The 119,198-nt window shown below is 41.5% G+C and overlaps 4 protein-coding genes and 1 long non-coding RNA gene across 8 annotated transcripts; 3 read left to right on the top strand and 2 right to left on the bottom strand.

Annotated features, from left to right (window-relative positions):
• Positions 1–3,950: 3,950 nt before the first annotated feature.
• PHB1 (prohibitin 1) lies at positions 3,951–12,299 on the top strand. Of its 2 annotated transcripts, none has more exons than XM_020813486.3 (7): positions 3,951–4,078; positions 4,946–5,079; positions 6,512–6,673; positions 7,289–7,431; positions 8,989–9,105; positions 9,604–9,699; positions 11,066–12,299. In XM_020813486.3, exons 2-7 carry the CDS (start codon positions 4,992–4,994, stop codon positions 11,276–11,278), a joined length of 819 nt encoding a protein of 272 aa, XP_020669145.2. In that variant the 5' UTR covers positions 3,951–4,078; positions 4,946–4,991; the 3' UTR covers positions 11,279–12,299. The 2 variants fall into 2 exon arrangements, with proteins under 2 accessions (XP_020669145.2, XP_020669146.2); XM_020813487.3 differs by having other exon boundaries at positions 4,063–4,235.
• A 10,525-nt stretch (positions 12,300–22,824) lies between these two features.
• LOC140708450 (uncharacterized) lies at positions 22,825–30,322 on the bottom strand. The gene is made up of 2 exons (XR_012088641.2): positions 30,186–30,322; positions 22,825–23,210 (listed from the first exon to the last, which is right to left on the bottom strand). It is a non-coding gene; the product is annotated as an uncharacterized LOC140708450 (long non-coding RNA).
• Positions 30,323–30,741: 419 nt separating this feature from the next.
• On the top strand, positions 30,742–68,996 carry ZNF652 (zinc finger protein 652). The gene is made up of 6 exons (XM_073004368.2): positions 30,742–30,878; positions 48,342–49,464; positions 60,111–60,258; positions 61,747–61,862; positions 63,604–63,748; positions 66,102–68,996. Exons 2-6 carry the CDS (start codon positions 48,559–48,561, stop codon positions 66,620–66,622), a joined length of 1,836 nt encoding a protein of 611 aa, XP_072860469.1. The 5' UTR covers positions 30,742–30,878; positions 48,342–48,558; the 3' UTR covers positions 66,623–68,996.
• Positions 68,997–80,129: 11,133 nt separating this feature from the next.
• PHOSPHO1 (phosphoethanolamine/phosphocholine phosphatase 1) lies at positions 80,130–100,132 on the top strand. 2 transcript variants are annotated; one of them, XM_020814739.3, is made up of 3 exons: positions 80,130–80,429; positions 93,100–93,189; positions 96,899–100,132. In XM_020814739.3, exons 2-3 carry the CDS (start codon positions 93,145–93,147, stop codon positions 97,655–97,657), a joined length of 804 nt encoding a protein of 267 aa, XP_020670398.3. In that variant the 5' UTR covers positions 80,130–80,429; positions 93,100–93,144; the 3' UTR covers positions 97,658–100,132. The 2 variants fall into 2 exon arrangements, with proteins under 2 accessions (XP_020670398.3, XP_072860468.2); XM_073004367.2 differs by lacking the exon at positions 80,130–80,429 and adding an exon at positions 86,412–87,272.
• Positions 100,133–100,871: 739 nt separating this feature from the next.
• Positions 100,872–118,720, bottom strand: ABI3 (ABI family member 3). 2 transcript variants are annotated; one of them, XM_020814741.3, is made up of 8 exons: positions 117,798–118,720; positions 114,569–114,736; positions 110,603–110,779; positions 105,325–105,410; positions 103,900–103,974; positions 102,827–103,014; positions 102,361–102,498; positions 100,872–101,431 (listed from the first exon to the last, which is right to left on the bottom strand). In XM_020814741.3, exons 1-8 carry the CDS (start codon positions 118,215–118,217, stop codon positions 101,268–101,270), a joined length of 1,416 nt encoding a protein of 471 aa, XP_020670400.3. In that variant the 5' UTR covers positions 118,218–118,720; the 3' UTR covers positions 100,872–101,267. The 2 variants fall into 2 exon arrangements, with proteins under 2 accessions (XP_020670400.3, XP_072860467.2); XM_073004366.2 differs by having other exon boundaries at positions 101,217–101,402.
• Between the last annotated feature and the right edge of the window lie 478 nt (positions 118,721–119,198).

Here is a 119,198-nt window from a genome sequence, read left to right as displayed (position 1 = left end):
TGCCTCTCAGTGACCATGGGCTGGAGGAGGCAGGACTGGGACGTGCCAAACAGCTGTTCAGCCAATAAACAAACCAGCATAAACTGCCAAACTGGTGGCCTGTGCCCATCTCTAGTCATGATCAATTTTTGAAATTATTATTTGCAGGTCTCTGTTTCGGCTACAGCCTCCCAACCAAATGCGTATAAATAAATGAGGACATGCTCTGCACATCTGAGGGAAGTGGGCTGTAGTCCAGGAAATTTTATTTCAAACAAAACTTGCCAGTCTAAGGTGCCGCAAGATTTTTTTTCTTTTTGCTGCAACAGAAATAGTACAGTTCTGATCCTCCCGTGTGTGTGTGTGTGTGTGCGCACGCATGCGTGTGCGCACGCACGCGTGTATTTGTTTTGTCGCACATCCCCCTCCCCATCAATTCCTGAGACCTCATTATTTCCTATATTTGCAGGCAGCTCTGTAAAACTACCTTGTTTGTCTGTAAACAAGCTAGAACAAGATATTCCCCAAATTGCACCATTTACCTTGGAAGAAGGTAATCATTACCTGAGCAGAAATGCTGCTTCGGAGAGGACAATGGTGCAAAACATTGTCTCCATATTTTGCCTTCAGTTTCTAGTTCTACAAAGGGTAGAGATTTGCACTTTTTTAAATGGAAGATGAGAATCTGGGCTGGATTATGATCTAAATGGGTTCCAGGTACTGTATAGGATCTGAGCAAAACCCAGAAGACCAAGTAATATGGAAAGCTTATCCTATCAAGAAAGGTTGCCATGCTTAGAGCTGCTTAACTTAAACAAAGGGTCTGTGGGAGGAGTATAAGGTTATCCATTGCAACTGAACAGAGACAAGATCAGGGAAGATAATATAGATCACAGTGGAGTTACGGAATTCAGTCATAAGATGTGATGACAACCATTAACTCTGATTGCATGAAAAGGGGATCAGCTAAATTCAGGGATGCTATGGCTTTCAGTGGCTAGTAGGGTGGTTATTCAGTATCCACCTATGCATCTTAGTTTGCTGGGGAATGCAAGACGAAAGGTGCAACTGAGTTCATGTTCTGCTGGACTTCCGCCAGGCAACTGGTGGCTGGTCTCTAAACAGACTGTTGGATTAGAGATGCCCTTGGTTGGATCCAGAATGGCTCCTGTTATGTTCTTAAATCAGAATCAGTATAATTTCTGTGAGTTCCAAAAAGGATGCCCAAAACAAATAGAACTTTGGAAAATCCAGAACAGAAAGAAATATAGCTTATACAAAAGAACACAATATAAAGAAGAGTGAGTATATTCTTCCGGTCCAGGAAAGGAGCAGAAAAAGACAGACTTCTCTTTTCTTTCTGGAATAAGCTGATGCACCCTAGGAGCAAACAAAAATCTGTGAGTGGAGAAAAAAGAAAAAGAAGTGCATCCTTATATTTGGGTTCCTTCATAATATACTTTATAAAGCCTTCTTACTATTCACTTTTTACCCCACCTTTCTCCTTAAAAAGGACTCAAGGCGGCTTGCATCACTAAAAGACAATATTTAAAAGCAAAAAAAAAGCAGCAAGAACACAAATATTAAAAATGAATCAAACAAGCAGTACACTAAAATGGTAAACAAAATCAACCCCAAAAAAGTACTCATAGCAACAAGACACAACAATCCATTTAAAAACCTCTCTGAGACAGTCACAAAGAGAACACCTGCCTGGAGAGCAAGGTCTTTGTCTGCTTGTGGAAAGATAGCAAAGATGGAGCCAGTCTACAATACCACACTAGGAAGTAACAGGAAAAGGACTGAAAATAAACCTGCCAAATAACTTAATGCTTTTATATAAATCCATGGATGCAACTATGTTTTCAGTATTGCCTATAGTTCTGAATGAAATGGATTGATTCCCTAAAGGAAACCACAGGCTTGAGTTTGCAAGAGCTGAGCTTGAGTTTATACGAATTAAAGCAAAGTGTGCTGCTTATATACCACCCCATAGTGCTTCAAGCACTCTCTGGGGGGTGTTACAAGTTAATTACAGTGGGGTCTTGACTTAAGAACGGCTCGAGTTAAGAACATTTTGACTTAAGAACCGCTCTCATAGGAAAATATTGACTTGACCTACATACTTAGATTTGAGTTAAGAACTGAAAAAAACCCACGTGGGAGGCAGGGAAAGTGCAAAATTTGAACTTTCAGTTAACTGTTGGCCAGTGAAAAGGGTGCCTGTCTGCTTCCTCACTCCTCCCAGCATTTAGAGAGTGGATTGGGAGACAGTCTTCAGACTGCCTGGTACTGTACTGCCTGGACTGTCTTTTCCCTGCCTTCCCTTAACCTTTCTTGACCTAAGAAAAAAAGAAACAAAATATCCCCCTCTAGTGGTCGAAGGCGGAATAGCAGCTTCCCATTAGTTTCTATGGACGGAAAAGAGCAGATACGGATCAAATGGTTCTCAATGCATTCCTATGGGAAATGCAGATTTGACCTGAGAACTTTTTGACTTGAGAACCGCCTTCCAATACGGATTAAGTTCTCAAGTCAAGACCCCACTGTATGCAGGCTCCACATTGGCCCCACCCCCAGCGAGCTGTGTATTCATTTTACCAACCTCTGAAGGACAGAAGGCTGAGTCAACCTTGAGCAGCTACCTGGGATTGAACCTCAGGTGGTGAGTAGTTTGGGTGCAGTACAGCAGTTTAACTACTACGGACAAGAATTGAGATCACTTATGTATCGGGTCACCGTAAGCTGGAGGTGACTTGACAAACGCAACAACAACAACAACAACAACAACAACAACAACAACAACAACAACAACAACAACAACATATAGCACAGAATGCTCTATCTCAGAATCATGCTGTAAAATTGAGGAACTAAAGAGGCAATCAGAATCGGTGAGAAGAGGGAACATATGCAAGGTTCATTTCAAGAGCTAAAACAGCAGAGACTCCACTGTAAGCCTTTGATGGCACCTAACAACCTAGTTTAAGAAGGGACTGAAGGGTGAGGGAAGAACTGAGCAGGCTATAAAAGTTCATAGGAAAGGGAGAAACGAGATATTACATTTTACCACTCTTCTATCTGTTAGTTTTATTGATTAGTTGCTTTTGAAATGCTTTCTCTTCTGCCACATACACCCCGACCTCCCAGTGAACACAAAAGCCAACACAGAGCTGTGCCTCTCTGCACTGCATCTTCACAGAAATCTTGTGACAGGTTCAAGGTCACCCAGCAAGTTTCACGGCTCACTGGAGATACGGACCCGGATCTCCCCAAAACCCAGTCCAATGTTTCAACTGCTGCAGTTGAGCTTGAAAGCTATTTTCTAGGAAGAGAGATTTTGAAGCGGTTGAAAATCATCCTTGAAGCTTTGCTCCCGAGTCCTGGATGCGGGAACATCCAAGGACTCGGGACAGACAAACCACTCTTGCTTTTCAAATGCTTTCTATAGGCAGATTTCCAAAAGTTGTGTTTCAGCAATGCTCACAGAGACAAGCACGGATGAAAATAAAAATATCGCGACACGCTAAAACACAACTAATTTATTTCAGTGAAAGGTTTTTAAAAAGCAAGAGTCTCAGCTCTAAGTTCTGGGTCTCAATGGCGCAACATAAAAAAGGGTGGGGAGAGAAACAAAAAGGCTATAAAAAGACATACAAGAGGGTGAAACTAAATTTTCACCCTTCCAGCAATTATTTTTTTCTGTCCTGCCATTTCCACACATTCCGTCAGAGAAATAAACCTGTTCGTTTTTAAGTTTGCATTCTACTGTTTTATAATAAATTATGTATTACAGACAATATAGTAATTCCCAAGAAACTCTGCGGGGGCCGACCAATAGGAAAAGGGAGTCCCACAGTATGATGTCCTTCGGGATTTGTAGTTCTATCCGCCCTTGTCTGCGACACGAGGTTTAGTGGCTGATTTCCCTCTCGGGTTTCCCGCTCCGACGGCCAGGACTACGAGTTCCATCTGGCTTTGCGGCCCGAAGATGAGAGCCAATGCGGGGATGGGCTACGGCGCACAGAATGTGCGTCAACGGAGAGGGACCAGGTGGTTTGACTGGGCGTTCATGTGGAGGTCAGCGCTCCGCGGCGAGGTGAGCTTAAGCGAGTAAACTCGGCGGTCTTGGGGCTTTTCCCACCCCTTTAGTTGGCTCCTCTTTCTTGTCTGTCGGCTCATCGCCCTTGTCCGGGAGGCCCGCAGTTACGGTGGCTGTTCAGCAACTGCAGGGAAGGAGCGGGAAAGGGAGTGAGGTGGTGATAAGAGGAGCCTTGAAGGGGCGGGAATGAAAAAATATGGTGGCCGGAGAGAGAAGTCCTGGATTCGTGCACTCAGATTTAGGGGGGGGGGGGGGAGAGGAAGGAGTGCACATTGCACAATACTTTGCACTATGTTGGCCCTAAATAAATAAACCAAAGAAACAAAGCATTTTGCCTGATATACTTGCACAGAGATCACCTCTTCTAAATAAATGTGTTTTTTTTGGGGGGGGAGAGAGAAATTCATTTGAAATGTGATACTGGAAGAGAGTTTTGCAGATGCTCTGGACTGCCAGAAAGACAAAACAAGTTGGTCGTAGAGCAAATCAAGCCTGAAGAGGTAAAAATGCTGAAAATGAGGCTGCCATGCTTTGGGCACATCATGAGAAAGCAGGACACTCTGGAAAAGACAATAATGCTGGGAAAAGTTGAGAGCAGCAGGAAAAGAGGAACAGCAAATGGTGGATTGACTCCCTAAACCACAGGCTTGCGTTTACAAGAGTTGAGCAAGGGTATTAAGGACTGGACATGTTTCAGATCTCTCATTTATAGGGTCACCCTAAGTTGGAGGTGATTTGACAGCACATAACAAGTTTGATTATGTGTAGACTTTTGTAATTCTAGAAAGCCTGGCTTTTGTCTTAGGTATTTTAGGAAACTGTTTTGCTTCTTCGAATTTTTGATGCTGCTGCACATTTCTTCAGGTGTGACTTCTTGGAAACTTAGAAGTAGAATTGAAACCTGACCTCAATGGCTACCAAGATCTTTGAGACCATTGGTAAACTTGGCCTGGGGCTAGCAGTTGCTGGTGGAATTGTCAACTCTGCTCTTTATAATGGTAAGAAGACCATGTCTGTTATAACATTTACTTGTCAGCTGCAGGTGAGTGCGCCTGGTTTAGTGATACCCATTTGGGATTCTTTAGTAGGATACAGATAATAACTTAGGAGAAACAAGTGACTCCTTGACCTTCTGACAAAAATAACTATTAAGGTAGAGCTCCTGTCTTACATAGTTGCACAGTAGTCATTTTATGTAGACAACATTGGCCTCCATCCTTAATACTCTCTAAAGTCAGACAAATTGATATGAAATCCCGTTGTGAACTTTTTGTAGACTTCATAAAAGAGAGAGACAGAGGCAATTTGGGGGGGGGAGACCATAAACAAAGATGTGTCATGCTCAATAGTCACAGAATATTATTGGATACTTCAGGAAGGGGTGGAATGGAATATCCTGTGTATCTGCTGAAGAGTTTATGGCTCTCTAGATATCAGCTGAAATCCTGTTACTTGGCAAAGGAAGTTGCAACTAGAGTAGGGTGAATTGAATCATTGGAACATATGGAGGAGCTGACTTGTCAAAACCCCATTGATTTCAATGGACCTACTTTAGGATGACTTACTATGCTAAGCAACAGGATTTCAGCCAATATCTGGAGAGCCACAACTTCCTCACCAGATACACAGGATGTTCCATTCCATCCCCTCCCCAGCAACTGCCTGTATTACCAGTCTAGGCTAAGAAAATTAGATTAGGAGGTAGGCATCATTATGAAGCATATGGCTCAGACAGGCAATAACCTCTACCCACGGCGGAGGCCAAGAGGTAAAGGACAGTTGCTCAAAGTTAGTGAATGTATTTGGCATATGGGGAGCACAGGATTGATCCACCTGAATATGAATCTGCATCTTGGCTGAATCAGATGATGGGGAAAAGACTGCCTCTCCAGAGTGGCAATGCCATTCATGAGTGGTCAAATATTCTGCATGATTTAAGGCAGCTTCTTGTATCTGTTTAAGCCCAGATATTTCAGTAGCTGATATAGAGATGGTGGCTCTGCCTGCTTCTCTACTCTTCCTTATAGGGAACTTTGTCATAGGTGGTAAAAGCGTGTCTGTATTTATTTGTGTGTGACTCTCCAGGTATATTGGTTAAACTACAATACTGCAGCCAAAACTCCTCACAACCTGGGTTCAGTCATAGGTAGCCTACTTGAGGTTCACTCAGCCTTCCATCCTTCTGAAGTTGGTAAATTGAGTACCCAGCTTGTTGGCGGGGGTGCAGTGTTCAGCTTGCATAACTAAATTGTAAACTGCCCAGAGAGCGCTTTAAGCATTGCGGGGCAATATATAAGCAGCACGTTTTGCTTTTATTTTAAAATCCAGAATCATTTAATGGGAAACAGTACAGTAGCTTTTAATGTTTCTTGTGTTCTGGGCAAGCTATTGCTGAACTTTGGTTTGTTGATTGTTTTGACTCTTCTCTAGTGGATGCAGGCCATAGAGCTGTCATCTTTGATAGATTCAAGGGTGTTCAAGACATCGTAGTGGGAGAAGGCACACATTTTCTTATCCCCTGGGTACAGAAGCCAATAATCTTTGACTGCCGCTCTCGGCCACGCAATGTTCCAGTGATCACTGGAAGCAAAGGTGAGTAGGTGATGGATCCTGTAGCTTTGCAAGAGATTAGCAAAAATGTCTGGTTCTCAGTGCTAGTGACTCTAGCAACGACAGAACAACCTTTGCACACTAGATTATCCTAGAATCTTCTGGAGTAGGTTTCATTACATGCATCCAGGATTGCTACAGCCCATAGTTGGTAAAACTTGAGTCAAAGCAGGAGAAAGCAAAAACAAGTCGCTGTCATAGCGAATTATTATCCACGTTTAGTTGGTTTTGTTTCCCTGGGTTCTAAATCTGCTGGGAACATGCAGAACTCAGATCTTACTGGGAAGAGGAATATATGTCCCTGCAGATGTCATGGGCCATAACTCATTATGCCTCTACATGGCTATATTGGTTCAAGAAATTAAGTATAACACCATAGTTTGCCCTGAACATTTGGTGGCTTTATTTTCAAGTGTTTTTTGGGGAGGGACCTTCAAAATGGCCACAGAGGCTAGGTGCAGCCTATGTATCATATGCTTTCTCTTCTGCTAAGCCCAATCACCCCTCCATTGTTTCTTAGTGGCATTTGAGTAGGTTCATTTTTGATTTGCTGAGCTGAGTTCCTGCTCTAATCTGCCCTTCTTATCCACTTTGTAGATTTACAGAATGTCAACATTACACTGAGGATCTTGTACAGGCCAGTGACAATTCAGCTTCCCCGGATTTTCATGACGATCGGCGAGGACTATGATGAGAGAGTGTTGCCTTCTATCACAAATGAGATTCTTAAATCTGTGGTGGTAAGGACAATGCAATAGCTTCATCGGGTGTGGGGGTAATACCTAAGCCTGGCATTTTAACAGGGTTTGATGCTTAGCTTCTAACCTTTTTGTAAGCAACTGCTTTGGACTGGTTTACTACCCCCACCCAACCACCACTTGTTGCACCTGTCATTTCCTCTGTCCATCTGGTGGCTTTTTGGTTCCCTCCTTTTCCACTAGAGCTTCTATGCAGTTAGGTTTTTGGCATTATGGACGTATCCTAGTTTGGTGGGTTGCAGTTAAACAGTGAACTGAGATTTTGGGAAAGGGTTTGCTCAGGTCCTGGAGGCAGGTTATACCAAACCTAAACAAGCTCTTCTTTGGCCATCTCCCTCCTGGTTCTCTTCAAAGCTTACACTTCTCTTTAGAAATAAATCTCTAAAAGGCAGTAAAAGGAATGAATCAGTCTAGTGTGCTTTCCCAGAGGAGCCAGTGTAATATTAATGGTTGGAGGGCTGGACAAGGATTTGGAAGACCCAGGTTACCATTAAGCTGTGAAACTCACTGGATACCTTTGGGCTACTCACATTCCCTCAGTCTTATCTACATCAGAGGACAATTGTGAGCAATCAGGGAAGATGGGATGTACTCAGACTTGAGTGCACTAGAGGAAAGGGGTGCTATAAAGGTAGCAGATTAATTTCATGCAGTTTTCATCAGAACAACTGGTATCATCTAGAGATGGGGTATTCGTATCTGAATACGAATACCCCTGTATAGCTGGACTCAATGAAGGGCCAGCCCCTGGGCCAGACCATAATCCACTCATGCATGCGGCGGCAGTGGTGGCAGCAGCAGCAGCAGCAGCAGCTTCGGTCAGCCGTCCAATCACTCCCGAAGCCCTCCCCCCAGGCAGGGGGAGGGAGAACGAGTTTCTCTGCACGGCCGCCAAGTGGCAGGTCCCATCGGCCATAGCCAGTGATACAGCATGATGGGAGTTGCAGCTTTAGCAATATTGGAGGGGCAGGCACAAGTTTTGTCTTCCTGCATCAGTCAGCCAGCTGACTGGGAAGGCCATCATTGAGGCATGAAAGCATCATGCTGGTGTTTATCATCCAGCAAGAGGCATTGTCCTTGAGAGTCACATTTAGTTACCATGACCAACAGATTAGTATTTGCCCTATGAATAGCCTCATCACAGCTAATCCACATCAATGTCTGTGCATATAGAATAAGCGGGGGGGGGGTTTAAAAAAGGAGAAGATATTGCAGATCCATTCTCTTGTCTCATTAGAGCAGGAAAGAGAAGCCTTTGTTTTCTGTTTCAATTCCTAGAAGCCCAATAGGATGACTAGTGGTAAGGATTAGAAACTTACCACCCCATAAGGTGGAGATGAAGGAATGCAGTTTGAAAATGTGGATTTCATGTGCCAAAACCTGAATTGGAAGTTGCTGCTTAGGTATTACTTTGTTAGAATAGCACAACAACAACTTGCAGGGACCTTTAGATTAATTTATAAGAATACTTGAGATTGTCTCTTTATTGAAATCTACTTTATTTCTTTCTCAATGTTATTTGTCTTAATTTTGTTTTAGGCTCGTTTTGATGCTGGTGAGTTGATCACCCAGAGAGAGCTAGTTTCCAGGCAAGTTAGCGAAGACCTCACGGAAAGAGCAGCAACATTTGGACTCATCCTGGATGATGTTTCCTTGGTAATAATCACTCTGTACTCCAGATGCTTTGCAGTTTACAGTTATAACCCCCCTATATCTTTTTTTTGGACTGCATCCCCCAAAATCACCCATGTTGGTGAAGGCGTTCTTATCACCTGAATTTAAAGTAGATGCAACAGCAGTAATCACATGTTCCTCCCTTTTACCTCTGTCTCCAACCCCTGCTACCTTTCCTCTGTGGCTTTCCTTGTGTGTGTGTGTTTTTTTCTAGACTGTAAGTTCTTTGAGTTAGTAAGGACATCAGAACTATACTCCATGAAATGCTAGGTGCAGTGATGGCACTGATTAAGTAAAAAAAATCCAGCAGCCAAAGCCATGTATATTGTGTGCCTCTGATGCCTAAGTGAAAGCTGCACGTAAGCTGGGGACCCTGGTTGATAACTGGAACTGGTTGTGCTTCTCCATCTTTAATGCTGCTACCTGGTATCATCATAATAGTTTACAGACAGATTTTTAACTCCACCATTTTCCATTTAGACACATCTGACATTTGGGAAAGAGTTCACGGAAGCTGTTGAAATGAAGCAAGTAGCCCAACAAGAAGCAGAAAGGGCCAGATTCATAGTGGAAAAGGTGAGGCTGATGTGCTTATTAATGGTCTTACTCTCAGCAGTAAGTCTGGAGGATTTTTTTACATCCTTATCCAGGACTCCATTTGTCTCATGTTGCTCAGAATCATTTTTTTTCTATTGTACCACTTCTACTGTATGAATACTTTCGATCAGAGGAACACATGAAGAACATTGCTGAATTGCAAAGTAACCATTTGAAAAGTAACTATTCTGGACTGCCAAATTTTTGGAATCTAAAATAACTTTCAGTTATGTTGAATCAGACCATTAAGTCCATTTGGCCCAGAAAGTCCACAAGCTGGACAAGATGCCATAGCATCCTCCTGTTTGGGTCCCCACACCAACTGGTATTCAGAAACATACTGCCTTTGATTCTGGGGACAATATAAAGCCATGGAAACCAACACCAAGAGATAGCTTTATCCTTCATAAATTTGTCTAATCGATAAGCCTGTAAAATAGCCTGGATTGTGAATGATGGTAATTGCCTTGAGGTCAGTTATCCCACCTGAGGAGGTCTTTGTCATCCTTACCATATGCTCTAACCCAGTGGTCCCCAACTTTGGGCCTCCAAATGTTCCTGGACTTCAACTCCCAGAAATCCTGGCCAGCAGAGGTGGTGGTGAAGGTTTCTGGGAGTTGTAGTTCAATAACATCTGGAGGCCCAACGTTGAGGACCACTGCTCTAACCCAATCTTGCGTTTGCCTAATTACACTGGTCCTTGGTAAAGCCAGGTTGTAGTCTTCATTGAGCCAGTGAAACCGTGGAGCAACCGTGGTCTAGTCATTCCCTGTCAGCCTTACCCTGCTTCACAAAATTGTTGTGCAGAGAAAGTGGAAGAGCTCGTTGAAGAGAAGATGAGATACAAATTTAAGTATCTGCATAACAAACAGAAAAATACACATAATTCACCAAGTACCAAAAAATAAACTTAAAAATGTTATGCCCGTAATTTTGGATTATCAATAGAATCAATGGGGATTTAGAAGCAAATGTTGCAGTATATTCTCATTTCTTGGGATTACTCCTGTTAAGGACTCCAGGCAGTCCATTCCATCTCTCCTTTCCTACTTTTTCTCTTCATTTTTTTCTTGTCCTTTAGACACTCAAAGCACTGTGGGTGCTTAACACAAAATGGTTCTCATTGGGCTATTTTTAAGGAGAGAAGTTGCCCCTTTTGGTGTGTGTCAAAAAAAAAACTTCTGCAGATTTTGATACCTACCCCAAGCAATCTGCTTCCCCCTTCATTTTCTCAGTCTCCCCATTTTGGCTACAGAATTTGTAATTACCGGGGGCAGATGAGCTGATGACTGGCACTGTGAAGAAAAATTGCATGTGTTCATTATCCCTTTCCACTCATCCACAGGCGGAGCAGCAAAAGAAAGCTGCTATCATCTCAGCGGAGGGGGACTCAAAGGCAGCTGAGCTGATTGCCAATTCGCTGGCTTCAGTGGGCGATGGCCTCATTGAATTGCGCAAACTGGAAGCTGCTGAAGACATCGCTTACCAGCTCTCACGGTCCCGCAACATCACCTACCTGCCATCAGGACAGTCAGTGTTACTCCAGCTACCCCAATGAGTGTCCTTTCTGCCTGGAATCTCCCCTTTTTTCTATAATTCCCTTGAAAAATAACAAATTAGCCCAAAGTAATCAGTGAGATTTTCCAATTTTGGGCTGAGAGTACAGAAACTGAAATGGATTGAAAACCACGGGGTCTAATAAAGGCAATTAATCTCTCTTCCCTCTGGAATATTACTTTTAGTCAATCAGGTACTCAGGACAAAAACTTTAGAGGAATAAAAGATTGGTAACCTAAGATGGGCATTTTCCATCCTGGCTAATTTAACAGTACATCCTCTGGAGAAAATATCTGTTCCGGGTCTTGCCTTATCTGTTCATTTTGAGCCAGGATAGGCAGAGTATGCCCTCCAGATGCTATTAGACTTAAACTCCTATCCACACGCCCCCCCCCCCAACCAGCATAGTCAGTGATGAGGAACCCTCGGGGTTGCAGTCCAGCAACATCTTGAGAGGGGAATTATATTTTACACATTCATCCATATCCTCAGTGCTAAGCCAGCTTTAGTGTCCTGCTGTCTAGAGGAAGGAAAGGAGCATATTTTCCTAAGCTGCTTCCTTTCTGCCAAATTTAACATCGCAAAAGCCAACATCAAAAGTAATCTTCCCCAAATTCCCTCCTCCACAGTAATGCTTGCAAGTTGAACCAGCGGCAGATACAACACTGAAGATGGTTTCTGAAAGTAATATGTTCCCACTTGGAGTTACAACCCTCCTTTCACATAAATCTCCTTTCTTGGGAACAGCTATCCTTTATAGCTTATCCACAACTGACGGTATCTGTCCTTGCACGGGAAAAGGTTGATCCTAGCAAAGAGGAGGCATCTGTTCCACATTCTCATTCCAGCTTTAAGGGTGATACGGCAGAGTCGCCTGCTGAGAGAAGCATTCATTAGTGTGGTATCAAGGCTCTTCTAATTATTTCAAAAGATACTCACTTAGCAATGAAACTGCAAAACTATGGAGATTGTATTAACCAACCTTCTATAAATAAATGAGCAAATAATATGCTCCTTCCTGATTGTCTGCTTCATATTTAATAGCATCGATTGACATCAGTGTTTTTCTTGCTTTTGGCAGAAATGGCATTTTCCATCCAGTTGGTGCTAGAGTAACACTGGGATTTCTAGGAATTGTAGATAAATGGGTCTGGTGGGTCATGAGTAGACATTGGGAAAGTTTTGTTTTGTACTCTTGGGATTCCAATTTCCCAGCCATCATTATTATTGGCCATGCTAGCTGGGGGAATTTTAGGAGTTGTGGAAATAAAATCTGAGCTCTAGATCAGTGGTTACCAACCTTGGGTCCCCAGATGTTTTTGGACTAAAATTCCCAGAAACTTTCTTTCACCAGCAGCTGCACTGGCCAAGATTTCTAGAAGTTGTAGTCCAGGAACATGAGGGGACCCAAGGTTGGGAAGCACTGCTCTAGATCGAAGGCAAACACATCTGTGCCTGATCACCAAAATTCTTGCCAGCCCTAATGCAGTGGCTGTGAGACTGAGTGCAAATCAGGATGTCTCTAATTTGAATGTCATGCCTGCCATACGTTCACTAAGTGGCCCATTGCTCTCCAATTGCCCCCCCCCCACCGCAGCACACATTTAAGGAGATGGTTGGAGGGAAATAATAGTAGATTGTTTTACAGGCTTATTGTAAGGATTCGAAATGTACAATAAATGGGAAGTGCTTTGAACAGTAGAAAGCATGTGTATGCTAAATCTCCAAAATTACACTATACAGAGGTGCCATGACTTACGAACGTCCCGACATACGACCATTTTGAGTTCCGACCAGCTCTGGCTGCAAAAGTTTGCTTCAACCTGCGGCCAGAGCTTCCAGTTACAAACAAAAAAAGTCAGGGGAAAAAGGTGGGAAATTCAAATTGCTAACTGTTGGTGGAGAAGAGGCTGCTTCGTTGTAGCTCTTTCAGCCAGGCAGTTAGAGAGTGTGCGATGGGAGAAGGTTTCAGACTGTCTGGTAAGATAAGGTGCTGCTTTCTGCTTTTTAAAAGCTGTTCTGGCTGGGTTTTGCAGTGTGTTTTTGGGCTTTGGGGGTTACGTTTCTGTGCTGTGATGGGTCTTGGGGGGTTGGTTATTTTGGGGTTTTTTTCCCATTTCCGATGGGTCTTGGGGGGTTTCCTTGCTTTCTGGAGGTTTTTTCCCATTTCCGATTGGTCTTGGAGGGTTTGGTTTTTGGTGTTTTTTTCCCCATTTCCGATGAGTCTTGTGAGGTTTCCTTGCTTTTTGGTTCCCCCCCATTTCTGATGGGTCTTGTGGGGTTTGGTTGCTTTTTGAGGTTCCCCCCCATGAAGGGTCTTGGGGGTTTGTTTGCTTTTTGGTTTTTCCCCCATTTCCAATGGGTCTTGCACAATCTGCTTGCTTTTTGCTTTGTTTTCTTTGCATTTGCAATGGGTCTTGCATGCTTTATTGCTTTTTCTTTGAATTTACAATGGGTCTTTCTTGCACGCATGATTGCTTTTTGCTTTGCTTTACATTTGCAGTGGGTCTTGCACGCTTGATTACTTTTCTCCCTCCCCCCTTTGGTCTGAAGGGATTAATCGTGTTTCCGATGGGTCTTGCAGTGATTTCTCTGCTGAAAGGATTAATTGCATTTCAATGCATTTCAATGGGAAAATGGTGCTTTGACTTACGACCATTTCAAATTACGACTGGAGTTCCGGAACCAATAAAGTTCATAAGTTGAGGTTCCACTGTAAAATGGAGTATCTTTTACATTTTGCAGCTGGGAACTCTAGAAGCTTAATCACTATGGCGTATCATGGAAAGCCTAACATTAAGGATTCTTTTTCAGTTTTTCTAAGCCATTTGATGCCATCTTGAATTACTAGGATTACTAGAAAATTACTCCTGTTGAATACCATAGGGGAGCTACTTCTGCAGCAAGTACTCTTGTTGGCTGGGTGGTTCTGGGAGTTGGTCCATCAAAATACCTTTTTCAATCTGGTATACAGCAGCTGGGACTGAAGAGCAATCTTGGCCTGGAGAGCAGAAAGGAAGTTATCAGCCAACAGTCCCAGTGAAAGCTTTTCCCAGGCTTTTCAGCTGGAGAAGAAATGGATGCGGGGAACACACTCCACCACCCACTCTATGAGAAAGAAGACTTGGGAGCTGGAGAAGCAATGGGAAGTAATACTCTGGCTCTACCTCTTTGTCCGATGAACAAGGGCTACTAACGGATGTTCAGACAAGACCACCTTCAAGGGAAGGGTTGCTTGAACCAAACTGCCCTTAAATGCCTGCATAACAAGACATCAGCTTGTTTGAAGAGATCTTCCTCTTTTTTCTTTTCCTTCCCTTTCGTCTCTCTTATTTTCAGATCATAACCCTAAAGACTGGACTGCCACCCCTGGCCTTCCTTTTGTTGTTGTTGTTGTTGTTTTGCTTTGCTTTTGCTTTTGAGACACTTAAAGAAACAGTGTCTCAAACAGGAAGTCAAATAAATTGAAAAGAATAAGTACACACACATTTCCTGCCCATATAGTGCCCAACTGGCAGTTACAAACTATTTTTAGAAATTCTTACAAAATTGACTAATTCAATTTTTTCCAAAATGTAAAGCTGACATAGTCTTGCGTATGTCTTTTGATATATTGTCCTCTGCTAAATAAAATGTCCCTGCACTCAAATGTGCCAAGGAGTTCTCAGTTATATTATTTTTAAAAATCAGCCAACACAGAGTTGAATATGCCACTATATTAGCTGTAAGTAGGATTACAGCTAATATAGTTATGGTGCAAGTTTAGAATTGGCATGCATGCAGAAATAAAGGTATAGTAGCCTTGCAGAGAGAGGTTTTTTTAGTCCATTGTACCATGGATCCATCTAGCTTTGTATAATCCATTCCAAAGATTGAGAACATAGAATCATACATTGTTTTATTGGAATGCACTCTAGCGTAGAATGCTATCATCATCATTATAGTTAAGAACCAACTCCCTGCAAATGCAGGAATTCCGAGCTGAAGCATCCTTGACGGATGGCCACCCAACCTCCTTGTAAAGCCACAATGAAGGAGGACCCATCACCTTCAGAGACAGTATATTCCCTGTGAGCCTCCAGACAATGTGGACTATTGTATCCATCATCCCTGGAAATGATGAATAGCATCAGCAAGGCCCCAAGCTTTCCCGTTCCTTATCTATACTGACTCATGACTTCCTGGGGTCTTAAGCAAGGGTCCATCCCTGCTCCAATCTAGAGATACCAGGGAATGAATGTGACACCACTTGTGTCATGCCATTCAACAATGGCCCCTGTGAAGCTCTGGAGGGCATCTTTAACCACTGTTTTTTTTTTTTTTTTTTTAAAGCCCTGTTTTGGTTTCTGAGATTTCATGACATTCAGGCTCATTCTCAAGTTCAGTTTTTAAAGGGAAAGGTGCTTGTAGAGCAGTTTTGCCTGTGATGCTCTTGGCATTCTCTTCCACCAGTCAGGTGTGGTTTGAACGGGCAACTGATGCTTGTGAAATGTTTTGGATGTCTTAGCAGAACAGGTCATAATTTCCAAATAGCTTCCAGGCCTGTCTTCTCCTTGGCTGTGGCTCCAACTCCCAGCTTGACTGTCTTTCCCCCACTCTTCATATTTTGCCTGTGCACTAGTTCTCTGACCAAGCTGCCTTGAACCTACATACTAATTCAGCATTGTCTCTAGGACACATATGTAAGCGGGGGGAGGTTCCTGATGATTTATGTTATTTTCTGAACCATTGCTTCCTGCAAGGAATTCTCATTTGCTGAGGCATGTAATGATTCCCAATGCTTTTGCTGTTAGCATTACTGTCTGCTAGCTCTGGTATCATCTTCACATATGAAAGTAATATTCTTTCAGAACATCTCTCCTATTAATTTTATTATCTGCCATCCTACGTGCACCCTCAGTCTAAAAATCGCCATTGCCTTGAGAGTCAACTAAATGGTGTTACATCAGGGTCAGTGTATAGAAGGTTCCATTGTCTTGACCATGGTTGCAGATGTTGCTGGGGAATGTTTTCCTTTCTTTTTGTTTCATGAGACACTTTCAAAAGGGAAAGGTTTGGGAGGACTAGATGAGTAGAATTTGAAAAACATACATCTTTTGGACCATAGCTCTCAAAATATGTCAACCACCAGGGCTGCAGATCCTTCTTGCTTTTGTATTCAGTGCATCATCATGCAGGAAGCAGACTTTTTCAAGCTTTGACGATGAGGCTAGCTATAAAGCCAATGAATTTAGGTCTAGATTTGATCATTTTGGTTTGGAGTGTATGTAGGGCAGGAGCAGGCAACGTGATTTATGATCACCTGTGCTCATTCTCAATCTTTATTTAAATACATGTCACGGGGAGAGGAGAAACTGAACCACTGAACAAGGTGTTCTCTGTTCAAGCACAAACTAAAGCATGACTTCACGATCCCTTTCTTAGGTTCAAAATCTTTTAAACTGGATTGCCCGTCAAACAGAGAATTGAGGACTGCCCTGTTCCCAGACGGGCAGACGGCCATCTTAGATTTGGCCCTAAACAGAATGTACAAATATTTTGATAACAGCTATTATTGTTTAGTCGTGTCCGACTCTTCATGACCCCATGGACCAAAGCACCCCAGACCCTCCTGTCTTCCACTGCCTCCCAGAGTTGGGTCAAATTCATGTTGGTCGCTTTGATAATACTGTCCAACCATCTCATCCTCTGTCGTCTCCTTTTCCTCCTGCCTTCATACTTTCCTAACATCAGCGTCTTTTCCAGGGAGCCTTCTCTTCTCATGAGATGGCCAAAGTATTGGAGCCTCAGCTTCAGGATCTGTCCTTCCAGTGAGCACTCAGGCTTGATTTCCTTTAGAATGGATAGGTTTGTTCTCCTTGCAGTCCAGGGGACTCTCAAGAGCCTCCTCCAGCACCACAATTCAAAGGCATCAATTCTTTGGCGGTCAGCTTTCTTTACGATCCAGCTCTCACTTCCGTACATCACTACAGGAAAAACCATAGCTTTGACTATGCGGACCTTTGTCGGCAAGGTGATGTCTCTGCTTTTTAAGATGCTGTCAAGGTTTGTCATCGCTTTCCTCCCAAGAAGCAGACGTCTTTTAATTTTGTGGCTGCTGTCACCATCTGCAGTGATCATGGAGCCCAAGAAAGTAAAATCTGTCACTACCTCCATATCTTCTCCTTCTATTTGCCAGGAGGTGATGGGACCAGTGGCCATGATCTTAGTTTTTTTGATGTTGAGTTTCAGACCATTTTTTGCACTCTCCTCTTTCACCCTCATTACAAGGTTCCTTAATTCCTCCTCACTTTCTGCCATCAGAGTGGTATCATCTGCATATCGGAGGTTGTTATTTCCTCCGGCAATCTTAATTCCAGTTTGGGATTCCTCCAGTCCAGCCTTTCACATGATGTATTCTGCATATAAGTTAAAGAAGCAGGGGGACAATTTACAGCCTTGTCGTACTCCTTTCCCAATTTTGAACCAATCATTTGTTCCCTATCCAGTTCTAAGTGTTGCTTCCTGTGCCAGATATAGGTTTCTCAGGAGATAGATAAGGTGATCAGGCACTCCCATTTCTTTAAGGACTTGCCATAGTTTGCTGTGGTCCACACAGTCAAAGGATTTTGCATAGTCAATGAAGCAGAAATAGATGTTTTTCTGGAACTCTCTGGCTTTCTCCATAATCAAGCGCATGTTAGCAATTTGGTCTCTAGTTCCTCCGCCCCTTCGAAATCCAGCTTGTACTTCTGGGGGTTCTCGGTCCACATATTGCTGAAGCCTACCTTGGAGGATTTTGAGCATAACCTTGCTAGCATGTGAAATGAGTGCAATTGTATGGTAGTTGGAGCATTCTTTGGCACTGCCCTTCTTTGGGATTGGGATGTAGACTGACCTTTTCCTGTCCTCTGGCCACTGTTGAGTTTTCCAAACTTGCTGGCATATTGAATGTAGCACCTTAACAGTGTCATCTTTTAAGATTTTAAATAGTTCCACTGAAATGCCATCACCTCCACTGGCCTTGTTGTTAGTCAAGCTTTCTAAGGCCCACTTGACTTCACTCTCCAGGATGTCTGAACTAGAGGGGCATAAATGGATTTCAAGGGACACACGTATTGCTTGGGGGGGGGAAAACATATTCCATATTATAACAGATTTTTTAATTGAGAAAATGGGAGCATCCTATAGTTTGCACTAGCAGAGATAATTTTTTACCCTCCTTTCCATTTATAAATACCTTGCTTTATTTTTGTGACTGTTTTTCAGATTTCAAATTTAGCTATTGACCTTGAAGAGAGGTGGAGGACACATGGTATCTCTAGGTTTATCAAAAAGGGTCAGTGAGTTAAAGAAAAGGCTGAGAAATGCTGCCCTCAAACAACGGGGAACAGCTTTTCGCCACTATCCCAAATTCATAGATATTCCCAAATATTTTAGGGGTGGCCAGGATCAAGGATAAAATATTGAGCTGAAATGTTCAATCACATTTGAGTTTGAAATACATATTGCCTTATAGAAAGCATTTTAATGTTTTAGAAGGGGTAGAAAGCCTATACAATCAATGGGTGAAGTGGTGTGGTTGTCTGGAAAAGCTGAAAAGGACAGATGTGGCCCCAATGCCTTAAGCTCCACACCCCTGCCCAAGAAGGAAAGATAACAGATCAACATCTGGCTGAAAAAAGGCAGCCATCTTCCCCTTGCACTCCAAAATACAAGCCACACAGCATTGTTTACAGGAGGAGAAACTCATACCAATATCCCATGTGTAACAAAGCTAAGTAAGTCTTTTTTGGCAGAGAAGTGCACAGGACAGTTTGAGGCAAGAATTACAGCTCAGCACAGCTGCCAAGTGAAACCACTGATATGAAAGGAATATCTGTTGGCATCATGGCCAGAATCCCTGTGGAACAAAATGCCCCGAGAAATAGTCAAGGGCTAGGGAAAATTTATCTGGAAGAAGAATGTGACATCTGGAACCCTTAGAGCCTGACTGGAAAGCATAAGAGTGGATAAGATCAGTAGCAAAGAGGCAGGTGTGGCTGTTTTGCATCTTGGCAGAAAACAGCTGTGGTGCATCAACAGGTTTGGGTTTGTTAGGCCTTTCCCCTTCTTTTGCTGCCTAGGTGACATGCCCTCTCATGTCAAACACTAAAGATCAAAGAGGGGAAAATGCCACAGTACACTATGTTGTCTTGAGTTAATGAGAAAGCCACACCAACATGGTCTGGTGAGTCAAATCTTTGCTGTGCATGGAGTAGGGTGTTCACTTTATTATTCCTTTTCACTATTAGAAATGGTTCTTCATCACAACAGATTCCAGGCTGGTGTGCAGAGCACTTGAATGCAGGGAAAACATGGAGCAGCAGACAGAATTTTGCACTGGAACAGAATTTCAAGAATTGCAACCTTGCTGACCAATTTTTTAAAAATGCTGGATGACTTTGCACAAATTATTGCCTCACAGGATCCAGAATCCTGTTGCGCAGTTGTGCCTGTGTAAAAGCTGGTGATGTCATCAGCTGCAGTTGTTAAGGTTTAATATAAAGTTTCCTATTCCCCGCCCTCTTTTCAGGTTCTGAGGTTCCCTAAAGATCCCTTCTGACCTGGGGAAGCCTTTGAGAGCCGTGAGATAGGGATGGAGGGCATAAGGGAAGCCTTTGATCACCTCTTCTGGCTACTCTAGCCACAGAACCAGGGTCAGAAATAGAGATGGGGGTATTCGTATACAAATATCCCCCCACAGGTGGAAATGGGGGGACTGTTCACTCACCATTTCACCATTGTCACGAGCTCGATGGAGCCTTCCTATCGTGCCAGTGTCTGCAATTGATTAGCCACTCTGCCACCTGGCTGAGAGGATTGTCATCCCACCTCCTGCCATGTGACAAAGCCCCCCCTTTTCCCCAAGTAAATTCCATTAGCTCTATTATTCTGTGGCAGCAAAAAGCTCTGTGATGTTGTAGCAACATACCTTAATAGATTTGTTATTCCATAACAGAGCTTGCAAAAGTTACTTTTTAAATTACAGTTCTCCCAATCTCCCAATCAGCACCACCAGTGAGCATAAAGGTTAGAATATTCTGGGAATTGTGGTGCAAAAAAATTGTAACTTTACCCAACTGTGATCTTTGAGATGCTACAGGACTCTTTGTGATCTTTTTCAAAGAGTTATTCCCATTCAAAGGGAAGGAAGTGGGTTGGAGGAAAACCTTTGATGCATTCATCCAATCTGTTTCAAAAGGAGAAAATTAATTTAAGATGTTCATTTAACATCAACCACAGTTAACTAGACTCCTACAACCAGGTGCATGTCCTTTGAAGCTACACAACAAGCCTATAAATATCTATTCAGAAGTAATAACCCATTGAGTTCTATGGTGCTTACACCTAGGCAATTGAGCCTACGATCACAGCCCATATATAATATGTTAATACTTCAGCTGTAGTTCCATGCAAGATTAAAGAGTCTAGACTTGCAAATAGCTTTGTTCAAAAGGGTCTTTATGAGAAGGGAGAGAAAAATGTTTCAGCTTTTGTTATTTTTCAAATAAACAAATTATTTCCATGCTGGAGGACTTTGGGTTAATCACTTTGAATCATAATGTTCCCAGTCATTATCATTAATCAGACCTTTTAAAAAGAAAAACAGCTTATTTAGTTCAATTTGTCTTGTATGTGTAGAGTTTGATTTAAGAAGAGGTAGGCCAATGTCAATCTTCTAGGTGCTGTTGAACTCCAAGACCCATCCATGTAAGCCCTAAGCCAACAGAACAAGTGATGAAAACAGCTGAAAATTACAGTCCAGAAACATCTGGAGGTCCACAATTTGCTCATCCTTGAGAAAAGGAAGAACTTTTTGTATTAAAGGGATAGGAAAGGTAACTCTGGGGCCAGGAAAGTTAGCTCCATTCACACCTGCTGTCCTTGTCCAAAGCTGGTTATATCTCAGGATGTGAAAATTTCTGTTTCCATTTCATCAGAGCTCCTTCTTTAAGGTGCACATGCATTCTCTTCTTGCCCATGTTGTGCACAGAGTTGTGTGATTGCTTTTCTTCCCCCCCCCTTGAAATTCATACACATTTCTAATGCTTTCCTTATACTATGCGTATTTATTTCTGCAATGTAGACAATTATTTACACATTTTATTTAACTGGAGAATCCTTTCAGATTTTACACCCTTTAGTTGCATTCATTTTGAAATACGTGCAATTCTATGCACACTTTATTTCTCCAACATGATCTGTTAGCCTTGGAAGTGTGCACATTCTCCAGGTGAAGGATGTTTCTTCTTATAATCTGTTTTGGGAGACATGAGAGTACTGCTTTTCTTCCAAGTGTCAAATCTGGTGAAATCCTTTTCCATTCCTAGTTGGGTGCTCAGTGAGCAAGACCTCACATGCTTTTTAAATCAGTGACCATGCAATGTGGTGGTGGTGAAGCTACTTTGCCTCCAGCCAAGTCAGTGCAGTTGGTGTAGGACCAGTGACGTGTGGGCTCTAGAAGATATGGGAGACAACAGCCGGACCATTGCATTTCGCTCAAGCTTAAGCTTCTGAACAGCTTTTCAAGGGCAGCCCAAAACAGAGCACATTAATGTGCTCTGTAGAGTGCTGCCAGTGTGATGTAGTGAATAAAATGAGGGGCTACAACTTAGAGGAGACCTGGGTTCAAATCCTCTCTCAGTCATGGAGGCTCACTTGGAAATGGCACTGATAAAACTATTCCTTAAATATCTCACACACCTTGCAAACCCCGCTAGGGTTGCTGTAAGTCAGATGCAACCTGAGGACACAAAACAACAAGAGTGCAAATAAGCTGCAATTAAGACATGGATTAAATAGGTCATATTCATCTTTCTATGGAATGCAGCTGGCAAAAGCATTCCTGGCCACAGCAATGACAGGAACAACGCTGGATTAGGAGCTGCTTTTTCTAGGTTTTACAATAGCCACAACTTCCACAACCTCCTTCCTCTGGCTGGCAACCAGAGCCAGCTATTTTCATACTCAGGATGGGGCACCTCTTCAGGAGCAGCTGGATAATCTAAAGTTGCAGAACAGCAACAGTATTTACTAGTTTGGTTCCCAAGACCAGACTTATATGGTTTTACCACTGAAAGTAGCCAGAATCCTGTTGCAAAAGTCATGCTGCACAACTGGGATGATATCACCTGCAATCATGCTACAACCATTTCAGGGAAATTAAACACTTCCTGTCCCTCTTCCCACCAGGGAAGCATTCGGAGCTGTGAACTGGGAAGGGAACTGTTTAATGCCTGACAATCGCCACTACCAGTCCTGGCAGAGGGACCAGGACCACTGCAGTGATTTTAATGAGTTTCCTCCTTTGTTCCATGGCTCCCAAAGTCTTCTCCCAGAAGAAAGGGGTCTCTCTGGATCCTCAAAACCAAGAGGAGATAGGAGGCTTTTAATTCTCAAAAAGTGGTAATGGCTGATAACATCATCACAGTTGGTGTAACTTGCACAACCAGGCTTATTGTTCACACAGTGAAACAAAATATATTGTCATGGGGAGAGGGGAGCCATAAAAGCTGTGCTAGTCCATTGCAGCAAAACTCAATAGTTTAATGATTAACACATTATATTTTGGCAGCATGAACTGCAGGCCATTTTATCAGCTGCATGAAATGGAACATAGGGAGCTGTGTTTTACTGAGTCACATCATTGGACCACCTTGCCCTTGTACTGTTCTAGATCCCCCCAGTTTCAGGCAGGATTCTTTCCTGGTTTCTCATCCAAATGGCTAGTTTCAAAATTGACAATCCAACGTTTAACTGTTGCATATGAAGGGCCACTGTCACCCATAGTTTGTGATATTTCATCATGGATCTGCTTTGCACCTTTCCCTTGGAGAAACAGGAACTTGATTATGGTCCTATGCTCTTTCACGTTGAACTTTTCTGGAGGTGCTGCCATGTTTATTTTGGACCTGAAAATGAAAGATAAGTTAAAATCATAGGTAGTTGATTTTTGCACCATTGAATATAGACAAGCTGGTCAATAGAGCGTACAATTTACACCTTCCTAGCAAATTTTTTTCTGGGTAAGGCTCAATACTTGTCAGCACCCCCTTGTACCAATCAGATAAACTCTGCTTATACTACTCACCAGAGAGGCTGAAATCCTGCTGCTTAGTCACAACTAGAGCAAGTCCCTAAATCAATGGAATTTACAGAGTTGATTCACCAAATCCCCACTGATTCAGTGGGCCTACTCTAGTTGAAATTTACTACACTAAGCAACAGGATTTCAGCCAGATTGCCATACATATGCTTGTGTGGGAAGGTAAATGGGTGGGGGATTGTAACTAGGGAGGAGAGAGGGATCCAAAATGCAAGGGAAGGGAAGATAATGACTGTTATCTTAAGAGGAGTCATGAACAAACAGTAGTTGGGTGACAACACAGATATCACTGCATAGATAAGCTGATTTACATGTGTAGCATAACAGAACTTCTGGCTTGACGCTGTTGCATATAATTCAACAGCGCCTACTTGCCTGAACCTTGGTCTTCGTCTTCTTGCCAAAGGCCCCATGCAACTAACAAGTCTTTGCCTTCTTCAAACAAGAAGAGGACTCCATCTTTCCATATTTTCAAAAATACTGGATAACCCCAGTTGTATCTCAGTCCATCCGTTATTAAAATTGATGTAATAAGTTTTATCATTTTTTTTCCACTGGATGGATTCATTGCTTAAATCCTGCTAAATCTGTATAGAATTTGACCTGTAAACTAGTAGCTCCAGTTTTCTCTTGGCGACCTTAAGAATTTGTTCTGACATAATTAAAATTTGAAATATTACAAGTTTTGCCCTCTTATTTCTGGAGCTCCCAACAAAATGAATTCTCTATCTTCTTCAGACACATGCTGAGATTTCATTATAGAATTTATCCAGGTTACCACATCCTGTTTAAGTTCAGCTCCCTTTTGCAGCTCAAAGTTCATTATTTTGATGTTGTTATGTCTTGAGCTATCTTCCAGATAAATCATTTTCTTTTGCAAATCATCCATCCTCTGTTGTTGTATTTTTATTTTCCCTTCATTCTGTTTTGATAAATCTTCCATTCGTTTTACTCTGTCCTCAATTATTACCATGCTTGCCTTCAGCCCTTATATCTCCCCTGGACTGTTTTAATGTCCTTCCCAATCTGTTAACATTCCTTCATTGTGGTATCCATTTTGAGAATTATCTGTTCCAGTTTTTTATCTATCTGGCATGGTATATCTTTGGCTAGATCTTTCACACAAGGTGTTAATTCAGTCATCTGTTTTTCCATTTTTGCTTCTATAGAGCAGCTCAGAAAGGTAACGCCTCCCCTTCTTTTCCAGTACCTTCTTCAGCCTCTTTAGGAGCCTCTTTAAGAGCAGGGGATTTGTCTCTGTTTGATATTCAAAGCTATGGTCTGATGGTTTAGTCTCTGATGGTTCTCGGGTCTTATCTTTCCTCCTCATAACCAGATCAAAAGATTCATAGCACAGAGAACCAAAATAGTTTTTTACAGTTCATTAGCAGTTCGGCTTTCGCTAGCATTCTTCAGAGAGAAAATGAAACTATATTCCACAGATAAGCAGCGAACCTTTTAAAGTTTAAAAAGCACTTCTATCTCTCCTTGAACTTTTCTCAAAGGATTTTAAGCAGGTTTACTCACATTTCGAGAAAGGCATTTAGCAACTTAATTACATCCAGAACGGTGGAGAAACAAAAACTTATCTGTGCATTCCGTCCTGGCGGAAGTGACATCTCTAACATTGTTGTTTCCACTGAGTGAGATATATTTTATAACTATACTGCTTTATGACTATCCCTGGACGAGACAATCCCTATAACAGAAATAAATGTTTCTTATCCCCACCACTTATAGAGCAGTGGTGAATCTGGAAAGAGGCAAAGAGATGCAAAGAAAATAAATTAGATACTAATTAAACATTTAATTATACTTCAAGGAAGGAAATTTGGTATTACTTTGGCATTAGAAATTTAAGAAATATTTCTCTTAAAATCATTATTAGCTAAACAACTCTGGGAGCTAAACCTGTTATGTTATGGCTATCTACAACATTGGCGAAAAGCCCAGAACAATTATCTTAATCACACTATGACGGTCTTAAGTTTCAAATTTGTTTTGACTTCCCTTTCTTTCCTGAGAACTGACTGAAGCATAGACAAATTAACTCTGGAAAGTCTAATCCAGCCAAAGTGGAATTTTTAAGCTGTACTTTGGGATGTAGGCTGTCAACTGAGGTCTGAACAAAGACAATTCATCTTGGAATATATATCTGGCTAATGTGGACCTATGTGGACCAATAAAACATTTGGATGTATCCTGGGTTCTGAACCTGAGAGGAACACAGGCCAGGATAGAATTAATACTGGAATGGGTCACTTCCAGGGCTGGATTACAAAATATATCAGGCCATGAATACAAACATTGAATGAACTGGACTGTCACTTTACATCTGAAACTGGATTAAAATGTAACCCTAAAGATGATCAATCTATTAAAGTGGACTTATTGCAATTATTGGTGGACCTGGAATGATTACTTTAAGCAACTGGAGATCTTTCACTTGGAATACAATTATATGACATCTTGGGACATAATGATACAACAAGGAAAAATTGGGGATGAAACAAAATCTACCCTTCAAGCAATTTTAGAAAATTCAGTAGTGAGATCCCACAACGAAAAGGTGAAATTATTCAATGAGCAGTTAAGGAAGGACTATATTCAACAGGAGACAGGGAATAATGAACAAGGAAATGTGATGGTGGTGGATGATATATACCAACTAAAGGAAGAGCTGGAGGAAATCAGAGGAGAACATTTAGGAGATCTAATTCTAATCCTGGAGACGAGGACAGTCTTAGGTGTGCTAAGGGAAGATAAGAGGAGAGAAGCAGCAGATTTAATTAGAAATAGCCTGGAAGATCTATTGGAGATAGATCAAGTGCATAAAATGATCTCAGACAGTACAAGGGACGGCAGAATTTTTAGAGAGATAGGAATAATTTTATTTATTTATTTAATTTATATCCCGCCTATCTAGCCAACTCAGGACCACTCTAGGCGGCTAGAATTGGGAAAAGACAAACAAGAGAAGGAATTACTTATAAAGATGTAAAGGAAAAAATATTAAGGTGGCCCTCAACGTTGAAAGCATGTATACACCTAACTTCTGGAATTGTAAGGGGACATATCTTATATACAGTTTTAGAAAAAGGAAATAAACTGAAACACGGGATCACTAATCAGGGTAAAGGCATAACACGGTGGTTCTTAAAGTGAATTGAAGCTAGATATAAGAAAGACGTAAAACAAATAGTACTTAATTAAAATATATTAGATATGACATTGATATAGACAATTATATAAAGAAAATCTATATAAAATGCTTTTGATAACATTCACTATGCATTAGGAATCTATTTAGTTATTATTGGTATAAAATACAACGTTGGTTGGTAATATTGCCCCCAAATTATATAGATTTGAAACTAGAATTGCTTTTACTAGGTATTTTACTAGAGGATTTTGAGAACATTGTATGCTATGAGAGCAATATTATGATAGTAGCCAATGTTGTACACTATAATACACATATGATTGGTTAAAATGCTTTAAAAATATATAGATTTTGAAGGGACAACTAAGAAGACATCAAGACACAAAAACAAATAATAATTACAGTATAAGCAACAAGCACAAACTGAATGAAGATATATTGAAAAATTAAAAAAATGTTAAAAATAAACATACGTAGCATAATAAAAATCTTGATACATTCTCGGTCAGCTGTTTAAGGGTGAAATCTGTTTAAGCCCTTTTGGTCTAACAATGACTATTGTGAGGTCAGAAACAACTTGTGGTCAGCTAGAGCTTATAGAAAAGCATTCCTAGCACTGCTATTATCTTCAGGGAGTGGAAACTACAGCAGTTTTCCTGATGGGCTCGTATGAGCCTTCAAGTGAAATGCAACACCTTCCAGACTGGTTTCACTCCCCTATCCAAATGGATCAGCTTCTCAAGCCAAAGAACTTCAATTTGCCCTTCATTAAAGGTCATCTTTTTTTCCTCCATTCAATCCAGTACTGCATTCAACATATGTTGCCCATCATCTGGGCAGGGCAGGGGGCTGACCCTGAAATGGGGGCGGGGGGCAGAATATGTTTTCTCTGCTCCAATCATGAACTACTTACACCTGTTGAAAGTGAAGCTGAAAATTCTAGATGACTTATCTCTCGCCTCGTGGCGCAGTGGTTAAATCGCTGTACTGCAGCTAAAACTGTGCTCACGACCTGGTCTTCAAATCCCAGGTAGCCGGCTCAAGGTTGACTCAGCCTTCTATCCTTCCGAGGTCGGTAAAATGAGTACCCAGCTCGCTGGGGGGGCAATGTGTAGCCTGCATAATTAAATTGTAAACCACCCAGAGAGTGCTTGAAGCGCTATGGGGTAGTATATAAGCAGCACGCTTTGCTTTTTTTTTGCTTTGCTTTCTTGATTTTGAATAGATTTAGCTACAAGATGGAAGTCTGCAGTATCCCACAAGCCAAAGGCTACAGCACACTTAACAAAAAATAATTCATAGGTATCTAATTTATTACACTACTGCTTCCAGACACTGATTCAACATTGTCATCAGCTCATCTGAGTCTGATAAAAACCAGAAACAGATACAGGTGACACCAATATACTGGTGGTATTCATTTCAAAGTGTACATTTATGCCATAAGTCATTGTCCATGCTTCCACAGTTAGATTGTACAAGTAGGAAAGATTTGATATGAGGGGGAAAGAAAGACAGAAAGAATGTACACTCTCCATCCAATAACTTTCAACACTTCCTTCTCTGATTTCCAATTCACAGACCATGCCTAACATTTCAGTATCCAGTGTGGTTTGTTTCTTCTACCCTCATAAAAAGCAACCCCTGGAGGATCCAAAGGCGACATATGTTCCAAGTAAATGATCTATTTCTCAGTCCTTCAGAGCAGGGCATTTAGTACCATGGCACCTTTAATTTGGAAATATTCTTGCCTCTACTATCAGACATGTCCCAACAAATCTTAAGGGGTGCATGTTTAATATTTATATCTGCACTGGGTTTTTATAAGCTGATCTGAGAACACTCTTTTGGTTACAAAGCAGAGTTGAAAAATAATTTCAAAACTTCCCCACTGTAGCTGCCTCATACTTACATGGTTGTAGCTATATTAGTCTGTGCAAGCATTTCAATAAGAAACATAAGGCAAAAGCAAAAACATTATGACACTTTAAAGACTGTTGTATATTTTAATGTCAGCTTTTGTGGGAAATCATGCACTTCTTCAGACATATGAGTTAGAATGCAGAGACTTCATGCAAGGTGTGAGATTGCATTTTGCACCTTAATTTATGATTTATGGCCCCATTTGGTATTCAATTTTTAGAAGTCCAGTCCTTTGAGCCTTGCTCTGAAAAGATGGGTCAGATAGTTGTGAAGGAAAAATAAAAGCAGTCAACAGCATAATTATTATATTTGATAATGACTTAAGAAACCATGACTGATATTTAATCTATTGATATGTGTCCAGTAAGTGTTAGTATTTTATCCTGCCTGCTTCCCTCTGGATTCTTGTTTAGTAGTTTTTCTTCTCCAGAATGGCAACTTTCATATCTTGTGAACAGTGAGAATTTTGAGGGGTAGCTCTGGGTATTCCATTCCCTGACACCATGCCGCCTCAGGAAAACACCAGAGGACTGAAAGCCTCATTTATGTTACTGACATTGTAAATGCTGTGTCTTTATTCTATGCTTTCTGTTATATTACATGTTTGATTATTGTTGCACATTACATTAAAAATTTCAGATGTATGGAGTTCATGAATATTCATAAATAGCCACATTTTATCTCCGACGTACAAATGTGAGTAGAAAATTGCTGAGAGTTTGACTTCTTCACTAAAGGGAAAAGGGAGTAAAGGGCCATAGCTTGTAAATTAATTTCCAGAAGCTGAGTGATGAGAGTTTAACTCCTTCACTAAGGAGTGTGCGTGTTATAATTAAATTCCTGAGTAGCCTGGGCCAATAAGATATAGCTGACAGGGTAAAAAGAAAACGCAGACTCCGTAAAAGCGAGGCTGCGCAGTAGAAATAGAATGTTTTTGCAACCTAATGAAATTGTAGTAAGTTTGTGAGCCGTAACGGACCGCCCGGGACGGACAGCCTATATAATGTGTACTCTTCCTTTGTTCCCCAGAGAAACCAATGCCCTGCATGGCTTGGCTTGCTTTCTCTCCGCTTTCTGCAGCAGCGAATAATAAATAGCCTCCACTTTGTAGCCTTCGTGTCTCTGTCCATTTCTGTTGGGGGAATTCATAAGGGTCTTGAATTCCGATTAACACAAAGTGTGACTTTCCCCTCATTTTAAATGCCAAATGCATGTTTAACCTCGTGCACTATATCTCAGCTCCGACAAATACCAGGCATTGTCAACCCACATGCTCCAAAGCAGTTTCGTGTATTTCCCCCACCTCCAAGAAACATCGGTATTTAAACATCTGTACTTCTTTATTTAATATATTTCACAAAAAATTATTCTGGGAGAAAAAAGGAAGCCGTCTTAACAAATAAATGTAATAAAAGCCCAGATAACAAGACAAAGATCGATCTGTCCTCGCACGTATGTCGACGAAATTATGCCACGCTAACTGCGTTCTGCTAAGGCAGGCCATGCAGCTGGCCTCCGCCACGCATGCGCTCAGGGTTTCTCCCGCTCGCATGTGTTGTTTTCTTTCTCCGCCGGGCCCGCCCGTCGCTTCCTCTCTCACCTGAGGCAAGAGGAGCGGCGCTCGAGCGTGAGGACGTTAATGTCTTACCACGCACGCGCTGGTCGGCCAGACAGCCTGTCAACCAACCAACCTACCTTTTTTTTTTTTTGGCGTCTCTCGCGAGCGCGTACCCTCGCCCGGCGGAGCCGTCGAGACAGGCGTGCGTGCCTGCGGGAGGAGGGGCGGGAGTCGCGCGCGGGGAGAGGAGACAGTTGGTTTTGCTTTCCAACCAATGCTCCAGATAGGTCTCTCGCGCAGAAAACGCGGGAGGGGCGGGAGGCGGAGTTATCCTGAAAAAAGTGAGGGAGGGCAAGATGAGGGGGTCTCGCGCGAGGGCCTCCGCGCAAGCGCATTAGTCGCTTTTCTTACGACGAGCCAGCGGGCGACGCTTAAGGAAAAGCGCGGGGGGGGGGAAGTGGAGGGGGCGTGCGCTCGGTACAATCGCGAGGTTGACTGGCTTTCTGACTGACTTGGTTGGCTGCGGCCGCGGCCACGTAGCGCTGCGGCGGCCGAGGGGAGGAAGCGCCGCGGCGGCGGCGGCGGCGGCGGCAGCAGCAGCTGTTTGGAGGGGGGGGCAAGGCCTGGTCCTGAGGAACAGGCGGTGGCGGAGGGGGCTCAAGCGAGGGGAGGGCAGGAAGGAAGGAGGGCCCTGGCCGCCTTCCCCCTTCCCCCCTCCCCTCCTCCGCCTAGGCATGGACCGTGGTGGAGGAGGCGGCGACGGCGGAGCGGGGGCCACGGAACAGCGGCGGCGGCGGCGGTGGCGGCGGCACAAGACAGCGACGGCCTGGGTGAGTCCGTGCAAGGGAGGAGGCCCAGTTGGCGGGCGGGGGGGAGACAGAGTTCCGTTTGGCCAGCCCCGAATCCTTTTGCATGTAGTTAATCGAGTGTATCTCCCACTCTTCCGTTGAATTCCACGGAGCAGCCTTGGCAAACAAGAGTGCATCTGAGAGTGTGCACCGTGGCCTTATTGCACCAACGAACAGAGATTGATTGGGGGGGGGGGGGTTATGTGGTTGGGACGACGTGAACAAGATTTTAGGTCAGAGGCTTGCCTTTGCAACAAACAGTCTTTATGAAAATCTTGAAATTCAGCTTGGGGAAAAACATTTATCATCACCTCCGTACGGTAAGTAAGAAGAATTGGGGCTGTAATCGCAGGAGTAGGTTGTGGCCTTAATTGTTGAAAGGGTTAAAGATGAACTCTGAGAGAGAGCCAGCGAGAGAGTGTGTGTATATGGGTTCAATAGAATTGGAGGCGCTGGAAGTGGAGGACTAGGTCTAGAGAAGGCATGGGGAACTTTTGGACCATCAGGACGTTGTTGAGTTTTCGCTTTGGTAATCCTTTGTCATTTGTGAAGCTAAGACAAGGGACGCTAAGCTGCTAACTTGTGGGGTAGAGAGAGAAGCATTTAATTTGACACCTGCTTGGCTTTTAAAATGGGCTAGTCGGAGAAGGAATTGAGCAATTGGAAATTATGTGGTGTTGGGATATCTTTGGAATTGGGCTGCGGGAGTATCATTTGATACTTGTTGCAGCCAACTTCTGATTGTTGAATTCCCTCAAGTGGGTTTTTTATGTTTATAATGGAATGCCACTGATAAAATAAATCTTATTTTTATTGCTGAATTAGAATGGTTATTTCTGATGCACACCATGCCCATTTCAGAAGTAAGCTCTGTTTATAGGGCCTAAGTTATGACTTCAGCCTAAACCACTGCTAATTAAATGCATTATTTATTCAACAATAAAATATTTTATACCTATTTGATAAAATTAAAAACAATGCTATCTTGGATATCTGCAGTTATCATGCAGCCCCTTTTCTGCAACTGTGCAATGGATGACCAACATTTCTTAAGCAGACTTAATGTCACATGTGAATAAAATCATAGAATAATTGAGTTGGATAAGGACATTGAGGCCAACCCCCTGATCAATGCAGAAATCCAAATCAAAGCAGACCTGATAGATGGTTGTTCAATTTTGTCTTGAATGCTTCCAGCGTTGGGGTGCTCACCACCTCCTGAGGTAATTGGTCCCATGATCATACTACTCTAACAGTTAAGATGTTTTTTTCTGATATGCATGGTCCAAGGTTGGCAACTTGAAACTTGCTGTTGTGGGACTTTCATAATAGGTGGCCTTGTTACATCCCTTTGGACCTAAATCTCTTACATAAGAAAAATGTATTTATTTCATGCACTATTAGTGGAAAAATACTCTGCAAGGAGGTTCACATTTATTGACAATGGGGGAATAGGAGAACAGATGTTGTATCTAGACAAGTTGTGGAATATATGTATTAAGTAGTCTCAGGTTTGATTGGCAGCAAGCTGTAGAAGAAAAAGGGAATGTTTATGGAGTGTTTGAAACCCCAGAGGCTAGCTCACGTGCATTTAGTTGTGCAGCCTTTTCTCACATTCTATATAATGTTTATGCTTGGTGCATATCTGGGAGGTAGAATTCCTTTTACTGCAGTTTGGACTATCCATTTGAATGCTTAGGAAGGAATTTGCAGCACTTTCCATGCACAACAATTATATTGAACAGACAAATATGCAAGAAGATGAAGGTTGAATTTGCTATAATGGCCAGTTACACTGGATCTTTTCATCTGTGATCCATGGTGGCAAGTCCCTGTGTCCTAATACAGTATAATGTATCAACATAGAGGAGCTGGTTGATAGATTGCATTCATTGCTTCAGTTTCAAAATAAGGAGGGAAAGAAAGGGTGTACTGTACATGCTGTAGTCTTCTGTACTGGATGAGCTATGAGCCAATAGTTATTTGGGGGTATGTTGGTTCTCTGAAGTTCACCGTAATTTACTGAAATGTCTTCTACACTTAAGATATGTTGTGGAAAGATGCATCAGCAAAATGAAATTAGATTGTGCTTGGGAGATGCAGCTGCCTCCTGAAAGACTTATTTAGAAGTAGGGTTAAATACTTCCTTCTGTATTGTCACATGATGTAGAATATGGTGTGCTTTCTTTTAATTGGTTGAGCTTGTACAAATTCAGGAAACTTATATGCATTCTCATATTAGACTTATAATGCTCATAGGTACTTCTTGAGAAGCAAATACTATAGTAAGCATGCCTGGGGTTGTTTGGGATGAGATTATTACCAGCTTTCATTCTGGGAATGTTTTGATAGTGCCTGTACTGAGAGTGTAGTGATTATGATTTGAGATAATGCTTTCCTTTAATGTATTGCAGCATTGTTTTTGTACTTCATTTGAGTTTCTGTTGCGATGGATTGCATGAAATGCTGATGGTTTGAAGGGGATACCAAGAAAGTAAATCAGTGTGTACATGGAGTGCCTGTAATATTTGTTTCAGTTTTCCTCTCAACTCCCTCTGTCCCAAATATGGCCTTAAGTATTGCAGTACTCAAAGTGATGTATATTTGAGGAATGGTGGAATTCACTAGTGATATACCTTGATTTGTGACTGGTCTTTCATTCCACTTGTCCTCTGCATTCCCATTAGCTTGGCTGTTTGCATCCAGCATTATGCTGGATGTAGACCTCCATGTGAAATTAGCATCTGCTGTATTGATGTAAATTCCGCCTTCATGGATATAGGCAATTTTGTAAAAATGCCAATGTACATTTTGATATATGTAAGATTTACCAATTTTAACTTGTGAGTTGTGATGCGTCACATTTCTATAACATGACAAACCATAAGGACAGCAAATGTTCAATGATTGCATATGTATGTTATAGGTAGAGTAGAAATTGAAATTCATTAGTTTCTGTTTACTCCTAAGTACTGCTAAATATGGGTTCATATAATTGTAACTTGTTTGAGGAAACCTATCACCCTCATTCATTCTTCACAAGTTCCAATTAAGGCAGTCAATAAGAAATTGAGTAGACTTATGTTTTGTAGACTTTTCTTCAAAACTCCATTGTGGAGCTTACTTAATTTTTTAGTTTAAATGCACCTGTCATAAAAACTGGTAGTGGTATTTCCAGTGCTTCTTATTAGATAGTAACCAAGTGAGGTGTTACAAGAAATGGGAGGGGAGTTGTTGTTTTTACTTTGCATTACTTATTTCTTCCCACCATTCCCATCTCACATATACCTGTGTTCAGAAATATGGAGCAAATATATTTCCTCACTGCCCTCCTGCACAATTAAAGGAATTATAAAAATTAACTATTTTTTAAAAAAAGGATTATTTCAACTTTTACTAGTTGTAACATTACTGTTTGAACCTGATAGAAACAAATGTATTATACAGTATCTGCTCTTATAGTCTTTTAAAACTGAATTGTGACCAGTTGAATAAGGAGTTGCTTTTTTGTTTGTAAAAAAAAAACATGAGAGAAGATACCTGAAATAAGACGTGCATTGTAATGGACAATGTATTATTAATTATTGCTGGCTTTATGGTGATTTCAAGTCTTCATAGATACTATTATTGTATACCATAAGATACAGCCATATACTGTACATGTGTTTAAACATGTGCTTCGTCCCATATGTGGTTTTGTATTCCTCCTGTCATCAGACAGATGAAAGTTTTTATTTCAAAGTACAGTTTTATTAAGTAACTTTGAGAAAGTTCTAGATATAACAGCCCAGTCTAATGCATGTTTGTTTGGAAGCTAGTTTAATATTCTCCAGTGGAACTTCTACATAAGTAAGCATCAGAATGCAGATTTAACCTTTGTGTAAAAGACATTGCTTAATATTTTTGTGTCTATAAAAAGAGAGTAAGCCAAGCAGTAATTTTTTGTCCCTAAGAACACAGTATTGCAATGTGCATGAAACTGTTAAAGTTGTGAGACTACCTCAATGAAAGCTCTGCAGTATTCAGCAACTGTGAAAAAGCTGAATTCCTTGCTAACCATTTTTATTAAAGGGATTAAACATAAAAGTGCCAGTGTCATAATATCCTTACACCAGCCTTTAGTGCAGCCATTCTTGGAATACTGTGTGCTGTTTTAATTGCCCTGTCTTTAAAAAGTTATTGTAAGGCTGGAAAAGGTGCAGCAGTGGTCAGTTAAAATGATATAGTTGGAGTGTCTTTTCTGTGAAAGAACATTATAACTTTTGGTGACTTCTACTGACTTCTACTTCGTAATTGACCAGATAAGCAGGATATAAATAGAATGAATGAATGAATGGATATAAATAAATAAATAAATAAATAAATAAATAAATAAATAAAAATAAATAAATAAATAAATAAATAAATACTGTATTTTAAAAAAAGTTACAGAAACACTGCTAATTCCTTTTCTCAAGCCTCTAGACCTTAGATTGTAAGATTTAGAGGGACGGGGTAAAAATCAAATAAATAAATAAATAAATAAATAAATAAATAAATAAATAAATAAATAAATAAATAAATAAAATTTTTCGAGTCATGACGGGTTTATGGAACTTCCAGGTTCAGAGACAGAGTATGCTGCTGAGGATTGCAGTTCACAAACCCAAATCTGCATGGCTGTAAGTCTCTCCCTCCTCCTAAAGGCTTTCGAGTAGAGGTGGGGGTATTCATATACTGTACGAATACAAATATCGCCATCTCTACTTTTTATTTACCTGCACCATTGGCTCCTCTAGCCTTTGCTTTCTGTTGTTGTTAAAAAGAAGACTGTTGTGGGGCTTCATGGGAGTCATAGTTCTTTGAGAGTTGCCTTCTACAGAGCCTAATGGGCAGCAAGACTGTGACTCCCAGGAAACACAGCAGCTTCCTTCCTTCCAATCATCATCAGGAAGCAAAGGACACAGAAGCGGATGCTGCAGATAAATAAGGAAAACCTTTTTGTGTGTGTGGGGGTGACAAAAGCAACAGGTGTGCAAATTTGGTTTTATCGGCTTCAAGCCAGGAATTACCATCCAAAAACATAAAAGATCACATCTCTTACAAGCTTTCTGCTATTCATAACATGGTTGGGCACCTGAATTCTATAGCATGTGTTAGGGATAGGCTCACATCCTGGCTGGATAACTTAGTGAGCTGAGTACCTTGTTGCAGATCAGAGGCTAGGAATTTGATTCCCTTCTATGTCTCCTGGGATAAGAGCCAGCCTAGGTAGTCATACAGAAGCTGCACAATCCCAAAGCGCTCCTAAAAGAAGGGAATGATAAGCACTTCTGAATATATGTGGAAAACTCTGGAAAAGGTCCCTATAAACAGGAATCAACTCAATAACACACAAGTAAGTTTTTAGCCTCAGGTGGATTATTGTCTTATTTGTGTCCTCTTTACACTGTTGGTTGCTGCTGGTCTGTATCTTATTGTTGTGTTTCCTCTTGAAAATGGAAGACTCCTCAGTGTGGCTGTGCAAACTGCAGCAGCAGCAGCACATGCACGCCACACTTCATAGGTGAGTGTAGTAGAACAGAGTTTGAGGCAGGAGCAGAGGATAAAGAAGGCAGGCAGACTCCTACTCAGAGAGCTAGCAAAGCAAACAGTGTTTTACAGGGAAGGGCTGATTGGCTCACACCCTCTTACTTCAGCATGTGTTCTTGGTTCTGAAGGAGAATCACACCTTCCTCAAGGAGGTTTGTCTGATAGCTGCCATAAGGCTTTTCTCTGAGGCAGGGTTTATTTTTTAAAAAAAGAGAAGCGTTGTTGTTTAGTTGTCTAGTCGTGTCCGACTCTTTGTGACCCCATGGACCAGAGCACGCCAGGCCCTCCTGTCTTCCACTGCTACCCGTAGTTGTGTCAAATTCACGTTGGTAGCTTTGATGACACTGTCCAGCCATCTCATCCTCTGTCGTCCCCTTCTCCTCCTGCCTTCACACTTTCCCAACATCAGGGTCTTTTCCAGAGTCTCCTCTTCTCATGAGATGGCCAAAGTATTGGAGCCTCAGCTTCAGGATTTGTCCTTCCAGTGAGGACTAAGGGTTGATTTCCTTTAGAATGGATAGGTTTATTCGCCTTGAAGTCCAGGGAACTCTCAAAAACCTACTCCAGCACCACAATTCAAAAGCATCAGTTCTTCGGCAGTCTGCTTTCTTTATGGTCCAGCTCTCACTTCCGTACATCACTACAGCAAAAACCATAGCTTTGACTATTCGGACTTTTGTTGACAAGGTGATGTCTCTGCTTATTAAGATGCTGTCGAGGTTTGTCATTTCTTTGGCTTTCTCCATAATCCAGCACATGTTAGCAAGTTGGTCTCTAGTTCCTCTGCCCCTTCAAAATCCAGCTTGTGCTTCTGGGAGTTCTCGGTCCACATACTGCTGAAGCCTGCCTTGGAGGATTTTGAGCATACTCTTGCTAACATGTGAAATGAGTGCAATTGTACAGTAGTTGGAGCATTCTTTGGCACTGCCCTTCTTTGGGATTGGGATGTAGACTGATCTTTTCCAGTCCTCTGGCCACTGTTGTGTTTTCCAAACTTGCTGACATATTGAATGTAGCACCTTAACAGCGTCATCTTTTAAGATTTTAAATAGTTCTACTGGAATGCCATCACCTCCATTGGCCTTGTTCTTAGACAAGTTTTCTAAGGCCCACTTGACTTCACTCTCCAACATGTCAGCAGCCACACTATCTGGGTTGTCCGGGATATCCAAATCTTTCTAGTATAATTCCTCTGTGTATTCTTGCCACCTCTTCTTGATGTCTTCTGCTTCTGATAGGTCCCTCCCATTTTTGTCCTTTATCATGTTCGTCTTTGCACAAAATGTTCCTTTAATATCTCTGACTTTCCTGAACAGATCTCTGGTTTTTCCTTTTCTATTACAGTATTTTCCTCTATTTCTTTGCATTGTTCATTTAAGAAGGCCCTCTTGTCTCTCCTTGCTATTCTTTGGAAGTCTGCATTTAATTTTCTGTATATTACCCTATCTCCCTTGCATTTTGTCTCCCTTCTCTGCTGTTTGTAAGGCCTCGTTGGATAGCCACTTTGCTTTCTTGCATTTCCTTTTCTTTGGGATGGTTTTTGTTGCTGCCTCCTGTACAATGTTACGAGCCCCTATCCAAAGTTCCTCAGGCATTCTGTCCACCAAATCTAGTTCCTTAAATCTGTTCTTCACTTCCACTGTGTATTCGTAAGGGATTTGGTTTAGATTATACCTGAGTAGCCCAGTGGTTTTTCCTACTCTCTTCAGTTTAAGCTTGAATTTTGCTATGAGAAGCTGATGATCAGAGCCACAATCAGCTCCAGATCTTGTTTTTGCTGACTGTATAGAGCAGTGGTGTCCAACCTTGGCCCTCCAGATGTTCTTAGACTACAGCTTCCAGAAGCCTTCATCACCACCTCTGCTGGCCAGGATTTCTGGGACGTGAAGTCCAAGAACATCTGGAGGGCCAAGGTTGGACACCACTGGTATAGAGCTTATCCATCTTTGGCTGCAGAGAATATAATCAATCTGATTTTGGTATTGCCCTTCTGTTGATTTCCATGTGTAGAGTCACCTGTTGTGTTGTTGGAAAAGTGTTTGTGACGACCAATTTGTTCTCTTGACAAAACTCTATTAGCCTTTGCCCTGCTTCGTTTTGAACTCCAAGGCCAAACTTACCTGTTGTTCCTTTTATCTCTTGACTCCCTACTTTAGCATTCTAGTCCCCTATAATGAGAAGAACATCTTTCTTTGGTGTCATTTCTAGAAGGTGTTGTAAGTCTTCATAAAATTGGTCAATTTCAGTCTCCTCAGCATTGGTGGTTGGTGCATAAACTTTGATTATTGTGGTGTTGAAAGGTCTGCCTTGGATTCGTATTGAAATCATTTTTGAGATTATATCCCATTACAGCTTTTCCCACACTTTTGTTGACTATGAGGGCTACTCCATTCCTTCTACGGTCTTCTTGCCCACAGTAGTAGATATGATAATCATCTGAACTGAATTCGCCCATTCCCATCCATTTTAGTTCACTGACACCCAGGATGTCAATGTTTATTCTTGCCATCTCCTGTTTGACCACATCCAGCTTCCCAAGGTTCATAGATCTTACATTCCAGGTTCCTATGCAGTATTTTTCTTTGCAGCATCGGACTTTCCTTTCACTTCCAGGTAAGTCCACAGCTGAGCGTCTTTTCGGCTTTGGCCCAACCACTTCATTAGCTCTGGAGCTACTTGTCCTTGTTCTCCACTGTTCCTCAGTAGCATGTGGGACACCGTCTGACCTGAGGGGCCCATCTTCCAGCGTCATGTCTTGTAGCCTTTTGTTTCTTTTCATGGGGTATTCTTGGCAAAGATACTGGAGTGGCTTGCCAATTCCTACTCCAGGTGGATTGCGTTTAGTTGGAACTCTCCACTATGACCTGTCCATCTTGGGTGGCCCTGCACAGCATAGCCCATAGCTTCTCTGAGTTACTCAAGCTCCTTCGCCACTACAAGACAGCAATCCGTGAAGGAGAAAAGGAGAAGTAGCACTTTTTAAAATGTCATGTAAAACAAATTGCTTGTCAAATCAACTTCCTCCCTCCCATTCCTTAAAATTCTTCCTTAGGAGCATAAATGGAAGTAAAATTAAACTTTAATGATGATTTGCTGAACATATCTGAGAGTAACATGGGGCATGACTACATATTGAAATACTCCTGTTTTTGTATCAGGTTTGACATGACTGAAATTGAATTAAAAGTCTCCAACTACTCAATATATAGCTAAGTGCATATTTTTTTCAGTCAGGGAGCGGAGTCTTTTAAACACCCACTTGGGGGTTATTGATTTTGAATCTGTTCTATTCTCATTTTATTTTACTTGATTTTTCATATATGATTGCCTGTGTTGCAGTAAATAGCATCTGTAGCATCTGTGGGGTTTGCCAACTACAGCGGGTTTTGGATTGGAGGATACTCTGCATTCCAAACTCTTCCCTTTTCCCCTCTATCTGTTTCTGTGTTAGTGTTGCATTGATTCAAAACATATTAAAATGTAATATTAAAAAAGGCAATTTACTAGATATGACAATTCTTACAAAACAGAGGACAGAAAGAGTAGTTGCCAATTGTGTTGTAGGCTGCTGATGCTGGCTTTTCTAAAAGCTGCTGAGTCCAATGTCAGCTGTCTCAAAGCAGGCGAGCTCCATCTTAAATACAGGGTGAACAATTAAGTTCCTGGTACAGAGCAAAAAACCAGGAAAACAGGGACCCGGAATGTCAAAGTACCAGTGTACCATATAGCTTACAATTGGACTAAAAATTGTTTCCTGTGGATGCAAACACTGACAGAAAAACCATGTGATGTTGAATCCATTTGTAAAAACCTGAACCACTATTGTTGAATTCAACAGTTTAGTTGCATCCTCAGTTCTGATTAAACAGTCCTATTCTCTTTTTTACCTTGTAGATCAATGTTGTACATTTACTCAGAAGTAAGTAATACTTCGTTCAATGTTCACATATATATTTTGGCTTCATTCTAAATAATGCACTGCTCTTGAATATAATATTGTGTTTAACAACTTGCCCAGAAGCTGTAGGCAAGCAGGAATTTTCTGCAAGCAGCTGGATCAGATTGAGAGAGGAGGTACAGGATTGCCTTCCTCCTTTCTGGAAGCCACATGATTTTTATGTTAGCTGCAAGAGGAGGAGAATTTTTCCTCCTTGAGTACGAAAAACACTTCAGTCTGACCCAGCCAATTTCCTAAGTATGTTACTTCTGGCAGCAACTTTCCATTTGATAGTCTTTTTCTATGTCAGTTTTCGGTTCAGAGTGATGCCCAAATACTCTGACATAGGGCAGTGTTCTAGTATCTTTCCTTCCCAGCTAACTCAGAGCTTTCTTTCAGCTTCTCTGTTCTTTAAGTAGAAGGTAAACACAGTAACTGATTTCATGAATTAACAAGGCTAGACTTTTCCAAAGATAGAGGTAATTTACTCTTACACTTAAGTATGCCTCAGATGTCAGTTTCTTTAAGAAATACAGGAGATACCTGATTTCTCTAGAAGTGTGGATTGTCTTTGAAGACTTACAGATCAAATTAGTTATAAAAACTGATGCATATTTTTACGTGCAGAAGCCACACTTCTGGTCAAATTAGTTGCATTTTGTGATCAGTTCCTGGTCTATGTGTGTTGATTTGATTTCGTTATTCATTCTCTCCCTTCCCCCCTCTCTCTCACACACATATCTCCTTCAGTAATGTCACAAAATAGCATTTTGTAAAAGTTCAGATTTTAAGCACCATGCCCAAAGGTGAATAAAGCAGTTCCTCTCCAGGTCTGCTAACATCAAATTTGTGTTACTATTCTGGTGCGCATGCTGAGAGCTTTAAGTTTCATAGACAGTGTACTGCCATGGAGATGAAACCCATCCAAATTTGATCTGCATGGGAAAGGAGTATGTGACAGTGTGTGTGTATGGTGAGAGAGAATGAATGTGTTTATCTGAATGAGAGTGCAAATTTGTACTTGAGAGTATGAATTCCTCCTTGAATTGTGGTGAAAGTACATGCGCTCGTAATCTCAAGATTAGACCACTGTAACACGCTCTACGTGGGGCTGCCTTTGAGGCTGCTGCGAAAACTTCAGGTGGTGCAGAATGCGGCGGCCAGACTACTTAGTGGAGTGAAAAAATACCAGCATATTTCTCCCACTCTGGCCGCATTGCATTGGCTGCCCATCCGTTTCTGCATTGACTTCAAAGTGTTGATGCTTACGTACAAAGCCCTAAACGGTTTTAGGGCCTCAATACCTGGCGGAACACCTACTCCTACCAAGATCTACCTGTGTCACTCATGCAAGCCAGGAGGTGAGGCTGAGGAGCCTAATGCCGAGAGAGGCCTGGAAGGAAAAGACAAGAAATCGGGCCTTCTCGGCAGTGGCTCCTCGCCTCTGGAACAATCTACCTCCTGAGATTCATGCGGCTCCCTCGCTGGGTATCTTCAAAAATCAACTTAAAACATGGATGTTTCGGCAGGCCTTACACACACACACACACACACACACACACACACACAGAGAGAGAGAGAGAGAGAGAGAGAGAGAGAGAGAGAGAGAGAGAGTGCCTCGCATAGCAAGGTTAATCCGTTCCGGATTAACCTTCGCTATGCGAAAACATCGCTGTACGGATCAAAAAAAGTCATTGGAACGCATTAAACAAATCAGCAGAAAACTCACCGTACAGTGATGTTTTCTGGGTCCGGCAGCCATTTTCGCGCCCTCAGTAAGCGAGGGGAGGGCGCGAAAATGCTGCGCGCGGCCATTTCGGCCGCAGCGAGACCGCGGATCAGCTGTTCGGCGGGTCCAAAATGGCCACCGGAACACCCGAAATGGCCGCGCACAGCGTTTTCGCGCCCTCCCCTCGCTTACCAAGGGCACGAAAACGCTGCCCGCGGCCATTTCGGGTGTTCTGGCGGCCATTTTGGACCCGCTGAACAGCTGATCCGCGGGTCGCAAAGCGAAGGTCGGTAAGCAAAACGCTTACCGATCTTCGCTATGCGAATTTCGCCTATTGGGGCCGACGCGATGCCTTCGCGTTAGCGATCCCGGAAGAGGGATCGCTATGCGAATTCATCGCTGTACGAGGCGTTCGTTAAGCGAGGCACCACTGTATATATATATATATATTGGTGGCAGAAGGAATGTCAGGCTACCTATGCAGGACTTGCTGTTGCTCTTTCATTTCAGTTGTCAGGGTCAAATGTGAACAAAATGTTGCTGAAAAAATATTATTTGATGAGTGATATTTTAATTAGGCAAATAAGCTGGTCAAATTCTTTATTCATAGCAGAATGTTGCATAATTTCAAATTATGTACATATGTGAACTATAGGTAAAATTTAAAACAACCTAAAATGTTTTGGAACAGAACTGTTATCTTGATCATTTGCTACACCTGTTGTACACAATGTCGGGCTTAAATTGCATGCACATGAATGCTGCATTGATTGAATTTCTCCACAGTCACAGAAGATTTATCCTGTATCCAAATAGCCCCACTTTAACTGGTTATTCCCTGATCTTCCTGCTTCACTTTCAAATCTATTAAGTGACTCCCAGACGGTCCACCTAGAGTCTTGTCCTGGTAGGAGGCACTCATCAGCATTCATCTATTCATCAGGGAGCGTTGTTTTTTTCTCTATAGGCTTACCCTAGCCTCTTCTGGTGTAATATTTAGAGCTTAAGATGTGTCAGAAAACATTTTCTTGATTTTAGCTGCCGTCTAGGGATTGGTGTCCATGAAGTGGATGGATTTGGTGTTGTATGTACTGTACCTTATTATGTTCATTATTTGCTAGCACCTCTCAACCTATTTCCTGAGGGGCAATGCCAGCCAAACAATGGACTTTTTCAGTGGCAGTAGTTTTCAGGCAGCCAGTAATATTTCTACATAATTCATTAAGAGCTACATCCACTTGTTTGGTATGTTCTGGTTTGTACCATGTGGCACTAGTTTATTCTGTGTACAGTGGTACCTCAACTTACAAACTTAATCCGTTTTGGAACGACGTTCATACATCAAAAAGTTCGTAAGTTGAAGTACCATTTCCCATTAAAATGCATGGGAATGGAATTAATCCATTCCAGCATTTCAAAAGGCAAAAAGGTGGGGGAAAGGGCTGGAAATTCCAATTTCCCACCCTTTCTCCCTGCCTTTTTGCCCTCAAACAATTTCCTCAAATGTTGGGGGGAAAGCACTTTGAGAGCTCCGAAGGTGCCGATCGCGGTGGCGGGGACCCCCAGGGAGGTCTCCCAGGGCTTACCCGCCACCATGGGAGACCTCCCTGGGGGTCCCTGCCGCCGCAATCGGTGCCTTCGGAGCTCTCAAAGGGGCTTCCTCCAATGTCGGGTGGAAAGCCCTTTGAGAGCTCCGAAACCAAAAAGGCAGGGAGCCACTTACGAACAGCTCCGTTCGCAAAAATGTCATTGACTTGCGAACGGAGCCTCAACCTCGTTCGTAGGTTGAGCTCTGTTCGCAAGTCAGTGCCAATTTTTGCCAACGGAGCCGTTCGTAAATCGAAAAGTTCAAATCTAGGGATGTTTGTAAGTCGAGGGTTGACTGTACTAGCAAGGGAGAAATCTGTTTTTCTTATTGCTTGTGGATGTGCACCCCAGTCTGACCTAGGCTGTTTCCTAAGTATGTTATTTCTGGCAGCAACTTTCTGTTTGATGTTTAGACAACATTTTTTTTATGTCAGGGATCAGTCCAGAGTGACACCCAAATGCTTTGGCATAGGGCAATGTTCCAATATCTTGCTTTCCCAGCTAACCTGAAGCTTCCTCTCTGTATTTTGAGATTAAGATTAAAAAATCAGGGCAAGTACTCTCAGTCTAGCTGTCCCTTGCATGCCCTGATGTTTCTCATTTGCGAAGCTGTGCAGCTTCATGGTTTACATTACAGAAAATGTGCAAATAATCAAGAAGTAGGAATGAAGGTTAGAATACAAGCGTTAGATGCAATTCCGCTAGAGAGCGCATTTAAAAGTTGTGGCATAGCAGGGATGATTAAAATTAGCCGCACCAAAGAGAGCCTTTTCAGTTGTCCTGGAGGACAGAACAAGCAGATGAGCACTTGACTGCTTGCAGGAGCTGTTTTAGCTGGTGTTGTCTATGTAATCTTAACTGGGTGGAGGAAAGGGTAGTTTTTTTCTACTGCTCATTCCACTCCCAAGATTGTGCCCCTTGCTGTGTCTTTATGTTTTGGGAAGTTTACCTATATTACCCTTTTCACACTGTCTTTAAACATGTGCGCAGGAGCAGTACTGTCTTCTTCCACTTGTTTAGGTGAGTTGCTTGTAATCTTTTAAATGTTGTTGAACTGCAGGTGAGCTTTGCTAGACAGGCCTTTAGGACATTTGGTTCAAAAACATCTGGAGGTTAAAAGGTTGCCTCCTCTTGTCTGTAGTGTCACTATAAGGATGATGTGTGAATTGGCTCTGACAATGATTCCTAGTTAAAGAGCTGTGTTCTTACAGAGATTTATAAATGTAATAGAAGTTTGGAAAAGAATTTGGTCCAGTACTGTGAAAGGATTGTAGATGCTCTGCTCTAAAAATAATATAAATATCCAGATGACAGAGAAGGGCCATCGCTTAGTGGTAGAATTCATGACGTGCAGACAAAAGCCAAGAACTAGTACACTTTGATATCCAATACTGGCTGAATTGGGACTTTCCTCCCCTCCTGGTTTTGCAGCAGCCCTGAATGTGCTAAAAAAAACAAAAAACTGGTTCCAGATAGCCTCTTTGGAAGGAGGAGAGGTGCCAATTCTAAGGATGTAGGTGACCCAGCAGAAGCATGTTGTTTTGATTTTGACTTGAAAATCACTTTTGGCATTCCAGGTTCTGCTGCATAAAGTAGTTGCTACCAGTCAATAATGACCGGTTTTACTGTTAGAAGTGATGGGTGTTGCAATCTAATACATCTGGAGAGCAATGATAATAGAATATGACAAGCTAAATGGACCTCTGATCTTGGTATGAAGCATCTGACGTTTCCAAATTATTTGCCAAGAAAGTGCAGTGATGTGATTTACCCATCAGAAATTACAGTATAGGGATTTAATTTTACATGATTGGATAGTATGACTTTTGGTTTAAATGGAGCCCTGCACTCCCAAATAAATGTACTATATGAATATACAGTGAGGGTGAAAAGAGAAGTAAAAAAATGATTCCTGGGATTATATTCTTAAAAGCTGATGATCTGAAAAGTTAATTTGAATTTTGACATTCAAAATTTAATGGTATTGACATTTGATTCTTATTTACAAACTGAGATAAAGTGAATTCAGCAGAATGTGGATATTTCCTCTCCTAGTGGCCCCAGCAATGGTAATTGATAACTAAAACATGGAAGATTCTCAACTGGAGCTGTGTTCAGGCCATGCAGAGAGTTTGCTTGTTTACTGCTGCCTTTTCCTCCAGTAGTATCTCATACACATGCTTCTATATAAATTGGCTTGTTTTCAACAGTAGTCATAAGTAACATATTTACTGTAGGTACATCAGTCTTTACATATTTTCCTTATGCTGAATTTTTGTTAATTAATCTGATTGTAACATTCTATGTTTTTACAATGATGAATACTTACAAGTTTTGTAGTCAGTTTTCAGCATAATATGTGCCTTTCCTCTGCTTGAGATATGAAAGAGAGTGAAAGCTTCCACTTTTGGTTTTGAATAAATCAGTTTTCCTATCAAATTGGATAACTGAAAATATTGAGAGACAGAAAGGAGAAGCATATGAGCAAAAGCTAATCCTTTCCATGCTGAATTTTGAATTTTGTATCTTTTATTTTTATTAAACTTTTAAAGATAAAGGTAAAGGTTCCCCTTGACATTTAGTCAGTCGTGTCCGACTCTAGGGGATGGTGCTCATCCCCATTTCCAAGCTGTAGAGCCAGCGTTTGTCCAAAGACAGTTTCCGTTGTCACGTGGCCAGCGTGGCTATATACGGAACACTGTTTACCTTCCCACAGAGGTGGTACCTATTTATCTGAACTTTTACCTTAGGGTAATAGAATATTCTGAGTTTCACTTATTTAATTAATTTAATCAAAAATAAAAGTATTTGTGTATTCCTTTAAAGAATTGTTTTTAAAATATAAAGAATTTCTCTAGCATTAAAAGAAAGATCAGCAGGAATAATTCCTTTTTGAACCATTTCCTGGCTTGTGTTTCATTCAGTTTTTCTGATAAAAAGTATTATTTTCACAAAGGTCTAGTTTAGATGTTTATCAAGTATGTGTCTTAATTAAATCTTACGGTGATACAAATCCTTCATGGAATATAAGTATAATAACGTCAGTTTAATTGTTTCTTTAATGTGGAATTATCTAATAGTAATGAGCATTTAATATAACTCTAAATGCATCCTCCACCTTTTTACTAATATTTTTAATGTTGCAGCTGCTGTAGGGCAGAAATGGCAGTAATAGTCTTGAAGATGTTTTTCAGAGAATGCTGGCCAAAATTCCTCTAGCTTCTATGGGTGGGTGGATGTGTCTGCGTGCACATGATCATCGGATTGGAACATGGACCATCACTTTCCTATTGGTTCATCCATTTTAGTGCTTGTTTTGCTCTGCTTCTCTGACTAGTATTATGAGTGTGCTTGCATCTTGTAGTTGTCATTTTTCTTCCATATATTTTAAAATCTGATAGAAAAAAAGCCTGGATTGTGTGTATCTTTATAGCTTAGAGGGTTCATAGTAAGTCATTGGGTAGATCATCTTAGTTTGTTGGCGATGTATGCTTTATTTCAGTTATAAAGATACCTAAACATTGCACTAAACTGATGATGTTTCTTCTCTTCAACAAACTTTCATGAGGTACTGTAGTTGTTTGTAGATGCCTTTGAATATGGATAAAGAGAGTGAGGGCAAATAAACCTAAATGTGATCCAGATAATTCCTTGGTGATACTGGGGAACTTAATATGCTAGTTGTCTGGGGATGGATTTTCTGAACAGAACTGTTTTCCTTTGGCAGGGCCCAGAACCCAGTAGGAGGGTATTTCAGCCATGGTCTAGTGTCCCCTTTATCTGTTTTGTTTGGTACACTATTCTGCCTACTGCTGGAAGATAGAGAACAGACCTCTGTCATCTATGTTTTGGTTGTCTCCAAATCTGTTATCACAGACATCTTGTATAAGGCTAGCTTTACAAGGAGCTTGGAAATGTCCTTTGAGATGAAGCAGTATAGAATTTTTGAAAGGGAAAAACTAAATATTAAACTGGTATAGACTTTGAACTGTTTGACACATCCATGTGAGCCTACAGCTAATTTCCAGGCCAAATTTAAAAGTTTTGTTTTTGTTTTTCTTAAAATTGCCCACCCACACTATAAGCAAGAGATGGGAACTTCAGGTCTGTGCAGGTCTGCAGTGCACGTGGATTTTTTTCAAAAAAATAAATAAATCAGAGTGAAATGAATCAGGTAACTAAATGTTAACCCTTCCAGTTAATTAATGTCTTGTGGCATTCATTATAATTCTGTTGTACTCTTGGTCGTGGTGATAAAAACTTAGGGTTTTGAGGATGCCCATGCCAATATCTATGCTTACAAGTAGGCATGGTGGCTAAGATAGGAGAATAGTTTGTTATATGCTATACAGTATTTAAATTAGATTGCACCATTTCTCTAAAACAGTATTTCAAGGCCTTTCATTGCCCTGAGAATCAGATTAAGGATACATATTTTCTAGGTGTAAAAATAGAGCTTCCCACTCTCCCATCCAGGGAGTAGGATGAATAGTCCTTTATATAGACTGGTTAATAACTTGTGCAGCAAATCCTGTACTTAGATTAGTCAACAAATGATTTTAGATCTGTTTTCCTTCAGTTATTTTTAAGCCACTGACTTAATTTTCTCCTTCTTTTCTAGAGAAAATGTGCAGCTGTTGATTGGCAGCTTTCTTCCTGTGAACTGCTGCCTGTGTCCTCGTGCTAGAAAACTAGAGTTCCATGACCTACACGTGCTTTGGTGCTCTGCTTCCCAAGAGCAGTCATGTATTAGTTATTTTCGACGATTCGTCTTGTTCCAGAGGAGTTACTTCACTGGTATTCTGGAATACAAGGTGCTCAATGAATCGGGAGCCCCCATGAATGAATCAGCCAGCTCTTGCCAACAGATGGCCAAAAACTGCACCACACATGTAGCAGGGATGGCACAAGAGGACAGGGGTCAAGTGCCACCCACTTTCTATCATGGTGCCAGCCAGGAACTTGACTTGTCCACCAAAGTGTACAAAAGGGAGTCTGGCAGTCCTTACTCTGTACTGGTGGACCCAAAAACAAGTAAGCCACATCTCCATGAAAAAGAGGAGCAGCCATATTTCAGGGAGGACAGAACAGTAGGAGAGGTCCAAGCTGTGAAAGAAGACAGGGAGAACTCTGACGACTTGCAGGAGGAGGACGAGGAGGAAGATGAAGTGACTTACAAAAGGGAGCAGATAATAGTAGAGGTAAACCTTAACAACCAAACATTAAATGTATCAAAAGGGGAGAAGGGGGTCCCCTCCCAATCCAAAGAAACTGCTGTTCTTAAGACCAGCAGTGAGGAAGAGGAGGGTGACAGTGGGGAGGAAGAGGCCACTGAAGACAGTAATGAGGAGGAGGAGAATGAGAGGCAGAAGAAAAAAGAGCAAAGAGAGGAGAAAGATAGTGTTGCACAAAGGAGGACAAGGAGAGCTGCATCTGCTGCAGCCACCACAACTTCCCCTACTTCCAGAACTACAAGGGGCCGTAGAAAGAGCATTGAGCCCCCCAAGCGTAAGAAGAAAGCTGCAAAGGAGCCCAAGGCACCTGTGCAGAAATCAAAGTGTGAAGAAAAGGAGACTTTGACCTGTGAGAAGTGCCCCAGAGTGTTTAACACACGCTGGTATCTGGAGAAGCACATGAACGTCACTCACAGGCGCATGCAGATCTGCGACAAGTGTGGGAAGAAATTTGTGCTAGAAAGTGAGCTCTCCCTTCACCAGCAAACAGACTGTGAAAAAATCATTCAGGTAGGTTCTCTCGCCTGCTTGCCAGATTTCCCTGCCTTCTGCTGTCCCTTGGACATTTGAAAGGGGGGAAATCCTTTGAGAAGAACAAAGTCCCAAGCCTTTTTACTTCTGTCAACATTTCCTGTTGCACACCCAAGGAAACTAACCTGTGCGAATATGGGGATGGGAGGAAATAATGGCTGCAGTTAGGGTTTCTCTACACAACTTTACAGAAGAAATAGAACATCAGAAGTGGAATGTGCACTTGCTTCATACACTAGTTATTCTTTAGTGGAATTTGATTTCCAGAGATCATGGGCATAAATGTAAAGCTAAGGTTGCTGGTCCTGGGTAAATCATACTGAACCTTATGGAGTCTCAGTGATAGGTTTTCATAAGGAAGTTGAAATGGTATGATATGATGAGTTGTTACGATGAGGGATAAGTCCAGATCTAGCTTCACACTTTGTTCTTTTTCAATATAGTTGTCACTGCCATGTAAGAAATTTGTAAATAATATTGCAGTGTGTAGCAAATGATTGGGTGTCTAAGCAACACACATTCTGTATGGCCAATCACACCCTTTTGCTTTAAGATGTATGTTGTGAGATGCAGATTTATGCACACATTGTTTAGAAATCTCGGTACATGAAACATTTTGAGGTTCCACAGAAAAGCAGCTGATTTCTGTGCAGATTATAGCCTATGTTTCTGCCACAGTGATATGCATGAGGAACTCTAAAGCCTACCGGAGTTCACTTCTCTCGCTGTCTACCTCAGACTGTCTATTTATTCAGAATTTCAGGAAACCAAATCTCCCACAGGCATTCAGGTTCTATACTGCACAGCTGCCTGTGAAGGAAACATTCAAAGCCCACAGATCTTGCAGACTATTGATAATTTAAATCCTCAGCACATCTGACAATTAGCCCTGTCACACCGGTATGGTGAAATTCAGAAAAAGGGTTTCAGTTGTGGTAAACAAGGATACACACATAGAAATAGAATGAGCTAGTGTTACAATTTGGTAATTTTAGACCATTATGTTAAAAGTGGTCTTAAGAATGTAAGAGTCCTATGTTTTGTGGGGCAGACTTGGAGATTCTCTAATTGTGGGGAGTGGAAGTAGAATGAGGTAGTTCTTGTACTAACAAAAGTGGTAAATTGTTTTAGATGACATGCTAAGTAACAAAAATGCAGCTTAGACGTGGTTCTGCATAACACTTGAATGTTATATTTTCTAAATTTAGAGAACTAGCTTTTGATAATATCTTCCCAGCAGCCCTTGTTCTAGGTCCCAGAAATAACCTCATTACTCGAAGTCACATTATATTTGCAGCCTCCTCCCACTTTCCATTCTGAGACTTATTAACCAGATGTGGATTCTGTGATTGACACCTGCCATTCTCACCCATAAACGGACCTTTGGGCACCTTTTGGCTGTGTTTGCTGTCTTGACCAATAAAGAGCTCTGGATAACTCAACATTGCACACAGTTTTATGGTATATTACTTGGCCTAGTATTTCTTTGACATGGGTTTTGAATTTCAAAAGAAGCTAACATGTTAGTCTGTTGCAGGAAAAATTTTGTGACATGAAAGATGAATAAATTTATTATAGGACAAGATTTTGTCAACTAGTCTGGTTCCTGGGATACTTGAAATGTTAATTGATGTTACACGTTTATATATTGTGCATGTAGTTGGAAGAATGTGTGTGTGATCAGAAGAGAATAAAACAGGGAAATAGAGACATTAAAAACAGTTAAATATCACATTTTATTATGGCAGAGGCTTTTGTGGCTTACAGCCTCCTTCATCTAATGCATGAAATGTTACATCATTTGATGCATGAAATTTTATTTCAACTCACAGATTCTTGGATGTGTAAAGGATTATAATCAGTGGGTTCAAGTGAAATTGACATACAGAAAGTACAGACTACTGTCATAATAGCCACTAACAGTGGCCAAAATCCTGTTTTGTATCTATGCCTGTGTAACTCAAAGTTGCTCAAACAGTTGAGAAATTTGTACGTTAGTCATATTCAGCAAGCAAATCCACATGCATAATGGTGCAACTAGTTGTGCAGTCAATGTAGTCTGCCTGGGCATAACTCTCTATGAACTATTACAGGCATAACCTTCTGCTATGCAAGTGCAATAGGATTTCAGCCACTGTTTGGAAACAGACATTGATATAAAAATTCTATCTAGAACTAGAATTTTTATAACATCTCTGCCTAGAAGATGAGCTGTTTAATGTGTGTAGTACAATAAAAAATCCTTGTCTCTGTGTAAACCTCAGGAGTACTTAAACATATACAGTACCATATTTTTCTATTTATAGCATGCCCCTGTTTATAAGACACCTCCCATCACACTTTTCTAACCCAAAAATTAAGAAAACTTAGCTTCGAGTATTCAGCCTCTGGGCTCGGAATGCTCGGACATTAGGAGTCCCTGTTAAATCTGAGCACTGCCTACAAAGGTCCACCTTCGACGAGGTGTGTTCCAACTGGTTTGTTCAGCATCAGCTGACATCAGTTCCATAAGGCTCGTGATTGGAGGAAGCTAAGTTCCCTGACCATAGGAAGCTAAGCCTCATGACTGAAGGAGGCCTGTTTACACAGGCAAGGTACGGGCCCTTTTTGTTCCCTCCTCAGCTATCTCAGCTTACTTCCATGTAAAAGACACCCCTCAATTTTTAGTGTAATGATTTTAGGAAAAAGTAGTGTCTTGTACACGGAAAAATATGGTAGTCACAACATATATTTCACATGAGAAACAAATAGAGGAATCCCAACCTGTGGTATGCCTATATATCGACTATGGTGACGTAGTCTCTACATTTACTGTTTACAGAACCTAATAAATAGCATTACAACACCATGCATTGATATACTATTTATCTTCCAATGAGATCTATGCCAGCATTTACAGTAGTGCCCTACAGCAATAATAAGTAGGACAGTCTCTGCACAGAAGAATAAATGATCACAAATCTGATATCAGAATAGCAGTATTAAAAAAAACAGTGCAAAGTGCCTCAGTCTTCTAGGACACTCAGTCTCTGACCTCAAGCTGGCTACTCCTGAACATAAGAACTTCAAAAATAGATTCTGGTTAGAAAAAGAACAACTGCAAGGATTTATGGATTACCACCTAAATATTGTTAAGAATAGAGATGGGTACGATTTAAAAAATAAATCACCAAAATTGTTCAGAAATTCCTAATTCATTGATTGGTATTCATACAAATCAGTGCCTCTGATTAATCATGAATCAGTGAATTTTAGTTATTTTTGATTTGTCAATTTATTTGGCTATAAAATGGCTCCCAAGGCACCTCAACATTGCAGGGAAGCTTTCTCTGACTCTTCTCTACAACCCCATCAAGTTTGGTGAAGATTGGATTTCAGAAACCCGAGTTATATGCCCACAAAGAGAGAGCCCCCCAAGGAAATTCACCTCCCCAGCACCTAGAGACATCAAAGTCACAGGGAAGCTTCTACTGACTCTCCTCTACAATCCCTCCAAGTTTGGTGAAGATTGGGTTTTCCCAAGCCTCCTGATAAAGGGCACTTCCCTTGGGGGAGATGCACTTTGTGGATATATAACCTGGTTGTCTGAACCCCAATCTTTACCAAACTTGGAGGGATTGTAGAGGAGAGTTGGGGGAAGCTTCCCTGCAATTTTGTTATCTCTAGGTGCCTGGAAGAACTATCCTTGGGGGCTACTTGTAGGTGTATAACCCAGACATCTGAAATCCAGACATTACCAAACTTGCAGGACTTGTAGAGGAAACTGAGAGGAAGCTTCCCTGCAAATTTGGTTTCTAGGGGCTCTCAGGGGGCTGTTTTATAGGATTTTAAAGTAAAAAAATGAATTGATGAATCAATTTGACAGAAAAAAATGTAATTTGTGACTCGTCATTGAATCAAAATCACAATTTTTCTGATTCATACCCATCTCTATTTAAGAATTACTGTTAAGATAATTATCAATGTCTGTATTTTCTGCATTTCAACTCCTTTACCCCACCCACACCAACTTTTGTATGATAATCCTTCTCAGGGAACACACATTTTTTAAAGTGAGCTATAATCAATTAATTTTTATTCTGTAATAAAATATGCTAATCTAGTTCTTCTATTGTTTTATTTCAACAAACTGATCATTTTTAAAGCTAATTAAACTAATTAACACATGTGTGATTAGAAATCTCATTGAAACCACATGTTTTAATGAACCTCTTGATAAACTGTAATTCAGTCTTCCTTCAGTGAAAAGGAAGAAAGCTACATAATCCATAGAGTCACCTTAATACACATTGTTTTAACACAGATGTTGACTCTGTAACATAAAGGACAACTTCAGGATCTTCTTGTTTTTTCCTCCACCCTTACAAACTCTGCAGTGCCTGGCCTGAAGAAGGACTGACCTAGAATTACAAGCTCACTTGTTTTTAATGTTCTAGTGGGCCAATAAAGGTATTACAGTACTCTTATTTTTGGAGTCTTTCTTTGATCAGGAATTGCAGCCTTAAAGGTCAGAATGTTCTGAGAAATGATGCTACTGCTTTTTTAAACAGTGCAGCTTCTGATAAATTTCTGTCCACATATTCTTTTGTGCCATTCTTTCCAAAAAGATATCACTTGCTATTCTGTAGGTGATCTCTCTCCTAATTGGCAAATTTTTCAAAAGCCCCCAAAGTTACAAGGGTCTATGATTAATGCTTTTCTCTTACCTTCAGAATTTCCTTCATACTGTCATTGAACCGTAATTATAGTCCCTGTCAAAAATGTAACTCAGCCCCCATATGCTATACTGCAGGTTCTTAGCTGGAGCAAAGCTGATAAAAATGCATGATATCTTAAATTTCCCAGAAGTTTTCCATATGCCACAGAATCCAGCTAAAGAAGAATCAGTTTTTAAAAGATCATCTTTATGTTTCTGTTAAAATTATCAATATACTTTTTTATATGTAGACTATACATTCACATGATGATATACAAGAAGAGATGGCATTCATATAAAAAGACAACCTCAGGAAACCACTATATACGGACTCAGAGCACTATTCTGTCTAGTTCAGTATACAGACTGATTATTGCTTTCCGGGATATCAAATAGTTTATTCCCAGCTATGGCTGAATATGTTTGGAATTGAATCCAAGACCTTCTGCATGCATTCATTGTGTATGCTGTGCTGCTCTACTGTGACCTCCCCCCCACCTATTTATATGCCTTCAGGTTGGCTCCAACTTGTGACAACCCTTCTAGGGTTTGTAAATATAAATTACTCAAGACAGTGCACACCTGTTCCTCCTTTTGGTTGTTCTCTGGGACTATGCAGCCTGCCCAAGACTATAGAGGTGGCAAGGGACATAAACACATCACTTGTGTGTGTGCCTAGTGATCTGATCTGCATTCCACTTAGAAGGCACAGTAGGGATTCAGACTTACAACCCCTGTCTCTGCAGCCAGGTTCTCCAGTCATCTGAGCTATATTTCCTCTGGCCTTTTCCCCATTAGTTATGTGCTATTAAGTCACTTCTGGCTTAAAGCTACCCTAACAGAGTCTTTAAGGTATGTGAAATGTTCAAGGAATAGTTTACAGTTGCTACCTCACAGTGAGTTTATATGGCCAAAAGGCAAATTGAACACAGGTATCTTAAGTCCTAGTCCTAACACTGGACAGAATTCTATTGTATAACTCTGTGCTGGCATAAACCACATTGGAGTGCTAGAAGTAATTAATTTTAAATGATGTATGTAAAGCTTCCTATTCCCCCATTTTAGGTTCTGAAGCTCCCTGGAGCTCTTTTTTGCCTGGGGAAGCCTTTGGGAATCCTGAGAGAGGGGATGTTAAAGGTCAAAAATCGATGGCAGGGTGAATCCCAGTGATTGCAGCCTGCTGGCAGTTTTAACTTTTGATGTTGCCTGCTTCCCATCCCAAGGCTCCACAGGCTTTCCCAGGAATGGCCTATGCCAGGGACTAGATGGGGAATGTTTCCCTGTTCATTCTGCTGGATCTTTCAATGTCTTTTGATACCATCCGCCATGGTATCTTTCTGCGTTGTTTCTTTGGGATGGGACTTGGAGGCACTGTTTTGCTGTGGAAGATTGAACTCAGAAGGTGATACTAGGGAACACCTGTTCACAGGCCAAAGGCCAAGTGTCTTGGCCTTTGGCCTCTGGTGTTTCACAGGACTCTGTTTTGCCCCCTATGCTATTTTTAACATATATTTACATGAAACTTACAGAAGAACTTTTGGAATTCGGTATTACCAGTATGTAGATGATATCCAACTCCTGTCTATCTAGCAGCAAGGAAACTCTTCCAGTTCTAAACTATTGTTTAAACCAGTCTGTTTCTGGGCCGAATTCAGAGTTCTGGTTATAGCCTATAAAGCTCCATACAGCTTGGGTCCACATTATCTGATTTACCATATCGCCCTATATAGCCCTACTTGGGTCTTGAGATAATCCATGGAGGCCCTTTTCTTATTCCAGTCATCTTTATAAATAGGTTTAACGGGCGAGAACAGGTCCTTATGGTGGTTGCCCCCAGGTTATGGAATGCCTTCTGCCATGAGACTAGGCTGGCCACCTCCACACTTTTTGGTGGCAATTAAATTTTTATTCTAACAGGCCTTTAGTGCTTGATATCTGAATTTAAAATAGCTGATTGCTCTACGCTCACTGCAAACATATCCTCTTTACTGTATTTTAAATGCTTTTATATTATTAATTTTTTTTTATATGACAATTTTAAATTTTACCTTGTTTAATAATTTCTAAATTGTTTCTGTATGTTTTTATATCTTGTCTTTTTAAATGATTTGTGAGCTCCCTTGAGTCCCACTGCTTTGAAAAAGGAGGCATAAACATGCAATAAATAAATACATTCAGAAGGCAGTTATGCAGAAATAATATGGGCTATTAGCCATTGCACTTGATAAGTTTTCATCTGTTAATTGGTTAGCTGAAGTGGAGTACTTAAATCATCAATCTTGTGCTGCCTCTCTAGGTAGCACATTTACCTAGTGGCATAGTAGATGAAAACAAAGTTTTTAAAAACATGTCAGATTTTACTATTTAATTCAGATTTAGGAGGGTGTTGTTGTTTTTTTTAAAAAAGGACCAGTTTTGCCTTAAATAATAGCCAAATAAATATTAGATTTAGATATTAGCATGTTTGGCCTAAAGTGTATGTGTAAACCAAATTATTGCCTCTACCAGTTACATTAAGTTGAAGCAGAGATTTCCATGTAGACTAAGAACCAATCTGATCATTTCTCAGATATTTATATTTACAATGCAGCTGCCAAAGAATTTCATTTTGGGAATTTCATTTTCCTTTTATGCGCTGACTGAAGAAAAAGTGAAGGAGAAAGGAGAAGAAAGAAAAGAAGACAGAATTGTCCACTGTGTGCAGATTTACCTAACAAACTGCCATGGTTACTGATTCTGGGAAATACCTTGTATGGGAATATTTCAAAGATATACCTTTTATGTACAAAAAGGAAAGTGCACAGAATGGATACAGAGCAACAGAGATTGTAAGACTGATGCAGTATAATTACCCCCAATTTGGGAATATGCTTGGTGGCCAAATTTGCATCATTGTGCCAGCCTACTTGGTAGTACGTCCTGTTGATCTTGGGTTTCTGAGTAAACATGGCTCACACTGGCTTGTAAATATGGCAAGTAACTATTGGACATTCATCCTTCTTGGCATTTAGTCTACTGATAGAGCTTGAAACAACAGCTTTAAATTTTCTGGAGCATTTTAGACAAATGCACTCAATATACTCCTAATGTACAGTCTGAGTTTGCTGTTTAGCTTTAAAAGCAGAACTAGGTAATTACGTGAAGTGTTAATAGCATAATGGCTAAAATCATCTTGTGTAGCTATGCAAATTGCACATGTTTTGGAAGCAAATTTTCCCAAGTTAAGAAACTACTGTAGATATTCTCAGTTGCATGCTGTGTTCTCAGTATGCAGCTGATAATGTCTATGGTGATTTCCTAACTTGGGCAATTTGTCATGATTTGGGCTACTTTTTATTAATCTAAAGTTTATGTAGGAGTTCATTGGATCAAATCCTGCATTGCAAAGACATTGTACAAGGCCTGGAAAGTCAAATTGACAGGCCCTTCCAAAATAGGATCCTGTAGAGAACCGTTGGAACAAAAAGCTTCAGTACAGTAATTAGTTTGTTCTATAATAGGAGAAATAATGGAGTTGAGTCAGGGGTCCCAAGGAGCCCAGGAAGACCAAATGTTCTGTCGTTCTCTTAGCAAGCAATAAGTTCTACCAGTCCTGAGAATTTCAGTACTCTGGAGATTGCAATCTGATTCTGTTCATATTGATAATTTTTAAAGGTCTGGAGAACTACTGGAGAACCTTGAGATGCTCCTACAGTTTCTCTAGTCCTCTTAACATAGCTTGTATTCCTGAGACATGATAGAGCCAAGTATTGTGTTCAAGAAAGCAGATGTTGCTTTGCCATGGGGCCTTCAAGGATTTTGGTGGGTTTGTAGCTGCAGTGCTCCCTGTGCCTAGTTTCAGTGTTGCAATCATGTACAGTACAGTAGTATCTTCTTAGTCCTATAAGAACTCTTCCACTATTCCAGGTCCTGTTTCTAAGCTTCTCTTAATTATGATTGAACATGATACTGCTGATACTTGTGAGTCACTGATACGTTAAGGAACAGGTGATGCTGCTGTGCTTCACTTCCTTGTTATGCCCCATCTTAGCTTGAACTAGAATGTCCTCAGTTGAAATTGGTTGCTTCTGCCTCTTTATCTACCTTCAAGCTGGAAGGAAACGGCAAGTGAATTAGAGAAGAGTCCCAAGCTGGATCACAGTGATCTGAATTATTGAGTAGGATAATCAGTTTGAAGGGCCTGGTCATAGTGACAGGCATTTGGTTAGAAACCTTCAAGGCTTTTGTGTCATACTTTAACATAACATTTGTTTCCTTGTTTTGAAGTGTTTCTGTAATATGTGATAACTACACTTGCTTGACATTTTATGTAATATATAAGAAATTTAGTTCTTGGCATAGAATTGTCATTTTTTAAACACAGAGCGTATCAAGCTTTGTGTTTAACTGCTCACTAGAGGTTGTGTCAAGATTTTTTTTTACACACATCCCAACTCATTTCATCTTGTAAGTTGAATCATATTATATTAAGTATGTTATCTACTCTCTTTGAGTTGTGAGTAAAAGGTCCTTCCAACACTGAATAAGTACCACTGATGAATCAAATTTCCTTTCCTCATAGCAGCTCCTTTCCCCCATACATATCCAAAATGGGTGTAGAGGTGGGGTGTGTCTCCAGAACAGATTACGGGAAGGTAAAGAGGAGGAGAAGGGAAGTGTCATGTGAACAAGCAAAATATGTTTCGTGCCTTTCATTTTTTGTTGTGTTTTAGCTGTTTGTCTTTTAAATGATTTGTAAACCATCTGGAGTCTTTATTGGAATTAAGGTGAGGTACCCTGTTTCCCCGAAAATAAGACCTAACCTGAGAATAAGCCCTAGTATGATTTTTCAGGATGCTTGTAATAGCCACTCAGAGTGGTCTATTTAACCAGATGGGCGGGATATAAATCAAATAATAAATAAATAAATAAATAAATAAATAAATAAATAAATAAATAAATAAATAAATAAATAAATAAATAAATAAATAAATAAATAAATAAATATAAACCCTATCCCAAAAATAAGCCCTAGTTAAGTGAAACTCCGCCCTCCACCATTGTGCAGCAACCAGAAGATGACATGACTGTATTTAAATAAATGTAGATTGTTGTACATGAAAAAAATAAAACATCTCCTAAAAATAAGCCCTGCTGAATTTTTGGATCAATAATTAATATAAGACCCTGTCTTATTTTCGTGGAAACACAGTAGAAGTAACTGAATGAGTTAACTGAAGTACAGTCATATAATACTGTATTTAGACCATGATCTGATTTCGCTTTTATAAGCCACATTTAGTCCATCTTTAAGGGAGGAATATAAAATATAAATTAATACAAATTAAAAATAATTGTTGAGCACTAATGAGTAATAGAGAGATAGAACGTTAAGTTGCAAGACTTTTCTTAAATGGGCTCTGCCTTAAATCCCTCAGTAGAAAGTTTTATACCACATTTCAGTTTTTGCCAGAAGCCCCAGGCTTCTGCAAACTGAATAAGAAATTTAAATGTGTCAACTTAGAATAATTTTACTGTTCATATGATTCAAGGCTTTCTGGATAGTGCAGCACAAGGTAGATTTAGTCACCATATAGTGTTCGACTTATTATAAATCAATCTAAATCCTTCTCAAACATTAGAATCAGATGGATTGAGCCATTGTACACCAACCACTTATATAGCTGCTGTTCTGTCCTTGAAGAATCAGCAGGTGGCGTCCTTGGTCTAACAAAATTTATTCTTTGAATGAAGCATGTATCTTTTACATTTTGGAAATACAGAAAGAATCCAGTAGGTGGCACTGTAATAGTTGCTACAAATCAGTATATTTAAGATTGTGGTTTCCTTCCTGGTGTATGTTTGCTTCTGTTTGACTACACCTGCTTTTTAGCCTCTAAAATGAGAGCTCCATTTGAATTGTACCTCTTTATTCCATCCATCCATTCAGTGTGTTTCCTGTAATAAATCATTCAAGAAGCTATGGTCCCTTCATGAGCATATCAAGATTGTCCATGGATATGCAGAGAAAAAATTCTCCTGTGAGATATGTGAGAAGAAGTTCTACACCATGGCCCACGTGCGAAAGCACATGGTTGGTGAGTTTTTGCTGTTTGTATTTGCACAACATTGCTTCCTTGCCTCTCAACTACTGTACTTGATTTTGAGATTATCTCGAGTTCTTTCCTGTTAGTTGGAAGTGCCTACTGCATTATAAATAAAGCAGTGTTCTTTGCAAGCTTCCTCTCCAATACTGTACCCTTACTCATTCCTACCAGCAAGTGAAATTTGGGTAGGTAGTTCTAGGTAGGTAATTGCAGCCAAAGCACAAAAGGAGGAGGAGATCCACATAAGCAGAATGGCCATGTTAGGGAGAGGTGGAGGATCAGATCTTGGCATCTCAGTGGGACATTTCTAAAACTAGGCTGCCCTTTGTTAGCTTTATAAAATCTACCCAATGCAAGAGTACTTACGGCCTTGATGTATTTAAGCTATAAACCCTGCTTGAGAGGAGATAGGCAGTGCTCCAGTCTGCATGTGCCCAAGAGCGAGCCTGTCTTGCTTCAGCTTTATATTCTTTCCTGGCTGTAAAATGACATTTATTATCAAATACATGTTATTGCAGCATGTTTAGAGTAACAGCAGTTCGTTACCTCTGTGCCAAGTGTCTAGGCACAGACACACATAAATAAGAATCATAACACAGATAATGGGTTTATAGATTGTGGTCAATATGCAGAAAGGTGTCATTGTTGTTTTATTTTAAGTGGGGAAGAGGGGGTTAAAATAAAAGAAGGTGATGCTCACCTTGCTTGGTTGGACCCCTTTATTTAAGATACTATTTTTGCCTGGATGGAGCCATTGATTTGACTCCGTGAGATCATCAAGAAGTCTAAGGGTAGAATGTTAAGAGCAAAAGGCTGTGGTTAAAGGGTGCTTTTGTCTTTAATGGTAAAGAATCTAGTTAGGTTGCCTTTCTACTCCTAGATTAAGGGGCAAAAGAGGTATTTCACATTGTTGGATTTCTAGCCATTGTCTTTAAAAAATTTCTGTTGTAAGCTTATTTTGTCAAATTAACCATTGCTGTATAGCAGAATTGGTTAACCTTTGGCTCTTCAAGTAAAGAGAGAGCTGGTCATGCCTCACCTTGGACCATGGAGTCCAGTGATCTTTGGAGGACCATGAGATCCTCTTTGATATATTTTTTATTTTAGCCTGATTTTATTACGATAGTGTTTTATTTTCTTTTGTTTATATTGTAATGGCATATTTTTTTTCTAATTGTAAACCTGCCTGGAAACTGTTTTGGCTGGAGAGTGCATACAGATATTTGTGAAATGAAATAAAGATGTCAGTGGTATTAGAATTTAATGGAAGAACTTACCTGATTTTAAAATTGGACTAGGTGACTGCCAGACCTTTTTCAAACTTTTTTTTTTGAGTCATCACAAGAAGGTAAAAAATGCCAGCTATTTTCTTGTACATGCTTAAATGGAGCTTAAGATAATGTATTGCATTGGTGATTATATAAATGAAATTACCTGTTCTTATGAAGAGATAAACTTCTTCCTAATCTGAAATTTCAGCACATACTAAGGACATGCCATTTACATGTGAAACCTGTGGAAAATCCTTCAAACGCAGTATGTCACTGAAAGTTCATTCCCTGCAGCATTCTGGAGAAAAGCCTTTCCGGTGTGAGGTATGAGCTCTTCTAATTGAGTGTGAAATGAACATTACTTATAGATTGCAGAACAAGAATATAGTGGTGAATGAACCAGTGCCATATCTGGCCAAGACCTACAGTACTTAGTCCAGCATTCTATTCCCACTATGTTCAACTGAGATTTAAGTCCAGGACAATACCACATCATATTTGAGATCACCGTTTCAGCTCATAGTGACTTCTTAAACTCTAAGATCAACTATACCAGATCACTGCAGTTGATCAAAACTGAGAAGAAGTGGGGCACTGTAAAGTACATCTTGCTGCATAGAATGCTGCTACAGTTAACTGGTTCTTAACTGTATCACACCCTGTGTGCCATAGTAATTCAGACAACACCATCATGCAGCACATTTTCATTGTGTGTTTTATTGTAGACAGCAACTTAGAATAAAATCTTATTTTGAGTGCAAAAAGAACGAAAAAGACACTGCATTTTATTGGAATGTGATACACGCACGCCATTTTTAAATCTCCAGAAATGAATGAGGATCCATGCAAAAAAATAAGCAAAATGTTATTCTCACCCCAATCTGCATATAATAGTTAATCTTGTATATGCAAAATGTACTTCAGTGTTACAAATTACTTTGAATTTTGATTTCTACTAAAAGCTTAAATCATGTTTGTCTGAAATAGAATAAAATATTTATTGTTTTCTATTCTCTGTTCAAACATTTGAGTTTTTCTCAATGGTGTGTTGAGGAATAATCAGTAATTCAGGTATATTACTATTGTACTTTATTTTTGCCAAGACAGAAATAGAAAAAAAAGGTTTTATATACTGTACTTTGCGTTTCTTGATTTGATACAGTATAGCAGCTGTCACCAAAGCCAATAAGTACTGATGACAATTTCATTTCCATTTTTTTCTTTGTTATTTTAATTGTTTTATGATATATACTTTGCCTTGACACCTTGGATAGTACAGCAAAGTATAAATATATTGGCCAGAATCCTATTGCCGTATTTTCCTATGTAGAAAACAACACTTTTTCCTAAAATAATTGAAGGAAAAATTGAGGGTCGTTTTATAATCAGAAGTAGGGGGGGGGGAGGGATCAAAGTGCTTTCATCCTTGTTTCCCTCTCCACATTTTGCAAAGAAAATGGAGGGGAAAAGCGATTTCTGCTTTCTCCCTACATTTTTGTTGCAAAAAGAAGCTTTCTGCCTCCAGGTTTTGCAAAGAAAATGCAGGGGAGAAGTGATTTCTGCTTTTTCCCTACATTTTTGTTGCAAAAAGCGACTTTCTACCTCCAGGTTTTGCAAAGAAAATGTGGGGGGAAAGTGTTTTCTGCTTTCTCCCTACATTTTTGTTGCAAAAAGTAGCTTCCCCCCTGCATTTTCTTTGCAAAAGTGGGGGCGGGGTGTTTTATACACGGAAAAATATGGTAGTATGCCTGCTGGCATAATGCCTATAGCATCACTTTCAGAGGTGAATTGCCAGTAAGAAACAGATAGGCATTTCTTATCACACACCGATTGTGTGACTCAGTAAAATTGGAAATGCCTATTCTGACTTTTTGACTTGCAGCCATTTGCCAGTGAAAGTTATGATATTGACATTATGTCAACAGAAATATACAGTAGGATTCTGGCTATTGGCACAAAAATAATATTCTCCATCCCAGTACTATCAAAGAAGCCTCTTCTACACTGTAGCATTTTTACTTTGGTTTCTGCAAATGAAAGATCTGCTCCTCGCTGTTTTTTATAGAACTGTGATGAAAGGTTTCAGTACAAATACCAGCTCCGTTCCCACATGAGCATCCACATTGGACACAAGCAGTTTATGTGCCAGTGGTGTGGTAAAGACTTCAACATGAAACAGTACTTTGACGAGCACATGAAAACCCACACTGGTAAGGATGTAATTCCCCCCCCCTTTTTTTAAATCATTCATCAAAATTAAAAGGAGACTAGAGCTCATAATATTACATTTTAAATGGGACTTGTTGAATTGCCCATTTCCTTTTGCCACCAGATTGCCATTATCATTATAATTGCTCTGATTTTTAAATTAATTTGTTGGGTCTTTTTTTTGCTAATTGACCAGAAAAATATGGGTAAATAGTCCTGGATTCCCTCTAATGGGTGATTCAGATACTGCACCTTGGAAATATTTACAAAAGGCAAAGAATAATTCCCTTGTTTTGGACCCATGCTGTTATAATGGATTTTTAAATTATAATTATTAAAATATACTTCTAGGGTTTGCATGAATCCTAAAAAATTCCTGTTGAAGTAACTCTAAAATGTATTAAAACATTCTTGAAAGTGACGTTTGAAAGTTATTGGGAACGCTTCATTACATGAAGTAACTCAGGTCTTTATGACTGCTACTTGCAATATTCATCACCGAACAGGAACTAGTCACAGGTAACTACATAGCTTGTAACTAAGTATGGGCTGCACTTATTTGATCAACAGAAAATAGTTCAGATTTAGTCTCTCAAAATGTAATTCTTTTCCTTTAAAAAAATAAAATGTTGTTTATAAATCAGAAGAAATTGTTGATAGGCAGGAAAGGGAAGTCAGACTAAACAATAATTGAATATGATGAAATGGGATTCTTCTTTGTGGTCTCTGTGATTCACCCATCTGGGTTCTTCTATGTCTGCGCAGACACTCTTCAGGAGAAGAGTTGTTGGCACAGTGCAGATGCTCTGCCAGAAACTTTCGGAACAAGGGGCAGCATTAGTGAGATACTATTCTTTGAAAGCAGGAAGAGAGTGGGAAGGTGTCAGTGTTGTGGAAAATTTTAAACAAAAGTTTTGCAGGATGCAGAGAAGTACACAAAAGCATTTTAACATTTGGTAAGAAGAATGCATACCTTTTGTAATAGAAGCAGTTGAGTACAAGATAGACGTGGGAAGACTCGGGTGGGAAAAGAAAAGGCAAGAGAGAAGGTTGCAGTAACAAAGGCAGGAGATGACGGAAGCCTGGCTTTTGGAAGCTCTCAGCAATATTAGGGAAAGCCTCTTTTTTTGGGATCTTGGAGAGTTGCTGTCATTCAGAATATGCAATACTCGATTAGATGGTCTTGACTAATTTTTGAGGTATTGGGTACAGAAAGTTGAAGCCAGGTGACAGTACAACTCTGTCATCTTGAAGCGAGATCAATAAAGCAAGAATGGAAAAGACAATCCAAAGTTGAGAAATAACATCAGTAAGACAAATATGATTGGCTAGTTAGGTTGCAGAATAAACAAAAGAAAGACTTCTTGTAAAATGGTTCGGTACTGAATAGGATGAGTAATACTGGATTATATAGAAAATAGGAACTCGAAGCATATAGAATCAAAAATTTGTTAAAGTACCATAGTGTAATGATAATCTCAACAAGTGAGACTAAAAGTAGGGAGGAAAGGATTTATAGATGTATGGAAGGGAAAAGGGTAAGAAGAGATTGTGTAGATGGCTCCAGTTTTATACTGATTGCTATGGAAGAGAGAGGCATAGCCTAGGGTCTCTAAAGTAGAGAAGCATTGTGGATTTGTAGATATATAAATCAAAGTACTATGATAGTGCTGCTTTGCAAAGGGGATAATAGATCAGATACTGTCATTTGTGTGCTTTTTTGTGAGGGAAAAAGAGATAAATTGTGTTTTCATTCCAATATTTATTTATTTATTTATTTATTGCATTTATATGCCGCCCATCTAGACATGGTCTACTCTTGTTTATGCCTTTTAAGGAGCATGTAGGGCAATTTTACTATGTTTTGAGGGGAACCCATTAGCCCTGGGGCCCCTTACCCCAGTCCTTTTTTATTTGGCCAACTAGATAGCATGATGGAGCCTTTCAGTCTAAAATTGTTTTAGTTAAACCCATTTTTTTCAGTTAATGAACTCTTTGTAACAATTTTTACAGTACAGAACCACTGCCTTTTGAAAATTAAAAATAGTAAAGAGAGGAAAAGAAGGCAGATTGCCCTTTTGACTATGTTGATATACCTTTACCCCAGTCTTTTCAGGAATGTGGCCCTTGGACTGCCAGCAGATCTGAAAAGTGTCCCTCAATCTTGCTGAGATTGCTCACCCTTGCTCTGTATACAGTATTAGATACCACACAATTTAGTCTCTGAAAGCTTTTTCATTGTAGGCCTGTGTTCAGTTTTTCTCTTTAAAACTATATAAATTAAAATCTTGATTGAAGTAATCTTAACATATTGAAAAAGGATGTCAGATGATTTTCATTTTTAATTTTTAACAGGAGAAAAGCCTTTTATCTGTGAAATCTGTGGCAAGAGTTTCACCAGTCGCCCGAACATGAAGAGACACCGCAGAACACACACAGGAGAGAAGCCATATCCATGCGATGTATGCGGCCAGCGATTCCGCTTTTCCAACATGCTAAAGGCCCACAAGGAGAAGTGCTTCCGTGTTACCAGTCCTGTCAATGTGCCACCTGCTGTCCAGCTCCCACTTGCCACCACTTCTCCTGCTCCCACAGTACCTTCCATTGTGAATACTTCAAATGCCCCTGCTCCTCCTCTGCCGGTCAATATGAACCCTGTGAGCACGCTTCCTCCCCGGCCCATTGGCCATCCGTATTCTCACCTGCACCTCCATTCAAACCATCCACATCACCTCCCTGTCCCTGTTCCCCCTGTCCCACATTTACCTCCACCTCCTGCTCTGTTTAAGAGTGAGCCTTTAAATCATAGGGGCCAAGGTGAGGACAGCTTTCTGCGACACCTGGCAGAAAAGAACAGTTCTGTACAGCACCACTAACTTGTTTCTCTTCTGCCTGCTATTCTCTTGGTCTTGTGAACAGGGAAGTGTGCTCTGCCTGCCCATCAAGAAATCTTATGGCGTCCTTTGCAGCCCCAGGAGAAAGAAGTTTGCATTAATCTTAACTGTTCAGCAAAAGAGGTTATCAGACCCAGCGAACTGATAGGACTGAAGCCTCCTTGGCTTGCACGTTTTATTGTTCACTTTTATAGATTTCAAAATGACTGAGACTTGTGGAATTTTTTATAATTTCATATCAGCTGATGAGGTATGCTTGCTTTTATATCCTGGACTTTCTCCTCAAAGAGGGGAGGGGCCTGGTTTCCTTTGTACTAATCAGAAAGACTGTGAGACTAAATCCCAGAGCATTAATTATCACTGTGTACCATTAATTTCTTTTCAGCTTTTGTTTGTCTATGTGTGTGTGTGAGTGTGTATGCAGGTGTGTGTGGTTGGATGAGTGTGCTGGAGTGAGCCAGCCACATGATTGCAGAATATGATGCATTATAGCAAACAGTAAAAAAACAACTTAATCTCATTTGAGTAGTTCTCCTAACACACTCTTTATTTTAATACAGAAAAAATTATTTTAGAGTTTTTGTATAGACCTATTTAGTAGCCTGTTTCTAAAATGAAATGTATTTCAAATAAGCGGTGTAATTTTTTTCAGTGTAGCTGGACCTATGTTGTTATAATAGATAATTTTTTATAATCATTCAAATTGTGATTCTTTAAGGAAAAAACATGAATAGTAAAAAAAATTAATCCTATATCTGTACAACTCTAAAAAGGTGCTTTGAAGGGGAGAGAAACAAAGTCAAGAAGTCTCTGGTAAGGCTGCCTCAGAAGTGGAGATAATTTCAGAATTTTATATAACTTATTTGTAGCGGGGCGGGGGACGTAACAGTGTCTTTCAGTGTCACTCGGGGGGTCATTAGGTAAGTAACATTAAACTGCTGTATTTCCACAAACAGTTTTCACTTGGCTCTGCTGGGCTGAAGTGTGAAATGTTTCAGAAAGTGTATACTCTAGTGCAGTGGTTCCCAATATTCTGGGACTAAAATTCCTAGAAGCCTTCACACTAATTGTGCTGGCCAGGATTTCTAGGAGATGTAGTCCAAGAATATCTGAGTACCCAAGGTTGGGAAGCATTTCTCTAGTGTATGAAAAATCTGGAAACTTGCAAGAGAGAGCAAGAGAGACCTAACCCCAAGTGGCATATTCAGATTAATATGCTGTCATTTCTTTGGCATATTCTAGGACCTAGATCATTATATAGAAGTGTGTATAAGGTATGATTTAATTTGGGAATCATATTTGGTGCTGCTTGTTTTTCTTGAGTTCATTGGGTAATAAATAGGGAATCACAAGTAGGATGTTGTTTGGCTGGAATTATAAAAAATGAAAATAAACCTGAATGTGGGGGCTCTGGTGGGAAAAGTGTCATGTTGCCTGAAAAAATGTTTATCTCAGAGCATGTGCACACACTGAAGCTGTGTCCTGTATAGAGAATAATCCTTATAATATGGTATTAGGATAGCTTTCAGTTTGACTTCAGGTTTCACAGGTAAATGGAAAAGAGATGTTTGAATGTTGAGCAAGTTATTTGTTGTGTTTTCTCAGTCTCCAGTGGCACTAAGTTGTGGCGAACTAGTTAGAATGCAGAGAGCTACAGTTCTTATTCAGAAGTAATTAATGGAAATTGAAATACAGCACCGTTTAAGCAGCTGAAAAAGCTGTTGGCACCTTGAGGAGGAGGCAGAGATATCCTTATGGTTAGAGAGATTAAATTTTCTTGAACTGAATTCCACCACCCAAAGACCACCATGCTTATCTTTAGCATGTCATTCTCATTTTAAAGGACTAAGTACATGGTATATCTATTTCAAGGAGGGATATTATATCAGAAAAATGGAAAGCCCTCATCATTGAAACTCTGAGGTTGATTATATGTCTAACAACAGTTAACGTTGCAAAAAAGTAGTTTTGAGCCTTTTTGATATCTGTTCATATGTGAATGAAAACGTCTTTAACACCACTCTTTTTCTCTTTTTTTAAAGGATAAGTATTTTAAAACATAACATTTATCTGTTCCTTCTCTTTTGTAGGTAGTAAAGCTAGCTATAAAAGTGAATCATTAATGCTTAACGGTTCGCCATCTTGTACTACTCTGGATGGTTTCATACATTCCATGTCATGTTCTCAAACCCACAATTTTGTGTAGACATTCTGCAGGCCAACAAACTGGCTTGTTAAAAATCTACTTTTATAAATTTAAATAAGAAACATCTTGGTAAACCAGTTGTAATCCAGTTTTCGCAAAAATGTTTTTTTCAATAAATTTACAGTATTTGGCTGCTATTTATGAATTCTACTACTCGAGATGGTTGTGTTTGTTTCTCCCCTGAAAATGTGTGCTGTCACTGAATGTTGGGCTAGTTTTATAGAATACTTCATAGTTATACTGTGCAATTCAGAAGTGAATTTGTAGATTTCAGAATTGTATATAAATGGGTAAAGTTGAACTACCAAAGTTGGCCAGGTGCAGTTTATAATTCCTCTTACTTCCAGGAATATATTTGCATATCTTATTCTGCAGTAATGAAACTTTCTACTGTGGAAGTGACACCCATCTTCAGCAAATATTGCTCACTGTAATGTCTCATGTTACAGAGCTGAAAGCCCTATTAGGTGTTCAAAAAAGGGTTTATCTGAAAGTGAAAGTAAGGAATGTTGAGCTAAAAAAGGTCCCACCCCCTGCCTATGACTGCCTTTGTGTGAAGGAGAGCAGCTTGAAGAGGCACATAGAGTTTCTCCACCCGATCAGGAATCTTGATTTTCCAGAATCTCAAGGATAAGGGTAACTGAACCATGTGTAACAGAACCATTTCATATGATCCCTCTCCCCATAAAGACAGTGGAAGGCAAGGGATGGGTCTAAGACTCTTTTCCCATTCATGCTTTCTGAGTACTGTAACCCTGTTTTGAACACCTGGATAGGGCTGCAGTTGTCCATGATTCCACTGTTTTATCATTCTGTTCAGCACTATTGTCCTAATACAATGATTCCAGAATAGTCACACATCTGTATGTTTAGATTTGGGTTACCATTTGCATTGAGTGGCTTGCACTGGACATATTCATGCCAGACACATCCCAACACTGAAAAGGGTGAGGCAGTCACTCGTGGCATTACACCATATGAGTCCACAGTAGAAACATTGTATACTCCATCTGTGGTTTCCTGATAGTTGCATCAATACATGGATTTTAATCCATTCAACTTTGGAAACATTCTGTCAGCTTCTTTTAAAAAATGTTTGGTATGCTTAACTGTGTGTCTTTGCCCAGGAAGTGACATCAGCATAAATCAGATCCATGAAAAATGCCTGATAGTTGTACCAATACATTGAGAAAGCTGCAGAAGAATCCAATTTGCTATATCTTTGAATTATTTTCAAAAAACAATGAAAGGCAAATTTCCTAAAAGTTGCATCCATTCTCTTATTTAGTAATCTAAAACATTTTACCCTCCTTTCTCTTTAAAAAGGACCCAAGAAAGTTTGCATCATTAAAAGGTAATCTTTAAAGCTAAAAAGAATAAGTATACAAATACTAAAAAGGATCGAACCACACTAAAAATGGTAAACAAAAGTACCATTCAAAGCAGTGAGGCACAACAATCCATTTGAAAATCCTACCCAGGAAGCCAGTCGCTAAGGGAAAGCTTGCCTGAAGGATAACAAAGATGGGGCCAGTCTGGCCTCCTGTGGGAGGGAGTTCCAAAGTCTTGGAGCAGCAACAGAGAAGGCTCTTTCCTGTGTCCACATCAGACGCACCTGTAAAAGTAGGACGAAGAGAAAGGCTTCTCCTGATGATCTTAACACCTGAACAGGTTCATAATGGTAGACACGGTCCCTGGGATAGCTTGGACCCAAGCCATTTATGGCTTTATAGATTAGAACTAGCACTTTGAATTGCACTCGGAAACGGATTGCAGCCAGTGGAATTGCCGTAACGGTTATGTGATCCCTGCAATCAACTCCAATTAGCAGTCTGGCTGCTGTGTTTTGGACCTGCTGAAGTTTCTGAACACTTTCCATGGGCAGACCCATGTAGAGCATATTACAGTACTCCAGCTGCGATGTAACTAAGGCATTTGTCACTGTGGCCAGATCAGCCCTCTCAAATCAAATCAAATACATTTATTGTCATTGTTAGTATATACATAATATACCCATACAACGAAATTCACACAGACACCCAGAGACTAGACCCACATACACACACATAAAAAATCCCCAAACACTCCCCACCCACTAAAATCCCTCACTAAGAATACAAACATCTATGCCACAGGCTAAGTAACACTGTCCAACTATTCACTACTGGTGCTCTTTAAGCTCATGATTATGTGCAATTATAGCTCGAGGAACATCCCCCGTTTTGCTGTCATGTTGCCTGTTGTAACAGAAGCAAAAATTTTCAATCTCTTTTGAGTTAAAAATTTGCTATAGTTTCAGAAATCTCAAAAGGCACTAATAGTTTCCTAGTGTTGCTATGTGGCCAGTATTGAGATCAGTTCCTTTGCTGATAAACATTCCTATAAAAGTTTTTTTTATTATATATGATCAACAAAAGGGTTTTAATTATTTACTTACAAAAATCTTATGAAATCATGAATGGGAAAACAAATACTGTATAGGAACCTTCATTACATAAGCTAAAAAACTGCGAAACCACAATAATACTATAGCCATAATATTGTGAAATGTGTTTCACAATTTTCAAAACAAGTTTTCCATCAACTGTAAATTGACATATGTAAATTTTTGAATGAGCTCTTGGGAGCATAAGTCTGCTTGTACACTTAGGTTTCAGAGTGGCAGCAAGTAGCACCCTAGTAAACCTGAAGAACAGATTGGAGAGGTAAGTTGACAGTGGCACATTATAGTTACGTCCATGTGTTGCAAGGAAAAAATGGATCATGTTTGTATTTAAAAAATAAAAACATGCCAGTGTTGGTTTCCTATTTGTATATATACAGTTTGGCACAACCACTGCAACTCTTGCACATTGGCTGGTGCTCCAAACAGATTTGCAAAATTAGAAAATTGAGAGGTTGCTTGTTATAGAACAGTCTCAGACTGTGTTCTTTTCTAACATGAAACCTCTTTGCTTTGGCAGCTCCACTGCAGATTCATGAATAAAAACATGGTTGTTTCTTTCCTGTAATTCATATTTCTGTGCATCCATTTGTATACATAATCTTGCAAAAAAAAAATTGGGGAAGGGAAAGCATAATCTCAGTCATTTCCAAAATAGAAAAATCTTCCTTGTGCTAACATTGGACTGTGTTTCCCCCTCTCATATTCTATAGCATCTCTTTTTTCACAAGTTTTTCTTCTGGAAGAGGGGTCTTGCATAACGGAACTGAATGTGAGATACAGTCATTTGCCCCAATGATAATTGCAACTTGCATTGGGGCAATGGGGGGAACATCTTAAACACCCCCCCTCCGAAGTTATCCATTTCCATAGCAGGAACCTCCAGCTTACTTTTATCGTTCTTCTCCAATAGCTAAATTGACTAGGACTATTAAGAACAGTTAAGAACTAGCACCCAGCCACACTAGAGAGCCACCATTCCCCACGCTTGTTCTTTTATGAACGATAATAATAGCAAATTGTTGCACTATGCATAATGTGTTTTTTGCAGGAAGAGCCATAAGTCTGTTTTTCTATACCAGTGTTCTACACTCTTGTGTTTTTGTGTGTATGTGTTAGACTCTCACTAATTCATAAAGCTAATATCTCCCTGGGCTTGCAACTCTTAAAGGTTCTCTATCAATTCCCACTAATGAAGTACTTGTAAATACCAGTGTATATTCTTTAAGTTGTTCTAAATCTTGGTTTCTTCAGATGTTTTGGACTCCCAGAAATTTTGACCACATTGTGTGAAACTTCTAGAAAATAGAGCTGAAACCTTTTGAAAGGCACAAGTTGAGAAGTTCTGCTTTAAAGAACCTAGATCAAGGTACTTTGTCCAGTCAGAGTTGTCCTGTGCCACATCTGCTAGAATCCTCTTGGGGATTTATGCCAGCAGAAATGTGATCCATACCAATGCCACTAATTAATGGGTTTCCACTTGTATTCCTCATTCCATGCCAGTTACAGTACCTAACTTGACATATGATTGGCAACTTACTATTTAGCAGCAGCTTCTCTCAGTGTTCTAGCCAGAATATTGCAAATAATATGAACGTTCAAATTTTAAAATGGAAATAATTTTCATCAAATTATAAGAATCATGCTAATTTGATAATGTGCATTAACTTCTAGTACTATTTGGTGTGAGATTTAGATAGTCTTGGTCACAGCTAGGATATATTTTTAGGGAGCTAATCCATCCCACCAAATAATTGTTTACTGAGGACCAGTTCCCTTAAATTATCTCCATCAAAATGTAGCTGACCTGGAGAGCTGCTGATGTTGCCAGGAGCAGTCTTTGTTTTGTTGTGTCTGCAATAACCAAAATAAATTTATTTAATGTTAAAAACAGAGGCTCTTGATAGTTCTTGAAGTTCAGCCAACACAGCAGTTTCAAGTCAATGTAAAATTCTTGGCCTTTATTAGAGCAGCTGACTCCCCATATGAAGGCTCTTTCTCTTTAGTTTTCTTGTAGAATGTGTCATGTAAACTAACTAGGACACAAAGTAATGTGCTTTTGACTATTGTAGTGCAAGAAGATGCAAGGTTGGGTCACAGGAAACAGTTGAGAAGAGATAAGATACCTCTTTTTACAATTGTACCTTTTGACCACAGTTTTCTCACTAGTTTTGTATGCATTAAAATATCCAATTACATTACAGTTACGTCCTTGCTTTCTGTCACATAACATACAGACAATTGCATTGGCTAGGCTTCAGAAAAACAAATTATCTTCCTAAAAGTTAAATTGTGGTTGCATACTTTAGTCTTGTTCCTTGAACTTTAAATATATATGAAAGAAAACAGTATCTGTAACTGAAGGATTATTTTACAACTGCACATAATCTGAAATGCAAATAACCTTGATAGTTTATCACTTCGGAATGAAGTAATGATAACCAGCTGAGGCCCTGGGGCACTCAGGCTTATGCCTTCACTCTGCTTGTGGCACTTTGTAGTCAAAATTATCATAGGAGTGGAGTTGTTTTTACTTACACCGAACCCCCCCACACACCCACACATCATTTTTTTTAAAAAACCCACCATTTTGGTTCATAAAGTCTCCTTTTACTGTCTAGAGAACTTTGGGAGGCCATCTTGCCTTGTATTGTTCCAAATACCTCTTCACACTCCCAAAAAAACCCAATTTTATTAGTTTTAAAAATATTTTTGGTCCACTGGTGGAAGTGATATGGGTTTTTTTTTTTAAGTTCAAAGAAACCCTTTAAAAGAGAAGTCTTTTGGGTATAGGTGGGGCATGGCATTCGGTGAGGCCCTCCAACATTGGGGGTGGGCCTGTGCAGCCTGCCGATCTCTAGTCTAGAGGGTGCCGCCCCAGCTTAACACCGTTTGGCCCAACTAGACACCGGTGTCATTAAAGCACTTTCTGGTTTTATCTTGGGCAGATCCAATACAGTTTATAAACAGGTTGGAATAGTGCATAGAGACAGGGAAAGCAGCAGTTACAGCAGTGGTTGTCACCCTTTGCCAAACTAGGGCTTAGTTTATCAACAAAACAAATGAATAAATGAAACAAGTAACAAGGGACCCCACTTAATTTTTTAAGAATATGTAATAATCTTCCTGTGTCCTGTGATATGTAATGATCCCCACCATACCCCACATGAGGGACACTGGATAGAGGGGATGGGGCAATATTTGTCCACTGGAGGCTGTTTCACCATATAGAATTTTTCACTTGTGTGGTTAAGGCCATGCATTTTGAAATTCCCTTTTAGAAAACTCATAGAGACAGAATAGTGGCGATGGCACAGCTATGCCCCACCTTAGACGAGCATGATTCAGCTGTGAATCTCAGTGCATCAGTTGTGATACAAGAGGGCATGTGCCTATTCAGTGGTTCACTGGATGAAGTGGTGTTTTGGTGATAGAACAGTGTTTGCAAATATTACATTCTAGCTTGCATTCGTCAGTCTCCAGCTAATAGATTCAAAGGTGATGGGGCTAAAATACTTTTAAAGGATTCATTCATTGCAAGTCAGTGGACCATTTGTTCTGGAACTAAGTTGTTTCAAGGTTTCCTGTTTGGAGCACTTTTGTTCCATCTCCAGGATAAAGTGTTTTAGGCTTGGATTACTGTGGGACCTATCCAAAGGCTTTCATTCCAGAGCAAAGTGATAACTAAGTGAGAGGCAAGCACTGGGGTCAAGAGTGGAGCCTACCTATGTATAGCTCTATATTGGTGGGAGTACTAGTCCAGTATTTTGCACACACAAAACTTGAAACCTGAATCTTCAGCTTCCAAATTATGTTGCTTTTACATGCATGCATTTAGGAGTTGTTATTGTTGTTTTCCATAAAATTGCAAATCAAGACTGGAGAGTGGAAAGTGCTTGTAAGATACTGAAGATAATGCATTGCATACATACTTTCAAACTGTTGCTGCATTAAAAGCAAGAAGCAGAGTTAATAAAGCATTGCTTTCTGCATAAACTCAAGAATAGATGTATGTGGTTCCCCTTTTCACTCTGCTTTGTCCTTGCAGCATAGTGTCAACTTGTATGCAAAAATTTTTAAGAAAAGGCAAACAAGTTGTACATTTCATGGCAGTATGATATACAGTACTCATATGCACAATTAAGAGAGTCTTCTCCCATCTTGTAAAACAAGGTGGGGTTTTGTGGCCCTTCAGATGTTGTTGAACTGCATAGAGCATGTGTCATCATCTTACAGAATTCCTGTTAATAGTATTGCTTTTATGACATATGTTCTGGGATCTACTGCCTTTACATATCCCAGAAAACAAGACACAGTTGGGTCTGATTGCGCTAACTCTGCATTGTTTATTGGCGATTCAGTCTGCAGTATTTAGTTGGTCTTTTGAGATCCAGCTATCTATACGCAAGCATTAGAAGTTGCAGTATCTTTGTGACATTCACCTTCAGACCCATCCACTCCTGTAGACCTCCAAATTAATAGCAGAGAGCCAGTGACAAGGGTAAAATAGTAGAAATAAGAGTTGTTGATACATGTTGGAAAACACATTAATTCACCAAATGGGTAGATGTCACTGGTTCGGTTGTAAATGGTGACTTCCTTCTAGTGACCTAAATCCACATTCAAAACTAATGATGTTTGCTGGAACTCCTGTATAGTATATCCCAAAGTGTGCTGCTTTGAGGGACTTGTTCACCAGTGTTATTTATCCCTATATGAAATCTGTAGTGAAAAGATGCAGGCCTTCCGATCCGAAGACCTGGATAAAGCTTGTATGTGAGATTGTGTGTTTAAACATTGGTCACTTAACCTCGTATTGCCCTGTCTTTTTTTCCTATTCCCTGCTTTCCCCATCTTAAGAACAAGAGTGGAAAAGGATGGGGAAGGGATGATTCTACATAACAGTTTATAACAACAGGACGGAAATGTCATGCATTTCTTCCCCTGAGTTTCAGCATTTGTGTGACATAGTCTTGGAAAATAATTGGTTTTAAAATGAGCTGCATTTGCAACAGGTTTTGCCTGAGCATACGTAGCATTTGTGAAATAACAGAACTTTGGAGAGTCTCTTGAATTTAGAGCAGACTTTAGGCAATCTTTGGTGGTCAATGTACCTTTCTAGTAGGGTGAAGTAGTTTTTGCAGAGACCACACCCTGAGCTTCAGTAACCTCTAACCTTATCTCTCTTAAGCATATGTTGTTAAATTAGAAGTCTCTGCAAAACCAAGGATACTTTTAGGACCTAAAGTACTGCTTTCAGTGAGCTGCCCCAAGTATTTTAGGGTGGAGGCTGGCTTGTTTAACATGCCACCCTTTGCTTACAACCCTGTAATCTAATGTTCTGTGTGGCAGAGTTTGAAATCTATAGTTAGCCATCAGCGGTGTGATAGTTTCCAGCTGCAGCAACTTTTTTTTTTAATCTATTTTTGTTCCTTTGATTTCTAGGTCTCTCACAGAGGATGGGGAAATAGAAGCTAGCTGTATAGTTAGTTATAGGTGCTTAATCTGAGAATTTTGAAGAGTTTGAAAAATTTCTACTGTTTCTCCATGGTAACATTTGAAGCCTCTTCAAGGGGTAGAGAATGTCCAGCATTGAAAGATGTCTAGCTTTCAATAAGCTGTACTCTTCTAAGCTGGACATAGCTCCACTTGTCTTAAAATTGACTTTAATATTAGTACATCTGCCTGTCTTTGCTTGCTTGGGCGTAAATAAGCACAGAGGATAGGACCAAGAATGATTTCTTGCTCAACCAACAGATCCCATCTAGAACCTTAGAAAGGGGAACAGTTGCACTTAAAAGTCAAAAGAACTTGCACTTCAAATGGCCATGGAACTCAGAAAAGATGAGTTTTGCTGAGCTTTTAATTCTATCTACACTTTGTCTTCCTAAATAAGCAGCCTATTAATACTTTTACAAAGTTTGAGGAAACCTGTTGGGGCTTTGTTAAGCATTTTTCATGTCCTTTTATTTTTTTTATTATTTATTTTATTATATCAAAAAACAACATAAATATTAATTCATTTCTCTTAAACATATTGCTTCACTAGTGCCACCTCACCTTCTGGACTAGGTTCTATTTTTAGCATTCTTACATTTCATTCCACCTGCTTTCATTTCCTTGTGTTGGTGTTGGTAAGCTGAATGTTCTTGATCACTCCTAGGAACTGTGGAACTCCAGTTGTTGGATTATATCTCTGGGATTGCTCCCAGAATCCAATGCAGAAACCTGGAGGGGGGGTCACCATTCCTTATCTTTGCTGCAGACTGACTTGTCTCCGTTTTGCAAAACCATCTGCACTGCACTTGTGCACTTTTTGGAGTCAGATGGTGCTGGATATTTTAAGAACTGGAAGAAGGAAATGGTTTGAGAAGGGAATGAGTAGGATCAGCACAAAAAAGTCAACACATAAATGTTACCTTAGAACTGCAATTATTTGAGTTTATGGGAAGAGAGTGAGTAAAAGTAGTGGTATAAATGTTGACGTTTAGGTGCTCATCATGACAATCTCATAACCATGCCTCTGAGGAGGCTCAAAGGATACAGCAGGTGTATTCTCTCTTTTTATTCTACACCCGCTAAAGGATAAAATAACATAATGCCCCATTTACTAGAATCAGTGGACAGTCATAACATTATGAGCTAGCTAAGAGCAGCAACTAGGGACGTGGTGGCGTTGCAGGTTAAACTGCAGAAGCCTGTGCTGCAGGGTCAGAAGACCAGCAGTCGTAGGATTGAATCCACGCAACAGAGTGAGCTCCCGTCGCTTTGTCCCAGCTCCCGCCAACCTAGCAGTTCAAAAGCATGCAAATGCAAGTAGATAAATAGGTACCACCTCGGTGGGAATGTAACAGTGTTCCGTGTCTAAGTCGCACTGGCCATGTGACCATGGAAGATTGTCTTCGGACAAAATGCTGGCTCTATGGCTTGGAAACGGGGATGAGCACCGCCCCCTAGAGTCAAACACAACTGGACAAAAATTGTCAAGGGGAACCTTTACCTTTAAGAGCAGCAAGTAGTTCTGACATTTTTGTTCCCATCACAAATAGTCTTGCAAGATAAACGAATCCTATGTAGCAGTTAGTGTGATGTTTTCCAGTTGCAGAAACTCCTTTTAAAGTTCTGACAAAGCCACCTCACCTACTTCACAGGGCAACTGGCATTGCTAACGATAATGTATTGTTACTGGCGAAATCTAGTTTCCTTCCAGTTACTGTGAGGGTTGCAGCTAAGCTCAGAGAAAACAGGAAATCTGGTGTGGGGATTTGGGTGGCAGTCGATGTAATCTTACTGCTAATTAAAAAGTCCTGGGTATTGAAACTATGTACAGTGTGTGTAGATAGCCCTCTGATCTTGAAATCAGTGTAACATGTTAATATGTTACATAGATTTTAAATAAACCAACAATGTAAATTTTATTGTGGTGCATTGTGGTCTGAATAGCAAGAGGTAATCTGCAGTGGGTGATAATCCCATTTTTCAGCATATTTTTGTGCTTGATATTTGCTTTATCTGTCAGGTGTCATAAAATTGCTCTGAACTCATGGCCACCCTATGAAGTATTTGGCTATGAAATAATCTTGTCCTTAACAATCCTGTTCAGGTCTTGCAGACTCAAGACCTTGCCTTTCTTTTTTTGAGTTAATCCCTAATACCTTTGATCTTCCCTCTTTTCCTTCTGCCCTCAACTTCATGCATTATTGTCTTGTGGGGTGACTCTTGTCTTCTCATGGTATTTTCCAAGTTTGACAGCCTCAGTATTGTCATTTTCGCTTCTGGGAAATTTTCAGCCTAAGTTGGTCTAGTACCTACACACTGGTCTTTCTAGCGGTCCTTTAAATCCATAAAGCTGTCTGTCTGGTTTTGCTAGGTGTAAAGACCTAGCAGGACAAGGGTATTTTGACCTGAACCAGCAGGAATCTTGGCTTCTTGATCTTCCAGCAGGCATTGCCCAGTCTTCATATACCCCAGATACATTACAATATTGCAACCCTAGAAGCTAAAGAGTCTTAGGAAACTTTCCTCAACCTTTCCCCCCCTTTTTTTCCTTTTCTTTTGGAAAGCTGAGCAAATCTGTTCATGAGCCATATCCTATCAACAATTCCTACTCTTAAGCGTCTTTAAAAGTTTTGGGGACAAGGTTGTTTTGTTTTGTTCGCCCTAGCCAGAGACATGATCGCTATCAGACCTGAAAGCTTATCAGAAAGATCTTGCTCTGCGCTCTCTCCCTGTTTGTGATTGGAAAGAGCCAAGGATGGCGCAAGAAAGTTCTTGCTTAGCCGGAAAAAAAGGACGGGCCTGCCCGGCAAGTGACCCAATTAGAGTTCATTAAGGCCCTGGCACTTCTCCCTTGCTTCGCTTTGAACTTCGAGATGGCACAGGCTCAGGTTTGTTGCTGCTCCTTTTCCTCTCCTTCGCTTTCTCTTCTCCTCCCTTCCTCCCTCCCCGCTTTATTCCGGCGCCCTCCTTGCAAACAACTCCGCTTCCTTGGAAGGCTGACCCGGGCATCTGCCCAGGTGCCAGAAGAAATCCAGCGGCGGCTTCGTCCATCGCGGTGCGACAAACTTGTGGAGGGGTGGCCGGGTGGGTTGCTGCCCCTCTCTCCCCTTGGCACGTCCCGCGTGTGGCAAGCGGCGCGAATGGATGCTGCCTCGCTCCCTTTGCGGTCCCCGGCTCCTCTTTTGATCTGTGCCCAGGAGCCGCTCCTATTGGCTCCCTCCTTGTGACGTGCGGGGACTGCAGTTGTCTTATGTATCCAGCCCCGGGCTCTGAGTTTCCGTCTCTTTCCAGGGAGACCGGGGGGATCGCCGGGGTCCTTTGCTGGAAGGGGGGGGGGAGAACACCAAATAGACCCGGCGCCTGTTTTCCGCCCTCTCCCCTTCCACACACCACCGGGATCGACCCTCCAGTAGACCGGGGAAACGGAGGGCAACTGCTCCTTCCTGGACTCGCTGTTAAGGAGAGCCGGCCAGGGAAAGGGGGAAAGTCTCCCTTCCTCCCCCCCCCCTGCCGGCGGACCGAAGGGAAAGAGCCATGCAGGGAGCAAAGTTGGACGTCTGAGCCGAAACGACCCCCCTTCCTCCCCCACCCACCCCACTCCCCTCCGTTTTGTATAACCGGGATCCGATCCGTGATCACACGTGAGTCCGCCGCACTTCTCACGGGGTCCTGCCTGTCGGGAAGGGTGGGGGGGCGGCGGCGGTGGAGAAAGTGTTTAGAGCGGGCCAAGGGCAAAAGGGACACCGGGGAGAACTAAAGGGGGGGGGTCAGGACCCCTTTTCCCGCAAGCATCGGGGATGATGAGGGCGCGCGGGAAAAGCCGGGGCTGGCTGAGCAGCGAAGGAGAAGGTGGAGGCGACCGACCGGGAAAGAGGAGGGCGCGTTGGCCGCCCTCGAACTTGGCAGGTGAAGGAGAAGAAAGTGGCCTGAATGGGAAGTGAAGGAAGAGCCGGAAGGCTCCCCTCCGGACAGAAATCGGGGCGGGGGACGGGGGAGAGAGAGGTCAAGAATTAGTATGCAGCGGGGGAAGCGGAGCTCAGTCTTGACTATCTGTACGTGCGTTCACGTGTGTGTGCGGAGGTGGAGGGTGGGGAGTATGGTCTAGGTAAGAATTGGTGAGCCGCACAGGGATTGAATCTCAGAAGCCGCTTGCTCCTCTAGAGGCGGGTCAGAGCCTAGAAGGAGGAGGTGGTGGCACCAATCCAACGGGTGGCATGTCAGGGGGTCATTTGAGGACAGAGAACTCCATGCATGCTGCCCCAAGTGTCTGCACCGGCTTGCTTTCAGTCGCTTAGCCCAGAGGAGCCTTAAGGTTTTCCTTCCCGTTCCCATCAGGAGCTGGTCAGGTCAGGCATCACAGTGGCCACCTTGACTTACATTCGGGGGGCTGGAGGAGAAAATCGTTTTCTCAGTCCCTGCTCTTTGCCTTGGAGGGCAGAGAAAACCTGAGCAAACGTTTTGTGGTGGTAACCCGTCTGGTTCAAAATGTCCTGGAACAAGAGGTTAGAAGTTGGTAGCTGCCGTACGGCATCCCCTCCTTTTAACCATATTTTGAATTGCAAGCTCTGTCTGTGCTAGTCAGTGTTTAACAAGTGCCTGGGGTGATGGGAGTCATCGCCCAAAACATCTGGATGGGACCTTATTGCAGGGCCTTGGACACAGCTGCCTTGCCAACGCTGAGCTAAGCAGGGGGAGGGCATGTCAGTGCATCTCAAAGAAGGACTGCTTGGGGACCCCATAGGCTGCCCCAAGTTCTCCAGATACAGAGTAATAAATGAAATATCGAACCATAAAACAGCTGCCATTGCTGGAAAGGGCAGGCCACTTTTTGATCTCAAACCCTGAAGGAAGCATTAATATGTGGGGGCGATCCTGAACCAGGGATACACAAGATGGGGACATTAGTGCACAAGAAAAAGGACAATGATACATCTAAGGGATAGTGAATTAAAGATGTGATGTTGACCGCAGTGGCACAGTGAGCGTTTAGGTGGAGGATCAAGAAAAACAACTCACCAGGTTGGGCCAGCTGTATCTGGTAAGCTAGACGGGTCCGGAGAATCCGGGGGTGGGGGTTGGGGTTGAAGAAAGCCATGAAATATTTGGCTAGAAGTCTGCTGAGAAACCAAGGCAAAACGTAGCAGAGGGACTGGCAGCCTGCAATAATAAACCTGGATGCAGCTGGTCTGCAGCTTGTAGCTCTGCTCTCTTTCTAAACTGTGCTGAGCATCTTTCTTCATCCCATTTTATAGATGGGGAACTGAGACAAAGAGAGGGGTTTATTCCCAGCAATACACTTTATGGACACATGCGATAATGGCCATATGACAGGCCAAAGGCTTAATGATAATAATTATAATCATAATAATAATCTTAGACCTGTCAAGCTGTAAGGGACCCTGAGGACTGAGTCCAGCCCCTTGTCAAGGAGGCATAGCGGGGAATTGAACTCCCAAACGCTGGCTCCACAACCAAATGCTTTAAGTATTTGGTGGGTATCAAAATGAAAAAGGCTGCCCTGGGCTGTGAGTTGGATATGATGCCAAATTGGCAGATTTAACTGCCAATGGGGATATGGGTGAGGAGGTACAATTATAGTATGATTACATTAAAGAAGCTAATTTTTTCTGGGAGTAAGTTTTCATTGGGCTCAGTGAGGTTTGATTTTGCGTAAACGTGGACAGGAATGCTGACATCTTATGCAAAATAGTTGCATCCACACCCTTGCTAATTAAAAATGTTTTTCCCCCTCTTCCCTGACCTACCTGCACACAGGTACCTCTAATGCTTCTACTTATATTTCTGGAATTGAACTTCCTCATTGTTCAATAAGCTGTCATTCAGTTGGCTTTGGTTCATCCTTTCCCATTTCCCTGCCACCCCCACTTCACCTTCTCTAGGTAACAAACTGCTGCACAAATGTAATGACACCCACATTCTTGCAGCCTGCCGGAGCGAAAGAAAGCAATATTGAATTTAGGGCATGTTTTGAAATAGTGGTTTAGACACCTTCAAATATAGCTTCACAGAGACTCTCCACAAACAAGTGAGCTGTTTTTTCTGGATGAAAGACCTTCCAGTATAAATACCGGCTTGTCCATACAAAGTTTTATTCCATGCCCTTTAATTTTTTAAAAAAATTCCTTACTTGTTTGTTCTTCTCCTTTGGGCATCTCTTTCTCCTTTTTCTTCCTGGATTAGGTATTTTTCCCTTCTGGGGGAACTCCTACAGACCAGCTGCCATCATGCAAATAATGTGTTTATCTGGTAGTGGAAAAAGGGATTTCAAACTATTCCTGTTCTTTCAAAGAAAAAGCAACAGTGGGAGCTAAATTTAGAAGCTACCTAAATATGTTTTTGAGTCCCCTCTAAATTAAAGCTGTTCTGTTAAAATAAAGCAAACATCCTGCTCGAGAGCTCAAGGCTGTTCTTCTTAACCTGCCAAAAAGAAAAAGAAAAAAATGAATGGCAACCATTGTTGTGTTAAGAACAGTGGCAACCCGGGCTTCAGGCTGCAGCCTGGAGGTCACATTCATGGCACAAAGGGGTGTGAGCAACCTATTTCTTTGTCCTACCTCACCAAATTGTTAGGAGGACAAATGAGATGAGAATTAGAAGCTGGCATATCTGTTAGAAAACAAGGATCCTTAGATATCAACCGGTCTTCAACATTTCTTCATTCTACCATGACCAAGATCATCTTCCCATGTAGGTGGCCAACCTGTGTCTGAAATTTATTCTGAATGTATGGTGGTGACTTACATTTATGAATGGTCTTTGATATAAATGTTCCATCACAGAGCTTGGAAGTTACTTCTTTGGGCTATACTTCCCAGGATCCTTGAGCCAGCAGGGCCACTGGCTTTGGAGGCTGGAACTTTCTGGGACTGGTAGGTAAAAAGAAAGACAATTTTTCCAAGACGTGTTTCATCCATGCAGAAAAGGTGCAAATGAGGCTCGAACTCTCTATAAGGCCATCCTGAGAGCACCCAAACAGTTCTAGGGTGAAATAAGACCACCAATAGGAATCTAGCAGCCTGTGTGGCACATATGTACACCCCAGTGATTCTTCAGCTCTTGAACACTCCCCTCTCTGGATAAAAACAGGAGCAGGGTTAAAAAAGGCCCGGGAGCAACAATTTTGCCTGCAAACAAGGCTCAAAACTCTAACAGCGCCCTCTCCCAAAAGAGCCATCGATTCCCGGACACTTTGGGTTGTTGTTTTTTTCCAGGTGCTGAGGCAGCCTCTAGGCTCTCAGTCACTCTGACTGGATAGCAGACTTACCAAATTTTAGTTCAGTGGCAGGGGCGGGTGTCCCTTAAGTGGTGCAAGACATTTTGATTGTGATAGCTTGCAACCTCACCTTTATCTCTTGCATGTAGTGTGGTCTGCTATGTGATTAGTCCTTATCTCAGGAAATGCCAGCATTAGGTGGAGGGAGCTGCAAGTTTTAGCTTCATTTTAGGCCCTAAATGAAGCATACTGGTTCCTCACAGTGCTGGAGCTAATGCCTCAGGGAAAATTCACAGAATCCTCTTCGCTCCAGTTCCTCTGAGAATAGTTTTTTCACCATCACACTGCCTCCAAGCAGGAAATTGTCTCCTATATCGATAAATACACACGGAGAGAGATTCTTTAATAATATCTTATTTATTTTGTTATTGTTTAGTCGTTAAGTCGTGTCTGACTCTTTGTGACCCCATGGACCAGAGCACGCCAGGCCCTCCTGTCTTCCACTGCCTCCCGGAGTTGGGTCAAATTCATGTTGGTTGCTTCAATGACACTGTCCAACCATCTCATCCTCTGTTGTCCCCTTCTCCTCCTGCCTTCACGCTTTCCCAACATCAGGGTCTTTTGTAAATTCCTTATTTATTTACCACCCTGCTTTTCAGGCCAGTGTTGCCTTCCAAAGTGGTTCATACTGATCCAAGAATGTGAGAGAAGGAGAGGTTCTGTCTTCTGATTTGCAAACTAAAAAATAAACCAAGTAAGGGGCAAAAATGGGGAAAGGTGTTAGAGGGAGATTTCGACAACAGTGTCAGAACAGAGTAGCAAAATAATAAGAGGTATTTCTGTCCAGTTGGGGTCCCATTGATCTTCCCTTTCTTGCCTGGATACAGAGGAACACACTGCCTTAATGTCCTTTTGCTTTTTAGCCAATGGCCCTGGACCAAGTAGATTTCCCTTCTGCTTTATAGTCCCAGGGCCACTAGTAGTTAGGACAAAATCTTCATTCTTTGGGGAGCTAGAGGGGCAACAGAACCTGCCCAAGGTATTTTACTGCTTGTGCGTGGGAGTGGCAAATGGCACTTCTTCCTCAAGACCATGTGCATAACAGAATTTGGGAGCTGTGGGACTTCAACTCCCAGAATCCCCCAGCCAGCCTAGGCATTAACTCGGGATTCTGGGAAATGTCGCCCAAAGAAGTTACTTCCCCAAGCTGTGCTACAGAGCACCTCATGCCAGACATTGGCTGAACCTCTGTAATAAATTGTGGATTACGATAGGCCCATTGAACTGCTGGATAGCTCAGTAGTTTAGATTGGGAGTTTGATTCCCGACTATGCCTTCTTGACAGAGACTGGATCCTGATCCATAGGGTCCCTTACAGTTCTAGAATGATGATGGTGGAATGTAAATTCCATTGATTCAATGGGCCTACTGTATTACTGAATTTCCGTCATTATTTGTTATTTTGAGACCTGAGATAGAATATCTAACTCCCCCACCCCCAATTTCTGGTAGTAAAAGAACAAGCAATGCACAATTTGCTGCCATGCTTTGACCTCAAGATTTGTTTGCTGAAGCAGATGTCCCTTGTATCTAATGATAGAGACAGCCTCTGTTTGGGGGAACATAAACACCTCCTTCATCTCTTGTCATGCTGAGTGTCAATAACTGTTAACTCTTTCTTTCTTTCTTTCTTTCTTTCTTTCTTTCTTTCTTTCTTTCTTTCTTTCTTTCTTTCTTTCTTTCTTTCTTTCTTTCTTTCTTTCTTTCTTTCTTTCTTTCTTTCTTTCTTTCTAAATTATTGTTTCAACCCCCCCCTCCCTCCCTCCCCAGCACACTGATTTTTGAATGTGCCAGTGTTCGCATGATTCAGCTGAACTGTGCAAAACAATTCACTGATGTTTAGTCTGTAATTGGCTTGCAAGCTAAGAAGTTTCTCACTGTAGGTTAAGTGAGGACACCCAGACACTTATGGACACTCTTGCTGACTCAGTTCTGCCTCTCGCCGCAGAGGTAAAGAGAAGGATGCAGTCTCTCAATTGGGAAGTGTTTTGAAATCTGAAGTGCTTTTTTGTGTGTGGTGTGCCCAAAGAGCTAAGCTTTTTTGAGCAGATGGAAGGGCAGTTTGGCCTCTCCTTGCGTTCTCTTCCTTTGTTGAACTGCAGCTCCCTGCCAAGGCATGTGGAAGAATTCTCCACAGAGAAGGGTTAATCTGGTTCTTTCTGGGTGGCCCTCATCCTGACTACAAAATTTGGCTCCCTTCCTTTGCAGTGGCAAATAAGAGGGAGTGGAGGTAGCTTTGAGACATAGGAACCTTGTGGGCAAATGTAAACCAGACCTTTCCTTATAATTAAAAGAAAATGAGGTAGGCACATCAGCTAGCAGATTTTAGGTCTTGAGAGAGTGCAGTAAGTTAAGATTTAAATGGTTGTTACAGTACTTTTACTGCCAGGAATGGAGAGAGTCACAGGGGTGGATGGGGTTTCTTTCATGTACCAAAAATATGCTTGGTTGGCACTTTGGTGTATGGGGACCTTGGTGTATGGGGAATGGACACAATTTGCTCCTCCACTTCAGTTAACAAAATGTCTTGGGATATGCCTGGTTGTTTCTGACCATTAGACCAAATACACTTGGTTCTGCTTTATTTCCTGCTTTTGTCTTCCAGACACCTATAATTACAAACATGTCTTGTTTTACTGTATGATCCCTTTCCTTCTGATGCTTGCAGAAAAACCTCCAGTTTCTTCTTCTTCAGCATCAGTAGCTGGAGCATTAGTGTTTGGAGCACCAAATGATGATTATGTTGCTGGGTTTTCCATAGAGTTTGATGGATATTATTATTTAGTCAGATTTTGCATTATACCCCCTAACGTCCTGCTACACTGTGCCTCAGTATTACAGCCACTCCATTTCTTCTGAGTTTGTCATTTCCAGAGTAAAAGTTGTCTGGCTGAAGATGTTCTATTCCTGTCCACTTTAGTTCATTGACATCAGACACTGCAATATATAAAATTTCCATGTCTTGCTTAACAGTTTTCAGTTTATCTTGATTCATACTTCTTATGTTTCATGTTCCAGCTGTATACGATTCCTGAAGGGGATGGATGTATCTTAATCTGGTGCTTCAGCTGTGAACCTGTCACCTTGGGTGGCCATGCTAAGAAGTCCAGGCTCATAACGGAAGGCTAGCCTCCTGACGGCATTTGATCTTGGCTTCTTTGACACACTCAACCCTCCTCACCACGTTAAGGTGGGCATCTAAGAAGGAGGGCTACTGAATTTAATGTTAGAAATATTCTAAGATGAACCCAGTGGTAGGTGGAGCCAAAAGCAAAAAGGTGGGACTAAAAATAGGAGCATATTTTAGCTTAGACTTGTTACAGCCAATAACTAAGCTTAAGGGGAAGTATTTCAGCATTTTTGAATTCCGGTGGGGAGGATGGATAAAAACTAAGACATTGCCAAAGAGTGGGCTCAACAGAAAGGGGAAGTGATCCATTTGGGGAAGCTCCAGGGAACTGAGCCAGATTTGGCTCAAGGGTCTGAAGGTCTCCATGCCTGGCATACAGCTTCCTTACATTGCATCCATAGATGCTTTTAGGCATATGTGTGTTTGCCTCATGACTCAAGATTACTTTTAAAGGTGATATAAAAGCTCCGTTCTTTCTTTCAGCAAAGATTATGCTAGTGGTCTTGATCAGCTCCACTTTCATTGTAGGGGAGAAAGAGTACCCAAAAGGCTCTTTCTGGTGACTTGCTCTTACCCTGTTTCCCCGAAAATAAGACCTAACCTGAAAATAAGCCCTCGTATGATTTTTCAGGATGCTCGTAATATAAGCCTTACTCCCAAAATAAGCCCAAATTAAGTGAAACCCTCCATCATTGTGCAGTAACCAGAAGAAGATGACATGACTGTATTTGAATAAATGTAGATTGCTGTACATGGAAAAAAAACATGCCCTGAAAATAAGCCCTAATGAATTTTTGGAGCAAAAATTAATATAAGACCCTTATTTTCCGGGAAACACGGTAACATTTTCTTCCTTTAGCAAGCATTGCCTGCATAACTCATGGCAAAACTGACAACAGCTGTTCTAAGCTTTCAAAACATTCTGAGTTGTGTAATAAGTTGCAGAGGAGAAAGAATTGCAACAGCAGGGTTGCATATTTGGGAAGCAGGGATTCCGACATACAAGGGCAAGCTGAAACATTGGATAGTGCTGGTTCTAGCCTGTGCTTGAAGAAGGGGGAGAATAATGTAGTGTTGTCCATATGATGAGTGCAAATATTTTATTAACTAAAATATTAATTTCCCCTTCTTCCCTGTGAAGGAATCTCCCAAACTATCAAGATAATAAAATCACAGAGCAAATAACAAGAACATTGAATCACATACAGAAACAGTTCCTATACCTTTAAAAGTAGAAATTGATACCCCCCCTTATTTATGCACCAGCTGTGATATCAGACACCTGATATGGTTATTTGTGGGGGAGGGATCATAAAGGCACCAACATTCTAACTGAGGCAATCCAGCAGTCTTCTGGGTGTTGTAGTTTTTTAAAAAAATGATACTCCCATCCTAGCTGTTGCTGCCTGGGGAATTCTGGGAGATTGTCAAAAACCACAAAGCTGCACACCTCTAATTTAATGCTAGTTCTGCTAACCTTCCATCCTTTTCTTCCCTTATATTCTGCCACAGTCTGGTGATACTAAACAGCCCAATTCAGGGTGGGTTTATAACTGGGAGTAGGCATGATTTGTAGGAAGTTAGAAAGTGTGTGTGGGGAGGTATCCTACCTGTACAGCATTGTCCCCAACCATAACCCTTTTCATTTACTTACATGTAAACAAATTCAGAATAGCTGCACCTGTGGATACAGGGATGCTAAGGGTGATAGAGATTGGAGTGGTGTACAACACTGGTTCTTAACCTTGGGTTACTCAGGAGTTTTAGACTGCAACTCCCAGAAGCCTTCATCACCAGCTGTCCTGACTCGGGTTTCTGGGAGTTGCAGTTCAAAAGCATCTGAGTAACAAAGGTTAAGAACCACTGGTGTACAATACAACTTGGTGGGACAGGCTTTCTGGGTGACCCAACATCCATCTCTTTATCTATAGCTTATAAATTCCCAAATCCAACATGTAGTTTTTTCAGCAGAGAGGCCCAAACTGCATGAATTACTTTAAATAAAAGCCCTGGCTGATCCAAAAAGCCATCACCAGGGACCCACAAGACCACAGGGTGAAGTTCTTTAGGTTGGCTGTTGCCTAAATGGCATTTAGCTCCTACAAAGCCTCTTCCTAGAGATCGTTTATGTCTTTGCAGAGGTTAGGGCCTCACCTGCACTGTTTAAGATTCTTCTAATTGGTAGATTTGGGAAAAGACCATTGTTCATGTATCCCCAAAGTAGGGCCACCTTGTCCCTTGTACCAGAACCAGACTTTTTGAATCTCCCTGCTGTTCGGACCAATTCTCACGTCGGCGAAGGGATTCTGACAGTCGTAGCCAAACAAATTGAATTTTCCACAGAAAAGACTCATGGCCTCGGCCTAGACTGTTAGAGCACAGTGGCCTCTCTTAAAAGGCGGCCCAGGTACCAGCTTGTGCCAGTCTAGGGAACTGTGTCTTTCTTCCTCTGCTTGCCAGTGTGGACAGGATGCGGAGAAAAGCAAACTGACCTGCCTTCTTGCTCTCTCTTTTCTTTGCAGTAACGGGATTGAGGGACGCAGGGCTGTAGTGTAGCCAGTAATATTCCCCCCCCCGGCAATCTGATTGACTCAGGTTGTCCCAACATATTGGCTTGGGCGAGCAACATATCGCTGTGTTTTACTGAGAGCTTATGTGGCATTGCTGATTCGGCACATCCCACATGGTGTCTCGGTTGTGCTTGCCAAGTTGGGGGCAGCCTAGGACAGGGAACATCCTGTGAAAGAGGGAGAGAAGGGTGGAAAAATCCCAGCTCTCTGGTCCTCCTGGTGTTCAGATCTGGCCATCTGCTGGAATGGGGCTTGTATTTCATGTATCCCAGCCATGGGTTTTCAGTCAGCAGTTCCTTGGGATTTCTTTTTCCACTTATATATATTGTCCTTATAAGAATATTTTTAATCAGGAGGACTGGGCTTGAAGTTCTCGCAGTTTTCTTGCTATTGCAGAGCCAATAGACAGCCAGGGTCACCGTTATAAGAATAAGCCTCTCGTGGATGAATATATCTATCTATCTATATATTACTATTATATATAGATATATACCATTATATGTTACCATTACCTGTATATCTATATATCTATATGTCTATATCTATAATCTCTCTCTCTCTCTCTCTCTGTGTATATATGTATATATATTTATTATTATTATTATTTATTTAATTTATATGCCACCCACACTACCCTAAGTTCTCTGGGCGGCTTACAGCATTTAAAATACAATAAAGATATGTAACAATTAAAATACAATTAAAATATATATAAAATTGCCATCGGACCCACAGCTAATATTATTTCAGTTAAAAGCCTTCTGGAACAGGAAGGTTTTGACCTGGCACCAAAATGTCATCAGTGTCGGCGCCAGATGAATCTCAGTTGGGAGGGCATTCTGTAGTCTGGGGGCAGCTGCCGAAAAGGCCCTTTGTCTACAAGCCGTCCCTCTTAACTCCTTGAGGGATGGCTCTTTTAAAAGGCCCCCCTGGCTAGATCTTAACTGCTGGGTAGGCTCATATGGAAGGAGGCGGTCCTTCAGGTATCCAGGGCCCAAGCCGTTTAGGGCTTTATATGTCAAAACATGTATATAATCATATACATCAAGGGCGATTTCCCCTTCAGCAGTTAATTCTATAGGTATATTCTAGTTGAGAGTAGTAATTGAATTTAGGCCTTGGGTTCTTTTTAAGGAGAAAGGGGGGGATAAAAATAAATTGATTGATCAGTCACAGCTGTCAGTTCTGCCAATTTGCAGCATAAACTGACAGTGCACAGCATTGGCCAGCTTTTATGCCTTTCCTCCTGCATCTCTGTTTTTGCAATGCTTAGAATTAATTTTCTTTGTTTGTTTTTACAAACAGTGACATGAAGGTTTACAGTGTTGGTTTTTTTTGTTTCGTTTTTACATTAAAGATGAAAAAGAAGGACCAGCTTAGCAATGACTAACATTAAAACTGCTGGCATTTTTGGCTGCCTCTGTCTCTGTAAAAATAGAAGAAAAGTAGTTATGCCTGCAGGGTTAAAAACGTGCAACAAATACAGTATTAAAGAATCCCTGAAATATACTCCGAAGGGCCAAACTACGCATGGTGTTGAAGTTCCATGATTTTGTACTGTCGGCCATTCTCTTCCTTGGTGTAACAAAAACTGAACCAGAACTTGTGGCACCTAATTATTTATTTCAGTGTAAGCTTCTGTGAATTACGATTAACTGCCCCAGACAGCGTGGAATCAGTGGCCAGAATGCTCTTGCCAATGTATGACTTCCTATGCAAAATCATGTAAGTCTTGGTGGCAGACTGCCACTCATTAAGGAGGTGTTGGTTTCATGTTTGGGCACACACCCAGGAACTCAACCAGCATCTTCGCAATGAATAGCAAGTTGCCTCCAAGACTTACCTGGTCTCTCTCTTCTGCATGGGTAAATCGGCAGTTGTGTCTCTAAATAATGTTTATAGAAACTGAATCTGTTAGTAAAACTATTGTTATTCAAGATTATCCCTTTAGCTTTAAAGGTGAGACAACACTTTGGTCCTGTTCCCCCCCCCCCTCCATGTTCGATCAAATACAGCCTTCAGAAAAATCTTTTTCTTAAGAGTTTGATCTTGTCCTTTTTCCAGACACTAGAGGGCAGTAGACAGTGGGGAAAGGACACAGTCGCCTGTAAATTGTGCAAATCTCAAAAGGCTTTGTGGCTGGAACAAATCAGCAGTGAAAACCCGTTTATATAATCCTCACTGCCAGATTTGATGTGAGGCTACATCATGTGCTGTTCAGTAGCATTCCAGACATTCTCATGTATGGCTCTGGATTTTCCAAAGGGGATTGTTCTAGATATGCAGCCTCTTCCTATCCTTGGCAACTTGAGCAGGTAATGAAGGCTGGACCATTTATTTATTCAATAAATGAATAAATAGTCCAATAAATTTGTGGTTGGGGCTCCAGCCATGTCTCTGCATTATCTGGCCCTGAGTTGGCCCATCAGGGAAGTTATGAAGAGGGGATGCATAGTTCAGTAGGTAGAGCACATGTTGGTAGAAGACGGACGGTTCAGTCCCCAAACTTCCTGGGTGGGGCGCTATCTGAAACCAAAGAAAGCTACTTTCCAGTCAGTTTAGAATAGCCACCTCCAAATACACTGGTTGTCACAGATGGACAATAAGGCTCATCACCCCAGTCACTGATCCTGTGTACATGGGCCATGCTGGAAGAGGATGGTGAGATACAAAGACCACTTCATCTGGGGTATGCAAGGCTAGGGAGGATTTGAGTAGAGAAATGCAGAACAAGATGACTCGAGGCCAATGGTCTGAGATGCTGGGAGCTTCTACCCTAATAACAATCTAGAAAACTCCCTGGCGTTATTCTTAAGGTCGTTTCTGCTCTCAGGCTTACAGTCTAAAAACCTAAAAGATGCAAGGCAAAATGGGAATGGGAAGGTGGTGGAGGAGGAGAAGTAGGGACAAGGGAAGGAAGCTCTACACTACTGTTCCATCTCTGCCTAATATGTAGGAACTGGGCTTGTCTCCCTTGCTCACCCTTCTCTTGCCTTTATGATGTCCTTAGGATGTAGAGAGTGGAGGATCTGAGTGGTCCTTGCTCCCCTGGCTGATAATCGAGGCCACCTCATACTGCAGTTTGGCACCCAACAATGTTGTGAGATGGAGAAAACAAGGCTGTCTTGTATGGAGAAGTTCCATTTGAAAGAGAGGACAGAACTCCGTAGTAATGATTAGAGCCATTTGGGAAGGGGAGAAATAGGGACTTGTGTGTTTGCTTGCGTGTTTTGTGACAAAGAGAAGGTTCTGATGCAGCAAGCCAGGCACCGCCAAGAGTCGTTCACCGAAATTGTGATCTGTGGTTTCTTTGGCAGCAACAAGGGCCTTATGTGGAGGCGTCGGCAACTGAAATACCAAAAATGAAAAGGTGCTTTGAAGGTGTTGGGCTGCGATGCTTTCTTAAGGTGAGCACAATCCTTGGGGGGGGAGGGGAATCCATGTTGTGGAAATAAGGGTCCAGAATGGTAGAATGGGAGTCTCATTCTAGTGTCTAACCAGGCCCAGATCCACATTTGCCTCTGTTAGCTAGTGGTCAGCCTGTTCTATTGTAGGCCGCCAGCACTGAAGGCTGGCACTGGTGTGTGATGTAAAAAAGGCTTTCCACTGTTGTCCCTTGCAGAGGAAGGGAGGTGATGTTTGGGCCCTCAGGTTCAGGCAGCAACACGCCTTGGGTCAGCTACAGCTTAAAGCCCCCTAAACCTGCTCTCTATTAGCTTAATGACTTCACTTCTCAGCACTTGCAACCTGTCTGGACCACACCTCTCCCTCTTCATTGGTTGGCAGTAATCATTTCTGATTGGTGAGCTGGCTCTATATAAAGGTAGGAAAGTGTGGCGGAACAAGAGTTACGCGCAAGTCAAAAGCGTGTGAAGAGCTGTTGCCTGTAACAAGGGGAAGTGATATGGGACAGGCATCCATTCAGGTGGGATTGGTAGCTGTGTCTACATTGGAGTGAAGAGTTTTGCTGATACTGCTAATAGGCTCATAGCTATGAGAACTTAAAAACCATTTAGAAAGAGGTGGGTGAGGACTGAATGCGAAAAATGTCCAGAAATCCAAAATCTATCTCACACTGCTCATGTGAAGTGTGTTGTGCCCTTTGTCACCACCTTTACAAAATGACCTTTTCAAATGTTTGTGTTTTCTGAAGGCTTCTTGTGTCCTGTCCCTGTTTTACAAGGACACCAGCATGTGAGTTTCAAGGGCGATAAATCGTCTTGCTCACCAAGGAGTGCAACCAGGATTAAGAGAGAGGGAGACAAACCTTGATCCCCTTTACTTGACAGGCTAAGCTTCTTATGGTCAGGGCTGAAGATCTATGAGGGGAAAAAAAGATTACTGTCCCACCGACCCTGGAAGGAGGCACAGAAGCAGTAATTGGGCCACAGCAGTGATTTGCTTTTAGCTCACTTGAGATCGCTGTGACAGTCCTACATTGGCCTTCCGCACAGTTTTCTTTGGCTTTTCGTAAGATCACATCTCTCAATCTGGTGCCCTCCAATATATTGGACTACAGCTCCATTAAGTCCTAATCTACCAGATAGGGCAATGGAAGCTGTAGTTTAGCATGTCTGAGGGGAGTGCCAGGCTGGGAAAGAATGCCATAAGAAAACAAACAGCAAATTGCTGATACTGCAGACTCTCATAATTTGAGGCAGGAAATTTTAAATGTAGAATATAAAACAGTTGCAACAAATTTTGCTGTCTGTGCATAGCACTGAGTGACTGGCTGCTGTAACATCACATACTCACCTACCATTCCTGGTTTTGTGGTGCTCTAAATTTCCTACATCTGTGAGAATTTTTAAAGAAGTCACCGTTTCTGGTCCTTACAAGGAGATATCTTAAAACAGAGGCTTAACTAACCATTTTGGAATCTGGGACAAGCAGCTTTGTCATCACCTTGTTCTGCATGAGCCGCTCCTCGAAAAAGGAGGATTATGTGGTATGCTCCCAAAAAAGAAGGACATTTTATGCTCTTAAAAAAAGGGGAAGTGAATGGTTTCTTATTCCTAGAGTGGTCGCAAGACCAGATAGGCGGGATATAAATAAATAAATAAATAAATAAATAAATAAATAAATAAACAAACAAACAAATAAATAAATAAATAAATAAATAAATAAATAAATAAATAAATAAATAAATAAATAAATAAATAAATAAATACAGTTTTAAGATTGAATCCACGCGACGGAGTGAGTGCCTGTCGCTTGACCCAGCTCCCGCCAACCTAGCGGTTCGAAAGCATGCAAATGCGAGTAGATAAATAGGTACCATCTTGGTGGGAAGGTAAACAGCGTTCCGTGTCTAAGTCGCACTGGCCATGTGACCACGGAAAGATTGTCGTCGGACAAACGCTGGCTCTATGGCTTGAAGAGTGGGATGAGCGCCGCCCCCTAGGGTCGGACACGACTGGACAAAAATTGTCAAGGGGAACCTTTACCTTTACCTTTTATTAACACCAATAGATTCAGTTTTGGTACCCCCTAATATTTTGCTACCCTGGGTGGAAGCCCAGGTCGCTCCTTCCAAGTTACAGTCCTGCTTTTTAAAAAGGGGATTATACCTTCTCTGCTTTACCAGTCAAGAGACTGGAATTGATCTGAATGAGACTTGCAATGGATAGAGTTTAACAAACCCCACTGAGGTGCTGCTGTTCTCTTTCCCATGTATCTTACAGTCTGCCTTCTATAATTATTGTGCGCCAATCAGTCAATTCTGACTTATGGTGGAGAAATGGTTTATCATTCCCTTCTTCTGGGGACACCCTAGTACTGTGGCAGTTTGAATTGAACTTCCAACCACATAACTGCCTGAGCTGTCCAGCCAGTTTTATCTTCTATACTTAGGACCAATTTAAAAAACAAAAGAGAGAGAGAGAAACACCTGAAAAGCACTTTAGTTAGTCTGCTTCAGTAGTTTCCAAGAACAGCCATGGATGTTTTGCTTTAATGAAGCAAAACAGAAGCAATTATGTGTTTCTCAATTTTGCCTGGCACCCCAGAAATGTTTCTGCAAGTAGCTCTCATTTAACCTTTAAGACAAGTCACAGCGGGGTGGGGGAGAAATCTCATTGCCCCTCCTGCTTCCAGGGAGAAGTTTTCAGCTTTAATTTTTTATAAGTGATGCAGTGTAAAAAAAAAAGGATAAAAAATTCACTTCCTCTTCCCTTCACAGAGCAGAGGAAGTATTAATTTGCCAATATCCTCAAGTGGCTGTTTTCTTAAGCCACTTCAGGATATAGGGATTTGACACTAAAACGAGCCTTTATAACCCCAAGTGTGCTTTGGTTTATTTCCAATAATTGCACACACCGGAAAGAAAACCAAAACAGAGTGATGCTACCTGCACCAAGTAAGTAGAAGTCCAGAAAGGTGCAGGTAGGAATGCTTTGTAGATGGGCTAGTTCACTCCAGAAATTACATCACATGATTTCCAGGAAAAGGAGCAAGTCAACCCATCTCAACAACCAAATAGCAGGCTAAATACCCATTTGATCACTCCATTATGCCTCTGTCATGGCAAAAAAAAAAAAAAAGAATGAATAAATTACATAATGTGTTTCTTTTAACTAGTTATTTCCAAACTCTGAAATAACAACAATGATATAATATTGATAACTACCATACCACCCTATACATACTGTACCTGATTTTATCTGTTTTCAGAAGCTAAGTATGGTTAGACCTGGATAGTATTTGGTTGAAAGACCACCAGGGATCTCCAGATACAACTAGGCAGGAATCCTGCCTGAAACCCTGATGAGCCGTTCCTGTAAGTCATAGTTAGGTTATTGGATTAGATGGGCCAGTAGTCTGACTCACTGTGAGGCAGCTTCCTATGTTTCTAATAACAATGGTCATAGTAATAGTAGTAGTTGCAGTTGTTGCAGTAGAGGCAGTGGTAGTAGTAACAGCAATACTGCTACTCCTTGAGCATTGTTGCTGGCAACACTGAGAATCTGTGAAGCCACCCCCTCTGTTCCCTCACCACTTCTCCTCCAATATAGAAAGAGCTTGCTGTTTCTGCTAATGCTAAATGTGACATTACTCTACATGTCAGTAGGGAAAGATGGCCATACCTAAACACATTCTTATTCATTACCGCTGCAGGATGGGACCTCAGCTGCCATGCAGCCACAGAAACATCTTCTTATCTTTGACTTTGATGAGACCATCGTCAACGAAAACAGTGATGATTCTATCCTCCAAGCTGCTCCAGGAAAACAGCTCCCAGAGTCAATACGCCAAACCTTCCGTGAAGGGCATTACAATGAATACATGCAGCGGGTCCTGAAGTACATGGGAGACCAAGGGGTGAAGATGGCTGACTTCAAGGCTGTCTATGAAAAGATCCCTCTCTCCCCTGGCATGCGTGACCTCTTCCAGTTCCTCACCAAACAGCAGGACCATTTTGAAATCATCCTCATCTCCGACGCCAATATGTTCGGCATTGAATGTGCCTTGAAAGCTGCTGGTGTGTACTCCCTTTTCCGGAAAATCTTTAGCAACCCTTCTAGCTTTGACAAGAGAGGCTACTTCACCCTGGGCCCATATCACTCACACAACTGCTCACGGTGCCCAGCAAACATGTGCAAACAGAAGATCCTGACGGAATACCTGGCAGAAAGATCTCGAGACGGAGCCAGATTTGAGTGTATTTTCTACATTGGAGATGGCGCCAATGACTTCTGCCCTTCCACGGCTCTAAAGTCCAGCGACGTGGCCTTCCCGAGGAAAGCTTACCCCATGCATCAGCTTATCCTGGAAATAGAGAAGAATCAACCTGGGGCCTACCAGGCCACAGTAGTTCCGTGGGACTCAGCTCTAGAAGTTTCCTGCTACCTCCAAGAGGTTCTCAAGAGAAAATGATAAGGATGAAGGATTTGGTGGAAGAAGCAGCTGCTCTTTATCCACCCCAATGAGCAACTTGGAAAGCTCTGAATGAACAGCATCACACCTCACTTGTGCCTGGCTTAAACTCTGGGGCCTCCGCCTCCTCTTCTAGCTCAAACTTTGTGTCCAGATCTTCCCTTCCTTTGATCTTGAGACAAAGGCTTTCTATGCAGTTAGGAAATCCATTCAAGGAAGGGTGGGTGGATGTTTGGCCAATTAATCTCCCTCCCCCCTTTGCCGTTTTACAAAGTCTACTTTTGCATACTCTAGATCAGGGGTCTCCAACCCCTGCTCTGTGGCGAGCGAAGCTCTGCCTCCTGTCAGAGCACTCCTATTAGGTTCTAATGCCACTGATTATCTGACAGGAGGTGGAGCTTCGCTCCCTGCTCCCTTCCTGCTGCTGCTACATCAATTCTGCCTGTGGCATTAGAATCTAATAGGAGTCTGAGCTTCTATTAGGTTCTAAGCCGCTGCTGATCTAACAGGGGGTGGAGCTTTAATTGCAGCTCATCTCCTGCTCCTGCTCACCACAAGTACCCCACACCCAGTCTTTGGGAGAATGGTCTTCAACTAAACCAGTCCCTGGTATCAAAAAGTTTGGGACCCACTGCTCTAGATCACTTACCTATTTGCCCCTTCAACTTTGTTCTCAAAAGCACTTTGAATACAGACAGTATTTCTATTGCCACCAAAGCATTTAATCTGCCATGGGTCCTGCTCCATCAGATATGGGGCAGGGAGTTTCCAGAGATGTGAGGGGTGCATTCACAAATACCCCAAGTGTAGAAAGCTGCACCTCCCTCCAACCCCTTCCCCATGCCCCCAGAAATTTAAAGTACCGTATTTTTCCATGTATAAGACTATACTTTTGTCTAAAACCTTTAGACTAAAAATTGAGGGTTGTCTTATATATGGAAGTAAGCTGAGAACAAAAACAAGAGGAGAGGAAAGTAGAGATCAAAGTGATCCTGCAGCGCTTTGATCCCTTTCCCCCTACACTTGCTAATCCCACTTAGATTTCTTAATTTTGGATTAGAAAAGTGGGGGGCGTCTTATACATGGTGGCATCTTATACACGGAAAAATACAGTATATATATTTTCAAAGAAAGAGGGAGCTGGACTAAGATATCAAGATTTCATTGAGGGCCATAGAGGCTGCATGCAACCCATGATCCAGACTTTGCCTACTCCTGACCTAATAGGATCAGAATAATTTTCTCACTGATAGTCCAAATGAGGATGCAGTTGGTGTGGAAGGATGCAAGTGTCTCTTGAAAGGAAAGGAGGAAACATTATACCACAGCTTGGGGTACATTATCATTGTCCTCGTCAGCTTTCATGTTTCATAGCACCCCTGCCTATTGGGAGACTTACCTGGTTGGTGAGATGAATAACCTAAGCCAAACATGTTATTAATGGAAAGCACTTTTGCCATAGCAGTGTATGGGTGACGTTTGCTCCTCCCCTTAGCACAAATTCTCAGGGAAATATTTCCAATGTTCAGAAAAAGCTGTACTTGTATCTAAGCTAAGCAGAGATGGCGATGCCCCCTGTATGATGCAAAGCTCAGGAAAAGAAAAAGGTAAAGAATCTAGTGGTAAAGAATCCTCAGACTGTGGAACAAGTAGAAGCAACCAGAGATGGAAAAATACTTGGTTTGGAATATGTTACCCATACTGTCGGGGGTATTCTGGGAATTAGCTGTGCCTGCTTGATGGGGACTGGACTTGATGATCCATAGGGTCCTTTCCAGCTCTGCACTTCTAAGATTATTATTATAGTCCAAAAAGAGTAACTTTTCCCATATCTGGCTACTTCCATGTGCTTCTTACTCTGAGTGGGGGAGGTATAAGGAATGAAGGTACCGTTGCTGTCCATTTTGTCTGCGCTATATCCTGATCAGAGTTTAGTGGGGGAAATGGTGTGGGGTAGGCTTCAAGTCCAGTAACTATGCTCATTGAAGAATTCTGGACATTGTGGTTCTACGAAATACCTTTTCCAAGCTCTAATCCTGATTGGCATTCTGGGCCTGTTTCCTTGCACTTATATCTCCTACTAATCTGCTATTCTGCTTTGTCTTAAATCTAATGTGAGTCCTTTCGACTGTAGACCCATTAAAATGAATGTGACACAAATACAAGTCACATTGATTTCAGTGGGCCCATTCTAGCTAGGATGAAGTTTAACCCTTTGCATTACCTTTTCCATTCAAGAACAATCCTTACTCCTTCAATTACAGACGTAGTTCTTCTATCATTCCACTCTCCAAACACACTAAAACAACACAGAATCTCTGTGTTTCCATCCTTGCCTTCCCCAATATATTTGATGGTGGACAGGAGTGATTGAGTGGGGATAGGAGCAGGAAATAGTTGAATTCTGGACATAGCTATGCTAAGAAAGTCTCATGGTATGAATGTCTCATTTTAGATATAAAGACCTTAACTTTATTACCTATTTATGCTGGTTTTATATACTTGATCCATGAGTGTTTTTTTCAAACAATCTAGGAAACTAGTTTGGTAAGGATATTGATTATTCTCTACTGTGCATCAGCTAGAGATAGAAAGAACTAGAGATAGGAAATATTTGATTTTAAAAATTAATTCTGCAGCCAGTTGTTACAGTTGTGTATGGGAGTTGTTATTTTAAAGAAAACATATCTAGGGGGAACAAAAGTCCTGTTATGACCCATGTTTGCTGTGTCTCCCCCCCCCCAAAAAAAGCATACATGCCCAGGAAATGAGACCAGGCAAAGGGAAAGTGGCGGGCATCGAGAATCTCTAGAACTGTCTTATTCACTCACTCACTCACTCACTCACTCACTCACTCACTCACTCACTCACTCACTCACTCACTCACTCACTCACTCACTCACTCACTCACTCACACACACACTCACACGCCCCTTCCCCAAGTGGGAGGCTGAGAGTGAAGCATAGTGTATTGAGCTTTCTCATAGGATGCAAGCTTTATGGGACTCCCATTGCTGGGTTTAACGAGAGAACAATAGTCAGTGGATCATGATCGGATATGTGGATTGTGCAATCTCCTTGTGCAATTATCAGTGGCAGACCTGATAATTTGACCATCTGGACAGCTAGCAGTTAAGAATGACCAGTAGTATAGAGCCCAGCTACTCAACAGCACCACTTTCTGGCACGTAGAGAAGAAACACCACACGACCCCTTTCAGCAAACTGCAGTTCTTGTTTATTCCATTGAGTTCTGGGTAGGACATGGCAGGGAGAGAGAGAGAGAGGGCAATCACTGCTTTAGCAAATGGTAGAACCAGAAGAAAGAAAAAGGCATCATGAAGCATACGGTCCCATCCTGAGTGCAATGTATGTGTATATCAAACTATTATGTGATGCCCCTCTAGCTGTGCTACAGACTGATTAGAGCAACTTAGGGAAGATACGCATGTCGTCATGGCAACTTATAGCAACACCCACCCAGGATCTTTTGTACATGGTGTCTCGAAAGTGAGAGCAAGGCAGTCAGTCTGCCTGATAGCATTTCGACAGGACTCCTGTTTAAACAATCTGTCATTTTAATCTGCTGCTTCTGTATTCTGCTGCCTCCTTCAGTGCAAAGGCTCCACGTAGTTCGCCGGGAACAATCCTGCAGCATCGCTCGTCACCCCCTCACACCAGCCGTCAGAATATTTCCGTGTCACGTAAATAACAGCCCCCTCTTCAAATGAGAGTTCATTCTCCTTCTGTTGAGTGTAAGGATAGAGGGTCACGACTGAACAGAGGAGAAAGAATGGGAGGAAAGAGAGACGATGTGAGAAGGAGGGATAGAAAGCCAGACCATACCGGGAGCTGCAATGCAAAACTAACCGTACCAAGCTCTATAAAAAGGAAGCATGCCTAGCTCTTATGGGTCCTTTAAGGAAACTGGCAGAGCGAAGGGCAGCTTAGTTTGACCTCTTTGGACTAATCCACTGGAAAGTTCTCTTGCACAAGCCCTGCTGAAATTAATGAGAGCTGTGCAAATGAACCAGCAGATTTTCAATAGACCAGCCTAACCATTAGGTCAAGGGAGGCAGCAGCCACTGCAGACAATGGGCCGCGGATGTCATGAAACGGCAGCATTTACTTTTCATGATTGCATTTAAACCGCCCGGGATGGACAGAAATGCTTTCATGCCTTTCATACTAATATCTGTGCAACTTGATTTGGTGGGTCATGGAGGACACCATGTTCTGCTCCACCTCTGGAACCAAAGGGCTGCGGCTGGGCCAGCCACAAGGGCTTGTGCTGAAAGGCTCCCCAGTGGACATGGCCCCAGGTTAAGGACTGGATACAAGGCAGAGTTTACACTTCAGGGACACAAACGTCTTTGGCAAGACCTGACAAAGGGGTTTCTAAAACATGTAAGAAATATAAACATAATACACACCCATACAAAAGAGAACTCTATGGGTGTGATTGACAGAGGCTTGTCTGCAGAGAAAATGTAGGGGAAGAGTCTCTTAGCATGGCCAGAGTGATTTGCCTTCCACAGTGGTTTGATAACTAACAAACAGTCAAATAGCTGGATCCATTGGTAAGAATGTGAATTGCAACAAGCAATGCCTTCTGGGTAATCTGGAGCCCTAGCATCTAAACACCATTGCCAGAGTGTAAAACAATGCTGAGATTACATCTGCTGTCCTTGAATGGCTAGGTACCTTTTTCCAAATAGGTTTCTGGGGCCCAGGGTAGTTTCTCTGGAGGTGGCGGAGGAGGCAAGAGCGGAGGCCCAAATGGCTCGCAATGAGTGATGTCCAGTGGCGGCGGCGGCGGCGGTGATGCTGGAAAATCAAGATCTGCAGAAACAAAACACAACACTTTGGCTCTTTCATGTATCAGAAAATCAACAGTGCATTTACTGCTTGGTTTCCTGAGTCTGCTACATAGCTTGACAGAGAGAAGCAGAGCATGTCTTTATAACTGTGTCCTGTTCCCACCTGTTTCAGACCACCAGATGCCCAACTCAGCTACCCATTGCTTGCAAGCTTTTGTAACACTAAGGGCTAGAAACTTTATTTTTTTAAAAAAACAGTGTTGTCAAAGATGTTGAATTCTATACATCCAGGCACTTCTCCAAGGAGATGTTTAATTTAGTTATGTTATAGCTGTGAAAACCAGTCCTACCTGGTTCAGAGAAAGCAAGTATATCATCCAGGCCCACAGGTGGAGGTGGCAGTGTATCAGATTGAGGGGAAGGAAGGAAATCGTCTGTTTCTGGTGGCAGAGGGAGAAGTGACAGCACCGAGGGTGGGGGTGGAGGTGGCTCAGGAGGTGCACTCTTACTGGTATTTTCCATTTCTTCTGTGGCACTGCTGCAACATTCAAGCAAGAAATTGCTTTAAGTTTATTGACAGTACCTTGGCCAAAGGGCCAAACTACACAAGATGCCAGCAATGCATTTAGAAACGGAGAGCCCATTGGGTCTCCAGCAACACCATTCCCTGACAGGTACAGATCCGATCACTTGGAAGGTGTATACCTTGCAATGACCAACCACGAAACAAAGAAGGTAATTTGCAAGATACAGGAAGTAGGGTGTGTGTGGAATTTTGCTTATGGAACTGACATCCTTCAGTGTTTAAGAAAGACCCACTTCCATCGATGTGTTAACAAACAGTAGTCTGGTCACTGTCTTACCGTCAAATCATTCAACATTTTCACCTGTGACAAAAGCAAATGAAAAAAAAGAGGCCGAAAAGCCACTAGAATTGAGAAAGTGATGAGAGAGATGTTAAATACAAATGCTATTGAAGGATGTATCAACCAAAGAAGAGCCACCAGGGTTGAAATCATATTGGAGGTCAAATTAGAGAAGTGTCTGGCATTGTAACTAGAACCTAATAATTATTTTCTCTTAATAATTATTAAGAGAATAATAATTAGTTCAAAGCTCCATACTTGAGCCCTCACACTTGCAAATGAAGCCCTGGATTCTAAAGCCCTTTTTCATGGTCTCAGTGATTGACATATATGGGTTCCTTCTGCGCCTGCGCTGACCTCCTCCTTGGAATGTTCCAGAGCCTAAAAGCCTAATGGCCCAGCCTTCTCTCAGTGCACATGCCCCCCTCCCCACTGAATGGCTGTTCTATTTTTGGCACTAAAAGTTGTTTTTGTTTGATTTGGATAGATAGCAAATAATTTCAACCAGATTCCCACCCAACTCCCCTTTGAAATAACAAGGATCTCACAAACAATACCTCAGGGATGATAAAGATGATGCTGGGAAGAGTTTACCATCTGGGATGAATGGTGGCTGTACTGGCTGACTTCTCCTAAAACAGAAAGAGATGAATGGTACCCAGAGTCTGCAGGTGTGAAGGAAGATTTAAATGCTGTTTCTTTCTGAGAGTTGTTTTTTATTTTACCCGGAGTAGAAATATTAGAAGCTTTATAAAGAGAATACAAAGCATATGTAAATTTGCTGTTTGTCTAATTAATTTATACAAACAGCCAAAGGGGGCAGGCAGTAAATGCAACTAAAACTAAAATTCAGATTGAAAAGAAAATCTTAATCAAAACAAACAAATACCTTTAAAGCACAGTTTAAAACCCAAGAATCAAAGGCAATAAGTGTCCAAGTGGTTAGACATACTTCAACAGTAAATCAGCATAAATGCCAAGGCCTGCTTGAATAAAATATTCTTTGCCAGCTGGCAAAAGAACAAAGAACAGCCAACCTTTCCACATAATTCCACGTGCAATATATCAAATAACCCTGCTTCTTAGGGTGCCTTAAAACAAAGCTTGGAAATTCTTCAGTTTTGATTGATTGGTTAAGAATGAAACCAAGTAAAAGCACTAAGTTCTATGTTTCATAACAGAAGAACTGAGCAAAGAAACAGCACGTGATGCTCGTCTTGCTTTTGCCTTACTGACCTATTACTAGTCTTATCTATTATTTAATGCTAATCCTCCTCAGTGTTTGGTTGGTGTTTCTTTAAAACAGGCTGTGAACCTCTTCCAACATATAGACCACACTGGCTCTGTTCAACCATGTTTCCAAGGACAACCCTGTCATTATAGCAATCACGGCAAACACCTCAGGTGACACAGGTTGTCCCATATATAATAGCCCAATATTTGGTTTATCAAAAGGATTAGCTGCAACCAGTACCAGCTGCAATCTGGTCATGAATGGACTGCAAGATGCATTTCTAAAGGACAGGGTATGTGCTCCAGTTGATTTGGGGTTGAGGAGTTGGGATTGCCCTTACAGGCTTTGAGGATCAACCTCAGTTGTGCTGCAGGATAGGTGTTTATTCATTTCCAAAAAAAAGAAAAGCTGAAAAAAGAGGACACCTATTTTCATAAAGAGTGTATGAGTTAGTTTATATGTCTAAATAGCCGTTAGTGATTATTATAATTAGAAAGGCAACAGGTCTTACTACAGCAGGGGAAGAGCATGACCGGATAATCTACGTGCCTGTTCTACTGGCTGTCTTAAGTATTTAACTGAAGGTGGACAACTTCAAGGCCGTTACTTCCTTTTCATTGGTCTTTTATTTTTAAAGTCGGATTCAAATGGCCAAGCTTTCTCCAAACGGAGGACTGGCCTCTGATAGAGGATGCTTGGCTACCCTAGCAGTTCTGCTTCCATCTACTGCCCGTATGATGTCACTCACCCAAGGCTCCCTGAAGACTGCCCGGTTGAAATCTTGGTGCTACGCCGGGAAAGGGTCCCTGTTCTGGCCAGCTGTGTGCTTTGATCCTAAGAGAGAAACAAGAATGAAAAGCCGAGAAGTTATAATTTTTCAAATCAATCCTCTTATCCTACTGGATTTATTTGTTTGTTTAAAATATTTTTACCCCATCTTTTTCTTTGGAAGGATTCAAGGTGGCTTACATCATTTAAAAAGGCAATATTTAAAGCTAGAAACAGTAAGTGTACAAATACTAAAAAGGATCAAACAATTATCACACTAAAAGACAGCAAACAAAAGCAGCACCAAAACACATTCAAAGCAGTATACACGAGCTCTTTTTGACAAAGGTTGCAGAAAGAATTCTGCTTCTGATCGTTTCACAGAGTTTTATTAGCCCAACTTCTCCTAGTGAAGGACCTACAGTAAGTCAGCTCACAACATGAACTAAGATGGCTACAACACAAAGATAAAATATTAAAATATTAAATCAAAATTAGACGTTATCCTAATTTTAAAAAATGCTGAATCAAAACAATTTGAAAACCATTTAAAAGAGCAGCAAAATACAGCATTCAACATGTAATGATGGGTTTCCTCAGCAACCAGCCAGTGCCAAAAGCCCTGTCTAACTAAAGAAGTCTTTGGCTGCTTGCTGGAGGAGACCAGTCTCTTAAACACTGATGCCATGCAAGGTTGGCTTTAAGCATCAGACAAGATGGCTCCCTCTTCATTCCATGTCCTGATGCCGACTAGACTGACAGATAAATTTTACAGTAGGGTCCATGATAGAGGGCAGGAAGCTAGATTAAGCAGAGCAAGAGTGGTTGCGTATCCTACCTGCTTTTTTTTTTCTCCAAGAGAGAGGAATGCCCAAAAAGGCTCAAAAGCATGTTTTTATTGGAGGTTAGGACAGCCCCTGTTATTCCTCCCACCTGCTTAACAGTAGTGTTGTCTCTCATGATGACTTTGTGAACAGAGCCACCGGGGTCTTTGACCTAAAAATAAACTCTCCCAACTTGCTTTAAAGAAACACCAACCAATCACTGGCAGGCATTAACCAAGGAAACCGTTCTGTCAAAGGTATGCCATCTCAGCAGCTGGAACAATATTACTCAAGATCAGAAAGCAATTAAGGCTGATGGAGGCCTCCAGTGTTTCTTGGACAGGGGAGACTGGTCTAGCCCTTAATTTGGACATGTAGTTCACACAACCTTTGCCTCAGGATGAGTTTGAAGATTTCCATTGTGTTAAAAGTCACATCTTGCCAGTTTCAGCATGGACCCTGAAAGTGCTACAATCAAGGCTGAAGCAGGGTAGCAGATGTGTTCACCCATGCAAGTCGACATGCACAGTTGAAAAACTAGCCAAGTAATACCTCTCAAGTCCCTCTCGCCACTCCCAGCAGTAAGAATACAATAGCAACAAATACAGTGGTGCCTCGCTAGACAGTTACCCCGCATGACAAGTTTTTCGCTAGACATTGACTTTTTGCAATCGCTATAGCGATTCGCAAAACAGTGATTCCTATGGGGGAATTTCACTGGACAATGTTTGGTCCCTGCTTCGCAAACCAATTTTCGCTAGACGACAATTTTGACAGCTCCCTCTGCCCTCGCAAAACCGGTGTTTTCGGGACCTAAGCTTCGCAAGACAGCTCTTTAAACAGCTGATTGGCGGTTCGCAAAGCGGCTTTCCTATGGCTGATCTTCGCTAGACAACGACGATTCTTCCCCATTGGAACGCATTAAACAGGTTTCAATGCATTCCAATGGGGAAAATGCTTTTTGCTAGACGATGATTTCGCTAAACAGCGATTTCAGTGGAATGGATTATCGTCTAGCAAGGCACCACTGTAGATAATGAACAATTTGCTGCCTGGTTGTTGTGGGGTTTTGGGGCTCTTTGGCCATGTTCTGAAAGTTGTTCTTCCTAATGTTTTGCCAGTCTCTGTGGCCGGCATCTTCAGAGGACAGCACACAACAACCATTAGATCCCGGCTGTGAAAGCCTTAGCAAATACAATTTGCTGCCTGTTTATGGGACCCCAGAGTGAGCTACCTCACTCTGACTAGCAACAGCAGGGCTGGCGCAGATGGTTCCCCATGAATGAAGTCTGCTTCCAGGTAGCCATTGCTCCTTGCTGGACAAAGTGACAGCTTGCTTTAGATGCTTTCCTGGCACCCTTTCAGGAAACAACTTGAAACCAAGCCAACGGGCAAGGGTGTTGTGGCTGATGGTGTGAGAGGTAAAAGCACAGAAAATTAGCATTAGAAGAGATGAAGAGGTAATGAAATGGTAGCCAGAGGCAAGCAGAAGAAAACACAGCACTAATAATTGGATTTAGCCCTCAATCTGTAAATAACTCATTTTAGAAAGTAATTTTCCAAACTCTGCTAAGACATTGCTGGAACATGGGTGCCTAGATGAATGTGTGCAACTGCTGAGGCTTCCCTAGTGTTCCAGATTGTTCTCTGGCGCACTTCTGACAGCACTGCACCTGCTTTGTGGGGTAGGAGTGCTCTTTCCAATCTCCTTATTAGGTCTTAAGATTCAAGTTAGAAAGTCCCCTTCCCCAGATGTGCACCTTCGTTCCAACTGGGTCATGTCTTTCAGGGCCGCCACCCCCCCCTCCACGCCACTTTGCTTGCTGAGCTGATGCTATGCGCTAACAAAAGGACAGCAAAAGGGCTGCGAGGCCCCGCTGAGGCAGCGGCCTCGTCTACGGTGAGAACCCAGCTGGGGAAGCAGACGCCGGCGTGGGAACCGAGAGCTACAGTACCACTTCCTCTCTGTTTGAAATTTCTCAGCCTCATCAGTTTCAGACTTGTGGTTTCAGATCAGCCTAGATGGCTGGCCGAAGCTGACAGTACAATTCTCCTTTTCTCTTCAAAGTAGCTTGCAACGTGAGAAGGAAGAAGGGGTGGGGGGAAACCCAACATTGCCTATATTTCACTTGGGTGCATTGTTACAGTGGGGCTGAAACATCTTGGTTTGATAACAGGCTCAATTTAGAATTTTATTTTTGCTCCAGGGAGAGAGCGTGAGATCCGTGACACTGTATGTGTGTGTGAAAGAGGGAAAGGGAGAAAGAGACAGATCAATTTTGACTCTGCCAAAGGCCATTAAAATTTGGAGATATAACTAATAATATTCATAAGAAGACAGAACGTGAACCTATTTTTCAATGTTATCCATATAGCAGATTTATTGGCAGTCCTTGGAATTGAGCTACTAAAAACTTTTAAAACGTATTTGCGAAGACCTTCACAGCTGGGATCTAATGGCTGTTGTGGGTTTTTCAGGCTCTTTGGCCGTGTTCTGAAGGTTGTTCTTCATAACGTTTCGCCAGTCTCTGTGGCCGGCATCTTCAGAGGAAAGCACTCTGTGCTCTGGTGTAGTTTGCTTGGGAGTGGATTATTTATGGCTGTGTGATAGGCTTTTGTCCTACTCAGGAGATGGGTGATTAGTGTGTCTTGTTGTGGGTGTATTGTTGTGATAAGGAGGAGATATTATCTGTCACTGTGATTGATGGGTGTCATTAGCTGGTATTTTTTGTGTGTTGATCCCTGGTCTTCGTGGCTGGGTAGAGGTCGTTGACCTTTTGCACGCTGTATTTTTCAGAGTTGGAAGTTTTGTTGAGTTTCAAACTTTGCTCTTTTTAGTTGAAGTTCTGCGGGTGCTTGTGGATTTCAATGGCTTCCCTGTGCAGTCTGATGTAATGATTGCTGGTGTTGTCCAGTATTTCAGTATTTTGAAATAGAATTTCATGCCTAGCTTGTTTCAGGGCATGTTCAGCTACTGCAGATTTTTCTGGTTTTTTTTTAGTCTGCAGTGTCTCTCATGTTCTTTGATTCTGGTGTGGATGCTTCGTTTTGTGGTTCCAGTGTATACCTGGCCACAACTGCAAGGTATCCGGTATACTCCTGCAGTGGTGAGGGGGTCCCTTCTGTCCTTTGCTGACCATAACATTTGTTGTATTTTTGTGTTGTGATAAGGAGGAGATAATCTCTCCTCCTTATCCCAACAATACACCCACAAGAAGACACAAAGGTGTGAAAGCTTAGCTTGCAAATGATGATGTTGGGACCACAACAGTTGCCTTTTGCACAGTCTTTGAGCGGTAATTCTCAGGGATCTCCAAAGCCTGAAGTCTGCTCACACTTGTTTTGATGTTCAATTAGACAGATAGATATAGATATAGACTTTCAAGACAGGAAGATGCATGCCTTATTATTAAGTACAGAAGTACAGAAACAGGGAACAAAAATTAGAGTGGTTTCCAGCTAAGGCAGAACTCAGAAAAGTCCTCTCTTCCCCCACTATTTTGTATAACAATTCCCTTTGGACATGCTGGCGGGAGAAGTGATACAGGGATAGATTCTGATAGTTGTGGTAAAAAGTAACTTTGCCAGGCATATTGGTCTGGCAACCTTTCCACCAAAGGATGTCCATGGCCTTTGCCCACCTTTAGTATGGCTCTAGATACTTCTTTGGATTTGATTTCCAAAGATGTATATCTTGTCATGCTGTTTTCTTACTAGCTCATTTCATTTTTTTTAAAAAAGGGAAGAAAGTTAATTCCTTCAATGGTTCCTCAAAAGAAGCAGCTTTTCCACAGAGGAAGGGTTTGGAGACTTACTGTCTGCAGCGGACTTTCTGTCTCTATATGAATCACCATAGACATATATATGACCAGCTTTTCACTTCCTTGTTTATTGGTGCCCACGGCTGTTCACTCCTACCGATGCTGCTTTTGGTGGCAATCTGACATTCCAGCTTTTCCATCTACAAATGTCAACAGGGGAGTGGATTTGCTGACTTTGGACTTTTCCACACAATGGTGTTGTCTTCAGTTGTTCTGATACTGTTTCTGGATTGTTTTGGTCTCTTTTTTGTCGCAAATTTGAATAGTTCATCCCAGTTTTGGTGTTTACATATGGAGACAGTATTTTTTTTTAATGTTCTGGGGATTTATTAGGTCACCCTGGTAGCGCTGGTCCACGCACATCCAGAACTGCTCCCTGATGTCTCTCATTCCCAATACAGTTTACCCTTCTATTTTTGCCTATCATTTCCATTCCCTCCTTTCTTCCCTCTTTGTTTTACTCTTCCATGGGGCACACCAGACTGAGCAGAAGAAAAATACCCATAAGGAAGCATCAGCAAACAGCACTCACACACAAAGGGGATCAATGAAAAACAATACAGTAACAGGATCCATTGAAGGAGATCCTGCTTTGGAGGAAATCAGCTCTTACCTTTATTCCATGGCCAATTTCATCCAAACTGCTGAAGTTCAGTGGCTTCTTGTAATATGGCTCCAAGGGCTCAGGGTCTTTCGGGTAGATGATTTTCTGGTAGCATGGGAGCGTCTTGCAAATAGTAAGAGACCCTATCTCTCGGCGGGACACTTTCTCCTTATGCATCTCCACAATCTACATCAGAAACAAATTGTGAGAAGGAAAGATAAGCAGCGTTGCTAGGCCTTTGGGAATCTGGACCAGACCTGAGTGTGTGTGTGTGTCTGTGTGAATCAACTGTTTATGTTTTATAGTTATGGTTTTGGGGGCATAAGAGTTAAACATGGATTTTAATCTACATAGGGGTCTGGCACTCCTAACTCCAACATTGTTGAAATGTGATTTTCCGCATCTCTACCCACAACTGACTCCTCAGACCTGCTGATTACTGTACAGTAAATTCATTCTCTAAATGGACCCAAAATACCACTATCACTTCACAAGGAAGAGATATTTGAAGATGAGGATGGGATTGCTCTGGTTTTTATAGTACAAAAGTATTAATAGACTCGTGGAACTGTAGAACTGGAAAGGAAGCCAAGAGTCATTGAGTTACTGAAGCATCCCACCAAAAAACAAATTCTATGAGACAAAATAAGCAAAGAAACCCAAAAGCAAGCCCAGCTGAATAAGGACTGAGCATGCAAAGCAGACACAAGATGTGTTTGGATTATAAATTTCATATAAAATAGGCACCTGCATTCATTAGCTCTCTCTCTCTCTCTCTCTCTTATCTGATTATAAGCCTGAAGGCAAACTTGCTCCTTTTTGCTGAAATCTCTGTAGGGCACTTGGAAAATGTAATCAAGGCATTTTATAAAAAGCAAGAATGCAGCATTGCTTGTTGTTTAACAGAGGATTCCCAAAGTACTTCAACCTACCCTGTATTGGGAGGGGTGTGTGAAATCTCAGTAAACCACATAGTGATTTAGTAGCTGTTACATTTCTTTCTAATGCTCTTTTTGAGGAAGGGTTGTGCTTCCAGACTACTCCCCCCCCCGCCCGCCGCTGTAAAGCTTTAGGGGGTTTTGAGGATAGGTGGGGCTTCCAAATTGGTTCTGGAGCAGAGATTTGGCACCGATTAACCTTTTGTCCAGTGAAGCAGGATATCCGGTCTAATGCAAGGCTAATGGATGCTTCCCTAATCCCTTCTTGACATCAAGCTGTAAGGAAAGATTCAGCAACCTTTTATAACAACTTCCAAAAGTAACAGCAGTCCTGATGGTCTGTTGCAGCAAATAAATAAATAAATAAATAAATAAATAAATAAATAAATAAATAAATAAATAAATAAATAAAGAAAGAAAGAAAGAAAGAAAGAAAGAAAGAAAGAAAGAAAGAGTCTTAAAATGTAAAGAACAGAGAGTTCCCAGGCCAGAGTGAGCCTCAGCCCTACTTCCCCTACATTTCATTTTCTGAATCTCTCATGAGAGAAGAAAACAGTCCATCCCACAACCCACATGCCCTTCTATACGTGGATGATCTATACTATGGTTCTGCCAGAAGTATTTGCCCACAGAATAATGCTGGACATGCTCAAAGGTGCTCTCCATTTCTCTGTCAGAGATCTACAGACACAGATTTATTGCTGAAGAAACAAATATATCATTGGCCAGAATCCTACTGGTGTTTGCACAAGGTTTGTGTAGCTTACCACAGCTAATTGCAGCTAACTGCCCAGAAGCATTTCAGCCGTGGCTTGGTCACATGCCCAACTGTGCAACGGCAATATGCCCCTGCACTTCATAAATTAGCTACAATTAATCAGGGCATGTTACACAGAACTCGTGCAAACAGTAGTAGGATTCTGGTTATTTTTGTCAAGTACCCTCTGAAGGTGAGCAGCAGGAAGCTCAGATTAAATACTAGATGGCATTTGGAGTTCCCTGCTGTGCCTTGTAGGAGAAGATCCAGCCTCTGTGGTCTTGGGCAAGCTACACGGCATGAGAGTGCATCCTGAAGAAAGGAACTGTAAACCAATTCTGTGTGTTTTATACCTAGAAAGCACTGACAAAGTTTGCCATAAATTGGAATTGATTTAATAGCACATAATTATGATTAATATTAAACTGTTATTCCTTGCAGCCCCAAAATGCCTCTCTCTCTTTCATCCTCTGCCCCACTCTGTCTCACACACACTGCTGAATAGCTCAGTGGTTAAGTATAGGTTGGGAGTTCAATTCCCCACTGTGCCTCCTTGACAAGGGCAGCACTAGATGATCCATGGGTCCCTTCCAGCTCTGCTGTTCTAAGATGATAATGATGATGATTCAAAAATACGAGGTACAGTCAATAAAAATTACAAAAACATTGACTGGTATTATATAACAGATACAAGTTTTAACCAAAAACCTAAGTATCTATTTAACATCAGCATAGTATGTATACTATTCCTAATAATGCTATTTTTGTAGCTCTGTTGGCATTATTTCTGAGATCTGCAACAGCTTAAAATACTGTATGAAATGTCTTGATATTGTTTCCAAAGCCCTGATGACTATGGGGACCACTGAAGTGTGTTTCATCCACAAGTGAGATGTTTTGATTGCCAGATCTCTGTATTTTGTGAGTTTTTCCAATTCTTTATTTTCAACTCTGCTATCCCCTGGAATTGCAATGTCAATGATCCAGACATTTCTTTGTTCTATTAATATTCTGTCTGGTGTGTTATGTTCAATGTATCTATCTGTTTGGATCCGGAAATCCCACAAGATGATGAGGATCATAAATGAAACTGAACTAAATGTAGCTTGTACAAATGTTCAGTCATACTGAACAGAGATATAATTGGTGAAAGGGCAAGGGTGATGAAAGTATTCCATGGATGTACCTGATTCATTATGTTGTTTTCTTAGGTTATTATGCTCAAGGAAATAGGAAAAGCGTCAGACAGGCAGCTGTCCAGTCTCTTTCCAGTTTACAGGAAAAGAGACTTGATATCTCAGAACATTGTGTGCGCCTTCCTACATTCCAGTACAAGAGGAAAGGAGAGGGAAGGGATTCCCTTCAGCGAATACACTAGAATGTAAAGTCCAAGGATAAATTCTGGGCTTTAGCAGTGGCCTGAAGGCATGGAAAGAACCATAAATTATTATTATTATTTTCAAGGTTACAGTTTCCAGAATCCTCAACTTCCAAGGGACTTCGTGTCTGAGGATATGTCAGTTTTGTCACTTTGGCAATAATCAAGAGACACTGGGGGGGGGGGGAGAGACTTCTACTCTTGAGCTGCGGTCCTTCCCAATAAAACTGATTTTCCCCAGTCTCTAGGAAAAGAATGTATAAGGATTCAGACTGCTGGACAACTTGGTATCTGGCTGCAGAGCCAGAGGTTGTGAGGTGAATTCCCCAATGTGCCTTCTTGACAGGAGCTGGATGATGATCCATAGAGTCCCTTCTAGCTCTGCAGTTCTACGATGATGATAATTACTTCGGGGATATCCTCATGGAGATCAAATTTTTGCCCCCAGTCTCTGCAGTAGCTGGACTTTGCCTACAAATTGTTCTTTTCCCAGATTTTTTTAAAATGTAAATACTGCCCAGGGAGTTACTTGTTTGGTTTTGAGGGTAGAGGGTTTTTTGGGGGGGAGGGGGACTCCTCGGCTTCATGTAAAAACAGCTAGGCTTCCAGCAGCAGAAACAGGAATTCTTTTAAAAAGCACACATACCTGTTTCTTTACTTTTTTCATGGGGGACTATGGGATGTTTGGGGGCCTCCACAAACATGCCCCGCGACCATGTGCAGCTTGAAGATCATCCACTCTGCCGAGCAGAATAACATGGGGATTTGTGGCACTTGTCATCAAGTTTGTAACCATTACCTGGTTCTGGATCAGGGTGGTATTTCAAATGCAGCTCCATCCCTCTTCCACATCTTTCACACTGTCTTCCCATGTGTGTGTGTGTGTTGCTCTCCTGCCTTACCTGTGCAATGGAGCAGACGCTGGCTTCCACCTTTCGGATTTCAGAGGCCTGGAGGTCCAGTGTTTTGAGGATGTCGCCAGCCAGGTTTCTGATCTGATAGGCCACGCTGGCTAATGACTGAGCAGTGAAAGCCATAGTTGCCTCCAGGGCTTTCCGCTTGTCTTCTGCCTTTAAAATATTAAGGAGGAGGAGATGTGAAAACTGTGCAAGAACACAGAGAATCAGAAGCTGGAACTAAGGTGGATTTTCTTCAGGTGTAACATGTGACTTTTCCCCCCCATACTAAGCTACAGGAAACAAAATTTAACCAGTATGTTTCTGTCCGTTCTTTGTGACATTGTGTAGCTGATGAAGAATTTATGGTTTACTCTCAGAGCTTTGAACATTTGCTTCCTTGACAGCAAATTCCAGAATCTCTACTCAGGGATTTAGGGAAATGTACTCCAAGAAAAACCCAACAACCTGTTCCCAGTTCTGTTTACACACTCAGAATTAGGGAATGTTCTTGTTGCTGTGTCTTACCCTTTGACCTTATAAACAATACTCCAAAGATTTGAGGCTCCCCAAAGGAGAGTTTAGTTTATTACAGAAGCCAGCAAAGACTAAGCACAAGTAGCTTAATGCCTGTAGCAGCTTACGATCCTAGTAAAGGTGCACCTCGCTCCAATATTTTGGGATGGGGTTATCCATGCTCCTCTGGTCACAAGCCTCAAATATTGTAAATCATGCGATATATTAAGCAAGGTCAATATAAAACAAAGGCATAATCTCTGCTCTCATAACAGTTGGAGACTGGGGTCCTGGGGAAGAAACAGATAGCTACACAAGAAGCATGCACAGGTCTCCTGTAATCGCCCTACAAGAGAGCACAGCTGAAGTGGGGGGGAAAGGACTACACTTATTGCATATTAGTGCTCTCGCCCACTTTTAACTGAAATAAATCTGTTTAATTTTAACAGGTTGCTATTGCTGGATAGTCTTCTGTTCCTGCTGAGAAATAAACATCCAGCATCACTAAAAAAAGAGAAGAACCAAAGAAGCAGCCTCTTCTAAAAATAACGCAAGAACATAAGAAGAGCCCTGCTGGATCAGGCCAAGGGCCCATCAGTATCTAGTCCTGCTTCCTGTATCTCACAGTGGCCCCACCAGATGCCTCTGGGAGCACATGAGGCAACTAGATACCTGTCTCTTGATACCCTCCCTTGCATCTGGCATTTTGAGGTACCTTCCTTTTAAGCCTGGAAATTATACATCCCCATTATGGCTTTTAACCTGTCATGGAATTTTCCTCCAGAAATCTGTTCAATTTATTTATTTATTTATTTATTTATTGTATTTATACCCTGCCTATCTAGTCATTTCGACCACTCTATCCCCTTTTAAAGGCATCTAGGCCAGATCCCATCACCACATCATGTGGCAAGGAGTTCCACAGACTCGTGATGCCTAGTATATAACTAACGGTTTGTTTCAAACTCAGGAACAGAGCTTAGAAAAATCACTTTGGGGACTCCCCCTCCTAGCCAGCATCACCAATTGGAAAAAGTAACTTCTTCCAATTCTTGGACTGGCTCTTTATAGTTTGCAACATTTCTCTATCTTCTGCTTTCAGAAGGCATGGAGGTATGATTTTACTAATATTGAAATTAATGGGTTGGGTGGAATTTGTGGATTTTATTCATGTATGTTTTCCAGACATTAGCCCTAGATTTGAGCATGGGAATATATGTATGAACGTAGGAATCAGTCTTACATCAATGTATATCTTTAGCCCATGTAGTTCAGTACTGTCCACCCTGTCTAGCAGCAGGTGGGCGGATGAGCGTCATACAAAACAGCACATTTTGTTGTGCACCTGCTTTCTGTGTGTGATACAAGAGTGGTCTCAGTTGCATGGAACCTAATGAGTGGTTCTGTCCAGAATTATTGCTATTAACATTGTTGTTTCATTAGCCTGTAGTTGAACCCAAATGCCATTGGGAGGCAGGAGGAAACACCATACAAATGGAAAGCAAATTGATGGGCACTTAGAAAATATGGCAGAAATTAGAAACTAGCTGCACATTGGTTCATAAATAATTTTTAACACCATAAGCAAGTTGTAACTGTTGGAAATGCTTTAAAAATATTGGAGGATTCTTGTGATTCCAGAAGAAGAAAAATGTGTTTGAGAATAACCCAATCTGGCAGCACAACTTTGAGGAAGCAGCAGATGTGGACAGATAACTGTTTTATTTAACTAAAATTCATAAATGAGTCATCACTGAATGGAAGATTAAAAACCACTGACTCTCACAGAGGAAATGCTGCCAATAAGGATGTAAGCAGGGAGCAGAACATGTTTTTGATCTGAATGTTTCTAATGAGTTTTTTGGGCATTCGTGCAAATGGAGAATCTTTTTTTAAAAAAGATCCAGTCTTGCTCTTTGGGCAGAGGATTGGATTGACCAGCCTCCTGATTTTCAAGGAAGGACAAAGGGATAATGCCCCTGTGTGAACTGAACTCAATACATTATCCCAGATTTGCCAGGGATACAACCAGCATTTCAAACAAATGTTCAAGACTCAGATTTGCAGACTCCAGAAATCGTAGCTCAAAATGTAACTTTTCCAAGCTCTGGGCACAACGTCAGTTTGCGCAGGGAAAGATGGAGAGTGAGGCATCCTGAAATGCCTGTCTCCCCGGGTAAATGAAGGGTATGCACAAACATGCCTGCACACAGGTAGAGAGAGAAAGAAAGAGAGAGAGCATCCCATGCAAAACTGAAGATTACTCCACTGCAGTCTGTCCAAGCTGGGCACATCTATTGGCAACCAGAGAGACTAGGATCTCACACTAACATTCAGACACATCTCAGATTTCCATCTGCCTAGTATGATTCTATTGTAGTCTTTTGGACCAAGTCATTTGCTGTTTGGGGCAAAGGACAAAGTGGTTCCACGACCTTCCCCTCCCTTAATACAGACAGAAGCTGAATGGACTGCAAGTTGAATCCTAATTCAGCCCGGTTGCAGGATATCACCCTTCACCACACCTGGGGGCAGCAAACATGTTTAGGAGGTCAAGACAGGACCTATGATGCCCACCGTTCTAACAGGAGCCCAGGGAGCTCAAGAGCAAGAGTCAAGGAAGTGTAATTGGCTTACTCAACATCTGTTGCTTGAGGCTATTGCCTCTCTAGCTCTGCCTTGATGGCTGTGCCCTGATTTCTATCCTGCTGCAACTCACCTGCAGATAGTTGCTCTCACAGTAATCAGCCACTTTGAGCAAGTTGCTGTAGTTGTCCCGCAGGACCTCTCTTGCGCAAGGGATGGCATTCTGTATCAGCTGTTGCAACTCAGTCATGCTGTCGCTGCTCTGGCTCTCCTGCTTCCTTCCTTCCTCAGAACACACGGGGTGCCTCAGCAGCAGACGCTGTTGAACCTCAGCGCTCTCTTCAATGCTCCCGTGCAAGCATGGGTTGGCTGGGAACTCTTTTATACTTGTGTTGACTCCTGGGGCAGGGCTGTTCCCACCCCTTGCCCTTGTCCAGGCAGCCAACTCCCTGAGATTTATTATTGTCCTCCACCCACAACAATGTCCACGAGAATTCCTACATGACACTCCACCCCTCAATCGGCATCCCTGGGGTTGTGGGAACAATCCCATTCTGAATACAAGATGTGGAAACCCTTCGTTTGCACTATGAAAACAAAAGTCATAAGAATTAATTGAGGAAGTGTTGAGGGGGGAGGAACTGTCAAGGGAAGAAAGCAGTATTTTTAGAACGATGCATCACTGATCACAGAGATGGTTTGAACTAAAGAATATACCAGATGGGCGGGCTATAAATCGAACAAATAAATAAATAAATAAATAAAATAAAGAGTTGTCTTTTACTGCTCGGTATGCCAGGTAGATGCCTAGGCTAGCTTTGTAGACAGCCAGACTTTGTTCAAAAGTTACTTTTCTTTGGATTATATTATATAGACTGTGGGAGAGGTCTGAGGTAAACCTGGAAGGCCTATCCCCTCCAAAACCTCCCATCTCTCTACTATGGGAGGTGAAGAAAGTTCAGGATCAAACCAGATGTTAAGGGAATACATAGTCTCCGTGATTAATCTTCTTGCCTGTTTTTACAAAACTTAATCAGATATACTGCTTTAGCAGAATTGCAAACGAAGCCCATGTTTAACTTCCAATGCTCAATCATACAGCAAAGTATACTAAACGCAAAGTGTATAGGTGAAAAAAAGCATGTGTTATGATGATAAACAGATGTCTTTGATCACTTTAGTTCATTGTTTGGATCTCCACTGTTGGTAACACATCTGGACTATTTGATTCCCATACTGGACAAATATGGGGGAGCCTTGTGGCACAGTGATTAAACTGCAGTACTGCAGTCAAAATTCTGCTCATGGCCCATATTCAATCCCAGGAAGCTGGCTCCAGGTTCACTCAACCTTCCATCCTTCCAAGTTCAGTAAACTGTGTACCCAGCTGGCTGGGGAAGCAGTATGTACCCTGCATATTTAAATTGTAAACCACCCAGAGAGTGCTTTAAGTGCTATGGAGCAATATATAGCATAGGCATCCTTCAGTCTCGAGAGACTATGGTAACATGCTCTGAATCGAGGAGTGTCCTCT

Source organism: Pogona vitticeps, chromosome 6 (assembly GCF_051106095.1).
Source record: "Pogona vitticeps strain Pit_001003342236 chromosome 6, PviZW2.1, whole genome shotgun sequence".
In the NCBI taxonomy this organism is placed as follows: Eukaryota; Metazoa; Chordata; class Lepidosauria; order Squamata; family Agamidae; genus Pogona; species Pogona vitticeps.
This window is presented reverse-complemented; position numbering and strand designations above follow the sequence as displayed.

Coding starts and splice junctions, on each gene's coding strand:
- PHB1 (XM_020813486.3), top strand. CDS start 4,992: ATGGCTACCAAGATCTTTGAGACCATTGGTAAACTTGGCCTGGGGCTA. Junction 6,674..7,288: donor AGTGATCACTGGAAGCAAAG/GTGAGTAGGTGA, acceptor TCCACTTTGTAG/ATTTACAGAATGTCAACATT. Junction 9,700..11,065: donor CCAGATTCATAGTGGAAAAG/GTGAGGCTGATG, acceptor ACTCATCCACAG/GCGGAGCAGCAAAAGAAAGC.
- ZNF652 (XM_073004368.2), top strand. CDS start 48,559: ATGAATGAATCAGCCAGCTCTTGCCAACAGATGGCCAAAAACTGCACC. Junction 49,465..60,110: donor ACTGTGAAAAAATCATTCAG/GTAGGTTCTCTC, acceptor CCATCCATTCAG/TGTGTTTCCTGTAATAAATC. Junction 63,749..66,101: donor GCACATGAAAACCCACACTG/GTAAGGATGTAA, acceptor AATTTTTAACAG/GAGAAAAGCCTTTTATCTGT.
- PHOSPHO1 (XM_020814739.3), top strand. CDS start 93,145: ATGAAAAGGTGCTTTGAAGGTGTTGGGCTGCGATGCTTTCTTAAG. Junction 93,190..96,898: donor GGCTGCGATGCTTTCTTAAG/GTGAGCACAATC, acceptor TTACCGCTGCAG/GATGGGACCTCAGCTGCCAT.
- ABI3 (XM_020814741.3), bottom strand. CDS start 118,217: ATGGGATTGTTCCCACAACCCCAGGGATGCCGATTGAGGGGTGGAGTG. Junction 103,975..105,324: donor CAGTCTTCAGGGAGCCTTGG/GTGAGTGACATC, acceptor TTTCTGTTTTAG/GAGAAGTCAGCCAGTACAGC. Junction 101,432..102,360: donor AGAAACCTATTTGGAAAAAG/GTACCTAGCCAT, acceptor TCCTCTGTTCAG/TCGTGACCCTCTATCCTTAC.